Below are 102,379 nucleotides of genomic sequence, written 5' to 3'. Positions count from 1 at the left end.
GCTTTAAAAAAAAAAAATCCTTTCTCAAGGGAGACTTCTCACAATCATGGCGTTGCCATAGTCCCATATTTTGAGGTAATCCCCTGTGCAAAGCCACTATGCATCTCTGAAATGGCTGCCCAATGAAAAGGCCTTGCATTGCCTCTCCCCTCAGCAACGGCCAACAGTCAGAGGTGGCAGGAGTTGTGGGCAAGCGACTTCTCCAAGGTCCCAGGTCCCCCAACCTCCCATTGGGCTTCTGCGTATCTCTATAAATTAGCGTGCAATCCGAAAAGGGCCTGCCTTATCTGCTTGCTCCTCCACTTGAGCCGTGTGGAGTACCAGAAAGTCCTTTGGTCCTCTGGTTCTGAAGGCCAGGTGGTTTAACAGCTTGCATCCTGTTAGGTACAGTCATAGTTTTGCCTGTGAGGCTTTGGGGTCTTTACCAAGCAGCCCATCATCTTTCTACGCAGCATTTCAACCTGACCTTTTGCAAAGTAACAGGTTTGCGTATGTCCTGGAGACATGGTGCAAACATGCCCTTCTGGCGATCCTTTCCATCTTCATACACACTACATTATCAGGATTAAAACATATGGATGCTATATGTACAGAATTTCCCGGACATAACTGGAATTTGTCCGCCAAAAATTGTGTCTGGGTGGTTAAAATCAGAAATGTTTATATTTTGGCAATTTAAAAAAATTAATTTTTTTAAAAAAGGAAAACTTGGGGGGGGGGAGATTTTGCAAATAAAAACCGTTCAACAACTTTGGCACAACTTTTCACTTTTTGAAATATGGCAACCCTATTAATACACTGTATACTTAAGCTGTTGGGCAGCCATGAAGTGGGTCAAAATATTTTCACTAATCTATTTGGTAAAGGCAGTTTTGCCACACATGGAGAATAAACTTTCTACAGATTTTCCCCTCCTACAGACACACAATTTAAGACATGCTGCATGCTTCCTTTCAGATTATACATACGGTACATTCTGTGGAAGCCAGAAACAAATGTGTCGTACTTTTTTTTGCAGAGGGGTGTGGATTTCCTTGGTAGAGATACAATCAGTGCTCTTAAAAGGAAAAAAGGTGCCTGCACTCACCACAAAATTGTTATAAGTCAGTGCCACAATTTTAACATTTGGAAAAACCGGTGCTGGCACTGCGTAGCCTGGAGTACCCCAGAAAAAAAGACTGGATGCGATAATGTACCATTGAAACCTCCCTCAACGCTGCTAATATCTGCTATTTTCCTATATTCTTAAATCACTCCATACTAGTCTACGCAGCATTCTGTTTCTAAGAGGGGAGCAGCCTTCACCAAATAAAACATATATTTAGTAAAACATATATTCTTAAAGGGATGCGGGTGGTGCTGTGGGTTAAACCACAGAGCCTAGGACTTGCCGATCAGAAGGTCGGCGGTTCGAATCCCTGTAACGGGGTGAGCTCCCGTTGCTCGGTCCCTGCTCCTCCCAACCTAGCAGTTCGAAAGCACCTCAAAGTGCAAGTAGATAAATAGGTACCACTCCGGCGGGAAGGTAAAGGCGTTTCCGTGCGCTGCTCTGGTTCGCCAGAAGCGGCTTAGTCATGCTGGCCACATGACCCGGAAGCTGTACGCCGGCTCCCTCAGCCAATAAAGCGAGATCAGCACCGCAACCCCAGAATCGGTCACAACTGAACCTAATGGTCAGGGGTCCTTTTATATTCTTAAAAACATATGGGTTTTAACTTGAGCTCTGCAGTCTGTGCTACTTAAACACATTATCACAATTTAACCCCAAGGTAAGCTTTGCGGCCCTGTATAAACTATGCTAACGAAGCACTCGGTCTATTCTCGATCATTTAGTCTGCTTTCGTTGAAGAGTCACTAAATTCCAGCCCACCTAGTAAAATAAATCTGTATAGTCACCATTTAGCTGCAGGAGGTTTCGCAGGATTTTCTTCCATGATTTCATATGGATTCAAGCTCTCTTTTGCGGGGTGGTGGCGCTGTGGGTAAAAGCCTCAGCGCCTAGGGCTTGCCGATCGAAAGGTCGGCGGTTCGAATCCCCGTGGTGGGGTGCACTCCCGTTGCTCGGTCCCAGCGCCTGCCAACCTAGCAGTTCGAAAGCACCTCCGGGTGCAAGTAGATAAATAGGGACTGCTTACTGGCGGGAAGGTAAATGGCGTTTCCGTGTGCTGCGCTGGCTCGCCAGATGCAGCTTTGTCACGCTGGCCACGTGACCCGGAAGTGTCTGTGGACAGCGCTGGCCCCCGGCCTCTTAAGTGAGATGGGCGCACAACCCTAGAGTCTGTCAAGACTGGCCCGTACAGGCAGGGGTACCTTTACCTTTACCTATTCAGTGATTAATGCCAAATCTAGAGGTTTTTCATGCTTGCAGAAAAACACAGGACCTTGTACACGCAGCTCTCCTCACAAGAACCCAACCACCATTGCTTTGTGGCTCAATCACTTGCTTAAAAAAAATCTGTTCCTGAATACCTTGGTTTACATGTTCATAATACTGAGAATTTATATGAAAATTCTCAAGGGAGGCTGCACCTTTCTGGCACATTGCGTAACGCAGCTGTGTAATTTTCACTTCAGATCTCATCAGGAGGCAACTCACAGATTCAAATTGTCATTGGTGCTGAAAGATGCGCCTAGGGAAGCAGTGGGCACTGCAGCTCGCAAAGCAAAAGGTGCTGTGGATCTGTTTGCAGGATACAATCACCTTGCTGGTGAGCTAGGGGTGCTTTTCCTTCTAATCTTTGCCCCTTGTAGAAAGTTGGGAGAAGAGAAAGAGTAAAAAGTTATCACACCACTAGGTGGCGCTGCATAGTTTGCTTTGCAAGGAGACCTCCATCTGCAAAGACTGGTGGTGTGTGGTTTTTCTCAGAAACCTGAGCTATGTTTGAATCTGTATCAAACGAGCCTATGGAGAATAATGTATCAAGGATTTCTGAGGAAACTTAGGCCCGTCATCATTTCGAGTAGGAAAATAGTTGTTGTGTTTTGCTGAACGCAAGTGAACTCTGGCCTCTTTAGTTTAATTGACACCTGTAAGCATGTTAAGTTCAAAGATTGCTGCTGCGTCGACAGGCAGTAAAAATATATGAATTTACTGCAAGGTGGCTGGGACTTGGAATCATAGAATTGGAAGGAACCCTGAGGAATATCTATACCAATGCCCTACAATGCAGGAATATGCAGCTGCCTCGTACGGGAATCGAACCTGCAACCTTGGCGTCATCAGCACTACGCTCTAACCAACTAAGCCAGTGTTGGCCAAACTTGGTCCTCCAGCTGTTTTGGGACTACAACACCCATCATCTCTAGCTTACAGGACCAGGGGTCAGGGATGATGGGAATTGTAGTCCCCAAGCATTGGGAGGGCCAAGTTTGTCCATCCCTGAACTAAGCTATCCAGATAGTTATGCCATTGTTTTGTTTTGTTTTTAATTAACATGGAGAGAGAGGGAGAAGTTTGCATTTTTGCAATAGCCGACGTTAAATTAACACGAGAGATATTTTCCTAATTCCAAAAGGAGTAAGTTCGGCTGTTTGCTGCCAGCTGTAATTTCTAAATAAGAACCACCTAATGAGTCTGGTCAGCAAATCCTCCTAGCTGTGTTTGTCTCGACTGAATTTCTTTCCAGTCGTTTTAGATGACTCAGCCATGGGCCAGGAGATTCCAGCTTTGCTGGATCAGCTTTTACATTTGTTACCTTTACTTGGATGTTGCAAAGTCTATGTGTACGCTTACACACTGTCCTTAAACATGCTGAACTAGAAATAAGGCTGACTTCGTTAGAAATTTCTCCCAGAGTCTCAGGGTTAGGAGTTAAGGCCCTGAGCCCAGCAAAGTTAGTTGGAATAGTCTTTGTGTTTATTTGTTTTGGGCAATGCAAGGAAACCTCGCCATGACCCAATTTACCACTGTTTTGTTTCTCTAAAATGCAAGTACATGATCCAACCAAACTAAAGCACTTCAGCTGCAATCCTTCACTCACTGGCAGCTGTTGTTGGCACCTGCCTGTCGCAAGAGGCAATGGAGTGCACCTCTAGTGGTAAGTCAAACTGCTAGAGAATCACAGCACCTGCTGTGGCTGCAGAGACCAGTAACTTGTAACTGCTGCCTACCATGTTGTTGTTGCTGCATTAGTAGCACCCAAGAGACCTCTTTGGAGAGCAAGCCTGGGCAGTGTGTATGGAGGTCTTGGGCTGCCCAGATGACAAGACCCTCTTGGTCTTCAAAGGAAAGCAAATTAATACTTTTGACACCAGCTTGGCTGCAGGAGTTGCTGGAAGGAGGCGTACAAGACACCATCCAACAGTCTTAGGAACTCCACTCCAGATTTGTGTAGAGTCTACTCCTTAGCTTTTTCTTCTTTGTTTATTTAAACTTGTATACCGCCCTTCATCCGAAAATCGTGACCCCATGGACCAGAGCACGCCAGGCACTCATGTCTTCCACTGCCTCCCACAGTTTGGTCAGACTCATGCTGGTAGCTTCAAGAACACTGTCCAACCATCTCGTCCTCTGTCGTCCCCTTCTCCTTGTGCCCTCCATCTTTCCCAACATCAGGGTCTTTTCCAGGGAGTCTTCTCTTCTCATGAGGTGGCCAAAGTATTGGAGCCTCAGCTTCACGATCTGTCCTTCCATTGAGCACTCAGGGCTGATTTTGTTAAGAATGGATAGGTTTGATCTTCTTGCAGTCCATGGGACTCTCAAGAGTCTCCTCCAGCACCATAATTCAAAAGCATCAATTCTTCGGCGATCAGCCTTCTTTATGGTCCAGCTCTCACTTCCAACATAAACATACCAGATGAAAACTCAAAGTACTTAATAAAGCAAAAGAAACCAACAACCTCCCCTCCTACAGACACATTTAAACAACTATAGAATATTCACCAGCCAAATGCCTGGCTGAAGAGAAACTTCTTCTGAATATTTGTGTTTCTATGCACCTCTTAACTATAACAAAATGAATATTACTACCTGCTCCAGACTCACGTGTGAGATCTCATAACTAAGAGCTGGCTGTTGCTGACAATGGAGCGGGAAATTCTGTTACCACTCAAGTTACTTTTTAGCAGTACAGTGGTACCTCAGGTTAAGTACTTAATTCGTTCCGGAGGTCCATTCTTAACCTGAAACTGTTCTTAACCTGAAGCACCACTTTAGCTAATGGGGTCTCCTGCTGCTGCGCCGCCGCCGGAGCACGATTTCTGTTCTCATCCTGAAGCAAAGTTCTTAATCTGAAGCACTATTTCTGGGTTAGCAGAGAGTATAACCTGAAGCATATGTAACCTGAAGCGTATGTAACCTGAGGTACCACTGTATTATGGTTAACTACTTGTTTTCGAAAGCTGCATCTCACTGCAGTTCCTTTGCTCTGTACAACTGATGGCAGATCTTGGCATACCTCTCTATCAGCATACAACACATATCCTGGCAACAGAGATTCTCCCACTTTTCCTGGATATTTAAAAAGGGCTCCAGCAGTAGAAACCCTTAGGCAATTTTTTTTTTCCAAATCAGCAAAACACAACCCTAATTTTGGTATCTCACAGTAGTGATTAGAGGTGGCGTGCAACTTTTGTAACATCAAAGGCTCCCCGCCCCAATATTATTTTCCCAAACCTTGGGCATCCTCTAAGATATAGTTACCAGATTTTTTAAAATGAATACGGGGACACCCCCCCTTTTTTTTTTAAGCTGAGTAGCAACAGGGAGTCAGTAGTGGAGATGGTGAGGCAAAAGTCCCTGGGCCCAAGCACACACACATATTGCATAACAGTGCAAAGCCCTTCTTTCGCACCCTGTGAAACATAAATGCACAGAGTCTTTGAAAAACTGTGCAACTGTTTGCCACCTGCCCGTGACTCCCGAGCCTCCCCCAATCTCCTCCCCGCTTCCCCCTTTGTTTTGACTGAAGGGCTTTGCATCTTGCCTGATAGAGAAACTGTTAAGTTGTGGGTGAACATATCAGACGACACAGTGATTCTTCAAACAGTTCTTGTTTATTCACAGGCCAGAACAGAACTGAACTGAAGGGTTCAGCCAGCCTGCTTATATAGAGCTCCACTAGAACGCAACAGTAACCATTTTCTGTAACTATCCAATCACTGAACGTCACTTTCAATCCCTTATTTGCATATGTGGACCTGAACTATCTACAGTATCCCCCTGCTGGCCCAGGGTGAGAACAAAAACCACTCGCCTTGCGCCCCTCCTGGGCAACGGCCGCCCACCCGCAACTCCTGAGCCTCCCCCGATCTGTTAAAACAAAGGGGGAAGGGGGAAGGAGATATGTCCCTGGTTCCCCTCCAGCAGTGGCGTTGGCAACAAGCAGCCAGCAGTTCCTGAAGCCAGCCAGAGCCAACTGCGCTACCAGGCTGGCTCTGGGCTGCTGAGGCTGCGGCTGCCACGTTTCCTGGAGACAGATTTGCAAATCTGGGGACTGTCCCCGGGAACCTGGGACGTCTGGTAACCCTACTCTAAGACTGATACCTACCTATTGTCTGGGGATGGTGTTGTTTTGGCTTCATGACAACCGTCACTCGGAGAATAAGCTCACTACAGGCATATTGCGTGTCCTTTTCCTGAGAGGTACATCCCACCTTCTGCTTAGGAAGAGGCGGGCTTGATTTAAGATCTGAGCTAAGGATAATCTGTGAGCTGCTGAGCAATAGGTGCATCCTCTGGTTACACATGAGAGTAGGGAAATGGGGGGAAAGATAAAGCAATTGAGGAAACGCCAATACAGTGGAACCTCGGTTGTCGAACGTAATCCGTTCCGGAAGACTGTTTGACTTCCGAAACATTTGACATCTGAGGCGCAAAGGGGCGTCTGCAATTTCCATTGGGAAAATTGGAAAACACGCAGCAGAAGCCGTTCGACTTCCGGGGCGTGTTTGAAAACGGAAGCAATTACTTCCGGGTTTCGGCATTCGAAAACCGAAATGTTTGGCTTCCGAGATGCTCGAAAACCGAAGTACCACTATATCTCTTTATATGTGCTGGAAGCTGCCCAGAGTGGCTGGGGCAACCCTGCCAGATGGGTGGGGTATATATAATAACACAATCACTATTATTATCATCATAATATTTTGCTCTTATAATTCTGCTCTGCCTCTCCCCACCCCTCCATTCCTGCATCTGTGGTATTAGTAATGAATTAAAAATTGCCATTTGCCTTCCTAATGCAAAGTAACAAAACAGCTGTACCCGTTTGATGGGCACCGATAAGATTTCTGAAGGGATTTAGAGACAGCTTGTTTAGCCGCCGGTGGAATGGCGCTAAGTGAGGCTCCTTAACAAATAGCTCTGGAGGTCTAGCAAGTGGGGAACCTCTACCTGCTGTCATTAATGCACTGTTTCCCTGGGATCTGTTGTCATGTGTGGCTGCTGCGCAAACAAATAATGGATTTAAAATGCCTCGCGCTCCACGATACAAAGGCTGAAAGCATAAAAGCCACTAATTAGAATAATTTGCCAGGTTTAACATGCTGCGGTATTTATATAAACAGACAATTGAAATCTCCCTCTTACCAGAGGATTAGTTTCTAAATGTTGGAGGCCTTTTCTTCCCTCAGCCCCCACCGCACAGAGCTTATTGTTAAGATTTTAAAAACTTACCTCGTAGGGTAGAAAGTTCCGCTCTATAAATCCAAATGATAGAGAGAGCAGTTCTGGAAATGTTATGCATATAAGGGAATCACAGATGAGTCAACAATGTCCTCTAGCAAGCAAATCCCTCCATCTGACAACACTTGTTGTTTGAAACAGGTAGTCATTTGCATTCACGGCTGAACAATCCAAAGAAATTTCTAGGTGCACCACAGCTGGACTGAGAACTGAGCCTCAAGTTATTTATATTTTAGTAACCTCCATGTTAGACTACTGTAATGCGTTATTTGTGGGGCTGCCATGGTAACTGACATTAGTTTTAAAACTAGCACTGCTAACTGGGATCAGGGGATGGGAGTACAATGGTACCTTGGTTCTCAAACTTAATCTGTTCTGGAAGTCCATTCCAAAACCAAAGCATTCCAAAAAACCAAGACGCGCTTTCCCATAGAAAGTAATGCAAAACAGATTAATCTGTTCCAGACTTTTAAAAACAACCCCTAAAACAGCAATTTAACATGAATTTTACTATCTAATGAGACCATTGATCCATAAAATGAAAGAAATAAACCATGTATTGCAGTCACACAATCAATCAGTAGCTCAACTGGGTTTCACATGGTCACAAAAACAAAACAAAAAGAGCCGCAAAAACAAAAACGCAAAATAAATAGCAAAAACACAAAGACTTCAGCGTAACACTCAAATCGGAAGCGTAACACTCAAAATGGAGCACATTTTACTTCCAGAAAAAGTTTGCAAACCGGAACACTTACTTGCGGGTTTGCAGTGTTTGGGTTCCAAGTTGTTTGAGTACCAAGGCATTTGAGAACCAAGGTACCACTGTATCTTTGGCAGTGCTTCATTCAACAGCGGCACTGTTGCCTGGACCATTTCTAGGTACACTTCAAGGCCAAAGTAAACATACTCTTCGTTTTTGCTGCTTATTAAAAAATGAAACAGCCAGCACAGCAGGATGGGGTGAGCATTATTGGAATCGTGGCTTGTGGGAAGGTTAATCCTTTGCCTCTGTTGTGGTCTGAATCATAAAAAGTGCTTTTATAAATACAGTGGTACCTCGTGTTACGGACGCTTTAGGTTACAGACGCTTCAGGTTACAGACTCTCCTAACCCAGAAATAGTATCGCAGGTTAAAAACTTTGCTTCAGGATAAGAACAGAAATTGCGCGGCGGCGGTGCAGCGGCAGCGGGAGGCCCCATTAGCTAAAGTGGTACCTCAGGTTAAGAACAGTTTCAGGTTAAGCACTCAGTTCTGTCACCTTTCTATGCTAACAAGGGCCTCCCAAATGCAATTTAAAACTCCTTCGGGAAGAAGGGCAATATTATACATCTATAATATTAATATTAATGCTAATACTAATAAATAATAATGCCAAAGGACTGGACAGACTTCTGGCTTGTCAGATCTACTGAGCTTTTAAGAAACAGGTGTCCCATTCTAAGCTACACAGCAAAGACGACATCTAGTTTTGTCTCTGAAAAGTGCTAATGCTTACTTAAGAAGTCCTTCGTGGCCTGAGACCTGGGTGGCTGAAGGATCAATTTCCCTCCACATCAGTCTAACCCTCCAACAAGATACCTTCTGAAAGTCTCCTCCAAGTACACCTCGGGTGAGCTACAACAGGTGGCACATGTCTATCTTCTATCTTCTATCTTCTATCTTCTGTCTCTTATCTCCTATCTTCTATCTGTCTCCTATCTCCTATCTCTCTCCTACCTCCTACCTCCTCCTCAACGTAGTTTTAACAATGAGTCTGTAAGTGACTGTGCAGGCCAATTCTGGATCCGTAAACATTTGCACCCCACTGATTTAAGCCGGATACTTAAAAAGCATACCAATTTATCTGACGGGTTGATTAGGCAAAAATGGCCTTCGCTTACAGTTTGCAGGGATTATTCTGCACCAAGGCCTTTGTAACCATGTACAGTCAAACCTCGGTTGTCGAACGTAATCTGTTCCAGAGGACCGTTAGATTTCCGAAACATTTGACAACCGAGATTGCAAGAGCTTCTTGCACTCAAGCAGAAGCAGCGTCTGATGTTCAGGTTCCGAAAAACATTCAAAATCTGGAGCATTTACTTCTGGGTTTTCGGAGTTCGGGAACCGAAACGATAACAGAGGCGTTTGGGAACCGAAGTTTGACTGTATTTGGAAGCCAAGTGACTAACAATGTGATCCTTCATGCATCAGCCCCACTGAGTTACCTACGCCCAGGTAAGTGTGCATGGGATTGCAACCTAAATGCCCTAGAAAGAACAGAGAACCTGTTATGCAAGGCTTCCCTAACTTGGTGTCCTTCAGACTACAACTCCCATCAGCCCCTTTGTAGGAATGAATTTCGCTACAGTAGGGGAGAATATATTGTCTAGTTATTATCCTTCTTTGCACAAGTTAGTGAGTTCAACAGCTTAAATTTGGAAGCTATGACAAGGTTGTTTTAACCTTCCAGAAACAAATAATCCAAGATTTGTTTAAGGCAGACTGGATTTTCCCTGGTATTGCATCTTTTCTCCCCCTTAAAATGACAATCACACACATTGTTTTGTGAATAAATAAAAGTAGTATTTACTTACATAACGGGATTTGTAGTCCAAAACAACATTTGGAAGGCACCAGGTTAGGAAAGACCGAGTTACGCGGTGCTCTTCTACACAGAAGCCATTACAACCTGAAATATATTCAAGATGAATTTTTGATATAGCCTTCGTCTTATCCCTAAGAAAGCATTCATTACATAAGTGAAAACAGCAGAACAATGGGCTTTGTATCAGAAGAGCCCCATCATTAACTCTCCCTGTGCAACTATGTTATTTCTTTTTTAAAAAATTACCGGTACTTTTTATTCTTTTGTCTTATCAATTATGTGCAGCACAATATTTAATATTATTAATAATAAAACATTCAACAAGCATGCTTAGTAATTAATTGGAAGAGCTTAGGAATAAAATTAATTGTGCAATTAATGTATGCCAAGCTGAATGTTTTGCATAAATTAATGGCACAATTAATTTTTCCCTACCCTTATCCAATTAATTACTACTGTGTACTCACTGAAGGGTTTGTTATTAATTTTATTAAGTATTGTGTGGCTCCTCACTGGTGACATAAAAGGGAAGCTGCTATTGTCCCATAGAACCACATATCCTGCAGAACCACTTAATATCACCTATTATGTTTTGTCAATAACGGCAATAGAAATTAACTTTTTGAAATGCAATTGCCTTTAAATGCAGCTGCTTGGCCCAGCCTATTTTTCTTTTAACTCTAGAGAGCGAGTCATCATTCACATCTATTATTTTGCTACATTAAAATGTTTTTATTTATGCAAATTAAGGAGTTTAATGGCTTTAGGGACCCATGGTCCCTAACACGAAAGGATGGGTGAAATGTTTTGCTTTCGTTGTAGCCCAGTTACAAGAGAGCAGATGCTTGGAAGAGGGGTAGGTGCTGGATTTGTATACTACCAGGCAAATTACTCTGCCAATCTAGGCATTCGTGTGGGACCATTGTTATACAAGCTCGAAAGATAATTGGATAAAGATAATGTTACAGGGAGGGATGTGGGTGGCGTTGTGGGTTAAACCACTGAGCCTAGGATTTGCTGAACAAAAAGTCGGCGGTTCGAATCCCCGCAATGGGGTGAGCTCCCGTTGCTCTGTCCCAGCTCCTGCCAACCTAGCAGCTCGAAAGCACATCAAAGTGCAAGTAGATAAATAGGTACCACTCTGGCGGGAAGGTAAATGGTGTTTCTGTGCGCTGCTCTGGTTCACCACATGACCCGGAAGCTGTACGCCGGCTCCCTCGACCAATAAAGCGAGATGAGCGTCGCAACCCCAGAGTCGGCCACGACTGGACCTAATGGTCAGGGGTCCCTTTACCTTTACCTTTAATGTTACTGGACCATTGACTTAATTAGGACGGTGCTGAGGTTGGGACTGCATAAGTGCATCTGTGCAGCCAATATTGCCTGTGATGGTTGATGTTTCGTCAACGAGAGATGGTGATACAGGAACTTCTTTCTGTATTTGAAATATGATGCCTGTCAGAGTTCAGAAAGGAGCAACAAGCGAAAGGGGCAGAGAAACAACTTGAAGCTCACTTTTGCAGTTTGGAAAGAGAGTTTGGATTGGCGGAAGCGGGAGCATATTGTGCTGGCAGAGGATGGGGGACACATTCTGGGAATCTGATGCAGCTCTGACAGATCTGCAGGGTCCTTTAGCCATGCCTATTTGCTCCTGATATGCACTGCTTGGTTATTTGTAACTGTAAGAGAGATTACAAAGACACCCAGCGACGTCTCTAGTGCAACTGGAGCTAAACCCCTTTAGCTTCTGGACTTCCCTGGGTAACAATACATACTGAACCCCAACTGGCTCCCAGTGGAGTACAGGGTCAGGTTTAAGGTGCTGGTTTTGACCTTTAAAGCCCTATGTGGCCTAGGACCCACGTACCTACGGGACCGCCTCTCCTGGTATGCCCCGCAGAGGACCTTAAGGTCCACAAATGACAACACTTTGGAGGTCCCAAGTCGCAAGGTGGTTAGATTGGTCTCAACTAGGGCCAGGGCCTTTTCAGTACTGGCCCCGACTTGGTGGAACGCTCTGTCACAAGAGACTAGGGCGCTGCGGGACTTGACATCTTTCTTCAGGGCCTGCAAGACAGAGCTGTTCCGCCTGGCCTTTGGCTTGGACTCAGTCTGACCCTTATGTTTCCCTCTCCTTATGGTTTTGATTTATGGGCCACTTTTGAAGTGAGGCTGCATTTTAAATTGTATTTTAGCCTGTATTTTAAATTGCTTTATTATTTTTCTATTATGTTTTTATTGTAATTTTATTGGTGTTAGCTGCCCTGAGCCCGGCTTTGGCCAGGGAGGGCGGGGTATAAATAAAATTAATTATTATTGTTAATTGAAGTCAACCTGTGCCTTGTCTCACTTTGTGTGAGCCTTGCATGTGGAATCAGAGAAAGGGCCACGATGGTCATCAAACCTCATGAAAATGCAGGAAATGCCATGGTGCATCTGCAGTAGCACAACCGGACGCCTTCATCTGCCCCAGCTGCAACTAAACATGTCTGTACAGCCACAACAGGAGCTGCATTCTTCCAACAATCTGACCCCACCCCGCAAAGACACACTCCTCTATTGTCTCCCAAGACAGACAGGTGCCAACAAAAAAAGTCCCACCATAGACTGCTAAAGTTTATTTCACCACAGGCTCCAACCGAGCATGAAGGAGGCATCTCTGAAGATGAGTTGGCAGGGCTTCCTCCATGACATCATGAGTTTTCCATGCGTGTACCTACTTAAACATGTTTTGTTAAATCGCCTGAATCAACCAGTGGCTTGGATCTTTTTCCAAAGCTGCGTTATGTCAGAAGGTTTGCCAGGTCTCTTAACTGCCCTCCAGCTGCAGGGTTGCGAAATTATTATGCAGAACGTACCCAATAGGAACACCAAACAGACAGGCCTCTCCTGCACTAAACAATTCAAGGATTATTTCAAAACCGACGGTCAGGCTTCGTAGGAGCAACCAAACTGTCCTGAAACCCTGGCTTACCTGGTGGGAAGTCAGTAGGTCCAAGTCCCCAGTCCAGGGTCGAGCCACGGATCCAAAGTCTAGTCCTGCAGAGATCCTACAAGCTGAGGCCCATCAACATGGGCAGTTGAGGAGACACAGCCCCTCAGCTCTGCTTCCCTGTTAGACTTTGCAGGCTGATTGCAACACCTGGGCCTGATGAGGCAAGTGACCCTCACCTGCTCCAAGTCTTCTCCAACTGAAGAATCACACCCCTCCTCTCAGAGATAGCGAGCCCCACCTGGCCAGCTAGGGAGCTGGGCTGTGGGCTCTTGCCTGCCTCAGCCTCCTAGAGCACCCCTCTCACTGTTCCCTACACCTCAGAGCCTGCTGTGTTTGTGGAAATAGGAGCCCCTCTTGCCCTAGTGGTGGGTCCTGCTGCTCTGGTTCCTGTGCACTGAACCCCATCCCCTTGCCATCCTCTGTCTCCCTGGGAGCACTTCGTACACCAGGCACCCCCAAACTCAGCACTCCAGCTGTTTTGGGACTACAGTTCCCATCACCCCTGACCACTGGTCCTGTTAGCTAGGGATGATGGGAGTTGTAGTCCCCAAACATCTGGAGGGCCGAGTTTGGGGATGCCTGTCCAATACCAACCTCTCCTTCCCCATCCCCAGCTTGCCCCGGTGTGTCCCAATTCCAGCTACACACCTCGCCGGGATACTCTTCATTCTCCCCGTTGTCCTGACAAAAGCTAGCAAGCTCTTGAGACCACAGAACTCTTCATGTGGCCAGATAACAACCTGAGGGTAGGGTAGGGGGAGAGATAAAGTGAGGGGCAGATCTGATTTGGTGTTGAAAACAGAAATCGTATGATGCAGTCTAGATTAGATGAGACCAGAAGTAAGGAACTCAAATAATTCCTGACCATTGGGCATGTGGGCAAGAGCTGATGGAAGCTGAAGTACAACGACATCTAGAGAGCATCATGTTGGCTATCCCTCAACTAGGTGAGGCAGATCTTAAAGGTAAAGGTAAAGGGACCCCTGACCATTAGGTCCAGTCGCAGCCGACTCTGGGGTTGCAGCGCTCATCTCGCTTTATTGGCCAAGGGAGCTGGCGTACAGCTTCCGGGTCATGTGGCCAGCATGACTAAGCCACTTCTGGCGAACCAGAGCAGCGCACGGAAACGCCATTTACCTTCCCACCAGAGCGGTACCTATTTATCTACAGTGGTGCCTCGCAAGACGAAATTAATTCGTTCTGCGAGTCTTTTCGTCTTGCGATGTTTTTCGTCTTGCGAAGCACGGTCCGTCGCAACGGCGCCTCTTCAAGCGGCTTTAAGAAAAAAGCGAACAAACTCGCAAGACGTTTTCGTCTTGCAAAGCAAGCCCATAGGGAAAATCGTCTAGCGAAGCAACGCAAAAACCGAAAAACCCTTTCGTCTTGCGTGTTTTTCGTTTTGCGAGGCATGTCACGGGGATTCGAACCGCTGATCTTCTGATCGGCAAGCCCTAGGCTCAGTGGTTTAACCCACAGCGCCACCCGTGTCCCGAGGCAGATCTTAGTAAAAATGCAACCAACTCCATCCAGCTGTAAACAAAGCTCACAGGTTGTTTATTAGGCAAAGAACAAAAATCCAGTGAAATATGGTCGTTTTTATATGAACCAAGCTAGACCTTAACAGAAACATCACTATTGGGGGCATGTGGTGGTGGTGAGAATGATTTTTCAGCAGCACACATGCATGCCCTAATCCAGATCAAAATACAAATCCTAGATCATGCACTAAGCAGAAATTCAATAGAGCCCAAATTGAGCGGCATTGCTTAGTGGCTGAAGGGCACAGAAAGTAGTGCCCCATTTTTAGGGGTTAGAAAAAGCTTCCTCAGTTTGAGTCTCTCTCTCTCTTGTAATGTGAATACAGTGGTACCTCAGGTTACAGACGCTTCAGGTTACAGACTCCGCTAACCCAGAAATAGTACCTCGGGTCAAGAACTTTGCTTCAGGATGAGAACAGAAATCGTGCGGTGGCGGTGCAGTGGCAGCAGGAGGCCCCATTAGCTAAAGTGGTACCTCAGGTTAAGAACAGTTTGAGGTTAAGAACGGACCTCCAGAATGAATTAAGTTCTTAACCTGAGGTACCACTGTACAGTCTTCTCCAAGACCCACAGAAAGCAGAGGAAGCCGATAGGACAGGTACTCCAAAATAAACCCATTTTCTGAATCGTTTGATGTACAAATCAGGTAAAAAATAATAATAATGCTTTCTTCTTCACAGCCACAAATGGATGATTGCCACACCCTGGAGAGACAGTTTACAGTCAGAAAACAGTTGAATGAATATATTATTGCATGTTTACAAGCACAGACCTGCAAACATTTTAAGAGAATTTATTATTTCGTCTTTACATTGCGTATGTTCTGTTCCCACTGAACCAAACTCCCACAAATTTAGGGCAATCGAGATTTGGAAGCATTGTATGAAGCTAATCAATGTTATTATCTAACATCTCTCTGTTTAGATAGTTCACATAGAAGGTGGATACAGAAGGAGAATAAATTGACAGGAGGACTCCTATTGTGCTAAGTAAGACATCTGCTACACTGCAAATGCAGAAAATGACAGAGAACCGATTTACAAACACGTTGGTGAAATGCTGGAAACATAGGAGTCCAGAACTGCAACCAATTCTAGGCAATATAATTTGGATCGCTGAAGAATTGATGCTTTTGAATTATGGTGCTGGAGGAGACTCTTGAGAGTCCCATGGACTGCAAGAAGATCAAACCTCTCCATTCGGAAGGAAATCAGCCCTGAGTGCTCACTGGAAGGACAGATCGTGAAGCTGAGGCTCCAATACTTTGGCCACCTCATGAGAAGACTCCCTGGAAAAGACCCTGACGTTGGGAAAGATGGAGGGCACAAGGAGAAGGGGGCGACAGAGGACGAGATGGTTGGACAGTGTTCTCGAAGCTACCAGCATGAGTTTGACCAAACTGTGGGAGGCAGTGGAGGACAGAGGTGCCTGGCGTGCTCTGGTGCATGGGGTCACGAAGAGTCGGACATGACTAAACAACTAAACAACAACAACAAAGAAGCAGGCACACGACCTTTTTGTGCATCCTAAAATAGTGATCAAGCCCACAAAACAGTGGACCCCTTTTGGATCACAATTTTTTTTGCTGAAATCAAAGGGTATGTTTTTCAAACTGTATACTGTATTACTGGACAACAGTTTGGGGTGCGCCTGTTTTTAATGGTAGGGAAGTGTGATTGGGAACAGGTGTTATTGGGGTATATAAACTGAGGAAGTTGATCCAGTTAATTTGTGGAATAAATCAGTTGTATAAACAGCATCAACCCCGGTCAAATAATCTATGCTAAAGATAGCACGTATACCACATGGTTGTATTTAATGTGTTCCAGTGCTATACTGGAGAACTTGGTACCTATCACCATATGTGGTGGTCCTGCCCATGGGCTCACCATTTATGGAATTGTGCATTTGGTGAAAACTAGGAGGTTATATTGGGACGCGGGTGACGCTGTGGGTTAAACCACAGAACCTAGGACTTGCCGATCAGAAGGTCAGCGGTTCGAATCCCCGTGACAGGGTGAGCTCCCATTGCTCGGTCCCTGCTCCTGCCAACCTAGCAGTTCAAAAGCACGTCAGAGTGTAAGTAAATAAATAGGTACCACTCCAGCGGGAAGGTAAACGCCGTTTCCGTGTGCTGCTCTAGTTTCGCCAGAAGCGGCTTAGTCATGCTGGCCACATGACCCGGAAGCTGTATGCCGGCTCCCTCAGTCAGTAAAGCGAGATGAGCGCCGCAACCCCAGAGTTGGTCACAACTGGACCTAATGGTCAGGGGTCCCTTTACCTTTACCTTAGGAGGTTATATAGCAGTCTGTGGACAAAACCCCACAGCTAGCCTTGATGGACCTCAACTCAACCCCAAACTCAGAAACAGATAGCAAAGCTTTTTGCTGATGACAGTTGGAATAAAAATGACTGAAGGAACTGAAGAGGGAAACTCTGGAATATTGGTGCCACCAAGTATGGTATCTAGCATTTAACAGAGAGATTAATGCAAAACTAAGGGCTCTAAAAGGATTCTCAGAACCAGATAAAAGTTTCTAAAGTGTGGTCGGATGTTATTAGTTTTGCTAACATAAAAAGATGGCAACAGAGATTCCCCAATCACATTAGGCAAGGATCTGGAAATCATAAAATTCCACTTATCCTGATATGTATTGTTCTTGCCATGTAAATTAATTAATGTAAACTGCCCTTTTGACAAGCTATCAGGTTTTTGTTATTATTATTAACACCTTGATTATATGTCTGCTCAAGGTGATTGGATTAATGTTGAAGTGGGATCAGTTTGATTTTTCCTTACTTGGTTTCATTTCTTATATCTGTACAGTTACCTGTTTGGAAATATAAAGTTAAAATTAACCACAAAAGGGGACAAAAGGACAAACTATGCAATGTGTATCATGTCTAGTTTGGCTCCCTTTGGGCATCACATTAAAAATAAGCAACCAATTGAAATTCAAGATATTTGATTAACCCAAGTCACTAAGTCGCTTCAGACACAGTTAACATCAGTGGAATCACATAAATTTTCTATAGAAGTTGATCATTCTGTCTAGGTGAGTTAAATTTCTATACCACACTTCATCTGCAGAATATGAAAATCATGCCTTTGAAGCCAAAAGTTTTTCCCGCTCTTACCAGACACACAGTGGTTGACTGCAATCTTCCACCGATCTGGAAAAGGTACTCTGCACATGTTCAGGGACACAGTTCTTTCCAGCCAGCTACAGGTTGCTGAAAAATAAGTGGTCTTATCTGAAAAGTATTTTATGGTTTTTTTGGTTTAGTAAACCACAGCTTTGACATCCATTTCACTATCATCTTTCCGAAAGACAAATTCTACCGGAGGTTCTCATTTCCAATTATGTTAAAGACAACTTTAATTACAAACAGAAGCCTGCTGAGTGGGAAAGCATTAGTTTAAAAAGGCATCATTTCAGTATTAAATTTGTTAAGCGTTTAATTAATCAGAGATTTCACTGCCAATTCCACTGATTAATTGAGCTGCCACTCAAGCTGCTGATTGTTCCAATTATGAAGCCTGTTTTACTTAAGAAAGTTGATGTTAATACAATTAAAGAGAAGAGTACAATGCTTGGCACTGTGATACCTTTATAGTATGCAGCCCTCACCTTTATGGAGCAATACCCCATACCTGATGAGCCACAACTTGATGTCTGCAACCTTGCAAGTTATTCTGACAATTCCCAGCTCCCATGCTTGCATAATATAATTCTTAAACCTTTTTTTAAAAAAGAGGTCCCCATCACTTAAAAAAAAAACCAGCAACCACTTATATAGAAGGCTCTGAAAACATAACACTTGACAAGAAGCTGATCTTTCTCACTCACAAACTTATAGAGCAAGCAGAAACACAGATACTCTGTCCAGGCATTTTTCAGTTAGCAGAATACTGGACTTGCATACTGAACAAATTCAGTAGTCCCAGCGAGTCTTTGAAGTTCAGCTCATTATACAATTCACCATCAATAGCCTTTGGAGAAGAAGGCAACCACAATTCCATCAATGCTGCTGGAATTGTGTTTTGTGGCAAACAAAAAAAGCACCCCCTCTCTCTTTCCTCTTCACCCCTCAAGATCCTACTGTTTCTTGGACTCTTTGTGAGCTGCCCAGAGAACTCATTTTATGGGGCAGCTATAAAATAAATAAATAAAGTAAGAAAACATCTTGCCTGGTGAGGTCAGAGGAGCTCAAAAGCTTCTTCACAACATTCTGGCACTGTAATTCTAATAAATGTATTGGGATATTGTTCCTCGGGGCTTTTTGTTCCCCCCTATTGACCAACGCATGGGTGTCGCTGTGGGTTAAACCACATCTCGCTTTCAGGCCAAGGGAGCTGGCGTTTGTCCGTAGACAGCTTTCCGGGTAATGTGGCCAGCAGGACTAAACCGCTTATGGCGCAACAGGACACCATGACAGAAACCAGAGTGCACGGAAATGCCGTTTACCTTCCCGCCAGAGCAGTACCTATTTATCTACTTGCATTGGCGTGCTTTCAAACTGCTAGGTTGTAAGGAGCTGGGACAGAGCAATGGGAGCACACCCCGTCGTGGGGATTCAAACCACCGACCTTCTGATTGGCAAGCCCAAGAGGCTCAATGGTTTAGACCACAGCGCCACCCGCATCCCATGTACCTTACACAATTGTGCTTTGAAACAGTTGGTCATGGAACAGACCCAGAGGGTTGGTAACCCTGGATATTAATCTTGAGAAGCAACTAGGACTTGGTGCAAGATATAAGCTGAAGAAATTGGGAATATGGACCAAGTGCTATTAAGTTAAATGGTATTAAATTTAATAAAATTAAATGGACCAAGTAAATTGTCAATTGCCAAGAAAATGAAACATGGTTGCATGTGACTTCGAAAGAAGTAGCCTCTCAAAAATGGGGAGAACTGATAAAAAGTTGAAAGGCAGTGTCAAGATGGTCAAATCACTCCAAAATGCTTTGGAGTTGTTTAAAAACACAATGTAGAAAGCTCAGCTGGAGTGTATCCCACAGATCAGGGCCAAGAGGATGTCAGCGTGATTTATGAAAGCTATTAGAGGCAAGAAGTCTTCCTTCAAGAAATGGAAGTCATGTGTAAATGCGAAGAAAATGGAACACAAACTTGGTCAAAAGGAATGCAAGCAGACAATAAGGGATGCTAAGAAAGAATTTTCCAAAAGCACAATGTGCCCCTGGAAGAACAGCAGCAGCAAAATATTTAAATATATTAGTGGCAGGGGATCAGCTAGACGTGGTTGGACCCTTGGAAGACAAATGAGTCTAATGCTATGCTAAAGGAGAATGAAAAGATTGCAGAGAAGCTGAATGAAATTATTATTATTATTTTTGCATCAGTCTTCAGAGAGGAAGACAGAGGGCATATCCCTGAGACTGAACTAACTTTTGCTGGAAGGCAGCTTGAGGAACTGAGGCAAATTGTGATGAGAGACCAAGTTCTTGGTCTAATAGGGAAAATAAAAACCAACAAAACAAAATGCCAGGCCCAAATGGCATCTATATGAGGATTAGACAAATTCATGGCAGTAAAGCCTACCAATGGCTACTAGTCATGATTCCTGTGTTCCGCCTTTTATCCTTACCTGTTCAGGTTGCAGGTTCCAAATTAACCACATGCACATTTCAGGAGATTAGTGGGGGAATTCAAGAAATACATCTTTAAAAGATCTATAACCCCCTGCTTTTGTTTTTTTGTAGGTAAAATAAAGACACACACACTTAAGGGGCAAATGGATATTTGGGGTTGCTGCTCCTATTACAAAGTCTTCAACACATTCTGAAGTGCATCCTGCACAGCTAAAGTGGAAATTTTATGCAAAAGAAAAAAAAGTTGCAACTTAATTCAGCTCCAAGTAAGACTGGTTCATAATCTCCGCACAGCCAAAAACATCAAAATTACAATATGAACTAGAGCAAGGGAGATCTATGCAGATGTAGATCTGGTGTTCAAGCATGGGCTTATTGCAATTACAAGTCCACTGAAATCAAACAATGCAAAGATAGTCTATAGCCACCATGCCTAGCCCCCAGTGATAAGTCTCATCCTCCGTAAATGTGTAACCTCTTTTAAAACCATCCAAGTTGGTAGACATCACCTCATCTTATGGAAGCTAATGCCACTGTTTTAATTTTGCCTTTGTCTTTCTCCTGAATTTCCTAGCATCCGGATTCTTTATATGCCCCCAAGCAAACATAGTACAGTGGACGCTCGGGTTGTGAACATGATCCGTGCGGGATGCACGTTCACAACCCGCAGCTGTGCGTCTGCGCATGCATGGGTTGCGATTCAGCGCTTCTGCGCATGCACAAAGTGCAATTTAGCGCTTCTGCGCATGCGCAACCACTGAAACCTGGAAGTAACCTGTTCCAGTACATCCGGGTTTCGGCGGTCTGTAACCTGAAAAAACGCGATCTGAAGCGTCTGTATGACTGTACTTAGAAGTGAGGAGAAGCTGTGCAAAAGACTCCTGTCCCCAACTGCAATAATGTGAGATGTGGGTCTCATGCATGTCAGCTGCAAGGGGATCAGACAGTCCCAGGTGACATTGAAACGCACAGATCTCAATATAAGAAAATGCACACATCACCACTGTAGAACATGGGGAAAGTAATAATAGCCCTTGTCACTTGTACTGTGTCTTTTTCATTGTTCCCACATAATATATAGACTGCCTCCAAGATTAGAACTTAGTGGTCCGATATGAAAACAAACCAAGTTCTATTGCCAATGCCCTTCTCAATCCAAAGCAATAACTTGAGAACTACTTGAAATTCCAACTGTCATTATTTTATTACTGTTTTGGCTACATTCTCTACAATTTCAGCAGCATCTTGAAGAGACAGTTAATGTATCCTTATGTACAATGAAAACAAAATGGCTTGCAACATCAGAAACAAGAGCCACAGTTTAACTGTACAATATTAAATGGGGAAATAAAACCTTGTGGTAATACAGCCTTCCTTTCTGCAACATGGACAAAGTTACGTACAGGTATTCAGCATTATGAATGTGACAGTAAAAGGAATCTTGTATGGGAGAGATACTGCATTCTGAAAAAAAAAAAGATTCTACCGTACAAGGCAGTTAGAAAATGTTTCACATTTTAAAATATCTGTACAGGCCACAAGAAACATCTCTTTAGAGGAACATCTTCCCACCTTGTAGACAGAATTTGCAGAAACCGTGAATAACCATAAACAACTTCTACATCTATTATCAACGTGCTCCAGCTCAGGAAACTGACTTGAACTGCACTGTATAGTTCCAACACAGATCAGTTTTACATGCCTTGATTGTTAATGAATTATCTACTTTTCAGTCTCTCTAGGACGTACAGTTGACTTGCACCTTAAGGAGGTCATTTGATTTATTTTATTTTTATTTTTTGCAAAAGCAAAAGCAACATCATTTAGCAGCAATTAAAAGCGCCTTCAATGAGACTTAAAAAAAATACAATATCCAATTAGAAAAGCCATACTTTAAACATTTGTACAGGAATAAGTTGCTGAAATTTTTTAAACTGAAAATATGACCTCTGTACAACAATTTACAATACAGTTAGAAGGGAATTTTGTCATTATCCTGCATAGAAACATTGAATACGACCTGTTTGCTTTTGGTTACATACATGGCCTTTGTAGATCCCTCTTCAAAAGCCTGGGCAGCGGATATCAGTTGACACATCCGCTAAGTATCAAAATGCCATTTAAATAATTGAACTAGTTTCCAAACTAGCTTTTGCTACCTTACTTAAAATGCTATTTTTATCCCTTTGGAAATACAGTCATTCAACCAACGTAACAGTTATTTTAAAGATTTCTCCCCAGCCCCCAGAATACTAAATCACTTCTATCCAAAGAAATTAACAATACACAGCTGTGTCTCACATTTTTACTTTGGTTTTTGAAACGTTGACTTCTTGGGAAGAAAGATTCTTTATTTAGCTTTTTGTCCAGGCACTGTGCTGTTCTTCCGTGCTTCATTCATTTTCTTCTTTATTCAAATAATGAAAAACTACCCTTATTAGAGCTCTCCAGTATCAACCAAAAGTGTTGTTAAGTATTAAAAAGGCTATTTACAGTGTTCCCCTCCCGGCAACCTGAAAACACGCATTTTCTTCAGTCTTAAAAACACAGTACATCTGCTTGGAGGCAACAGGTAACGCTGTCCTTCAATGTTTCCAATATGAGAGTCTGAAATGAATGTACCCTTCACAGACCATGATCCAGTCCAATCATAGAAATGACATTTGTAGAAGAGCCACAGTCTGAACACCCCATTTGTTAAACTTGTGTCAAAACACTAATCCAACGCTTTCAGATGAAAGTCCGCTGCAGCAAAACTACATGACGATATCATGCAAGCCTTCCATGTTTAAGAAGCTTCAGTAGGGAATAATGCTGGATATTGGCGGCGTAGGAGATGCTGCCAGTCCAGTCATATGCAAGTTTCCTGAAGAATTTGATCTTCTCATGTGCGGGAGTAGGTAAGCATCATTAGCTAGCTGATGAACATCGAACCGGTCCTCCTTACGGTATGCCAAGCAACGTCTGATAAATGCCTGCGGAAAGGGAGAGGGGGGAAAAATATTGAGCAAATTCTCTTAACAGTAAACGAGGTCTGAATCACCTCTTCTGGTGAGGGATCTGAGCTCTTTAAGGTACTAAAAATAAAAGTTAAAGTGGTTAAGTGGGCTTTTGATTCAACATGGAGATGTGCTCATCATCTGATACCCACTAACACCACAGAGTGAACTAGCATAGTCGTCAGAAGGATGAGCTAAAAGTTTCTGATTTAGTTCAGATTTTAGCTCGTGCAGAATTTGCACGAGACGTTCTCAGTTTGAACCTCCATCCTGTGCCACTCAAATTCTTGTTTAATCTGCAAAGATGTGGGCACTGAGACAATATGTGAATGCTTAGAGATGTTAATTTATACACACTTTTCTCCCAAACTTTTATTACACAAAGACATGCGTGACCATAAATGAACTACCCTTTGATGTTTGAAAATGTACGCAGCCACTGTGAACTGCAGACATTTCTGAACAGTCAAATTAAAAGAGTAAAATTAGCACTAAACTGAAAGTGCTATTGTTCCAGCTTCCAACAGAATTCTTGCTTTGTTCACTAAGCGTCCATCTTTGAAAAGGGAGATAAAAATTCTGTTGCTGAACCTTACTTATATTATATTTGCAAATTTAATAATTAATGTTATGTTCACCTTTCCGCCAGCCCCTCCCTGCTTGTCTGTTCTACATCTTTAACCCGTAACATTTGGGAGGGGAGACTGCAGATTACTTGCCAAACTAAGCAGAAATAAAGTTTCATGAAAACATCAATAAAAATAGGAGTTTTTAAATGTTACACAAAAGTAAACCTTTAGAAATGGGACTGGTGGTTTACCAGGCCTGGAATTTGGGAGAATCTGAAAGCTGGTACAGAATCACAGATATTTTTTTTAAAGCAAGTTTCTGATCTCATGATGGCAGGTGTGTTAATATGCAGGCATTCTACGCGAAAGGCCCCACCTTCTAAGGGGTCGAGAGCTCATGCCTTGCAAGTTGCTCCTCCATATATTTCAATGTCTGCTCTGAATCATACCTCGATAGCATCCTTTGCTAACACATACGGGCAAAAGATGAGCAATTACGATTTCCCTTGTGAAATGCATGGAATATAATTTTCAGATGCTAAAAATAAAAACCCAGAAAGGCATGAGAGCAGGAGTCAGAGGTAAGTCCAAATGAGTAAACTGGCATTATCCATTTATCACACACGTCTATCTGTCTCCTAAGCAGAGGGTGTTGTGGGAGGGTGCCAAGCACAAAGAGTTCCAGCTTCTTGACAGGTGGCTGTGCTAACCATCATATTAAAAGCATACCAGATTAATTCAAAGGACAGGCTCTATGAATGGTTAGTAGCCTTTGCAGTAAAGAACAGAATCTCCATGTTGAGGAGGTACCGCATTTTTCGCTCCATAGGGCGCACCTAGTTTTAAGGGGGGGAAATAAAGGGGAAAAAATTATTCCCCCCCCCCAGCCCCAAAGAGCAAAGAAGCCAAGACAGCGAGCGGGATCCATCCCGCTGGCTGTCTTGGCTTCCTCTTTAGCCACGCACAACCTCTCCAGCCAGAAGAGGCTGCGCGCGGCTTCGTTTTTAGCCGCGGGGCTGGGGCGGGGGAAGCCTGAGCTTCCCCTGACCCCAGCCCCCAGAACAGGCAGCTATCCGCAAGCCTGGAGAGCACAGTGGGAACTCCTGCTGCGCTCCGAAGGCTTGCGGATAGCTTCAGCGAAAGCCTGCATTCGCCCCATAGGACGCACACACTTTCCCCCTTCATTTTTGGAGGGGGAAAAGTGCGTCCTATAGAGCGAAAAATACGGTGGTTCTCCTCCAATTTACCGAATGCCAGCCAAACTGCAGGTGGCAGTGGTCTCTTTCTGTCTTACTTTCGAGTTTCTTTAGGGAATCTGGTTGACACTCTCTTTTCTACAGCGGCCTCTCCTTGCCACAAATTGCTACTGAAGGTCCGAGAACCCAGTGGAATGGCGTCCCATCCAGCAAAAGAAGGCCAAGGCCAGAATTGAAAACCAGAATGTTCCTGTGCACAGATGGGGCTCTTTAGATCCCAGCTGGAGGACTGGATCAGATGTCACTGGATCCCCCATTCAGCAAGGTAATTTTTGACACACAATTATAATCTACATGCAATGGTTGACCTTTTTTCTTTTTTTGGAATCAACAGAAAAATGCAAGATTTATATTTGCATTATTTAAGTAAACCAGTAACTGGGAAGGGGAGAGAATCACTCCCATAATTAAGTACTCGTGTGCATAAATTGGAGCATGGGACTTGTTGAGAGAGTTTCTGGTGCAGAATGTTCATTTACTGATATCCTCTGCATTCACATCACGTTTTGTGCTAATGAAATCTCAAATTTTGCATTCAGAATCTATCACGGGAACTTAAACGATGGTTCTAAGGTGGTCATTGCGGTTTTGCTAGTTCACAATGACAAATACACACTAAAATTAGATGGCATTAATGACAACAGCGTATGGGAAACTGATTCAAAGCACTTTTGGCCTCTCTAGAAGGAGAAGCACTAACAAATGCTAAAGGATGAAATTAATTGTTTCATCCGCTTAGTCCTGCTGGAATATCAAAATTGATTTCAGAAATAGTCAAGAAACTTTAAATATTTACTACTACAATCTGGAATTTGTCTGTTTTCAGGGGTAATTAGTAAATTTAGTTAAGGGACGCGGGTGGCGCTGTGGGTAAAAGCCTCAGCGCCTAGGGCTTGCCGATCGAAAGGTCGGCGGTTCGAATCCCCGCGGCGGGGTGCGCTCCCGCTGCTCGGTCCCAGCGCCTGCCAACCTAGCAGTTCGAAAGCACCCTGGGTGCAAGTAGATAAATAGGGACCGCTTACTAGCGGGAAGGTAAACGGCGTTCCGTGTGCTGCGCTGGCTCGCCAGATGCAGCTTGTCACGCTGGCCACGTGACCCGGAAGTGTCTCCAGACAGTGCTGGCCCCCGGCCTCTTGAGTGAGATGGGCGCACAACCCTAGAGTCTGTCAAGACTGGCCCGTACGGGCAGGGGTACCTTTACCTTTACCTTTAGTAAATTTAGTTAGGAGTACTCCAAAAAAATTTAAGAATATATATGAGAGTCTGAGAGCAAGATTTTCAGGAAATTATTACTTTTAGTATCTTACATTTTATAGTATGACCAATTTAATATATACGCAATGCAAATGATACTTTGCATTTACTTTCAAATTTATTTATTGACATACATGAATTGAAATATCGTGTGCTATTTTTTAAAAAAACACCTTAACACAAATTTTGTTCCAATTTGCCTCAACGTTATCTCTTGACCTTAACCCTGAAGCAAAATCCATCTCGAGGTTGATTACATCATATTCTAGCAGAATGTATACCTTGAGTCCATGAATATTACCTTGGCTTCATTGCTCACAACAGGCTTCACTGGGAACTGTACTTCAGTGGCTTTTAATATTGTATTTTCTTGAAGTATATCTTGTTGGGACTGGTTATGACCAAATGGCTGGAGAAAGGGAAAAGTTCAGACAGTGATTGCTAAATGTCCAAATATCAGTAAAAGAAATCAGCAACATCACCTTTTTTATTCTAAAATTATTCCACTTAAAAACAAGTTCTCCCTGTTGGGAAAGGGCAAATGGTGGAGGCTGAAGATCCATACCTACTTCCAGAAATGGGTTTTTCCCCCTTCAAAAAGACCACATTGAAGATGTACTGAAATGCACTAGAAAACTCTACGTTTAAGGGTTTGTTTTTACCTTTCGACCATATAGACACTGGAAAAAGATTACTCCAACTGACCACACATCCACTTTGTTAGAAATTTTGGGTGGCTCTTTGCCCACAACAAAGCACTCTGGAGGCAAATACCTGATAGAAAAAATAGAAACTCAGTCACTGAAAGCAGACACATTAAGAACATTCCCCCTCCAGAAGCAGGCTGATTTTTGGAAGTATTTATGAGAGATACAGATTGCCAAGAATCTAGTGGCTTTCTCACATTCTTCTATTTGTTCCAGGATTATTATTTTTTTATAGATTTACGTGGTATTGGTCAATTCACATGATAACCTGTTTGTTAAGTTCATGGACTCCCTTCACTTACGCACTCTGATTTTCAAACACTTCCCAGTTTGGGCAAAACACTGTTTGTCGTTACATCTCAACTGACAAGCTGTGATTTGTGTCTGCTCTACAAACCAGGATTGGAACCCCACTTCAAAAAATGGCTTCCAATTCTGGTTTGGATAAGGTAAAGGGAGCCCTGACCGTTAGGTCCAGTCACGGAGGACTCTGGGGTTGCGGCGCTCATCTCGCTTTATTGGCCAAGGGAGCCGGCGTACAGCTTCTGGATCATGTGGCCAGCCTGACTAAGCCGCTTCTGGCGAACCAGAGCAGCGCACGGAAATGCCGTTTACCTTCCCGCCAGAGCGGTACCTATTTACCTACTTGCACTTTGACGTGCTTTTGAACTGGTAGGTTGGCAGGAGCTGGGACCGAGCAACGGGAGCTCACCCCATTGCAGGGATTCGAACCGCCGACCTTCTGATCGGCAAGTCCTAGGCTCAGTGGTTTAACCCACAGCGCCACCCACATCTGGTTTGGATAGCAAGCACAAATCACAGTTAGCCACTTTAGGTGAAACAGATTATGGTATGCCAAACCAGGAAGTTATGGAACAGAATAAAAAAAAGGTGAGGAGCCTGAATTTCGGACCAGATGACTGTAGTGTGGTTTAAGCTGCCTTGAAAGCAGACAAGTTAGGTTAGAAATTCCTAAACACATATAAGCAAACATATACTACTCAATAAACAGAAATAATTCATTCACTATAATCTACATTGGAGAGATGCTGTTTCTGATAATAATAAAGTACATAACAATTCCCATATTTCCAGTAGAAACCTTAACTACTGTACCAGATTTTTTTTAAAAAACCCTACATTTCCGCCACTATCCCCTTCTTCCATCAGTGACCAATACTGTATGTTAAACTACACCAAGTTTGCACTAAATGAAGGTGATCATTCCTCAGCCAGAAACCAGACAATAAAACTTTGATAATAATAATTAATAAATGAATTGAAGATTAAATAACTACTAATCTCCATGCATTAGAGAAGATTAATTCTGTAGAAGGAATTCAACACAGAACCACAGCAATTGTTCCAGCAGTACAAACATTTCATCTCGCTAGGCAGAACTATCCCCCCTCATCCCCTTAGGATTCGCCTGACCCCACAAATGCGATTTGTTGGGACCTGGGTGGAAAGTCCCATCGCACTAGCAGAAGTCACTGCGCAGGCTTTTTCACTAGCGGGACTCGTGGGTTGAATCCAGACTTCTACCGTCAGGTTATAAGCTCAAATAACCAACGACAGCACATTCTTTCCATCAACTACATCCGTCGGTGGACGTTTACAAACAGTTCTCACACAAGTAATAAATACATTTGCCAAATGGGAAATAATAATATTACCAGTAAGTCCCAGCCCCTTGTGAAGTTAAGTCCATTCCATCCACACCATAGCTATCGTCATCCATTATTTTAGACAGCCCAAAGTCCGTAATTTTTATTTCTCCACATGCTGTTCCATCTACCAAAAGGATGTTTCCTATCAAGAGGGAGAGAGTTTGTTAAAATAACCAAGTCTACCCCCAGCAGTGGTTCACAATTTTTCCATTGTGTTTAAATGAAGACATTATAGAACAGAAACACCCTAGTTATAGGCACATCTATGGTTCATTCATTTATTATTATATTTATTATTATATAATTCCTCCAAGGGGCTCAAGGGGCTGGATATGGTTCCATCTTCCTCATATATTCACAGAACTGCCCCATCCTGTGAACAGATGCAGTTGCGTCTCTTGGAGAATTTGAGCCATGGATTTTCAAAGGACAGCTACAGTTTGGTTAAAGTTAATTCTTCCCAAGTTTTCAAAATACAGTCGTACCTTGGAAGTTGAAAGGAATCCATTCCAGAAGTCCATTTGACTTCCAAAACATTCCGAAACCAAAACGCGGCTTCTGATTGGCTGCAGGAAGCTCCTGCAGCCAATAAGAAGCCGCGGAAGCCCCGTCGGACGTTCGGGTTCCAAAGAACATTCACAAACCGGAACACTCACTTTTCAGGTTTGTGGCATTTGGCAGCCAAAACGTCTGAGTACCAAGGCGTTCTGGATCCAAGGTATGACTGTACTGTGCTAACTCTGCATCATGTAGATGCGTCAGATCTTTGTGTGTTTTCTGCAATGCTGGCTCTTTCAGTATTTTCCCAGTACTATCCCATTTGACTTAGCTAAGCTTGGACTTCTGAAGCTGCCTGAACGCTTTTTCATTTACCGAATAAAAAATTTGTATTAGGTAGTGATCAACACAAGAACAAAAGACTCAAAAACTGTGTGAAAGAGGCATGTGTGCATTATTATTTACCTGCATATTCAAATGAAAAATACCTAATTAACTATACTTCTGGTTTACTGAAGGCAAATCATGCATGTGATTGCATGTGAGATTTTGCACCTCATTATAAAGACTGTGAGGTCAAGCACATGGCACATGGAGCTAAACGCTCAAATATATACTTCAAGCCACATTCAAAGATGATGTTTTATTGCTACTTCAATCCATTTCTAATTATAATTAAGCACACACAGTGGCTTAAGATACAAGAAAATCCTATTGAAGCCAAATTCATACAGAATATGGAAGACATCCATCGAAATAGCTCAATGTAGAAGCCAAAACATTAAGTAGCAGGGTGAGGGGGCGGAGTGCACAAATTTGCCTACAAAGCAAAGAGCAGAAAAGAGAGAATAGGTTTGTGAGGCTAGAAAAAAGAAGAGTGTGATTAAATGAAGCAGTGTGATAAAACTAAATTCACATTTTTGTTAAGGATTAAAGACAACAGAGATTAAAAGACACCTCTCCTGTATTCCAAGCACACATACCATAAAAGAAAATCAAGGCCAATGTGAACTCAGATGGGTTTAATAAAGAAAGAAAGAGGCATGCGCTACACTAGTTAAGAATTAAGAGAAGAATGTGTTTTAGAGATATAATATACAATGTATGATGTTTGATCCCCCCCAATTCTTATTTACCTGGTTTAAGATCATAGTGTATTATAGGTGGCTTAATCTCATTGAGATATCGCAGTGCATTTACTATTTGCATTACAATGGACCTAGCTTCTTTTTCTGTCATTAGTTTATGTTGCTTGAGATAGAAATCTAAATCGTTGCCTTCACAATATTCTAATACTGTACAAAACCTAGAAAGGGAAAAAATAAAAGTTAGATAAGGAAACAAAGGCTATTTAATTATTCAAGCATACAATGGAAATAGGAACATCATTTCTTTGCATTAATTGCACATTTTCACTTAACTTTTCTTTATGGTTTTCATTTGTATACATTTCAATAGTTTTTAAAAAATTGTAACATTTCAAACAATCGACTTCCTTCCTCCTCTTTCTGCAGTTCCTTCAATTTCTTTTATCATTTCCTGCATATCCTAAATTAACTTATCCTTCTATTTATTTCTTTTAATTCTATATTCTTTTTAAAACAGCAGGTTATTACAATAATCCCTGCCAATGTCTTTATCTGTTTCCAATTGTTTGTAAATATTCAATAAACCATGTCCATTCTTTTATAAAAAAGTTTGTTATCTTGATTTCTTAATTCTTCCAGTAAGTTTTGCTTTCCGCTTGGGAATTACAGGGGTAGAACTACCTAAACAGTACAGAAACATATTTACGTATGCAACAACAGCTGCAAGAATGTTACTTGCCTAGAAATTGAAAAAAAGAAGACGAGGTCCCGATGAGAGAAGAATTGATACAAAAACTTTTTGGAATACAGTGGTACCTCGGGTTAAGTACTTAATTCGTTCCAGAGGTCCGTTCTTAACCTGAAACTGTTCTTAACCTGAAGACCACTTTAGCTAATGGGGCCTCCTGCTACCGCTGCACCACCAGAGCACAATTTCTGTTCTCATCCTGAAGCAAAGTTCTTAAACTGAAGCACTATTTTTAGGTTAGCGGAGTCTGTAACCTGAAGCGTATGTGACTTGAAGCGTATGTAACCCGAGGTACCACTGTATGCACAAATGGAGAAATCACATTTTCACTTTACAAAAGAAACTGGAACCATCTACAATGGTACCTTGGTTGTCGAACTTAATCATTTCTTCGAAAACCAAGGCGCTTCCTGCACTCAATCGGAAGCAGAGTTGGACATTCGGTTTCTGAAAAACGTTCACAAACTGCGGCGTTCGGGAGCCAAATTGTTCGGGAGTCAAGCCGTTCGACAACCAAGGTACCACTGTACTTGAACAATAATCAATGCCACAGCATTCAGAACATCATACTAGAAAAAATACTGAGCCACTGAGGCCAAACACCGTGAAATTTAAACCTTACTTATGTCCAACCAAAAATGTTCCTGAAGGGTGGTCTTAATTTCTAACTGGTGTGTGTGTGTGTGTGTGTGTGTGTGTGTGTGTGTGTGTGAGAGAGAGAGAGAGAGAGAGAGAGAGAGAGAGAGAGAGAGAGAGACTGACTTACGTATCTGTATCCAGGGAAAAGTAGTCATAGAGTTTTACTATCCTTGGATGATCAAGTTCTTTGTGTATTCTATACTCTCTGCAGGCGTGCCTAGAAGACATAGGTAAAATAATCACGACCACCAGAACAGTTTTAATTTGTTCCAAAGACAAAAAAAAAGTGTTTTCTTGAAACGCTTACTTATGGTAGTTTTCCTTTTTCTCATCCCTCCAGCTTTTGTTAAGCTGGTGTATCTTCACAGCAGCGTATCTTTGCTCATAGAGATCAAAAGCCTGCAAGGAAGGTTGGGGGGGGAAGTAGTAGAAAGAGATTTTGTAAAATACGAGTCACAGAGAACTGTATTTATTAACATTTCAATATAGCTTGAGAGTGCAATACATCATATCTAGCCCAATACTGGAAAAAAACCTTGAATTTTTAATTGACTGTTTTCTCAGAAGCTTTTCAGAAGCCAACATACTATTGTTAATGGTCTCAGAAGAGTCAGATAATTTGTCTGGCACCTTTCTAATTTTTGTTTATTTCAACAACCAGGACACTGTTCATAATCTGCCTTTGGGGCCAAATAAACTGCCCTCCCTATCACTCCTACACATTGAGAGATGGCCTGGTTACCTGCTCTTAAACTATCTCCTAGTCTGAACATTCACTTCAAATAGAGTGATCAGTACTCGTGCATTTACTAATTCAAAATACTAAAAAGCAGTTGTCATAATGAATAAATACTGCTTATTATTAATTGGCCCACAAGCTTTTCCTTGAACGTTCCCAGATCAAATACTCAAAGCAGGTAAACATTATTTAAAATTTACAGATTTGTAACCTCCCACAGTCGATGAGAAGGCAACAAAAGCAGAATATGAATGCAACAGTCCTCTTCTGCTTTTGCTCTAAAGCAACTGGTATTCCCAGGCAGCCTGGAATGAGTGTACAACTATCCTGATGGGATAGCTTGATTCTCCTTGAATTTGTCTAATCCCCTTTTAGTCACCACATCTTGGCTGATTGCATAGTTTAAGTATCCACCATGACGTAGTATTTCCTTTTGTCTGTTCGGTGCCTCCTGTCATTCAGCTTCACTGGATAATGCTTGGTCCTCTTCTATTTTTATGAAAGAGCGTGCATAAAATTCTACAGACCTCAAATATTTTCCTGACACAACCTTTTCAAAGCCCCAACCATTGTAACCATTCCTCACAGGAGAGTTGCCCCAGCACCCTGACCATTTTGGCCACCCCTTTTCTGACTGATTCAGACTGCAGAGGAACACACACTATAATACAGTGGTACCTCGGGTTAAATACTTAATTCGTTCCGGAGGTCTGTTCTTAACCTGAAACTGTTCTTAACCTGAAGAACCACTTTAGCTAATGGAGCTTCCTGCTGCTGCACCGCCGCTGCACAATTTCTATTCTCATCCTGAAGCAAAGTTCTTAACCTGAGGTAATATTTCTGGGTTAGTGGAGTCTGTAACCTGAAGTGTATGTAACCTGAAGCGTATGTAATCCGAGGTACCGCTGTAGCCTGGTTCATGTGATATGGTAGGCAAACCAAACTATAGTTTACCAGGATTGCGGGTTCCTGGAGAGGCCCTCACAGTCATTTTGCTCTTCCTCCTGCACTGTGGTAAGCCAAGCCAAGGTTTGGCTTAATGCGTCATCCGAACTGGTTAAGCTCTCTCCTCGCCAGCAACAAGCTATAGACAAGGTCTGGTTTACTGCAATGTGCAGACCAAGGGCACCAGCTGCCTTCACACATGTTCTTAGCATTATGGGAATATGTTTCAGCAAGCTGAGCGCTCCTTCACAACCATCTCAGCACAACTGTAAGGGGTCACCAAGCTTCAGTTTCAAATAACCTGCAGTTTAGCATGTCGCTCAAACTCTAAACTGTGGTTAATCTTAACTATGTTTCATTGAAACTAACCTCCCTCGTAACACTAAACCATGGGAAATCTAAGCCGTTCAAACGAGGCCCATATTTCTGAAGAAAAATTACACACAGTTTTCAAATGTATGTACAGATCACTTAAAGCAGGCACGTCCAACAGGTAGATCATGATTTACCGGTAGATCACTGGACGTTTGTGGTAGAACACTGGCTCCCCACCCCCCAAAGAAGCTGGAGAACTTTGGCTCCCCTAAAAAGTTAAACATTTTTGACCTTCTCCCTAAAACTCTAAACTGTGGTTAATCTTAACTATGTTTCGTTGAAACTAGCCTCCCTTGTAACACTAAACCATGGGAACTCTAAACCGTTCAAACGAGGCCCATATTTCTGAAGAAAAATTACACAGAGTTTTCAAATGTATGTACAGATCACTTAAAAAAAAAGCAGGTACCAGCTTAGAAAAGGCATTCTGCCTTTTCTATGCTTATTCCAATACAGTGGTACCTCAGGTTAAGTACTTAATTTGTTCCGGAGGTCCATTCTTAACCTGAAACTGTTCTTAACCTGAAGCACCACTTTAGCTAATGGGGCCTCCTGCTGCTGCCGCACCGCCGGAGCACGATTTCTCATACTGAAGCAAAGTTCTTAACCTGAGGTACTATTTCTGGTTTAGCGGAGTCTGTAACCCGAAGTGTATGTAACCCGAGGTACCACTGTACAGCTCTTTGCAACCAAAGCTTGAGCTGAAAGGTTTGGGTATTCTCTGGACCCAGATTGACTTTTATATTTTTCTATCCTGCTACCAGTTTTTAGTTGTTCAGGAAAACCTGGAGAGGTTATTTTTATACTTCTAAGTTGATATAGTTTTGTTGTTTAAAATGTTTTTCAGTGAATTGGTTCTAGAGAGGGTCACTTATGTCGGTAGGCATACATTTAAAAAATAAATAAATATTACCAGCCAAGAAGAGGACATTACCTTATATACTTCACTAAATCCACCTCGACCAAGTAAATGAAGTAACAAATATCGCTCGTTTAACGTAGGATGATCCTTGAACCTTATTATTAAAAAAAAGAAGGAAGAACATTGGTCAATGAGAAAGGCAAGTACTTACTTTTAATACTAATTATTTTTGTGTATACAAAAAAAGAAATACTGGAGTGCAGTGTTTCATTCTTATAGTTCTGGATCATAGCAGTACTGATTCAACTTAAAATACATTCGTTGTTGTTGTTGTTGTTGTTATAAGTGTACAGCTTGTATAAAAACAAAAACAGGTTTTGCAGAGTTGAGGCATGGATATCTGTGTGTCATTTATTCCAGACTGAGTAAAGTGGAGAAGAGTAAGTATGCGAGATTAAAATCTAGTGCCTTACTGAGAATTATCTTCATTGTTTATTCTTTTGAGCTCTCGTATGTGAAGATTTCTAACTCTTTCCAGACGTTCAAGTTCTGCTTGTATTTCGGCTTCTTCCTGCAAATCAAAACAATTTATGAAATCTCAAGGTTTGTTGGTTTGTTTACTTTTTATCCCTCTCTCAGCTGATAACCAGGGAATTGTTTGTTTCAGGATCTCAACATTTGAAAGAGAAATTGAAAGACGTACACCTAATTTCCTCCTACAAAGCCTCTAGTTGATGTATTCCATTTTTTCCTTGCAACAATGGGGATAGTACCCAAACAACCGGTTTCATAACTGAACAAGTTCAAAAACTTTTGTGCCTGCCTGGTCATGTAGAGGCGAATGATATGTATAAACGATATGTATGTGGAGACAGGTGATGTGCATAAAAGATAAGCAGAAAATTAGGCTACAAAACCATGGGGGGGGGGGATTTGTCTGAACTCTATAAAAAAATGGTGATGGTGTCACCCCCTTCGGCACAGCATTCCACAAATGGGAAGGCCACCACTGAGAAGGCCTTTACTTTTGTTGTCACCTTCCACACCTCCCTTGCAGGGGGCATATGGAAAAAGGCCTCAGATGACAAATGCAGGGTTCAATTTGGTTCATGCAAAAGAACTGACTTAAATCTAGTTTCCTATGTGTTCTACTTTATATATTTTCTTAACGGTGGTGTAAATCCAATAATCTGCAAATTATTTAAATTTTCATATTTGAGAACTTATCAAATTGGCTCTTCAATAAGAAAAACCTCCTTTAAGCCAATGTATCTGGTTAAAGGTAAAGAGCCCCCTGACCATTAGGTCTAGTCGTGGCCAACTCTGGGGTTGCAGCGCTCATCTCGCTTTATTGGCCAAGGGAGCCGGTGTACAGCTTCCGGGTCATGTGGCCAGCATGACTAAGCCGCTTCTGGCGAACCAGAGCAGCACACGGAAATGCCGTTTACCTTCCCGCTGGAGTGGTACCTATTTATCTACTTGCACTTGGACGTGCTTTCGAACTGCTGGGTTGGCAGCAGCAGGGACCGAGCAACGGGAGCTCAACCCATTGGGGGGATTCGAACCGCCGACCTTCTGATCGGCAAGTCCTAGGCTCTGTGGTTTAACCCACAGCGCCACCCACGTCCCTAATGTATCTGGTAGAGGACATTAAATCAGTTTAGAGACTGACTATAAGGTACACACACACACACACACACACACACACACACACACACACAAAATTTGAACAAGTTATTTACATTTAAAAATAGAAGTTTGAATTTAAAGAAATATTTTACTTTTAAAAATCCATCTTTATCTACTCTCTTATGGGATAGCATTTTTCTCAGAGTTGAAAGAGCAACAAAACAGATAGCAGTATTTTTCCTGAAGAATGTTCTGCTGAATAATACCTTCCTTAGCAAACTACAGGCTTTCACTGTCCAAAAAGGAGCAGTATTCTTAAAAAAGGTCAATCAAGCTGAACAATAAGTTTACCACTGCTAATTTTTAAGAAGTACAAGTACTGAGTATACAGTGTAGTTGTGTGTCCCAAAAATGCAGATTACTGACTTTATAATATTAACTGACACATTCTTACAGCAACTGTTAACATTACCAACGTGTAATTTATGTATACCTTCCTATTGTCATTCAAAATGACAGCATGGAATTTAGATTAAAAACTAGACATTTAACAGAATGGCTATTTTTCATGGTATAATGCAAGACACAAAATACTGAAGTTTTCACAAGCGATGCAAAATCACAATTTAAAAGTGACATACAACTTTTGACTATCTGAGCAGCTCTGTATAGTATTTCAAAGCATGCTCCTGCTACAGGCATGGTTCTTTCAATCTTAAACAGCTTACTTGGATCATATCTATAACCAATGGGGTAGAGTCTATGGTTACAGTACTGTGTGATCAGAAAAAAGATCGAGTTTAAACTATTAAACATACCTTTTTGAGATGTCCTAATCTAAGCTTGAAAATTTCTTCTTGCTCATGGTATTCTGCTAGTGTTAGCCTGCAGGAATTACCATAGATAACAAACCATTTTAATCAAAAGTTGCACACAAAAAGTCACAGTACATGTTACTAAATGTTGAATGGGAAAAAACGCATTTTATTTCCGATTCATAGCACAGGAAGCCAATTCCTCCAGCATCTTGTAGAATCCACTACATTCTGAATGACCAGAAGCTTAATGTGGAACAAAATGTTCGGATACCAAAATTGTATCCACACTCCTACCTAAAAGATACAGGGAGGTATCAAAGAACAGTGTAATTCCCGTAACTCCTCTTTGGTGTTTGAATCAAACGCAGCTGATATTGCAGTATGTGCTAAATGCTATTGGTCGACAAGGCATCTTATATTAGGATGACAAAGAGATATTAGGTATTTGTAATAATGTGGGACTGCACATTTAGAATAAAGTGCAAAGTCATGTCGCATTTATAGGAACGAGCAACAGATTACACAGTGATGTTCTTAAATAGAAAGGGTACTTGATGCCGGAAGAGTCTGAATTATTGACATCCTAGATTCAGCAAGTACCAGTTTGGGACCCAAGCTTTAGTATTCATATCCTACATATCTTACACCACTTTGCCGACTCTAAACCAAAATAAGCATCATATACAAAAATCAGTTCCCTTCCTTGTCATAACTAAAATACAGGACACAGAGGGCAGGCTTCGGAAATGGCCCTATACAGCTCTGTGGGATAAAACAAGCAAGCTGCAATTAACAACACTTTTGGAAGACAAACATTATTGGAACACCCCCCTGGCCACAACACCAGGGCCACTACAAGCAGGGAGAAAGATTTAGCTTTCCAACTTTCTGAATGGCTACAAACAGGTGATTGTGGCACCATCATGACAAATGCTCAATACATAATTAGAAAAGAATTATGAACTTACAATTGTGGTAAATTGGGTCTAACAAACGGATCATTTTCTGCTCCATTGACAGCTTTGTTTTTCCTCTGCTTAGGTTCTGAATTGGCAGAGGGCGCCTGAGAATTATTTGTAGCAGGAGGTTTTCGCTTTGCCAGAAGTTTCCTTTGCCTCTCTATATCTTCCCTTTGTTGATTTACCCACTCCTGTTGCCTGCAAAGCCAAAGCATTGTTTTAAGATGATTTTCAGACTTGATTTTTTATTTTTTTTAAAAAAACGTTTTAACTCTTGTGGATTTAAGCTGATTCCCTAAAGCAGGAGTGGAGAACCTCTAGTCCGCGGGCCAAATTTGACCTGGCACATGTCACAGGCCCCCAAATATCCTCCACATCCCCATTACAGTGGTACCTTGGTTTACAACCATAATCCGTTCCGGAGGTCCGGTTGTAAACCAAAACAGGTTATAACCCAAGGCACGCTTTCGCCAATGGGGCCTCCCCAAAAAGGGGGGGGTTGTAATAAAAAAAAATGGGTTGTAATCCAAAAAAAGGGACATGCACTTCTGGGTTTGACGTGGTTGTAATCCAAAACGGTTGCAAACCAAGATACCACTATATAAGCCATGTTTTCTTCATTCAAATAACTGAATTACAAGACGAATAGTTCCAGAAGCTTGGTTAAAAAAAGAATTTGTGCAAGACACATGTAAGATGTAGAATCCAACATGCAATGTAGTAATTTAATTCATTTATTTAATCTGGTCTGTGACCGTTTTTTAATAAATTTGAATTTGAATTCATCAGGGTTCTCTGACATGCGGACTACACATGACATCCTTCTATTCAAATCATGAAATTAAAACACAAGAATTCTACTTTTCTTCGCTCTGATTCTACCTATACACCTTCTCAGTCATTCCCTTCTCTGCCAAGTCTCTGCTAAATTATGTTACTGAGGTGACTCTTTTTTACCAGCAACTACAGACTCTCCCTCTCCTATTCCCTATTTTATGCTAGTGGAAGTGCAGTCAAGTCAACTAGGTTCTCATTTACTTGTTGCTGCTTCTTTATGGCAAACAAGCACACTAATAGCTCAAAGTACTTCATATATTGTAGATGCATGGGTCAAGCTGAGAGTCATTATCTACACAGTGTCCATGTTCTAAATGTCTTTGTTTTTTTCGATATACGATATCTTTATTGTCATTGTCCCATGCAGAACAATGAAATTGAAAGACTCACTGAGAAACTCATGCAAACCTACTCATGTGTTTGCTTTCAAAATCACCAAATGTAAGAAATTCAACAGACAACTGATTAAGTCAATTCTCTACTGTATTCTGGGATTTTCTCTCCCCCCCCCCTTCTTTTTTTAAAAAGCCTGAATACCATGATGTGTGTAAAAAGTAATCCCAAAGCCGGCAGTTTTACATAAAAACACCCACTCCTTGGAGCTAGTAATTACGAACAATTTAAAAACACAATATTGACTAACTTCACAAGATTCTGAAATGCGAAGCCATCTGTCCACTGTTCGGTAAACGATGCACCATGTCGAACAGTCGTAAAATGCCCAAGGCGTAATCTGTCTTGCATACTCTTCTCTCTGCTTGCCAGCTTTTCTTGTGTGCTCTAAGGAAATAAAAAATATCACCAGTTAGTTTTAGAGCCCTTCCTTCTCAGCCACGGATTTTTGCCACAAGAAATGCAACACTGATGCTTATTTTGTTGCGCAAGGATGCAAGATATCTTCCTTCTAGGCTTCCATTTTGTGAGGGTATTGCATTTTCCTCAGCACGGGGGGGGGGGGGGCGCAGCTCACCACCCACCCAGTTAGCACATCAGCTGAGATTGCTAACGCCGAGCAGAATGCAGCTGCTTGCGTATCTTTGCGAGTGCCTTACTGGTTTGTGCTTGTGGTATCAAGCAAGGCAAATACGAGAGCGCTGAAAGCTGAAACCTTCTGCATTCTTTATTAAAGGCTCCTGTTCCTGAAAAAAAGACTGTATTCTGGACAGGTTTGCTACTCTCAACAGAGGCGAGGAAAAAGTGCTATTTCCACTTTGCATCAGAAGGGGGGGGAAACCTCTTCTAGTTTTCTAAATAGTTCCCAATTAAGCCTATTTTATAATGACTCTCCCTCATACCAGCTTGGAATTTGATCCCAGGACCTAGGGATCTATTTCTGTGTTTAAATACAGCACCATCAGGGTAGTAGTTCTTCTACCTCTTCTTACATATGACCACAACAACCTCCTCTTGTCCGTTAATTCATCTCCTCATTTCATCCTGGAGGGAAGATCTACCTATGAGACAAATCCTTACATCTGCCCCCACCTTACACAGTGCCTCTCTCTTGCTGTGTGGGAATCAACCCAGAGAAGCAGTTTCCTGCACTGCTACAGTAAGAAGGGGACACAGGTATCTGACCCACCTTACTGCTGACTGGATCGGGTTTTTACTGAAATGACACAAACTGCAGCTCATGCCATTGCAGTTTAACCTGATTTACAGGATTAGGATGACAAAGTATTCTTCACTGTGGATACTGAACAAAAAATATATTTAAAAATCCAACTTACTTTTTCAATCAAAAGCTTCTTGCTCATTGAAATGCATTTGTTTAATCTTTCTTTGTATTTTTCAAGTAGCTTTTGTTGTTCGTCTATTTGCCGTCGTAGGTCACAATTAGCCTAAGAATCAAATGAAATTGTATTTGTAACCAGTGGGGCCCTGCGATAAAATGCTGCAAGGCCGAAAGCTTCTGGAATAGGGTCTCAGCTGCACTATTTCATCCTCCATCTCCATTTCTCATTTATTCTCCATCCATTCCACACACACAAACAGCATTCCAGGCTCAGTCCTCATTGGCCTGTTTTGGAGTTCTCCCCAGCTTAGGCTGGGTGACACACTTGTGTCCAAATCCCAGCTATATTAAAATATTTCACTTTTCCATTCATATCTTTGGGCAACTCTCCTTTCCATCTTTGATGACATTAAAATAGCTTTCAAGTGTGAACCAGGAAGTGACCTAATGAGGTGGTACATTCTAACTTTCTTAAAATCTCTCTGTGTGTCTTCTTTCCTTCTGCTTTTCCAGCTACTCAGTTCGCCTCCCAACCTAATCATCTCCCACCATAGCTGCCAACGTTTCCCTTTTTAAAAGGGAAATTCCCTTATTCCGAATAGGATTCCTCGCAAGAAAAGGAAAAAGTTGACAGCTATGTCTCCCACCCACCTTGCTCAGTTCTATACCACTGAGTTCTTAGGGCTTTTTTCCTAAAGATTTTTTGAGCCTGAACAAATCACAAATACAGGAAATGAGGAGTGCCAATTATAAATTGTATACACATAGACCCAAAGCTGTGCCTTCTCTTTCCCCAGGTATTAAAAATATGGTATCAGTCCACCCCCACCCCCTAAAAAAGATTCCTAGAGTTTGGAGGATACAGTATTATAAGTACGTTGGTAAGCATACATTTATATGTCTTTCTGATAGCTTAAGTCAAATGCAATACAAGTAATTTGCCATTTTAAAAGCAGTGTAAGTAACCCTATATTTCTCTCTTAATCTTACCGTTATCATACTTACCCTGAGCAAATCGTCTATACGACCTTCCTTCTTTTCCAGGTCTTGGTTTTTATTACTTTCAAGTGCAGTTAATTTCAACATTGTGAGATCAGTCTACATAAAAAAAAAAAAAAGTAGGGAAGTGGAAAGCAAACATTTAACAAATTCCATCTAAGTTCCATCAGAATGCAGCCTTTTACCGTATTTTTCGTTCTATAAGATGCACCAGACCATAAGACTAGTTTTTGGAGGCGGAAAAGAAGAAAAAAAAGTATTCTAAATCCCAGAAGCCAGAACAGCAAGAGGGATTGCCGCGCAGTGAAAGCAGCGATCCCTCTTGCTGTTCTGGCTTCTGGCATAGCCAAGCCTCTTCAGGGAAGGGGGAGCGTTTCTCCTTTTGCCCTGAAGAGGCTTCGCGCGGCTATCCCAGAAGTCAGAACAGCAAAAGGGATCGCTGCTTTCGCTGTGCAGCAATCCCTCTTGCTGTTCTGGCTTCAGCGATAGCTGCACAGCCTGCATTCACTCCATAAGATGCACACACATTTCTCCTTACTTTTTAGGAGGGGGAAAGTGTGTCTTATAGAGCGAAAAATATGGTAATTTACCACTAACTTATTCAGCTTAGGCAAAATAGTAAATACTGTCAGATGCCTGAAGAGCAGCAGCTCTAAATCCTTCCCTTTCTTAGAAGAAGGAAATGAGCAATGAGAAGGGGCAGCACCGGTCACAGTCATGCCAGGTTGCACAAATGGCTATGCCACCTTTCTGTTTTGAGTCCTGCAAGTTAAAAGAGAAAACCATAGTGAGAAACCTCACCTGGCACACACTTCCGCTGCTTCACAAGCATTCTGGACCTAAGGGAATCTGTTAAATTGCAACACAGAGAGCCAATGTGGTGCCCACCAGGTGTTCTGAACTACAACTCCCTGTCGGAATGCAGAAGGCTGGGAGGCCAGCTGGCAAGCCCCAGCTGGGCCGTCTCCTTCCAGTCTTCCTGCTTCGAAGACCATCGGCAGCTGCTCCGACATAAATCAGCGACCCGGGCTTCAAAGCCAGGACACACTATCAGCACAGCGAACTGCACACACAGAATAGGCTTGAGGCTTGTAGAAGCATACCACAACTACAGATTTATTAATCATAAATCAGGACAAAGAAACATGTCGTCTCTCTCGTCGTCTCAGAGAGTACAGGGAAAAAGCAAAAGCTATACACAACGGAAGTTCCCAGCAAGCTGTGCTGGAATGTAAACAGACATGTGACACGCAACAATTCCACACGTCTGCTCCTTAAGGTGGAATGGAAATGTCAACACTCCCATGTTCCCTGCCTATTGCTCTTGCTGACTGGGGTTGGTTGATGGGGGCTAGAGTTCAAAACCTAGAGGGCACCAGGTCAGCCAACTCTGTACAATTGGACTACAGTTCAGTAGCAGAACACATACTTTGGAGGAGCTAGAAACCGAACCCTTCCACAGGCAGAGACGGCTGTGAAAGAATCCCAACTAAAAGCCTCGACAGCTGCTGCTTGCTAGTCAGTGTGGACAACACAACTAAATGGAGAAATTGTCTGAATCAGCACAACGCAGCTTACATTCCTGTGAAGTTTTAGTTTGTTATTTTTATGTGGGTGGCGCTGTGGTCTAAACCACTGAGCCTAGGGCTTGCCGATCAGAAGGTTGGCGGTTCGAATCCCCGCAACGGGGCGAGTTCCCATTGCTCTGTCCCAGCTCCTGCCAACCTAGCAGTTTGAAAGCATGTCAAAGTGCAAGTAGATAAATAGGTACTGCTCCAGCGGGAAGGTAAATGGCGTTCCCGTGTGCTGCTCTGGTTTCGCCAGAAGCAGCTTAGTCATGTTGGCTACATGACCCAGAAGCTGTCTGCGGACAAAGGCCAGCTCCCTAGGCCTATAGAGCAAGATAAGCACACAACCCCAGAGTCATCCACGACTGGACCTTTACTTTACACAGCCTTGATAAAAGTTACCTGCACCCTGCTTTTCCATTTTAATCTTGTTATTATGTATTTTGTGGTTTTTACCTTGTATTTTTATGTAGTGAACTGCCCTAAGATCTACGAAGGGCGGTATAAAATTTTTAATAATAATAACTCTTGTTGATGTTTTCATTTCCATCTATCAGAATCTCGAGACCTTAAATCCCAAAGCATCCATCCTGAAACTGTACTCCATATATATATATTTTGTAAGGAACATCACGTGTTGTTATGCTGGGAATGGGAGTAAAATATAGAGACGAAGAATGGCTTGCTTCTATTTACTCTCAATCTTTCACTGTAACAAACACTTCAAGTTTAGCTTTAACTACGCGCCACCTTTTCTAAGTTACAAATCAGAACTAATGTGTATGCGTGTAGAATAATGAAATAGAATGGCTTCAAGTATTTTCAGCATTAAGCATAGAATTACAATCCAGAGTGCTCACCTGAGTAATTTTAAATGACAACTGCTTTGGTTGTGAAACAGGGTGGTCCCCAAAAGATAACGCAGTAGGAGAAGGACTATTCTGTCGAACCTAAATGTGCACGGATAAAATATAAGATTTACATGTAACTGTAAAGCAGAAATAAGAATGAAGTAAATTGCTAAAATAAAGGAAACTGCCTGGTCAGACATTGTCCTCTTTCACCCTCCCCACACCTGAAATGCTTGGAATCCACGGTAGCCAGACCATGAATAAAAACCAGCCATTTATTTCTTCTACTAAAAGGAGTAAGTACCTACAATTGGAACACACATGGCTCTTCATTCTCCAGTACTAAAAGCTACACTATTCAGATCTCAGAGGACAGAAACTTCCTCATGGTACATGAGAATATTGTCTGCAGGGAATGTTACGAAGTCACCATTTGCCTCTGCCACCAATGTCAGAACTGTCCCCAATTTATTTATTTTATAATGAACGGGGGGAAATCATTTCATGCACCTTCAGAGAAAATACCATTTCAAACAGTCTCTAAGGGGGTAGTAAGACTATCATATAAGGCAACTGCATGGATACAGCAACATAAATTGGTCTCTGAGAGACAGCACAGAACCAAGGGACCTCTGTATCTTACACCTCACCCCTTTTGCATTGGACAGGTTCAGATCCTCAGGTATTACCAATTTATTTTTCAATAGACTTGAGACTTGTGTTTGTAAATGTGCTAATTCTTAATGGAAACATTTTTGTCCTGTATCACTATCCAAATTCTAGCAACCGGTTACTTGTCTCAGCAACTGCAGAGACTTTCCAGACAATAGGGAGGAAGGCAATTAGGGGAGCCACTGGTGGCTTTTGCTGCATCTTCTAATACTTTTGGTGCACAATATTATTTCAGAGACTCTCACTACAAATTATAGCTTTGGAAATTAACAGCTCTTCTAAAAAAAAAATGCTTGGAGACACTTCGTTGGTAAAGCTGTTTTAACAGGCAACAACGCATCAACTACTAGATTGTAGCTGAGACAGGGTACAGTGGTACCTCGGGTTACTTAATCCATTCCGGAGGTCCGTTCTTAACCTGAAGCACCACTTTAGCTAATGGGGCCTCCTGCTGCTGCCGCGCCGCCAGAGCACGATTTCTGTTCTCATCCTGAAGCAAAGTTCTTAGCCTGAGGTAATATTTCTGGGTTAGCGGAGTCTGTAACCTGAAGTGTATGTAACCTGAAGCATATGTAACCCGAGGTACCACTGTATGTGGAAAAATATATTTCATCCCACAAATGATCAGGGAATATTCTTCCTTTAGATGGTAATGGCTGGTTAGAATTTCCATACACCTGGGAAAACCTGGACATGTTCTCTTTTGTGGGGCCAGCATGCACATCTGGGTGAATTTTTACATTTTAATGGAAATGTCTGGGGGTTTTTTTGGGAGGGCTGTTGGCTTGGGCTCAAGCTGCTCTGCATGCCACAGTCGTGACCAACCTGAGCTGAGGCTGTCATCTTTTTTGCTCTTCAAGATATAGCAACCCTATTCGAACGCTTCATTTCTGAAGCAACACTACACAAAAACACCAGCCTCCCTAACTGCTGCATCAGAAAGGGAACAGTTAAGCAATGGCAGACCTTACCTAGAGGTTTCTAAGAAATAATTTAATAGAATAGTCCAAGGAGAAGCATGAATTGCTTCTCCCTACTATTTTGTGGGGACACAGCAGAAGGCGGCTCTCTCCCACCTCTGACACAGACACCTAGGAGAAGTATGGGGAAGAAAATTGCTCATGGCAGCGCTGCATCTTTGCCTGGAAAGATGTGCCCCACACACCCCAAACCAAAATCCATGGGGGGTGGGGGGAAGTGTCTTGAAATACATGTTTGGAAAAAGAGGACTGACAATCTCCCAAATATGCATAACTGAAACCCCTCTCAATTATCTTTTAGTAAAAAAAGAATTAGGAGGAAACACTCTATTTTAAAGAAAAAGCCAACCTGTATGGGGGGGGGGGGGTTGTTTCTGTAAACTGAACATGCCTGTGGATTCTATATAGTTACAAGAAGGAGCAAGAGGATGGGGAGAAGAGGAAAACATTTCTTTTGTAGCATTTCCACCTTCATGTAATTGTTTTAATTCAACGGGATTCCCAAGAGCTAGCTCTTTGCCTATAGTAGAATTGAGGGAGAAATACCAAGGGAGTAATCCAGACCCACTGAAGAAACCATTGCTTCATTAGATTAAACGTGCAGAGGTATTTAACTGGAAGTGCTTCCATTTTCTCAGCTACTAGAAGATAAAGTCTGAAGCTTCTGTCAGTACTGGAGCAGGACCGGGAACGGGGGGAGAGGGAAAATTCTCCTCAGTGAGATATAGTAACTTGAGATTTAAAAATGTCTCACATTTCTCTAACCGGGTACAACTGGATGTGCGAAATCTATTTTACCATTCTAGACTGGACCTTCACCTTTTTACAAGCTGCATTATCATTAACCCAGTTGACTACCTGCAGATCCCTCTCCACATTAAAAAATTTAATAGGCAATATTTTTCAAAGGAGATAAGGAGGGGGGGGAGTACTCTGGTTTCTCTTCAGATCGTATAAGGAGAGGGGCTGGAAATGTTCTGGCAATATTCTACCCCAGTGCTCAGCAAGACAGGGCTGCCATACGTCCAGAATTTCATGGACATAACTGGAATACGGTGTCTGGGTGGAAATCACCGAATTTCCCCCCCTCTGTTTTGTGATTTTGCCGGGGTGGGGGTGGGGAAGCTCAATAACTTTGGGCAAAACTAAGAAAAGCTCAACAACTTTTGTGTCCAGATTTTCACTTTTTGAAATATGGCAACCCGACAGTAAGAACCTGTTCCCACGTTCAATGCTCTTGCCAATTATTTCCAAAAAGTGCAAGCATAAGAACTGACAAATCATGGAAGTTTAACACTTTGATTAATTTTATTTGGCAACATTCAACTACATACAGGTAGGTCTGCTCACACAATGGGACTTCTTTTTCCTCTCCTAGATGCTACACCTCCTGCACTCCACAAAAATCTGAGAGTTGAGGGGTAAGTCCCATCATGCAAACAGAAATCCATTTCTCAAGCACGTGAGCATCATTGGCTATCCCCCATTAAGGCCATTTAATAACTTCTAACATTACACTGTTATTTGTGATCTGGCTCCCCACACCCCACCCCCAACATGTGGACATGCACAAAGGAGAAACAGAACACTCCTATCACACTGCCCAGCAGAAAGACTCAACTGCTGGTTTCTATGCATGCATACTACCAATAGGGAGGCGAACAAAAAGTAACAATATAATAAAATCGGTTGTTGGTGTTTTTGTGTGTGTTCTAAGGCAAGGTTGGGGAAACGGTGGCTCTCCAGATCATGTTGCACTTCCAATTCCATCAGTCCTGGTCAAACGTTCCCTGTTCTAAGGGAAGAATCTATCAAGCCACTGCCTCTGCAAGATTAGTTTTGACTATCATGAACATTTCTGAATCATAAGCTGATAATTATACAGAGTAAACTTACGGAAGAAGGGGCGGAATGTGAATTTTGAGGAGAGCGAATCGCAGGAGGCATTCCTCTTACTGGGCTAGACCCATTTCCACCTTGGTACTGGAAAAAAGAGAACAAATCAATTATATTCTAACAGAAATGTACTAAGCAAAATTCAGATTATGTAATCAAATGCAATACCCTTCAGAATGATTTGCATGGGGTGTGTTGAGACAAACGTGTTTATCACAACAGCAATTCAACACTCAACAATTCTTCATTTTTATTTCTGTCTAAAAACTAATTGCCCATTAACTGATGCTTGAGCAAAACTTAGTATTACTGCCATTATAACTTTAGATTTAAGGCAAAGGCGTTCATTTTTGCAGGAGCAATCTCCAGCTGGTACATTATTAAGTTTGTACCCCATCCATCCTCCTGAAAGAAGCCCAGGGCAGCAAACAAAGTAATAGAACAATACTATTGAAATAAAATGAATACATATTTAAAACATTTTAAAATATCAAGGGCCTCTAGAAACAGCTAACATAGAATACATACGCAATAGCTTGTTGAGGGACACTACACTGGAAAAGCTACCCCAGCAAGCATAGCTTAGCAACAAGCACAAATGAGGGTGAAAGTCTTTGGTAATGCTTTTGCTTCCTAACTTGCTTAATTCGATATTTTGTGAAATTCTAAGTAAATTAAGTTGAAAGCAAAAAACTAAACTGTTGAAGATGCATACAGTATTACAGTTAGGAAACCAGGGATTGTCAAATGTCACAGGAAAGGCATGCAAAATTTAACGGTAGAAAGGTTGTGCAATTCTTCCATAACTGAGAAATCTATTAAATAGTGCAGAATGCCATCGAGACTAAATATGTAAATTCAGGAAGCTGCTGACAATTTATGCACATGGTACTAAAACTGAGGATATTAGCAGCAGCCCGTTTTTCTACTGATGACACCTTTTGCTCATTTGTGCTAAAAAGCACATTGTAATAGAGTCACACTTCCTACTAGGTTCCATTAGTCTCCAGTTATGACTATATGTCTGAAGCTTTTTCACAAAAGCAACGATATAAGAAAACTAGCAATAGCATGACTGGGTCACAAAATCCATATTCTTTTAGCTTTGTATAAATTTCCAATTGGCATATGCTGGGAGGTGAAAGGACAGCAACACTATCTGGAACTTCTAGCTCAGGGGTAGGCAACCTAAGGCCCGGGGGCCGGATCCGGCCATATGCCTTCTCAATCCGGCCCGCGGACGGTCCAGGAATCAGCATGTTTTTACATAAGTAGAATGTGTCCTTATTTAAAATGCATCTCTGGGTTATGTGTAGGGCATAGGAATTCGTTCAATTATTATTTTTTCCCCAAAATATAGTCCGGCCCACCACATGGTCTGAGGGACGACGGACGGGCCCATGGCTGAAAAAGGTTGCTGACCCCTGTTCTAGCTGGAACTGTATGGTTTAAGTACAAAAAAAAGTCAAAATGCACCCCGTTTTATTCAGTTTACCACAGTTTTAGAAGACCTGCACTAGGTTTAGTGATAACCATCTTCTCCCCATCAAGATAAATCAACATACAGATAGTTTGAGAGGGCATTCAAAAAGGGATTAAATAAATGTTTGTTACCTTATGCACTTTGGGATGAAGAAAATAAAAAATGTTTATATACAAAATAAAAATAAACAACCAAATACAATAGTTTATATCCCTCAGAAAAAGCTACATTTGATGTATGAAACAGAAACAGCTTAACTAGAATATAGGGAATCATAGCACTTACTTCAAAATAGTCACTAATTTTGTGCCCACGTGCACCAATGTTTTTCCCTAAAAAATAAAAATCATCATCAAAAAGATTAGAGAGACAAAAAAGCATAATTTCTGCTGTGCAATATGAAGGCTGTAAGGTATTGTTTAATTTTAGCTTCTCACAGATTCCCGTTAGTTTGGCAAGTACTTTTGTTTCCTTACATTAATCTTTTAGGAATGTCTATAAACAATCACTTTTTCAAAGACTATATGAACCAACCTTATTTCTCCAGATTTATACTTAGTTACTACTGAAAAGTCCCATTGTTTTCAGCAGACTTATTCGTGACTAATGTTTGCTGAATCCTGGATAATCAGGACCACAATCCTATAGCCATGTAACTCCAACCAAGCCCTAGTGAACTCAATAGAACTTACTTCTGAGCTGACATGTACAAGATCGCACTGGTAGCCACACTAGGTTTTTTGCAGTAAACAAGGCCTTTTAAACACCTTATGGTTGCAGATTGATTGCGGCCTGAGGATTTGTAAGTAAGAGCCTACTTATCTGTGTTCTTATCCTAATTCCACAGGCTGAATAATTAATAGGACTGATTTAGTCAGCAAAAGACATTTGAGCAGTTGTATGACCATTGTAGTAACAAGGAAACACAGCAACTTATATCCATTTACTATTCTGAGTTGCTTGATCCTGATGGCTCAGCGCAAGACCTTAAAGACCAATCACCATAGTTTGAAAACAAATCTAGAAGATAAAGGTACCCCAAATTCCAGAAAGATAAAAGTTTAAAGCTAAGAACATGTGCATTGGTGCCTTAACACCCCTGACCAAAAGTCGACTGAAATAAAGTGGCCATATGGCTCTTTGAACGCACACAAAACACTCTGATGCGTCTCCAAGGAATGGAAAAGACAGACAACTTTCTGAACACTCTCTACATATAAATATGGTATAGATAACATCTTACACTTCGCAACAATGCACACAGCCTACATTAGTTTTTACTGCTTTGTAAGTCAAGTATAGGATCATCAGTTGTACTTGCAAGATGCTGTTGATACTGGCCTATGAAATTTTGAGACAGCTTTCAAAGTCATTACGACCATCTCCCACGTACAGAAAAAAAGGACCGAAAATGTCTCTCACCCACACAGGCTTTGGCTTTAAAAAGTAGTGTTTCTTCCTTTTATCATGAAATGCTTTCTTCCCTCTCCAAAATATTCTTTAAAAGCCATAAATTTGTCTAAAGTTATCACATGAAGAGTAATATGAGACTGTTCCAGAGCACTAGTCTCATGCCTATTTCCATAGAAAATTCATTACTGACGGCAATTTCCACTTGGCCATAGCTTGGAATGAAGTTTACAGAAAGCATTTTCCAAAATGTCTACCAGTCATTCTATGGATTTTTATTATTATTATTTGAACCATGAATTAGCAATAGTGGTGTGCACCCCAAAATAAGCATTGGAGCACCACCAACCATACACTCCAGGAGAGCATTCTCTGTGAGATGGCAGCAAATTGTCTGGGTCCAAGCCACTGTAAAGTGCAAAATTATGCCAATAACATCTAGCAGAGCCTGTCACCCTGATATATTTTGGGAAGATGGACAAGATAGCAATCTAAGACACAACAGCAGCAGTCCAAAAGAAGGTATAGGAAGGAACTAGGAGGTGTGGCTGTTTGTGTGTCAACTATAACCCTCAAACTATTCTCACTTCTAGCACATCTCTAATGCATTTATGAAAGGAATGCCTATTTATCTAAACAATAAAACAAGATGGTCCTTCACTCCTCTTTATTTAACTAGCAGCTACCATTTCTTCCAACGAAAATAAAATAGGGCTCTGCAAAACCCATTCAGACAAGTTTGATAAAGTAACACATTAGTCCCTAGAGCTAGAATAAGTCCTCCAACAAAACAGTTGCTTAAAGCTAATTTGTGGACTGCTCTTAAAATACATTTCTCTTCTATTTCAGATAGTAGGAACAATAAGCTATTTACAAGTTTATTATACAATTTCTGTTTAGCAGCATTTCTGTGAAGCACCCACACACACTTCAAAGCTTGTGCTATGGGTTAAACAATGCAAATCAACTTCTGATATTTTTGAATTTAATTTAAAAGCATCAAATCTGCAAAGTTAAACAAGCAGCCATGTTTACTCTGCATGTGCATGTATCAATGTGTATTGAGCACATTGACTTTTGTACTCTGGACAAAAGTCTACAAAGATAAGAAAATGTAATTTAAAAATAGCATTTTATCCAGGACCAAGCACACTCTCTTCCAAAGGAGGGCTGGGAGCCTTTTAGAATGATGGGACAGGGATTGAAGAACTAATTACTGACAGCAATTGAATCAAATATAAGCAAATGAAGCAACCAGATATTATTTCTTGTTCCAAATCTTCATAGCAATACAGAGTGCTATTTATCAATTCCAATGCTAGTTTATTTTTAAAAATTCTAATAGACCACCTCAACTTTAAAACATTTTTCTATTACACTCTATTTGCTCTCGAGTGAACACATCTCCAAACTGAGATAGTATATTTATTGACATCCATAGAGAATCGTTGATCCTTCGAGTGTCTGTCAAAAGACAAAATAAAACTTGCAGCATGTCCCTTCCAGACTACTTTGAAAAGCCCTAAGACAAAATCAAGCGAAATTTGTTACTTTTATAAAACTATTTTTTAAAAAATGCTGTTTGCTTTGTTAACAATATTTGCAATTATTAATTTGTTGCAACTGACAGGGTGAGTTTGCTAATATTTTGTTGAATATTATATGTATTATTATATGTAAAGTAGATTCTTGGATTTTGTTAATTTTCATTATCTTCTGAATGTGTGTAGAACAGCACAGTGTTTTTTGTTCTATATTTTGTCATTTCAACAGGTTGTAAGCTGCTTCGAGATCAGTAATGTGGAAAAGTGACATACAGTCTGAAAATGATATGAAATGAAAAGAGCAACAAGGAAGAATGCTGGTCTTTAAAACAACCATAATGGATGACTGTTCAGCTGAAGACAGCATAACTACAAAATTGACTCCATCCTGTCTTTTCAAGAAGGAAACTAACTCCTAGGGCCATATTTGTGTAAAGTGCTGCTAGAGACTACAATTTGGCAAGCAGAAAACCATAATTACACATAAGCCAAATTCAACTTTTAGTGGGATTTTTACTCAGTGCAGCTAGATGCCCGCTGACAATGCAAAGCAACCGTGTGACGTTCAAAAAGGGAGGACTTCTTTCCTAAGAAGTTGAAATGTTACTAGATGATTCAATTAAAAAAAAATCAGCTGTACATGATATATATCATACCTTGACTACTTTCACTCTGGTTTTCTGCTTTCCTTTTTCTTCCTCTAGAAGGTTCCAACTGTTTTTTCTCGGGAGTCTGCCAGACACAAAATCATGCTGTTTAATGCATAGAAAAGGAGCCAGCAACAGTTCTACGCACAAATGTGCATTAAAAAGAGATGCTCAACCAATAGGCAGCTTCACTTATCTCCAAGGTGACACATAAAATGTTTTTTTTCAGGAATTGTACAAAATCCCTACTCGCATCAAGTTACTGCAGCTACTTCATTCTATCGGCCCAGTAAACCAGGTTGTTTTAATATTATTTTATTCTTTAATTTGCTTGCATATAAATATTGAAAACATCTCTACAAGCTGACTGTAACAACTACGAGCTAAAGAAAAGACTGGCTCAGGTTTAAAGAACTGTCACATGACCTTCCTACTGCACACACTCCCTTTCCGAGGCAACCCCTACATCTGCCATAACAGCCCCCCGCCGAAATAAATAGGAGACCCTCCAGAATGGAATGGAGGGATCAACAGCAACCCCTGTGAAGATGTGAAATGCCTTGTGCTTATGTATGTTGGGCGTGGGAATTGATACAAGCCATTAATTTTGTACACTCTCATTTGACATTCAAGGTAGTGTTAAAAAGTATTCTTAAAAATGTAAACAAGAGCACCGAGTTGGATTGAGAATTCCCACACAAAAAGCTCCACTCATGAGATGCTCCAGGTGGAATAAGGGAATTGGGGCGGGAGAGATGTTTTTTGCAAAATTATTCCTTCTTGCAGCAGCAGCAGCAGCAACACCCCCCAAGAGCTGCTACAGAGGACTGGGTGAGCAGTGTTCATGTGGCAAGGGGGAATTGGAAAAAATAGTCTCCTTGCCTTCCTCCAACCTGTGCCTTCAAAGGATCTCAACCCCTTTGGTGAACAGAATGAACATTTCCATTCACAGATGGGATAACTCTGGATCAAAGCTACAGTAAATACATGCTTTCCTAGGACACAAGCTCCAAACCACCACCACTAAGTTTCAAAAGAAAGCAAACTGCAATTTCCCAATTACACATTAATATTATTTTCCTTATTGGCCAGGTTTACACATAATGCTAAGCCATCGTTTAACAAATCATGAGTTATTCTATATGTCTTTATAGCTCAACAAGCATCTGGGATGAAGAGGCCAAAAAAATGATTGTTAAGAAAGGATACTCAGTTTGCACACAATACCAAACCATAGTTAAAAAACAAAGCAAGTTTGTGAGCCAACAAACCATGGCTTCAGATTGTGGCTTGTTGCCTATAACCCAAGTTAAGCTGCTGGATAGGGTTAGCACAATCAAACAACCCATGGTGTAATATAAAGAGTCAGCAAATTTTAATCACAGTTTAACACAGAAAAGTTAGAAGCCAAAAGGTGCTGGAATCAATTTGCTCATAAAACAGTAGGCAGAAGTCATTACTATTTCCCATATACAGCTGAAATCCAAGTATAGCTTTTGGGGGGGGGAATGTACTGCTAAGTAATTCTGAGTCAAAACAGCATTTTCTGAATTCTTCACATTTCAACCACAATCCAACAATGTGATCGAAAACAGATGACCCTTCGATCATTTTGGAACGCTCCTGAATACAAGCAAGCCCATTTCAAGCTAGAAGTTGTTGTGCCAAATCTAATGTATGCACTGGATGAATTGCTAGGTGCACTGACAACTACAGTGACAAAGTGAAGGAGAAATGAAGTCTGTCCTGTTTCTGAGTTAAGCTTTTTTAAAAAAACCTTATCGTTCTAAATGTGTGTTTTACATTCATGCGAAGAATTTGATGCAAAGATCTACTTTTAGGCATGCACAAGGGATTATAGGTGTCAAGTGGGAATTCTTATGCTGATATGATGTGATGGGTCCTCGACTTTTTAGAAACCCCTTTTTTTCGGACGTAGTTGCCATGTAACGTAGAAGGCTGCTGCTTGAAAAAGCGCACTCCTCACCCCCACCCCAAATGAAACTAGCTGCACCATTCTTTGAATCCCAGGCATAACCTACATTTTACAGTCAAGTACTTTGGAGAAATCACAAGTAATCAGAAAGCTGTTGTCTTTTTGAAATTACAACCCTACAACCACATCCTAACAGAAGCTCTATTGTCAAATATTTTTTTACAATCTTGAGAAAAAGAGAATGCACACATAAAGTTTTAGAGCTCAAATATACCAGCGAACGTATCTAGGCAGCTTACGAAATTGAGGCACACATTAAAAAAATTAAAAATAGAGTTATTAAAACCAACCAAGATCAATTAAACAAACAAATAAATTCTTAGCAGAGGCAGAACAAAACAGCTTACAGAGCAGGGGGAAAAGGTTTATCTGAAAATGTACTGAAACACCTAGGATTGTATTTAATGCTGCACCAGCAGGGTTCTGCAGGAGCAATGGGATTTCCATTTTCTCTCTTCCCTTTGTGCCCCCAAATGTGCTTTGGAGGGTCTGTTAATCATCTGGAGCCGATTTTGAGAATGCAGGGGGGTGAGGCTGGAGGGGACAAGAGAAGAACAGGAAGTTCCATTGTGCACACTCAAGCCCTTGTGCCAGTGGAGCTGCAACACTGGATATGGCCCCTATGGTTTGTTTTGAAAACAAAAGTTTACCAGGCCTGGGTGAATAAAAAGTTCTTCACCTGTTGCCACAAAGATCATAAGCAAGGTGCCAGGCAATTATCTTTCTGCAGAGGCTGTTCTATAATCAGGGTACCAGAACTGACAAGGCCCTGTCTTTTATAGCCACTGCTACACTTCACTTGAGATGGCATAGTGATCAGGGCCTTCGATGAAGGGACTCTTTGGGTACGTTATATATAGGCAGAAGGAAACAGCTATTTGTATGACTGAAAAAAAGCCATCGCACCAATGTTGTCTGTGCATTAGCAGAACAGACACCTGCTCACACAACAGGGACTTCACCTTCTTGTCCTCCTCCTTGCAGTCCTCCATGTGCCCTCAGCATCTGCTCTAGAGGGTTTGGGGCCCCATAAGAGTAGACTTTGGAGGCACCCAGGGAGGCTGCAGGGAGTTGGAGAAGACAGTTAATTCCCGTTACACGGGCAGGCGTCTACATACGTACAGCTGAATTTCACCAACAGAAGTTTTACATGTCATTTCCACGTAGATTTATGGAAAGGTTCGCAAGCTGGAGAAATTCCGAGGTGTACAGAATTAGCTATTCCAAGAAATGAAAGGAACCTTTAGCAGTACAGCTGCTAAATAGTATATAGTCCTATTTAAGGGTCACAGCTTAGGAATAAAAGGTATTACCAATCAACTCCAATCTCATAATAAAATAGACAGACATTTGATTAGTCTTTGAAATGAAGCCATCACCGAAAATTGCACACATAATAGTGCAGCTGTAATTCTGGAAGCCACTATGCACTGAAAGAATTTAAAGATGAATAATTGATCTGCATTAACTAAAAAAGTGTTTTATTAACAATATCCTAATATTTCAGATAGCGTTATCCAACAGAAAACTAAAAGTGGTTAGCAAACCTTCCATTTGAATAGAACCAAATCTACTCATACATGACCAGCACAGCATTTATAATCTTCCTGCACAAACACTAAAATATTGGTTCTTTCCAGATCTTCAATGTAGAACCATTCAGGAAAATCTCACGGGCATGCACATTTCAAGAATGAGGCCTAATGTACACAAGTATGAAAAAGAGTTACAACAATCTTACATAAGAAGTGTCAGTTTAGTTGTTTAACTACTTCATACCTCTGATTCTTTGTCACTTAGAGATCCCAAGCTTCCAAAACTGTGATTAGAACTCTCATTATTTGTTGAGGCCTGTTGAGAAACAGAGACACTATTTGGCATACTATGTTTCAAACAGCTAGTTAGAAATTATATAATATTAAGATAGTGTCAGAGTCTATGTTTCCAGAAACTACCACCTACATGCATATTCTGGTCACCATGTGAACATAATTAGAGATTCTGGCGTAGCCAATAGCTTGTGCAACTACTTCCAGAAGATGCTGCTAAAAGGAGCTCCAGGTATTGAATGAACTTCAGCATTTTCTCTTGTACCTCATTGTGACATTTTGCTTAATACACTTGCTGAGGTAGATCAGCACCACTCTGTTGAAAAAGAGCACTTTATGTTGTACAGCTAATATTTCTACTTACCTTTGCTCCAACACTACAGCTTCCTGTACTCCCAGTGCTTCCACTCACGACTCCTGTGAATCTAGCCTCTAACAATTCCTGCCTTCTTGGATCCAGGCTATGAAGCTCATCCATTGCACCTAGAAGAAAACATTTCATATGTTATAGAATGTGTAACTGCAACCATGTGCAATCTTAGAATTCCTACATTTTAAATCAGTACATGCAGTTCCCGCTTACAGAACACAATGTGCTCCCTGGAAATCGTTTGTTAGGTGAAAGTTCGCATAACGAGTCCATGATTTCCACTGAGTCTTTTGCGAATATATCTAATCCAGGATTTGCTCAATGTCTGTCCCCATTCCCTTCATGGTTTCTTCCTAAAATGGCTGCAGCCAACCAGCAAAAGAGAGACAAAGGGAAAACTGATTTGTCTGATCTCTCCTGCTCTCTATTTTGCCTGATCTCGCTCCCTCCCTGCATGTTTTCTGCCCGAAAATGGCTGTCACTGACCAGCAAAGCACAAACAAGCTAGGAAGTAAGGAACTGGACAACTTCCAGTGGGCTGTATAGCAAGGTCTAGGCCTAATTCTTTGCGTTCAGATAAGTGAATTTCTGCACACTGAACGGGCAGATAGCTGGACTCGCATGTACTACGTTACACAGTCTTCCTTCAGAAAAGTGTATATTTCTTCCAAGTAAAGTCACTGGTGCTCCATCTGCATAGATGCCCATCTTGAGCACAATCCAAGATATACCTGCCATATATGCTATCCTAAGCTGGGAAAGAAATTACACAGAACTGCATAGCTATGCTCAATAGCAATGTTTTTCAGAAGATAAGCAAAGCCACTAGGCCTCAAAAATGCTGCAAAGTTTATGTTATGCATTCTGTATTGCTTCTGGGGGCAAACTACCACCTGCACACACCTAGTAGTAGTAGTAGTAATAATAATAATAATAATAATAATAATAATAATAATAATAATAATAATAATAATTTATTAATACTCTACCCATCTTGCTGGGTTTCCCCAGCCACTCTGGCTCCCAACAGAATAAAACATCAGACATTAAAAACTTCCCTAAACAGGGCTGCCTTGTGAGATTTGCACTGGCTGCCAACGTGCTACTGCATCAAAGTCAATGTTTTGGTAGTAACTTAAAAGGCTCTATACAGCTCAGGAGCAGGTTACTTGAGAAAACCTCTTATCCCTTATATTCCCAGTAGGTCATTGCATTCTACAGGAATTTCACCTTAACGTCACAAGAAGAGGCCCACTCCATAGTCTCTCAGATGCACTGCCCATTTTGTGGGAAAGCATCGCTGTTGTGATATGAAAAGTGCCCAATATCTGTACTTTCCAGAAACAATTTGGAGCCCTCAGTGGCACAATGAGTCTGGCTTTTAACCATAAGGTTGGTGGTTCGAGGCCACCCAGGATTCCTGCCTTGCAGGGTGTTGAACTACATGACCCTTGGGGTCTCTTCCAACTCTACAATTCTAAGATTCTATAACTGAAGACATTTTTGTTTTTCCAGCCGAATGAAAACCTGCCTTAAGCATTCATTCAACCTCTCTCTAGTTACTGTTTTTCTATTTTTAAAATAACATTTTAGCTGTTTCACGGTATGTTTGCAAATTGCCTTGAAATGAATGTAAAAAATGATTATTAAGTCATAGCAACAGCTATCCTGACTAGTAGCCACTGATTCTTGTTCACACAACATTGTACGCAAGACCACATTGTAAGCCAGCTTCTTTCTTCAACCCTGTGCTGAGCGAAGGGTTGGCTTAGAATGCCATCTGAACCCAGTGTGCCATCTGAACTTATGGTTAAGCTCTCTCCTAGCTAACCACGAACTTTAGCCAAGAATAAGTATTGTAATTAGAGATTTACTTTTCTGACATATACATCAATCCTAGAGATCTTCATAAGACACATGCTGTACAGGGCTTTCATTGTTTGTGAATTGCTGCTTGCCTTCTTTTGGAAACCTCTGTTCTTGATGGAGATGCTGGAAGACAACATCTTGCTTCTTCTGTCGTTTTGGCCTGACCCCTCCCTCATAGTCTACCTCATGGGTAGGCAAATTAAGGCCAGGGAGCCAGATTTGGCCCAATCACCTTCTAAATCCGGCCCACGGATGGTCCAGGAATCAGTGTGTTTTTACATGAGTAGAATGTGTCCTTTTATTTAAAATGCATCTCTGGCTTATTTGTGGGGCATAGGAATTCGTTCATCCCCCCCCAAAAAAATATAGTCTGGCCCCCCACAAGGTCTGAGGGACAGTGGACCGGCCCCCTGCTGAAAAAGTCTGCTGACCCCTGGTCTACCTTTTCACCTCTCCCCACAATTCACTGTTACTGACTAGGGGGGAAGCAGCTTATTGCCTTGCTGAGAGAATAAAAAGATAGAAGTAGGTGCAGCGGAAAGAGCAAAATACCTGCTGTGGATGCCCAAGCCTCAGATGAAAAATCTGAAAGTTTGGGTGACAACTAAATTCCAACAAACCGAGACTCACAGAAGAAAGTAGAAACCAACCAGATATATTTGAAATTTTGCTTGTATTAAACTAAGGCATTTATGGATTTAAATTTCTTAAATATGTCAAACAGAACAATTTTATATTCCATGGTTATAAATGTTTCGTTTTACATTATTAAATCAGTAAAGTTTAGTTAAGAAAACAAGCAGTTTATATGAATTTATTTTTAATTTTGTCTTAACTAGCATATCCAACTGTTACAAAAGCTTTTGTAGTCAACAGCCTACTTCATCAGATTCATACATTTACTAGAAACTCATATTTCAAGATTTCTATAACGGCACAGTCATATTGGTAGCTTTTGTTAAATTATTACAATTAACTGTCCCTTGAAAACAGAACAGCTTTTATTTATCAGAAACACTTTTGCTTTTACCAATAAATTTAGATTCTTGTCTGGATTTAAAATACCGTATTTTTCGCTCTATTGGACGCAGTTTTTCCCCTCCAAAAATTGAGGGGAAATGTGTGTGCGTCCTATGGAGCGAATGCAGGCTTGTGCCATAGCCGCGAGGCTGCACGGGGCTATGGCTTCTTTAGCCCTGCGCAGCGTCTCCCGGGATGGAGAGGCTGCACGGGGCTAAAGGGGAAGCCAAAACAGCGAGCGGGATCCATCCCGCTCGCTGCCTTGCCTTCTTCCATAGCTGCACGCAACCCCTCCGCAAGGAGAGGCTGCACGGGGCTATGGCTTCTTTAGCCCTGCGCAGCGTCTCCCGGCAAGGAAAGGCTGCACGGGGCTAAAGGGGAAGCCAAAACAGCGAGCGGGATCCATCCTGCTCGCTGCCTTGGCTTGTTCCATAGCTGCGCGCAACCCCTCTGGCAGGGAGAGGTTGTGTGCAGCCTGTACGCTGCTCTTTGGGGCTGGGGGGGGGAATATTTTTTTTCTTGATTTCCCCCCCTAAAAACTGGGTGCGCCCTATGGTCCGGTGCGCCCTATGGTGCGAAAAATACGGAATGTGGCAACGGTGCAAAGTTCAACAGTAGCTAGGGTAAGCTGATGAAAATTGGGTGCCCTACCAGTGTTTTCTTCTACTGCACTGTCAACACTGGATAATCGCCCTCCTAAACCAAAATTGCCTGCTTTTTCCTTTTTACTGCCATCCAAAAGACTGCCTATTAGTCCATTCCAGTGTGGAAGAGACAGCATTTCAGTCCTGTAATCACTTTTCAAAGCATGCTAAGTCAAAGCATGTTAAGTTTAGATGCTTAACACACACTGAAAATCTAATGACCCGTTACGCATCCTTCAAGTTGTAGCACCAAACAGTAAAACAGCACAACCTTTTGTTCTACTTCAACACATGCAACAAAAAGAAAGGAAATAGTAAAGGGCAGATGTATGAAAAGTGACCAGTTTGAACCAGCTCTCTACTAGTTGCAATACTAACACAGACCGTTTGTAGAATATTAACACATACTATTCAGAAAGGAAAAAGAAAAAAAGGGAAAAGGAAGAAAGGCCATTTTGTTCCATGAGAAAATAATCTAAAATCCTCTATCAGGCAATACCTTCATTTGAACCAAGAAAAATGTCACAGCATAGTGAGATATCTTTCAAGTTCTCCAGTGCTCTTCATTAAGTTGGATGTTAAATAGTCAAAAAGCTGCTGTGATAATGAAGCCATGGTGTCTGCATTAGTCACAGTCTAAAGATGGAGTACAGGAAAAGATAGCAGACTTAATTAGATTAGGCTCTATTAGGTACTACACAGGTTACAATGTGCACAAAAGGCTGCTAGGGCGTACAAAAAAATAGCTGATCCATTTCTGAAAATGTAGAATCCAGTCATTACCCAGATTTTTTTCACAAATACCCTGACTTTCTTTCCGTTGTCTATGTCTTGGAGAATACTGAACTTTGCTGAAGATAAGACTCTAATTCTTACCTTCTCTCTTCAACTAGTGAATAATTGTAATATATTTACTTTTTTACCTGACACATCTTTAAAAAGTAATCTGTGATTTTGTCAACTTTAAAACTAGTGAATTCTTTTTTGTTTTCCGCCTACCCAAACTCCTGTATGTTTTGGCGGTCCAGCTGCATTTTATATTTACAAAAATGGGAGGAACAGACCAGTGCTCTCGCTGAAAAATCTGTATAGCACCAAGTAGAGCCTAATCTACGTTTTGGTTGGTACAAATAAAAGGCACTGTCTAACCATGAATTTTTGCACAGAAATGAGCATCTGAAGAGCCAGCCATTTCTACACAAGGTCTTTAAAATTTGAAGTACAGTGGTACCTCGCAACCCGTTCTGCAAGTCCGTTCGACTTCCAAAATGTTTCGAAACCAAAGCACAGTTTCTGATTGGCTGCAAGAAGCTCCTGCAGCCAATTGGAAGCTGTGTCAGACGTTCAGGTTCCAAAGAACGTTTGCAAACAGGAACACTCACTGCAACTCTCACCGGTTTGCAGCGTTCAGGAGCCAAAATGTTAGACTTGCAAGGCATTCGGGATCCAAGGTACGACTGTATCTGAAATCCAGACAAGCAGACTAAAACAACAGAACAACCCAGTTAAGCTGAGCTGTTAGAATCTGCGATCAAGGCAGCTCACGCTACAACAACCCATTTAAAGCAAAATGTTTGGAGTTTAGATTTAGTGTTTCATGGTCATCAGAAGTAGTTTGTAAATGCAAGCTATGTTTATATAAAATCTACAAGCCAATCTTTGTGCTGTTGCTCAGGAATCTAACTAAAACGCTACAAGAGGCTCTGTTTGTTTAAAGATGTATCAGTTGCCTGCCCAAAGCCATGCAGAACAAAAGAATAACAGGAACTATTATCTACTGCAGAACTATACACCTTACAAATAATATCAAACAGCTCCTCAATTTGATTCATGACTAAACTTGGACTGCTCTAAAGTATTCTCAAAAAACCTGAATAGTATAATCAAGTTCCTGTAGTAATGAATACATCTGCTTACATAAACTCAGAACTGCCGTAATCTTTGTTAAGAGTACAAGCATAGCTGGATATTGCTGTGCCGCCAATGGCCAAGGGGGCCATTTCGTGTTTCAGGAAAAGCATGAATAACAAGTACTGGGATAGGTCTTATTGCCTCAGGTATGTAGAGAAGGAAAGTACAGTATATATGTTCTTCCAATGGATGGACTTGTGCTTCCATATCATCTACCAGTGCTAAGATTGTGCCATGAAAAATTGTAAGAAATAAGCCCAAGTTTTATCTTTGCTTTCTAAAAATACTGAAATTTAATTTGACTTTTATCCAAATGAGTACAAGGGGGGCGTATTTATCTACTAAGAGTATTTATAGTCCACCCTTCCACTGAATTTGCAGCACTCAGGGAACAAGTTCAAAAACAATCAGGTGTATTTTATTGCACTTCAACTTTGGGCAAGCAAGCTGCTTAATTTTATAAATATCACCCATTCATCCTCTTACACATGTCTTCACTGTTGTACAATTTCAGGAGTCGTATAATATAAAAAACTTGTTTCATATAATGCAACGACAGATGTTTCATACACACCAGCAGTTAATCACTACCCACTGTCAATAAGACTATAGAAGCTTGCATTGAAATGATCAATATTTGGTTCTAATTTGGCTTGATAAAAATCAAGGTTGTAGTATCTTTCCTTGCTAGCTCTTTTCATTTCTCTGCATGTACACACCCAGAGAGCAGGCTAATCTTCTTGTTTACAGCATTAATTCTCCATTCTGCATGCTTCTGTGCCAAAAGACATGTAAATTTCTCCTCTCTTTAAAATCAGTGAGTGAATATGGAGATCTGCACCGTCATAATGAACCATTTTCTCAATTTCTACCCAGAACTGAAATATGTGGCATTGCCTTTGGATAAATTATTTCCAGGTGTGAGCTAAAGTGTTTTCCTATCCATAGAATTATTTTCTATCTTGGATACCCAACAGGGAATCCAGTGTGGTATAGTGGTTATCGAGTGTCGGACTAGGACGTGGGGGACCAGGGTTCAAATTGCCACTTGACCATGAAGCTCACTGGGTGACCTGGGCCAGGTAGACAGGTAGACAGGTAGACAGACAGACAGACAGACAGAAGGAAATGTCAGGGAGAAGTGCTCAGGAAGCCCGAGGGTTCAGTAAACATGAAATCTCTCTACCCTTTCTGTGCTTCAAATACTGCTATCTCTTCCCTCCACTTTAAAAGAATTCTGCAGGGATTGGAATTCTAACATGTAAGAATGCCACCAACATGTCTAGTTGCCCCCAGGTGACTGTTTCATTAGCAACATGTCTTTAGTTGGTGCCTTTGACATCTGCTGAATTACCAAACTTCAAAATACCTTGCACTGATACTAGATACAAGCAGCAGCAGCAGCATCTCAGGAATCAAAGGATCATAAAAAAGTATTTCCCTCAATCTGTTCAACAATAGCAAGTTAAAGGGGGAAAGCAGATCAGAAGAATTAGCAAAACTGGCTCATAAAGGTGTCAGCAGGATATCGTTTCATTGATATATTATCCCCACTGCCAATGGAAACACAAGGCACCAATAAAAAGATCAATACTGTCTCAACTGCTTTTAAATACCTTACTGTATCCAGATAAAAAGCTCCTCTCACCTAACCTCCTTCCATTTTTAAGAGAAACCTTCTCAAGTCAACAGGAGTAAATCATTAAGGAAAACGTCTCGTACATGTTCTAACCATGCTCCAATGCACAGTGATCTCCCCAAACCTTGATGTATGAGTCAGCTGGGCTGATTTAACTCCATCATTTGCCTCAAGTCAGCACCTTTCAAATACAGTCTTCACTCCTATCCCATGAAGATTCTTGTAACATTAATAAACATGACTTCTTCCAAGGAAAACATTGCCTTTTTTGATGCGGCAGGCAGTATTAGTCTGGTGTTTGTTCATACATAATCATTTACCCACAACAGCTTATTCATACTTGCTTGTAAAGACACTTCGACTATCCTCCGTTATCTATTCACTAATACACAAATCAACTATGCCCTCCGACCAGCTATACCTGAATCAAGAGAAGACACTGCATTTCATCACCTACATCTGAGACCCATAGGTCAAAGACCTTGGACTTTGAACTATATACCGGTAAGAATAATTAATAGTACAGAGGGGAAACCCTAGTGAGTTGGGTACTAAAAATAGAGCTACTGGCAGTTAAATTGGCTACCAGTTGGATACCAGAGATTGGCTACCATATTTCTGAAGACCTGATATAAGTGATGCACCACAGAGAGAAAAAAACTCAAGGTTCTCAAACCTGATATGCCCAGATTACTGTACCTAGATTTTTATTAACTCAATGAATTTTTCAATGTTCAATGTCATCAGGATTTGATTCTATGCAAGGAAAACTAGTAAGGGATATATACTGGCAACTATAGTGACTACAGTGGTACCTCAGGACTTGGGTGGCACTGTGGTCTAAACCACTCTTGGACTTGCCGATCAGAAGGTCGGCAGTGCAAATCCCTGCAACGGTGTGAGCTCCCATTGCTCGGTCCCTGCTCCTGCCAACAGCAGTTCGAAAGCATGCCAAAAAGTGCAAGTAGATAAATAGATACCGCTCCGGAGGGAAGCTAAACAGTGTTTCTGTGCGCTGCTCTGGTTTCACCAGAAGCAGGTTAGTCATGCTGACCACATGACCTGGAAAAACTGCCTGCAGACAAACGCTGGCTCCCTCGGCCTGTAAAGCAAGTTGAGTGCCGCAACCCCAGAGTCATCTGCGCCTGGACTTAACTGTCAGGGGTCCTTTACCTTTACCTTTTTTACAGTGGTATCTCAGTTTAAGAACAGTCCTGTTTATGAACGATTCGGTCTAAGAACTCCGCAAAACTGGAAGTAGAGTCCTGGTTTGCGAAAAGAATGGAATCCAAACGGTGGAAGGGCACCGGCGGCGGAAGGCCTCATTAGGGAAAGTGTGCCTCGGTTTAAGAACGGTTTCGGTTTAAGAACCGACTTCCGGAACAGATTAAATTTGTAAACCGAGGTAGCACTATAATCATTATCTCTGAAGACTATCAATCAGAACTACTCATACAGCGGTACCTCGGGTTACATACGCTTCAGGTTACAGACTCCGCTAACCCAGAAATAGTACCTCGGGTTAAGAACTTTGCTTCAGGATGAGAACAGAAATTGTGCTCCGGCGGCACAGTGGCAGCAGGAGGCCCCATTAGCTAAAGTGATGCTTCAGGTTAAGAACAGTTTCAGGTTAAGAACGGACCTCCGGAATGAATTAAGTACTTAACCCAAGGTACCACGGTATTTTAAAAAATGATATGGGTTAAAATGTTACATGTGATTTATAATTTAGAAACAGCAATAAAAATCAGAAGCAGCGTGTTTTCTGTATCAATGTTATTTTCTGTTATTATTGTTTTTTGACACAGGTAACACCTACCAGAATATATATATAAAGAATTAAGCAACACATGGGGGGGGGCTAATAGTTCTCTGCTCCCACCCTAACCCAGGTATGTTACTTGCAAAAAAACAGAAACAAAAAAACCCTTCACTCTTCTCCAACTCTCAGTAACCTAAAATGGCACTAAAACCTGTGAGACTGGGTTGGGAAGAATTTGACTTGTTTCAATATACATTCACTCAAATTTATCAAGATTTTCCAGCGGAGTGGTCAGAGTTTTTGACCCCTTTACGAGATAACATAGAAGACGTAACAACCTCCATTAGACTTACTAAAACTACAGAAGAACTACAATGAAGCCATATCTAAACTTTTTTTAAAAAAAAATCATGCACAACTTTCAAAATATGGTGCAATTTTTATTTATCATACTTATAGAACATTACTGAGTACATTACTGGGCATGAAAGTTTTAGCAAAGGCATTATACTTGCCACTTTGTACTTTGTCAAAGGCAGATGGGGTATTAACATAAATAAAAGAGACAACTTGCTGGTGACCAAGTTCTAACAGTAAAAAAAATATCTAAGTACAGTGGTACCTCAGGTTACATACGCTTCAGGTTACAGACTCCACTAACCCAGAAATAGTGCTTCAGGTTAAGAACTTTGCTTCAGGATGAGAACAGATATCGTGCTCCGGTAGCACGGCGGCAGCAGGAGGCTCCATTAGCTAAATTGGTGCTTCAGGTTAAGAACAGTTTCAGGTTAAGTATGGACCTCCAGAACGAATTAAGTACTTAACCTGAGGTACCACTGTAATAAAGCACTGCAGCATTTACTCTTAACACAGCTCCAAACAATGAAAAAACCTATTCCAAGTTTTTATAATAAAAATATTTTACTCTCCACACTGAAATGCCTATTTTATACAGGACTGTGATATTAGCTTCAAGGGCAATCCGTAAGAGCAAACTTCATGCAAGAGATCTGGCACACAGTTAAAATTTGTCCCTTGAACTTTCATGGTCACTCTAATTTAGAACCTTAAACTCTTCAAGGTAGGGGGCCTATATTTTTCTCTTATGCAACTCTTACTGCATTCCCACACTGATGAGACTTAAAAAAAATAAATCAATAATAAATATCATTAAGTTATTTGACCTCCCTTAGAATTCAGAGAAGCAGGCAAAAACATAGCCAGTTGTTTCATTCTCCCACTTTCACACAAAGAGATACAAAGGCTCTAAAATTCTATGGTTTTGTGTTTTTTTCTAGAGAGCAAATAAGCAAATGGCAGGTTATCCAGAGCAGTTAAGGAAGGTCTTAAAGCCTTGTTCTCTAAAATAATCGAAGATCATTACTGCAATTTTCTCAATTTTTTTGCAAAGGTGGATTATGCTACTATTAACGTATTTTAGGAACTCAGAAAATATATGCAAAGCTCGATTGCTACAAATACTAGTTAAGCATAAAGCCATTCTCACAAACGCCAACTAATGGGAGAGCAAAAGTGGTAATGGCAGGTTTAAACATGAACGAACTACAACATACTTTGCAATACATCATCTTCTGAAATGCACATCAAGTATTGACATATACATATATTAGAGTTTTCTGCAACTTTTGATGTACCGTAGATGGCTACGGAATGTTGACACAAATGGTATCTGGAAATTCACTGAACTGCTTGGGAACAGCTCCAAGTGTGTGTTTTTGTGGTGTGTCCGTGTCCTATACAGTACAGTAATGAGTGCTTTTCCACTACTGCTCCAGGAATTGCTTCAATACAAAGCAGCTTTTGTTTTCATGTTGGTTGAAATACTTACAAATCTTTGCTCATAAAAATCATTTTCCTGTAAGAAGGAGCACTAGTATAAACTCCAAGCCATTCTGCCTCAGAATATCCCTGAACCAACCAGCTCCTAAGACACCTTTCACCTGCTGACATTTTGACCACTGAAATGAAAACCAGTCTCCCACAGCCTTCCAAAAGGCCAAACAAACATTGACAGAAGTTCAGTTCATGAGCCTTGCGATTGCTTCCCACAAAGTTCAAGACTGGGGTTCATCCTGCATCTTGGTCCTCACAGCTAGAGATGGCAGGCATTACGAAAGTGCAACAGCAATGGGACATTACTACTGCAGTCACTTATGGTATTTAAGGGGCAAATATGTTACTTCATTCTCTTGGAATACCTAACTTCCTTCCTGAAGGAAAGTTAAGTGCTTCACATACCAACCAATGAAGGACGGGTTTGGTCAACACATTATTTCATACATCAAGGCTTCAGATGTGTTTACTGAAAGTCATCCTGATTATGTATTTGAAAGGCAAGGTGTAACTAAAAATAATAAATAAAAGATTGGCTCAACCACGTCCCGATGAAATCTCAATAAACTGATACTTTGGAAATACACTGGTAAACCATTAGTTAATGTCATTAAAGCATCTCAAGTCAAACACAACTGGCTAATCCATTATTGCCAGGGGATTAATAAAACCATGTTCATCCATGAGTTGATTGTGGGTGAGGGAGCTTTGACTTCTGCATAGCAAGGGGTTGGACTAGATAACACTAGCAGTCTCTTCTAATTCTACAGTTCTATGATTCTATGATCTGGCTTGTATTCCTGAGACCTGAGAGTGTTGGGCTGAGTAGATTTGACTCAGCTTTGCCCAGAAGGCATCAACCTTGATTGAAGGATCAGGGAGGGAGAAGTGGATGTGGTCTGTAATATTTCCATTTTGCTCACCAGGAAACTTCGCCACCTTGTGAAGGAGGGCATCTGGGTATTGGGAGGGGGTAAATTAACCCTGTTGCCATTGTCTGATTATTATCTGGTGAAGTTGGGTATTACAAACTCACCCACCTGCTGCAAGTGTAGGGTACCCTTTAGGGTGGTCCACCCACGAAGACTTAGGAAATCAAAGGTATTACTGAATGTGCTTTGGGGATTTTCAAAAATCCAGAACCAGCAATACTGTCAAGGTCTTGGTTTGGTATGGAATGACAGCCAGGCACATTGACATAACTGCTCCTGAGTGCCCTCTCTGAAACTAAAGAGTCCTGAGGACTCCCTAAACAGGTTGGGGGGCAAGTGGTATAAGCTGATTGGACACACTAGTTCCGAAAGATATTTTTCTAGAAATATTAGCACATGTAAGAACTCAAGTCAGAGATTATCTGTGCTCTGTCTTTATTTATATTTCCTTGCCACAAGTCAGAGAGCAAGGTGTGATGCCCTATAAACATCAAAGTATATCTCTTTGGAATTCAAAGCAAAGCACAGACAGAAAGCTAAGTTAATTTATACCATCTGACAAGCAATACTTTGAAATTGCAATCTTTGAATGGACATTCTACTAGGCCCCCCCAAAAATTCCTCTAAGTTGCATGGCTATTAGAATAGATTATTCAATTTTATCAGCGGTCCTTGCCAAAAATGTAGGACAATCTCTTCCTGTAAACGTAATATTTCCCATGTATTGCAAGACCATATTTGGCCTGTAGAAGCAGCATCTTCTATCACCCAAAAATTGACTAGCTGCAGCTTCTAAAGTTCTTACTTAGATTTTCCTTCATTTAAGTTTTACTTTAACATCTTAAAGAGCTTGCCTCTGTTGAAGATTTATAGACTACCTGCATCTCATTTTGTGGCACTGCAAATATTTGTTTAAAAAATAGAAAACCTTAAATTACTCTGCCCATTATGAACACTTTGATTTTCTCAACCATCTTGTAAGATACCAATACTATTAAGATGTTGTGCTAAAAGTAGCTGAAATGGATACAGCTGGTTAACAGCACAATATAAGAATAGATAAATGGCATTTCTGAGGTAGTGTTTTTTAGCAACAGTAATATTTACCGCAAGGAAATAAACTCAGTCTGCCAAAATCTGGAAAATGGCTCTCAAAATCCAAGGTATACAATATCAAGTCTGAAAATAGCATGCACTATTTACAGCAGGATTAACACATAGCATTTTCCTATCAGTTTTAAAAATCTAACAAGACATTTCAGCAAAAACTTTGGAATTAAGTAAAAATTGTAGAGTGATCCACCAAACCAAATATTTCAATGGAACATAAACTGGAGATGCCATCATTTCTAAATAGGTTTTCTTCTTTGTGGTCTTGGTCTGTATTCTGATCTAGCTACCCAAACAGAAAAAGCAAGGATGCTACACACTTTTGATGGTAGTGTAATTATACTTCATTCAGGTCAAATAATTAAATAAAATATGACAATTGTTCCTCCTTATGAGCAAGATTTCAAGTAATGCTTAATGTCATTTCAGTACTGACTCCAGGCTTCCCCACCCAGTGTCTTTGCTCGTGCACATAATCCTAAGGGAGTGAGTGATCAGTCTATTATGAAAATAGGCTAAATATTGAGGAGGAGGGATGTTTTACCGGTCATGCTCTTCTCCTCTGTTGAAATAGACAGAACAGGCTCTGGGTAAAGCATCTGTAGATATGGCGTGTCACTAAGAGGTTTAAACTGCATTATGCAGGGCAACCAATACCAAGGCCCTTTATATGCATTTTCCCCCCTCAGCCTTTCCAATTGTGGTAGATTTGACTCCAAAAACTGCAAGTGTAAAAACATCTATTTTTCAGGAAGTTAAGCAGAGGGGCCCTGAGAAACACCACATAGCAATTCATACCTCATCAAGGTTGAGGATTACCTGGAACAAGAATTGTGGAAGTTTTATTAGGAGTTTCCCCCCAGTGCTATTAGGGGAGCAAACGTATTTTAGCACATGTTGATAGAGGGTTGGGCACACTTAAGGCTACACAGTTTGTTCCTAACCAGCATTTTAAATCTAGATCCCGCTTTACATGTGTAAGAGATAAGAGTGCTATTTTGTCTCACGTTGAAATAGGACCACGGACAGAGCACAGAAGGAAACATTGAGTAATCACTTGTTTAAACAATCTTCCTTAGCATCTTGATCAGGAAAGTATGGGGGAAAGATTGGTTCTGGGTCCCTCAAGTGTTTTGTGGATTCTCTACTACAAATACGCTATGAATCTAGAAGGACATGGGGAGAAGAACCTACCTATTTGACAGCAGATCTGCGTATTGTGCACAAGACTGAACTTGCCATTAAACTAAAGAGCCCCCCCCCCAACTTCCATTTAAAAAGCACCAGGTGAGCACCCTTCCACCCCCACCTGCTTCTAATGGAAGTGAGCAGAGCTTGAGAAAGAGTTGCAGGGAGAAAAGCAGTAGATGGGTGAACATTTCAACACATTTACCTCTGTGATGTTTTCCCTGGGTTAATAAAAAAGACAGGTCTGGCACTGCTACGCTAACAATTGGCTTATTTTAAGAAGTTATTCTCCAAAAGCAACCAAAACAATGGAGAAGGTCCCAAAGCATATGAGTAACAAACAAGATCACCTGAACTTGGCCCTCCCGCTGTTCTGGGACTACAATTCCCATCATCCCTGACCACTGGGTCCTGTTATCTAGGGTTGATGGGAGTTGTAGTCCAAAAACAGCTGGAGGGTCAAGTCTGGCCACCACTGCCCTAAAGCAATGGAAATGTATAAAAAGTGATTTATGAGTCAACAGTTTAAGACTACATATAAAATGAACATAAACAAACATGAATGATAGCCACTATTGTGTGACGATTACTCTTTCTCCAAACAGTACAGATGTTAGAGATGTTTCAGCAGAAACAAAATTGGCCTTGCAGCTGACAGCTGTAGATCCACCTAGAGCCTCTCGTTTGATTTTTCCAAATTGTATTCATTTTTTTCAACTTAATTATATATAAATAATAGAATCTATTATGTCATTCATTTGAATGGAATCAAAAATGATAAAGGAATAAATTACCATTATAAATTTATTGCATGATATAGTTCTTATATAAGACCTTTAATGACTAGAGCTACACCACAAGGGATTTGTTGCTCCAAAGACTGTAATTTAAAAGGATAGTTTATTATAAGTCCTTCTAGCATAGAATAAAAAGTTTGTATAAAGTAAAAATACAAACCTATAATCCAACTATGTTGTTGCTCAAAATATGCCATTGCTGCTCACAAAATGAAGCATAACTGAAATTCAATATAGGGGGAATCAGCTGCCAATCCATATCTCACCAAAAGATGTGACTCTCAAATATGCTATTACTCAAGCAGAAAAATTATACATTAGTAGAACTACTACCTGAAAAGAAACTCTATCTTTATATCCACTATTTTTGAGATAAAATTGTTTATGAAAATGCAAATACAGCTAAATTCATTTTGTCATTTAAACCAACAAGGGAAATTGTGTTTAAGTTGTGCATCCAAAAGACTACTCATTGGGAAAGTTCAAGAATATTGTATGTTAACAGAATAAATTATTTCTGTTAAAAACAACCAATTAAATCAGAAGGCTTGTGATAATATTCCAGAAAATGCATGGTTAATGAAGTTTCTGAATTTCTAGTATGACTCTCAGATTTGTGCTCAGTAATCCTCAAAAAGAGGTCTTGTGGTCTGACCAACAAATAATTTTGAACATGGACACATAATGGCATATACAACATAGAGGTGTAATAATTAAAGATTTCAATACACTTTTTTATTATCAACAGGAGGAAAACAATCTTTCAAACTTTGTGGACAACATATACAATGACCACACCTATAGTGACCATCTGGATAATTTAAACACAGTTCCATATGCATAACATCTGAATTTTATTTATTTATTTATTTATTTTATTTATACCCCACCCTCCCCGGCCAAGACCGAGCTCAGGGCGGCTAACATCAGGTATAAAAACAATTGATTAAAATGCAACTTAAAAACAAGATTAAAATACAACTTAAAATGCAGCCTCATTTCAGTGGAAGCCCAGATCAAAAGCTGTTTGGGGGGAGAAAACGTCACATCTTCACCAAGGCCAACTATCCAGACTGGTCCTACGTGGGCCAGAAAAGCCAGGGTAGTCCCCAAACAGGGGTTCCATCACAGAAAGAAAAGGAAAGAGGGGGAGGGGATCAGGCTGATTCCAAGCCAAAGGCCAGGCGGAACAACTCTGTCTTACAGGCCCTGCAGAAAGAAATCAATCCTGCAGGGCCCTGGTCTCATGAGACAGAGCATTCCACCAGGCCGGAGCCAGTGCTGAAAAGGCCCTGGCCCTGGCTGAGGCTAATCTGACTTCCTTAGGGCCCGGGACCTCTAGAGTGTTGCTATTTATGGACCTTAAGGTCCTCCGTGGGGCATACCAGGAGAGGCGGTCCCGTAGGTACGAGGGTCCTAGGCCACAAAGGTCAAAACCAGCACCTTAAACCTGACCCTGTACTCCACCAGGAGCCAGTGCAGCTGGAAAAGTACTGGGTGAATGTGGTCCCGCAGCAAGGACCCCCTTAAGGAGCCTTACCGCGGCATTCTGCACCTGCTGGTGTTTCTGGGACAACTTCAAGGGCAGCCCCGCGTAAAGCGAGTTACAGTAATGAAGCCTGGAGGTGACTGTCGCATGGATCACTGTGGACAGATCAGGGCGGGAAAGGTAAGGGACCAACTGTTTGATATGGCGGTGATGGAAAAATGCCGCCTTTGCAGTACAGTGGTGCCTCGCAAGACGAAATTAATCCGTTCCGCGGGTCTCTTCGTCTTGCGAAGCACGGCTATTAGCGGCTTAGCGGCTTTAAGAAAAAGGAAACAAACTCGCAAGAACTGGTAAGAGGTTTCGTCTTGCGAAGCAAGCCCACAGGGAAATTCGTCTTGCGGAACGACTCAAAAAACGGAAAACTCTTTCGTCTTGCGCGTTTTTCGTCTTGCGAGGCATTCGTCTTGCGAGGTACCACTGTAGCTGCAACCTGCGCCTCCATGGAGAAGGAGGCATCAAAGGTTACACCCAAACTCTTGACAGAAGGCACTGGCACAAGTTGAGCCCCCACAAGAGATGGGAGTTGGCCCCACAACCCCATGACGTCCCAACCCAGCCAGAGGACCTCTGTCTTTGAAGGGTTTAACTTCAACCGGCTCCCACGCAGCCATCAGGCCACAGCTTCCAGACATCTGCTCAGTGTGTCCGGGGCCGATTCAGGATGGCCGTCCATCAACAGATAGAGCTGGGTGTCATCAGCATATTGATGACAACCCAGCCCGAAACTCCGGACAATCTGGGCAAGGGGGCGCATAAAGATGTTAAAAAGCATCGGGGAAAGGATTGTACCCTGCGGCACTGCACACACCAAGGGATGCCATGACAACATCTCCTTCCCTAGCGCCACCCTCTGTCCCCGACCTGAGATAAAGGAACGCAGCCATTGTTGGACTGTGCCCTGAATCCCCACGTCGGCAAGGCGGTGGTCCAAAAGATTGTGATCAACCATGTCAAAGGCTGCTGACAAATCTAAAAGAATCAGCTGTCCGAACCCGCCTCGGTCCAGTTGTCTACAGAGAGCATCTGTTAGGGCGACCAGAGCTGTCTCGGTCCCGTAACCAGGGTGAAAGCCAGACTGGAATGGATCCAAAGCCGATGTTTCTTCCAGAAACCTACCAAGCTGTTCAGCAACAGCTTTCTCAATTACGGTACCGTACCCAGGTACGAAAGATTCGAAACTGGGTGGTAAGACACTAATAATAATTTATCATTCTCCAAAAGAGATATTTGAAGCCAAATTTTGTATTTTTTATTTTAAAGCAAATTGTGTTCTGACAACTTAATGTGTTCCTGGTTTGAGACATTTGTTCTGCAAATATGTAACAAGAAGTAGAGCAAGGCCTGAGTTCAGGCACCCTCTGCCATGCATAGAAACTCTGATATTTTATCATTTGTACTTTATTTTATCCCCTGCCTTTCTGCCAAAATGGCATTCAAGGGAGCTTACAAAACTCCTGAACAGCTCTGCCTCCTAGAAAAGTTTAAAATGAGACAACAATCAGGTTACAGCTCAACACAGTTGCACACCTTCTTGCATGCCACCTGTGGTCACATTTATAAATTCTGTATTATTCTTTTGCACTTATCTTTTTAGATGATTGACAAATTTTATACGCAAACCCCCCCTTTACTTATGAATGATTGTTGATTGATGCCACCAACTACAGTATAACTTGGATTCTTAAACCAAGCTCAGCTTACAGAAAGCCTCAATACATTCCAAGGCAGTTAATATAGCCAGCAATGCAAAGTCTACATTGCCAACATACTAATTCCATATTATACCCACATTTTGATTCACCTCAAAATAATTATATGTGTTTTTTTAGGAATCGTACAAAAAACTGCACATCATAGCTTTTCATAATATTCTAGTGACCTATCCACCCCAAATCCTTTTAAAACCTTATTTTTTTAAAGCACAAATTTGAGAACCACACTGATACTTTTCGGATTTTCAACTCCTTATTTAAAACTTCCGGATTATTATGTCAAGAATAATCAAGAACAGAGAGATTCCCATATAATCAGTACAGATTATATGAGACACCTGCATGCATACACAAGAGGAGAACCAACAGATTTCACAAACTGGCCCTGACTTGCTGCAGACTTGCTGCAAACACCTGATTACATGAGACACATTGTACAACCATGGTCCAGAGTACCCCCAGAGATACAATTATTCCTTCCCTTGCTTCAGTTTTCACTAAGCATCGTTTTTCTATGATGTCCAAACTGGCAAACTTTACATACTGCTAGCCTCCCAAATCCAGTTTGCATACACAATGCAAACAACAGCTAGGGAAGAAGGGAAAACAATTTATGGTGCAACCAGCTTGCAAGAGTGGAAGAGGGATCCCACATGCCGGCACTCCTGGACAAAACACAGTTTGATATTACATCTGAATCGAGCAACAATGTTCTGGTATTTCAGGTAGAATCTAACTAATGTTTTAAAGTAAGAATTCTTATTCCTATTCTGTTACCCTTGTCCCCATCTTCCTGTTGCTTCACTCATATTGTAAGCTTCAAGACAAGGGCCTGTTTTAAATGTGTTGCTTTATAAAGCATGTCCACATCTGGTACTACATAAACAGCATTTAAAATACCAGTCAACGTGTTTAACTTCAATATGGCCCAGAAGTATACGATAGAACTAGACTTTTTCAAGCTTGAGAAATGAACATATAAAACTTCAAAAATGCTGTACACTAACCTCACTTTGATGGCATTTAGCATGTGTATTAGTCTAACAGAATTTGCATTTTATAAAAACTTAACAGCACAATAGAACAGCATACCTGTAGACAACTATCACAATGATGATGAATTCCCTTCACTGAAATATACATTGGGCAATAGACTTTAATGTGCTGACATCACAATGTTCTTTTATGACAGTCATATCCTTTGACTTTTTCAAGATGCACCAAATATTTGAGTAGTTAGAACCAGGCTTACTAAATAATCTGGGGAGCACAGAAACACACACAAATTTAAATTGCAGAATCAAAACTAAATAGCTAATAGTAATGTTTAACTAAATAGTATTATTAAATTAAACTTAATTTGGCATGAGCTTCCAAGGGTCAAAGAGTACTTCCATCAAGTGACTGAAAACCAAGTAAAGAGAAATAAAAATATATTTTACACAAAATGATACCAAAATCAGTCAATTACAAGATACAGCATTAGGTCTGTTAGAGTGCTATGTAGAACACAACTCAAAACCAGAATCCAAACACTCCTGATTATACCGATACTGAATAACCATAATTCAGTAATATAACAATAATTAGAGACAACAATTTTCTGTAGAAGCTACACTTTCCTAGGGAGACGAAATTTCACAGTGTCACATTAAAAAAACACATTCTAATTCAGGAATTTTATACTGGGTTCTCTCTCCAGGGAATAGGAACAATTGCTGCCACATTAATTTCATTTTTTATATATATATGAAAACTGATGGTTTCTATTGTATAAGAATATGCAAGCCTTTGAGTTATGTAGAACTCAATTTGTCAGAAGTGGAAGAGTAACAGATTACTTAAGAAAGAATTCTGGGTGCGAGTTCTTTCTACTTGCTAAAAGCCTTTTCTCTTATTTCTAACCAATAGCATTTTGAACAACAAAGTATACAAATTATTTTCAATAATCAAGCAGTACCTTGATTATAACTGCAGATGGTGACAGCAGTCATGAAATTAAAAGACGCCTGCTCCTTGGGAGAAAGGCGATGACAAACCTAGACAGCATCCTAAAAAGCAGAGACATCACCTTGCAAACAAAGGTCCGTATAGTTAAAGCCATGGTTTTCCCAGTAGTGATGTATGGAAATGAGAGCTGGACCATCAAGAAGGCTGATCGCCGAAGAATTAATGCTTTTGAATTATGGTGCTGGAGGAGACTGCAAGAAGATGAAACCTATCCATTCTGAACGAAATCAGCCCTGAGTGCTCACTGGAAGGACAGATCGTGAAGCTGAGGCTCCAATACTTTGACCACCTCATGAGAAGAGAAGACTCCCTGGAAAAGACCCTGACGTTGGGAAAGATGGAGGGCACAAGGAGAAGGGGACGACAGAGGACGAGATGGTTGGACAGTGTTCTCGAAGCTACAAACATGAGTCTGACCAAACTGCGTGAGGCAGTGGAAGACAGGAGTGCCTGGCGTGCTCTGGTCCATGGGGTCACGAAGAGTTGGACACGACTAAACGACTAAACAACAACAACCTTGATTATAACAACTCCATTCTAGCATTTAGAATTGAAACTAAACCCAAAACTGATCAGTATGTCACACTACACTTGAACACATTCAAAAGCACCAATATATACCTGGCATCATCATATGCATCATTTTCTAAAGTTTACAAAACCAGTAGGCACTATTCAATATAATCAACTTTTCCATCCCAGTGCCATTCAGGAGGATGCAAGGATTTAATTCCCATGAACCATTTAAAAAGATGTCAAACAGAATTTCATATCCTTGTAAATGAACTGGTCAGTGTGGGAGTAGTAGTCATGCTGTGGTTAACTGACCACAGATGACAAACTCACATCCCAACAGCAATCATGGTCACAACTGTATGATTAGCTACCTCCCCGTACCTGCCCACCCATCCACATTAAAAGGTTAGGCATTTCCTTGATTTTAACAAACCTGAAAGATGTGAATCAAATGTAAACAAATGTAATACCAACAGCTAAAGTCACTAACCAGCCCAGAACTACCAGAATCTCTATACAATGGGTTGGATCCAGACCTGGTGTTCTGTGAAGAGAAAAGCTCCTTCCATTTGTGGAAGTCAATCAGATCCAGCAAACGTTCCTGGTAGAGGAAGGGGGGGGGAGTTGCTTTTACCAGTTCTCCCTTCCCCCTGCAGCCCCTTGTGCCACCTCACACCTTGTTCTGGAGGGTCTGCCAACCCTCGCAAGAGTGCCCAAACTTTTTTCAAAGAGGGCCAGATTTGATAACGTAAACATAAGTGAGGGCCAACCGAAGTTGTTGAGCTTCTTTAAGGATTTTACCCCAGAACATATACTGCCATGGGGGCCAGATTGAATTGACCGGTGGGCCAGATTAGGCCCCCGAAACAAACTCTGGACATGCCTGCGAGTCTGGAGCAGATTTTTAGGAGCTGTAAGAGACATCAGCAAAAGCCACCTTTCCCTCTCTCGCCACCCATCATCTCCTTCGGTCAGCAGAAGTGTCTAGCTATTGGACTCAACTCTGTGTTAACCAAAATGTGTAATAACTGCTTTCAACAAATTCTAGAATGGGTTGGAACCATTTCTCCAAAACTTTGCAAAATGGTTTCTTCAGCTAGAAAATGAAATTTCCAAGAAGCAGTGGTCACATGTTGTTGAAAAGAAAAAATGAAGCTTCAGTAAAGCAGCACCCAATACCAAATAAAAGTGAGAAATTTTAGTTTGGTCAGTTATGTATCACTTGATCTATATTAATCCAAACTGCAAGTGATACAAATTAATCTATACATTGCAAAAGAGCTTAACTGCTGAAAAGGGTAGTATTCATTTAACTATATTTAGAGTGTTGAGATAATCAAACAGAATGCATCCCAAAGAGACTGTGTTACAAGGAGATAGCAGAATCTTCAGTTCCAACATTTTCCAAAGTAACGGACTGAAATGTTAACTGAGATGTTGATATGATATGAACATGCATTTTATTCCTGGTCATCATGTTTAACCCCCAAAGGTCCAATGATACCAATGTTTTGTTGAAAATTTATTTAAAAGCATTATTTTCCTACTCATGGATCAAATAATTAGGATGTAAGCCAATATATTAATTTCAAAATGTAGTTTTTTAGTCATTTTATTTATAACCGCTTTTCATTTCTGCTATTGTTCTATATGTCAGGGAACTGCCATCGGAACTAGAGGAGGAGGCGAGGCTCCACAGCGATGCTGGAGAGGGGCCAAGCAGGGAGAGAGGCAGGTCTCCGGCTGGGGAAGAAAATCAGCGCAACACCAGGGATAGAGGGGGGCCGATGGGGGAAGCAGAGAGGAGGCTCCAGGACTCTTCGCAGGAGACCAGCGAGGAGAGCACAGGTCCTCCACTGCCCACACCCACCCTGCGCAGAAGACTTCCGCGCAGGGAAAGTAGGCGGCAACTTGGCGTCAAAGAACTTCTTTGCTGGAAGAGGTTCAAGAAACGCCCACTGACGGATTCTGCCAGCGACTGAACAGCCACGGAGTGAATGGCTGTCCAGAGAGAAACGGTTTAACCAGGCAACCTAGCCCAGAGCGGCGGTAACTTACGCACAAGCAACCCCTAAAGCCATTACAGTTCTATATTATGACAAATCTTAATATGTTACTAAGTAAGAAAAACAGAAGATGCATTCAAGTTACAGTAACCTTTATACAACTTAACACTAGGAACAAACATGTAATTGTGATTTTAAACAAAAAATTAGATGAATCACAGTACATGAAGAAATTAGTCACTCTTAAATACATATTTAGGGAACTTTTTGAAACTGGTTCCTTCAGACATCTTTCAATAATTCTGTGACTTAGTGTGAATTACCAGTAGTTTACACTGACTATGTCAATGTCTAGCATACAGTAAGTTTTAAATGAATGGCTGGGTGGACATTTGTCACAGAGGGGAAAAAGAAGTCATCAGTATGCTGTATTATTCATGCAAATGGTACAAAGACACTAGCCAAAGTAGTATAAGGAACATTTTATTGGTTCTAATTTTTTTCACATTTCAAACTACTTTGGATCACACTTGTGGCAGTCCAGTAAAGATTATTACAACTAAACAGTTAAAGGCACCAGCAGTATAACTCATTGCAACAGACATCAATGGACAATAAACATTGTATTTGGTATGTAGCTGTTGAACTATGTAATTCTTATGTCACAGTACTAGAAAACAGCAGAAAATTATTCAAGCACACTTGAAATTGAAATTTAATTCACACAGAGAATTACAGTGCATTTCTTCCCAATCACTTCAATACACTAGCAATAAAAACAGCTCTCAGGCTTCAAACTTATCAAGCGACATATATAATGCTACTTAGTTTCTGTAACCAATAATTGTATGTTAGACGGTTCAGGTTACAAGAAAGGAGATTCCGGCTAAACTTTCGGAAAAACTTTCTGACAGTAAGAGCTGTTCAGCAGTGGAACAGACTCCCACGAGAGGTGGTGGACTCTCCTTCCCTGGAGGTTTTTAAGCAGAGGTTGGATGGCCATCTGTCATGGATGCTTTAGCTGAGATTCCTGCATTGCAGAGCGTTGGACTAGATGACCCTTGGGTCCCATCCAGCTCTAAGATTCTATGATTCTACACTCTATATATACAATAATCAATATTTAACACACTTTTATTTTTCCTATGACAATGGCTCTGCTTTCTTACTGCAATAAACTATGGTTTCTGTAATGACATGGTTTGCTGCTTCCTAACAAGTCATAATTCCTAAATCTACAGACCATGGTTTCAAGGCTGGTTATCAACCATGGCTTGTTAGGAAGCAACCAACTATGATGTCTGGATATTAACTATTAACAGGAAGCAGAGTTTAATTGTTGGGGTCCAACACTTATCAGCTTGCCAAGTAGAACAATCCCATGTGCTGTTTTGGGGGTTCTCCTGATCCCTCTAGTGCCAGTTTCAGGGGCAACATGGGGGTCCATGCAGGGGGAGAAGGTGGAAAGCACAAGCAGAAGGCCCCCCCCCAGGGTTCGTTCGGTGAATTCTGTCCTCTGTTTCTCCCACTTGCACCAGGGAAGGAATGAAACTAGAACAATCAGGCAGCAAGAATCTGCAGGCCGCCCATTCATAATAAAACCATGATAGGCCTGGCACCATGTTTTATTGTGATGTGCAGATGCAGCTACCATAACCTACATAAATCTCTTATCAGCCTGCAAAATCTTCAACAAGTCAATTACAGATTCATTAAAAGAGCCAGACAGAGATTGACTGAGAGACAGAGTCCCCACCTCACCTGCGAAAGGGAGTGGGAATAAAGGAAGCAATGAATCACTGGGCAAGGCCTCAAAATTTAGTTACAGTGGTTGGGCACCACTATAGAGAACCATTAAGTAAATAGGTAGTGTTTCAATGAGACACAGGCATAGTTATATTCATTTTTATTATTAATCACACCTTTCCCTCAAAGGATATAACAGAATCATAGAATTGTAAAGTTGGAAGGGAACCTGGGGGTCACCTAGCCCAACCCCTTGCTATGCAGGAATCTCAACTAAAGCATCCATGACATGGCTATCCAACCTCTGCCTTAAAAACCTCCAAGCAAGGCAAGTCCACCACCTTCTGAGGAAGTCTGTTCCACTGTCAAATAGCTCTTGTCTCCTTGATCAGAACACCTATACTTCTGCTGATGCAGCCTAGAATAGCATTAGCTTTTTTTGCTGCTGATTCAAGTTAAGCCTGTGGCCTACTAAGACCCCTAGCTCCTTTTTACATGCACTACTGGCAAGCCAGGTGTCCCCTTCTTATATTTGTGCAGCTGGTTCTTCCTGTCTAAGTGCAGAATCTTACATTTGTCCCTACTGAAATTCATTTTGGTAGTTTGAGCCCAGACCTCTAATCTGTTAAAGTCAATTTGAATCCTCATTCCGTTTTTAGTGGCATTGACTGCCCCTCCCAGTTGGGTGCAATAAAATAGATAGATATGCCCATGCTGCTGTTCAAGCGAACACTATCCAGGGGAGGCAAATAAGTGTCCTCCTGACACAGAATGGCTTTGTTTTGTAACATTTTACCACATCAATACACATTTGAATTGGCTTGGGATAGAAAATATTCCATTACACTATTATGTGAGTTTCAGTGTAATACAACCCTTTTCAATGTTATACTAAATTGCCAGTTTTATGGGATAGTTCTCTACCCCTTGTAACTTCCAATGTCATTTTAAAAAAAGTTTTCTAGGGTGAGGGTTGACCATACCCACATGATTATCAAGCTACAAGAGCACAAGACAAAAGCAGCTGAAAAACCAACCCAGTTTTTATGGTACAAGCCATGGTTTGTTTTGATTTGCGAACAGCTCACATTTTATTAGGCATGGCCTAACGGTACATACAAACCAGTCCACTGACTCAGTTCAGACATTACATCACAACCATGGTTGGGAAACATGCTTTGATTTCACACTGGCTTCCTCCACTTCCATGCCATGCTACCTGTGTCATGTGCAGCCTGCAGTAGCTATCCAAATCAGGGAAACTTTGGTTCTGCACTCAATAACTTGCCTCCAAACCAACATGAGAATCCTTTCCAAGTAGTGAGTTCTGTTCTAGTTATGATATCAAACTATAATTACCAGAAACTGCAGAAGGGAATCTGAGCACATAATAAAACATGTTCCTAAAGCCCAAGACATCTAAACTGGGCCACTTTCCAGTACGTTTCCAAGCAAAGTGTTGGTGCTGACCTTTAAAGCTCTAAACGGCCTCGGCCCAGTATACTTGAAGTAGTGTCTCCAACCCCATCGTTCAGCCTGGACACTGAGGTCCAGCTCCAAGGGCCTTCTGGTGGCTCCCTCAATGCGAGAAGCCAAGTTACAGGGAACCAGGAAGAGGGCCTTCTCGGTAGTGGCGCCCGGTAGATGTCAAGGAAATAAACAACTATCTGACTTTTAGAAGACATCTGAAGGCAGCCCTGTTTAGGGAAGTTATTAATGTTTTGTTGTGTTTTTAATAATCCTGTTGGAAGCCGCCCAGAGTGGCTGGGCACGCCTGGCCAGATGGGTGGAGTATAAGCAATTGTTGTTGTTGTTGTTGTTGTTGTTGTTGTTAATTATTATTATTATTATTATATTTACTAAGTACAATGCATATAATAGGCTTCTATTTGAGTAGCATATTATCAGAAACACCAACACAGCAATGATACTCAGGTGGTATAGCCTGCATTAACAACTATAGAGTAATACTGATGACTAATACTTTCTTTAACATTAGTTTTAGTGTGCTGGACAATAATTCCTAACTGACTTACTAAAGGGTTTTGCAATGTGAGTTAGTATCTGTAAGGTGACCTGAAGGCTGGCAACATCTCTTGCAGACAACCACAGTGCCTGGAGACTGAGAGGTCATATATCCATTGTATTGGCCAGATGAGGAATGACCACTAGGAAGAGTGCAGAGAGAAGAAACACCATGGTGCATCTGCAGCAGCACAACTGGATGCTTTCATCTGCCCCAGCTGCAACAAAACATGGCTCTCCCATATCAGTCTCTACAGCCAAAGCAGACACTGCAACTTGCCAACAATTTGACTTCATCCCGTTTCCAACACTTTGACTTCACTTCCATTGCCTCCTGAGAACTATAGATGCCAACAACAACTAGCATCTGTAATGGAGAGGCCATTTCTGAGTTTGGCATTGCTGAAACCTAGGGAGGCAAGCTAACATATGACCTACATCAAACTAAGTTTTGTTAAGTAAACATGGCCAGCTACAATTCACTTTGGTTTGGTGAACTGGAAAGGTCAGACTTCTTGATTACCGTAAGTCAGACAACTTTAACATTTGGAATTTCAGTAAAGAAACAGTAATATAGCTTTCAAGGTGTATAGCTTTTCCAGGAACAGCTGAGGCCTCAAGAGTTTTCAAAATAAGATAAAGAGAGGCTATCACACAGAAGAGCTTTGGATTTGTATGAATCAGATAATTCTTCCAGACTTCAATTAAAATGTGAAAGTCAAGTTTTTGCAGTTAATTTAAGTGCAGAAAGCAGCTGCTTAGAACCTAATCTAAAATAAATTGCTTGACCTTCCTCTGGAAACTTGAGCATCATTGTCAGAGGGAAAACTCACCTCATTCCTTTCTTTTTAATTAAAAAAAGGACAATTTGGGTACTTCCTACACAAATCTAAAAATACTTCTAGAGGATTTGTTTATTTCCCCATTCACGTTACCTCAAGGTAATGGTCACCTCGGTTTTAATAGGGTATTTTTATGCACATACTCTAGAACCCATTTCATTTCCATCATTGGCGTAAGAAAGTATTTTGGAACAGTTATGCAAGAAGAGCCTGAAGTAGTTATTAAACACATATTATCTACTTGTTAGAAAACTAACCCTTTCTGTCGATGTGAGTTTTATTCACAAGCCCACCTTATCCCAAAGATAACCTTTTTGTAAGTTATTGTTTTGACACGAGCAATAGCGGCCCATGCAATGAATTAAGTTCATGTCCCAAACATTAAGCACCAATTAAATTCTGAGAGGGGACATGCTTCTACCACCACTAAGTCTTAGCAGTTTAACAGCTTGCAGATAGAAAGGCAGGGGGCCAATACCTCTGGAACAGCAGTTCTCAAACTTTTTTCCTCCACAGATCACTCGAAAATTGGCAGGGGTCTCAGGATACCATTAATATTATACTAATCAAAGCGCACACCTATTTTAACAACCATGGTCTAACACAATGAATATGAAGGGGAAACTTTTTTCCTTCTATACCAGCATCATTGTCAAAACCAGTTGCATTACAAAAACATTTGACCTAGACTGGGGACATTTTTGCCCCTTTGAAAAATGGGCCCAAGTCAGAATGGCCTTGATCTCAAGTCCAGGGGGTGGGGTGGGGGGAGAGATCAAATGTGGATATTTTTTACTGTTCTACAACCTTCCCATGGAATACCTGAATGGATCTGATGGACACAGTTTTGAGAATCTCTGCGCTAGAACAATGGTATCTTCAAGTCAGGTACTATTGCATTCTCTCACCCCAGCCCAAGTCTTGCTTGCAGGGATTACAGAGAACCTTGATACTCAGATACCAATTATGATCAGGTTTGAGAACTGGTATCATTTCTCAGGAAAGTGGGAATATATTTGTTACCAAGACAGAAGATATACCGCATACAATAAAGAAATATTAGCACTGTCTTCAACAGCAACTAAATCATAAGACTGAGCAACAACAAAAAAGTACCAGTGGATAACATATCACGCTTACAGTGCAAACCTAGGCATGTTTACTCAGAAGTTGAATCCTGTGTATTCAGTGGGTCTTGCTCCATAGTATGTGTGCTTAGGATTGTAGCCTACAGCTTACTGCAGCGATCCAAACAAAAATATAAACACTACTGTAAATGAACATAAGCATCTTCCATGGGTAACATGGAAATAAGTAGCCAAGGTTTACCTGAAAATTAAGCAAGTAACATGCAGTTGCATCACAAGGTACTAAGAATTTTTTTGGAAGTCTCAGAACAGTAAAACACATTTCTAGCCACTGTCTGCTTACACCAAGCATAGAGCTAGAAGCCTTACTCAGCACCGAAAGACATACATTAAAAATTGAACTTCAGCAAGCTAGAATTATTTTTCATATTTGTTTACATGTAAACAAAATTTATGTCACATAAAATATGCTATCATGTTCTATTGCTTACTAGGGGACTTACTGTTCTTATCTTGTGATGTCACTTCCAGTGTAAGACACATAGCAGTTCTTACAGTGTTTTGCAGCTACCGGACACACTCAGGTAAGTTTGCATTACGATTGCAACATGAAGTCCCACTGAAACTATTGGGACTTAATTCCGATTAAACATGCATAGGATTTTTATACAAGGTGGGCACCAACTATACTGCTAAAATCTGTATTAATCAAAACGCGCATTAAACAAGATGCACAAAGTTTATCTATTTCAGACAACTCAGAGTAGATTCTAAACGATGAACTTTGTTATTCTGCCTTTATCATGATTACACAACAATCAACTCCATCTTGAGCAGTGGTTGTACATACTCAGAGATTATTCAACAATGGAGTCACGTAATTCAGACAATGACAGTCCTTTTGATAATGTGAAGGCTTCAAATTCAGTTTCAATTACTGGGAAATCTTTAACTCTGTACCTTATTAAGTATTTCATTTTCAAGAAGATAGTCTTCTGTTGAGAAACACATGAAAACATTTCTCAGGGGTTTGCATCTTCCAAGCTAGGCTGAACTAGTGCCCTCCAATGAATGACAACTGTCTAGATTAAGATGACAAACACTTCAAACGAAAACACTGGCTTAGCAAATCAGAAATCTGCACATATATTAAGATTCTGAGCCTTTGTCCATGTTTTGCCATAACTGTACATTTTTCCAGGTGCTTTAAAAGTGAAAGCAGAAAATTTGAGATCCTACATCCCTACTATACAGCCAGAAAGCACTACATTTACACATGCTCTCATACAGTAAAGCAAAAAGTTCTCTCTTTGGAGGTGCTCTGTTTTAGAGGTTACAACATAAAATCAGGCAGCCAAAACAAATACAACAAGAGAACATACAGTTTTATAACAAATGCTGAAGGTTGTGGGAAGCTGGATTAAACTTTTCATGTGACATACAAATTCTCAGTTTTACTGAATACCATCTTGCTTCCCATTGAGTTAAAAAATCAAATACCAATTTGCTTTCTAAAACAGTATTAAACCAATTGCATTCCTTGGTGGCCTTGTAAGCTGAATTAACAAACCACAGACTGACACCTCAGCACAGTAAATAAATGACAATCTGTTCTACCCAATCTAAGAGTTTATACTGGACTTTAGCTGCTATATAACCTCTAAAATGAGCATTTTTTCTACTCATATATTTGAAGCAGCTTTAACAAAAAACTTCCAATCAGATTTTTACAACATAGTCTCAAAATACTGACCTAGTATTTTTAAAAAATAGGTAGTACACACTACTGGTGTTAAACAATATCTGAAAGCAAGTAGTTTAATAAACTTGGTTCACATATAAAACTTTGTCTCTTCTCCCTTGAGCTTAAGTTTCCCAAAGTAACGGCCAGGACCAAAATGCCTACCACATCAGTGTTTTTAACATATGCTGTATATCCAACCATTTCAGGTATTGGATTTTCATGCCAATCTGAGCTTCCTATTGTCAGCTTCCTATCTAGGAACGTGTGCAAAAGTGACAAGGAGTGATGCAAGTCTGAGTACTGGAATGGAGAAAGAGAGCAAACACTTCCACTATATATTTCCACGGCTCTAAGCATTTTAAAATGAAATCTTTAAGAATGTTTGCTGTGATACTGATATTCCTGACATGTGAGGTGTCTTCTAGATTGGCAGCATCTAATTTCTCAAAAATCTTAACATTTTTCATATGGAAAGTTAATGCTGCCTAGCAAGTGCTTAAGGAAAGGGGGAGGGGAACCCAAGCCTCCCCCCACAATGAAAACAAAAGGCAAGAGCCATTCAATACCCTGAGATAAGCACTATAGTCAAAGAGCAATCGCATTTCAAAAATCATGAATATGCAATATTCATTCTTCCAGAATACCATATGTTGTATGAAAGTTCCCCTCTCTCCCTCGCTAACCATAATTTCGAGTAAAATAAGAGAGCTTTAATCATTTCATAAACTGTATAATTGCTACATCTTGTGGCTACATAGTTTAATGCAAGGAACAAGGGGGGGGGTAGGAAAGGACAAACAATAAAAAAGACTTGTTTGCACATAACCTTCATACAGATATTCTCTGCAAAACACCCACAACACCCTGCTCTCTCTCACTGTCGTTCTAATACAAGAGGGGTGGGAGAAAGGGGGAGGGAAGGGGGGGGGAACCATCCAAGATGCGATGGAGGAAAAGGAGAAAGTTGCAGTCATTCTGTACTGGCTTTTAACGTGTCTCCGTCACTTTTGTCGGAAGCCAATGGCTGAAGAAAGTGTCTTTCTTGTATCAAATAAGTGCCTCGATCTTTGTCTCTTTTCCACCATCCTACCTCCATGATGCCAAAAGCGACTCGACCCTTTTTTCCTCCTTCTTCTTCATTTTAAGCAAAACAGCCACGTTCATCATCATAACCAACCAGGAAAAGCCAGGAAATTACATATCTATATTTTTATATATAGATCTACAGATAGATATATAAAAGGAGCACCCGCTTCTCTTCCTTCCCAGTCATAAAACCCCACTTTACAATAGGAAGGAAAGAATTAACCATCTCCCGAGGAAAGGAAACCTACGAAATATTTTCATCTACAAAATTAAAAACATAAGCCATTTAAAAACAAAGAGGAGAAAAGAGATCGATGTTAAAAGAGATCGATTCGCCGTGGAACTAGGAAAACATTATGAACATCCACCTCCCTCCCCTCCCAGCAGCAGCTACTGTAAACGGCGGCGGGGGTGGGAGGAATTCAAGGCGACATTTTTGGGGGTAAGAGGGGGGTGCCTCGAATAAATAAAACAGATTAAGGGTTGGGAGGCTTGAGTTTGTGCGAGAAGGCTGGGGGAGGAAAGGTTTCAGGCCCCCCCCCCCACGACTTCGGGAGTAATTTGGGGAGGGGGGTGTCGAGAGAAAGAGATAAGGGGCGCCCAGACCTTCTTCCTCCGTCGGATGCAGAAGAGAAGGAAGACATGTCTCGCCTCGTCTCTTCTCCCTTTGCCCTCGCCGCGCACTCGGCCCCGCAAAGCCTGGGACTGGCCTCAGGCGGCTGCTGCTGAGGCGGCTGCTGCTGCTGCCACCGCCGCCGCTACTGACACGACCGTGCCCCTCCCTCCCCAAGGGCCCGTTTCCCCCACCGCCGCCGCCGAGCCCGTCATCTTCCTCCTTCCTCCCCTCTCCACCCCCCGGCGGCCGAGGAGAGGCCCCGAGAAGCACCTTCCCCCTGCCCGGTCTCTGGCTGTTTACCTTCCTTGAGCGGCGCGCCGCTGCGGAGCAGGGAGGCCGCCGCCGCCGCTGAGGCCGCCACGGCCGCTGCCGTCGCCGCTGCTGCTGCCGCCGCTGCCGCCGCCGCCGCGGAGCAGCCCTGCAGACTCGGTGGGGACGTGGAGGAGAGCCGGGACCAAGATGGCGGCCCCTCCAAACTTCCACTGCTACTTTGGACACTCATCAAGCTACTTTCTTGGAGCCCGGCGGCAGCCGCCGGGGGCAGCAGCACTTGGGGGAGAGGAAGAGGCGGCGCGGCGGAGGAGAAGGAGAAGGCGGAGAGGGGGGCGACGCGGAGAAGACCAGGAGCCGCCGCTGCTGAGGCGACGCCGTCGTCTCCTCCGCCGCCGCCGCCGCCGTGGTCATGGCCGGGGGTGGGGCGCCGCGGGAAGGGAAGGGCAGCGGCGGCCCCACGCGCGGGAACGCGGCGGAGGTGGGGGGAGTCTCCGTGGGGCGTCGCGGGGAGGAGGAAAGGGGCTCCCGCGCCCTCCAAGCGGGAGGAGGAGGAGGACGAGAAGCCGCGGCTCGGGCCGGAGCAACCTGCCCGCACCTCTGCACTGCGTCGCCTCAGAGCGGCGGCGGCGGCGGCAGGAGCCACTGTGAGGCGGGGGCGAGGAAGGGGAAGCCTCTCCGCCAGCCTAAGCTGCTCCCCTGCCGGGAGGGGTCAGGCACACACAACGCCGCTGCCGCCGTTGGCGGGCAAATGGCGGGGGGGGGCTTGTCGCCGCCCCGCGGCAGCGTCGGCACCCGCAGCCCGCCTGCGAGAGGGAAGGAGGCACTTTCGCAAGCCGGCATGGGCACCTGCTCCTCCTCCTCCCGCCGCCTCTCCTTCCTCACAGCAGCAGGCCGTAGCGCCGCCAGCGACGCGCCCTCTTTGGCCTTCCCCCGCTCTCCCAAACACACACTCGGCAGAGAGAGAGAGAGAGAGAGGGCAACAAGGCCCTCCTCCTCCCTGGTGGCGGTTTACACCTCTCGGCCCCTCACGCCGCACATAATACAGCAGCGCGCACACGGCCATGGGCGCCCTCGGCGGAACCATCTTCCGCCTGGTCGCCTCACGCCGGTTCCATCACTCCGTTATAAGTGTCCAGAGTCGTCGTCAACTTATCATAGGAGCCAAGGGCTAAGGGGGCTTCGACGCTCCCCTCACCCAATAAAATATTCGAGGGGAATTCCCATTCAGATAGTGTCATGTGTTCGGTTATGTGAGGTGGGGATTACTTCCCACCCTACCCCCCCCCAATATGTTATTCAAGTGGATACCCCTGGAGCATACCTAGGGGCTGGCCCCCCCAGCAAGGGTGCCAGTCCAGGGGTGTGTGCAGAAATCACACCCCTCTGCTCTGGCTTGGAGCAGTGACCGGCTTTGGGCACTCAAAATTTCAGCGGCACCCTAAAATTTGGCACCCCCAGACTCTCGTGGTCCGTCCTACAGCGTTGTCGGGGCACCCCATGCGGCGCAACGCCCGGTGCAGCCACAGTGCCCTGTTTGGAGTGGCTAGAAGCCCACCGGTACCCAGGCACATAGGAGTCAACTCCGAGGGACTGGGGTCCATTCAGCCCCCCCAAAAAATTTGAGGGGGCTGCCCCTCCCAGTTGATGGGCATTGCCGTTCAAATGGTGTGCGTGATCAATTACCTGCACACACACCAATATTTTATTCAAGTTGGCACCACTTCCCGGATTGCTCCGGGTGGTCAGTATTTTGGCGCAAGGGACAGAGGGAGTGCTGATACAGCTCCTTGCCAAGAATGCAAAGGAGCCTAGGTACACCTCTGGTTGGAAGGGACCTCGAGGGTCATCTAGTCCAACCCCCTGCCATGCAGGAATCTTTTTGCCCATCGTGGGCCTCAAACCCAAGATCTTGAGGTCAAGAGTGTTTTGCTCTACCAACTGAGCAGTCTTGGAATCCGCAGCCACCATATGCGCTTCACAGATGCTCTAAGTCAGGGTGGTTTTTTTCCAGAGGCTAGGAAGCAAGCTGTGCCGAACCGAACGGAGCCTGGGGCCTGCTTCAGAATAAACATGTGCAGGAATGACCTGAAGAGGGTCCTACACTTTCACAAGAGAAAAGGTGGAACTATGTTCCAAAGGCACCATATACTAAATGTTGTGGGTGGCAAAGGGAGGCTGTCGCTTTCATGCCCTGCTTGTCACAGGAAACAGGATGCAAAATCTTATCCAGTAAAGCAACTCGACTCGCTACTAAACTTGCACCAAAATGGAAGGAGCTGTTGTTCTGTTTTCAAGATTTATATCCTATTGTCAAAGCCTCCAGACTGCTAGGTATTTTCTTCTTTACAAACAAATAAACACCTCTGAAATTAAGACAATGAAAAAAAGCAGCAAAGAAAACACAGATCTAATTCAAGGGGGAATACCAGAATCATAAAAGCAATAAAAGGCCATTAAAAACTCAAGTGCAGGACAAACTTTGCCAGACACTCAATAAATAACAAAGGGTGCTGGGAGGGAGTTCCACTGCTGGGTTATTTTCAGTGGTGGTACCCATTCTCCAATTGGTACCCTATATATAGCATAACAAGGTAGACTCATTGGAGAAAGTAGTCCTTTGGGTACCCTGATCTCAAGCCATTTAAGGATTTAAAAGGCAAAGTCAGTAACTATAATCAGGCCTGGATGCAGACTGATAACCGGTGAACCTCCTGGCATAGTATGTTTGCAGCATTAAATGCCAGTGAACAGTCCTGCTGCTGTCACATTTTCAACCAGCGACAGTTTCTGGGCAGTCTTCAAGGGCAATAATCCAGGAAGGATGTTTCTAGAATCTAGAGTACAGATTGCTATCACTCTCCAGGAAGGTAAACAGTTGGTACCCCAGCTGATGATAAAAGGTACTGCAAGCTACTTTGTAGAAGTTAAAATGACTTCTAGAGCAAGAAATCTGTGGGCAAGTATTTTGATTATATACTTGCACTCTTAACATGCCTGTGCTTGATGATCCTCCCCAATCTACCTACTGATTCCCATCAGATATGCACAACTCCAGCCAGATCGGACACCTTCATTCCTTGCTACTGAACCTCAGTATGCACACACAGAAATATACTGCTATACTGTTGTGCACTGGGGGCAGGGGGAGGAACGGGGACTTAGCCTGCATGATGCCTGGGTGGGTCCCTTCTAATTCCTGGGGACCTGGATCTAGGAAGGGTTAAAAGCTAATGGAGGATTCTCTTTTTGAACTAGCCAGTCACGTTCCTTTGTATGAGAATGGTCATGGTTGCCACTTAAGGACCAACATCACCAAATAGGTGATGGAGCCATCTAGCAGGCAAACCTGCGCTGATAGAATACATTTCTGGCAATCAGTGCAACCTATGTGCATTCATGCTGTGTGGAACCTCACAACCAGATATGTGTGGTGCAACCGCTTACAGTGATGCACAAACTTCACAGTAGTCATTAAAAGTCTGCAGAAATTTACTTGTGGGATGCAGAGTTGGGGGAAGGCAATTATCTGCCTACCAGTCTCTTTAACCTACCGATCCAACTCTTTCCACCTGCTTTTCCACCTAGCAGCCTAGGGCCTAACCTACTCACAGCCAGCCTTCCCTTCCTCCATCCTCATGCTGCAGGTCTGAACCTGGAGAGGCCTAGCCACACCTATGCCCTACTGACCACAACTGCCTCAACTGGGTAAGGCAGCAAGGGACTCTTTTCCTGTCTTCTTGACCATTATAAAGGTTACCTCTGCACTAAGGCACCATATATTTAAAGCACATGTCCCCACCTAAAGAATCCTGGAAACTGTAGCTTGTTAATGCTGCTGGGAATTGTAGCTCTGTGGAGGGTAAGCTACAGATCCCAGGATTTACTGAGGCAGGTACGTGTAGGCAAAAGCCCCACCCCACCATAATTTCACAAAACCATCACAGCAGCCGGTCAGAGAGATACAGACAAGATGTACTTTCTCCGCCCCCCATCCCCAACCAGCTGAGTTTAGACAAATCTCAAAGGCAGAGAAAGTATGTCTCACACTCACCATTCTTGCTCCATTCTGGGCAGGAAGGAATTGTCCCTGATTCACCTACAGCAATTGCCTTTTTATTGGAGCTATTGCAACAGGTGGAACTAGGATTTCTATTTTGGACCCAGTCCTGTCCCAAACTTACAAATCTGCCAGATATGCGCATGAAAAATGCTTTACCCAGACATCCTCAACCTCAGCCCTCCAGATGTTTTTGGCTTATAACTCCCATGATCCCCAGCTAGCAGGACCAGTGGTCAGGGATGATGGGAATTGTAGTCTCAAAACATCTGGAGGGCCGAGGTTGAGGAAGCCTGGCTTTACCTGTCTGCATTTTAAAGAAAGTATCAGGCTGAGCTCTGTAATTCCAGAGCTATTCTGACTATAGGTGAGCTGCATAATTCTGCTCTGTTTCTTTCTGGCTAACCACATGATATTTCCAAAATACTGCAGCCACCACCCAGGCAGGTGGGTCTTGGCTTCCAAGCTGAAAAAGTATGTTCTGTGCTAGGAATGGGGTACCTCTGGTCCTCCAGATTTTGTTGGACTACAACATGCATTATCCCTTGCCCATTGGTCATGCTGGCTGGGGCTGATGGGAGTTGTAGTCCAACAACATCTCGAGATTCACCTATCCCGGTTCTAGAGAGAATTCAGCTCACTAGGAAATATCATCATGAAGCAATTCAGTAGAAAAGAGCTGCCTTGAACTTTTATATGAAAAAGTGGAATAGAATTTTTTTTTAATGTATACAGTGGTACCTCGGGTTACATACGCTTCAGGTTACAGACTCTGCTAACCCAGAAATAGTACCTCAGGTTAAGAACTTTGCTTCAGGATGAGAACAGAAATCGTGCTCCAGCAGCGCGGCAGCAGGAGGCCCCATTAGCTAAAGTGGTGCTGCAGGTTAAGAACAGTTTCAGTTTAAGAACAGACCTCTGGAACGAATTAAGTTCTTAACCCGAGGTACCACTGTACAAAGCATGGTAACTCAAGCAGCCATTTCCCAATAGCCAACCAAGAAGAATCTTTCACCTCTTCCATCTCATAAAATTGATAAAATTTGTTGTTTGGGGTCAGTTTCCTAAGTTCCCTCTTCCCCACTCCCCACCTATGGAGGGAAATGAAACTGACTGGATGTTTGCTCCCAATCCTGCTGGAGACAGCAGGAACTGAACCAAGCCTCTCCTGCCTTCTTAGCTCTCCTTCGAATTCTTTGTTCCTATCATAATTCTTCTTGTGCAATGTGAAAGCCAAGTCTGTAGCTTTCCCTGGCCCACTTCCATCATTTCATTGTGGGCATCAACCTGTCTATGCTAATGTGGATGGCAGAGTTTAAAGGTTCTGCAGCAAAGGAATCCAGCGTAACAGTTGCACTAGCAGAAACTGGCGCAACAGTTGGTTCTTGTTGTGCCAATCTGTTGCACAATAATCTTGAGTAATGTACTTGGGTTTCCCCTTACACAACAATGTTCCACCGGTGCAACAAGTATACAGTAGCGCCAAGTGACTTTAACCTAGCGCTACATTGGCTACAAACCACAGTTACGGTTTTTCTTGATATTGTTACGCTCCCATTTGGCCAGCCTTGGATCCTTATAGAAGTAAGGGCTCTTGAGTCTCATGTTAAGACTTCAAGCATAGCATCAGTTGATGTGAAGCCTACTGACCAGGATGGCTGTTCTGCCACCATCTTTCAGGTCCTCCATTTGCACTCGGCACAAAATGACTGCAGGAGTAGCATGGCAGAGTACAAAATGGCTGCCACACCCGAAAGAGCAAAACAAGAGACAGGACCTCAAAATTGACATGGGAATGCATCTCCATCAATCGGAGGGGCACCAAAAAACAATCACTCAGCCTTCTTATCCACATCTAGCTGTTTGTATGTTCTTACTTCCTTATGTTATTCTTTGCTGTTGGTTTTACTGCCACTACTGTTGGTTGTGGTGCTATGAGGCCTTGATTTACTGTTCAAATGAAAGCTTCTTTTGCATGGGTAGTTGCTGCTGTAACCTCCCCTTTGATTCAGTCTCACCAGTTCACAGTTTCTCTCCAATAAAACTTAATCCCACTGCTAGCATAATCATAATGGTTTCCCCACTTCCACCCCTGATCAGAAATTTCAGGTAGGATTCCATGATTTGTCTTCCTTTGGAGCAGACAGTTCTGGAGACAAGACATATATATAATATTTGGGTGATATATCCAAACATCTACTTAGAGTAGGGCTATTTGACTTAAATCTGTTGGTTTTGATGGATCTGTTCTAAGTATTTAGAAATACATAAGTATTCTAATTATTATTGCACTGTTAGTGATATAATTGCAACACTGATGGTTTCTGTTATTATTCTACAGAAGTTAATCAATCAAGATCTCCATAAGCTTTCTTGAATGGTTTCTCTGCATCAGCTTATGTCTGTACCAAACACTGCAACATAAATCACCAGGCTTCTTTGAACGTGAAATTCTTCTCAGCAGGAACAAAGGCTGTGTACACACCGTACATTTAAAGCACATTTAAAACACATGCCTTCTCCTAAAGAATCATGGAAGCTACCATTCCTACCACCTTTAACAAACTACAGTTTCAAGGATTCTTTGGGGGGATGTTGTGTGCTTTAGATGCTCTTTAAATGCTATAGTCTAAACAAATGTTGGTTGTATTCTGACTGCTAAGGTGGCTGGTCCCCAGTCTCCAGCCCTTAAAGCAGCTAATGAAGTTCTCAGTTCCAGAAGGCTCACAGTGTCCCTATTTTCCAGGGACAGTCCCGGATTTATAGAAGCCGTCCCAGTTTCTGATTTGATCCCAGAATGTCCTGTTTCCCCCCTATTTTCATAAGAGAAATGTTGGAGGTTATGGAGTTATGTGACCCTCCCCCCAAGCCAAGGAGATAAGTAACTATACAACCTTTAGAAGACATTTGAAGGCAGCCCTGTATAGGGAAATTTTAAAATGTTTAATGTGGTGGGGTGTGTGTGTGTTGAAAGATGCCCAGAGTGGCTGGGGCAACTCAGTCGGATGGACGGGGTTTAAATAAAATTCTTCTTCTTCTCCTTCTTCTTCTTCTTGAATAGGATGTCCCTATTTTCATTGAAGAAATGTTGGAGGGTATGGGCCCAGCAAACACACAGGGCCATGCCAAGGATAAGTGAACAATGAAAAAGAAGGAGGGAAAGAGACATTAAACTCACAAGACTTTTAGGAAACCATGAGTGATAATCATTACAGAGCCTCTTTAAGCCATTTCCCGACAGGAGTTGAAGCACGGTTAGGGATCTACCGTTGCCGCGGAAAAGCTTGTTGCTGCTTTTACATGCTCCAGACATATTCTTGCCATCTGTCAAACTGAATAAGCAGTTAGCTTCATCCATGGAATGTGTATAGTGACTGTATAAGCTATTAGTGGTAAGAACGATATTAAATTACCCATGTCGGTAATGTTCTCAGTCGCTTGTTTCATTTTAATCTGCCATGGTTGTGGGTGGTTTGACTAAGATGGAACAGCAGGCAGGAAAGAGTAATCTACAAGCAGCACCCCACCTGACATGGTAACCTTGGTGAAGCTGAGTCCAAAGAGCCAAGTCTGGTCCATGCTTGAATAGGAGGAGACTGCCTAGAAACTCCACGTTTGCCGCCTTGAGTTCCATGATGGAGGATAAGTAGGACCAAAAATTACCAAGTACATTCACGTGAGTTTGGAGCATAAGCTTTGTATACATCAAAAAAAGGGGGTGCCAATTTCTTGGGGCCACTGGAGCGTATATGGAATTTTGGGCACCAGTCACAAAATGGCAGCAGCATGGCAGCATGGCAGAATACAAAATGGCTGCCATGCCTGAAAGAGCATAAAGAGAGACAGAGCCACAAAATGGTGAGGGGATGTTTCTCTCTTCTGTTCAGAATGGAGAGCAGGGTAAGAGTCCAACCCTGGCACCCCATGTCCAATTTATTACAGTATTTTATTCAATGCACTTATATGCCACTTTTTGCCAGGACTCAGAAGTGACCTCAGAACCATTTACATCAAAATAAATTATGCCACTCACGGAATACAATTAAGATAACAGTACAGTATCATCAACAGTATTGTATCATTAACGAAACCACTTTATCAGTACTGTGAATCAAAACAGACTCAAGGCTCAAAAGCAGTCTAAGCATAGCTACCTGAAATATACTCTGAGTCGAGTGTGGATTTCATACTCTTTCTTCAGCTCATAGTAGTGAGGAATGAAAGTTCCCCTAAAATATCTGCTTTATATACATTATTTACACAATGGGCCACACGTGATTGGCTAATTCTGGGGTTCTCCTGTAGGCCAATCAGGTTGTGGATTCACTTCCACCTGGAGCTGGATTGGGTGGCTCCTGCGGACAAATAATACTGCTGCATTGTTCTAGGACCAATCAGACTGCTGCATTCTGGACCCTATTGTTCTAGGACCAATCAGACTGCTGCCTTTTGGATCCTATTCAACTCAGTACATAACACTACCAAAAGCTGGGGGGGGGCACAAGTAAATTTCCATTGAACAGTGAATTCCCAAGCAACATGTAGCTAGCTATCCAGGAGGGTGTTCCAGAAGTGGGGCACACTGTCATACTAGAGCCATTGGGCTCTTCCTCTCCTCCATTTCCATATGCATCCTGTCTGGACTGACACTCTGTTAATGTCCTCTCCACCTTATCTTTGGACTGCTCACTTTTAGCTGAGGGCTGCAGGAGCAAAACCCTTTGGCTCATGCCCTGTCCAGGTACCAGCTCAGACCCTCAAAGTGCCTCTGTTAGAGAAGCTGTCCCGGTTTCTGATCTGATCCTGGAATGTCCCACTTTTCCTTAGGATGTCCCTGTTTTCATTGGAGAAATGTTGAAGGGTATGGAGTTATCCAACCCTTGAGTCATCTGAAGGCAATCCTGTATATGGACGGGTTTTTTTGTTAAATCGTTTTTGTTAATTTTCCAATAAAAAACATCCAAGTAGCATATCAAATCATAATGCAATAAAAATAAAAAACTGAAATAAAAAAGATCAAATTATCATCCAAATTATAAATATTAATTTTTCGGGGCTTCTCATAGTCTGGACCTTGAAGCATATCTCCAAATCTCAGTCCTGCCTCTTCTCGTTGTTTCCATATTTTCCACATCTCGATTCTAACGCTTCAAACTTCTCCTGTATATGGATGTTTTTAAAAACCTTTTATTATGTTTTTATATATGTTGGAAGCTGCCCATAGTGGCTGGGGCAACCCAGTAAAATGTGTGGGGCATAAATAGTAAAATTATCGTGTCCCTAATTTCATCGGAGAAATGTTGGAGGGTATGCCAGCTTTAAAGAGAGGCGAGAGAAGTAAGAAAGCAGTCTCAAATGCGGTCAGGAGTCCCAGATGGGTCTCTTCCACAAAGCACCCGCCTCACCCACAATTCTCCAGCAGTCCCAGGAAATGATGAGCCAGTGTAAACAGGAACTGAGCAGGAAGAACAAAGAGATGTTGGTGGACAAGGCCTTTCACAGAAGGTACTAGTGGGCGCACAGTTGCCACGTTGGTGACCCCTGAACAAAACGAAGCAATCCGGGGCCTAAGTCCTATTGAACTCAGCAAGGCTTACGGTAGAAGAAACATGAATAGGGTTGAGCTATGACTCTGTGCTAGCTGTCAAATTGAGCTCAGAGATACTACGTAGGCACCAAACCAGTAGGAGTTTTCCAGTTGTCCATATAGTAGCTCCCTGTGTCCCAGTTGTGCCCTCCATTTTTTCCACACACACCCAACTTGCACACTCTTATTGCAGCAAACACCAGCAGGTGTATATACCGGTAATATTAAACAAACAAAAAAGATCTGCATTTCAGAAATAATAATAATAATAATAATAATAATAATAATAATAATAATAATAATTTATTTATTTATTTATACCCCACTCATCTGGCTGGGCTTCCCCAGCCACTCTGGGCGGCTTCCAACAAAATATTAAAATACAGTAATGCATCAAATATTAAAAGCTTCCCTAAACAGGGCTGCCTTCAGATGTCTTCTAAAAGTCAGATAACAGTTGTTCTCTTTGACTTCTGGTGGGAGGGCGTTCCACAGGGCGGGTGCCACTACCGAGAAGGCCCTCTGCCTGGTTCCCTGTAACCTCACTTCTCGGAGTGAGGGAACCACCAGAAGGCCCTCGGCGCTGGACCTCAGTGTCCGGGCAGAACGATGGGGGTGGAGACGCTCCTTCAGGTATACTGGACCGAGGCCGTTTAGGGCTTTAAAAGTCAGCACCAACACTTTGAATTGTGCTCGGCAACGTACTGGGAGCCAATGTACCGTAGGTCTTTCAAGACCGGTGTTAAATACAAGTGTTCATTTTCTAGGGGAATGTGCAAAAGTGATAGAAACGATGCGGCTCGTGAAAACTGGCCAAAATCAAAATAAAGGAGATGAAAACCTTCCCTTGTTTGAGGGTGTAAATGAGAATACACGATGGAAGCTTGGAAATGCTCACTCGTGCCATTTCCGATTGCATAACAGGATTTCTCAGAGTGTTTTATGTATCTTGGCATATAGCATGCTTATATCAGGCTCACCCTTTCATCCCAATGATACATTTTCATAAGAAAGGAACATCAACACAGAGGTAGTTGAGTGTCCACTCTGCTGTTGTTGTTTTATCAATTTGGCTTGGCAACGTTTTTTATCCAGGCAACTCATTCCATGAATATTTCATCACATATCTTCTTATTACTCCTAGAGAGCTGTGCCTTGGAATGTCAAATGTTTTATTGTCTATAACGTATTGCACTGCAAAAAGCCTTCCAAGTATTCCAGCAAACAATTAAATCCTAATTCAGCTTGCTGTTGAAAATGGGAAGCATATAAAAGAATTCTGTTAGTGTGTGTGTCTACGTGCATGCGCATTTGCGCATGCACAAACAAAAATCCGGTCTTTTATCTTGGTTTTATATTTTCTGGGATGCGCAGAGACTAGATGACAGTAAACTAGAGGAATTCTAATTCAAAACATAAGATCCATGGCCACAAACAGTACATTTTTCCAGAGGGGAAATAAAAATCTGCTTTTCATTATTTGTGTAATAGAAACTTTATATGAATAAAAATTCTGGTCAGCTTTGGAAATTGGCACATTGAAATTCTACAAATGGCTGCGGCCCAAGCTGATTTCTCTCTTCCAATGTGACATCTAAAAACATCCTCAAATTCAGGCAGGGCACATCTATTTTTGATTTAATATGCGCCTTACATCACCATGCTAGCTTTGAACCGAATGTGGTTCATTCTGTGATTTCACTCTTACTTTCCTTCCAAAAGTCACACTCATGAATAATGTTTTCTCATAGCTGTAAAGAAACATGAGGTATCTGTTTCCTTGTAATGAAATGAAAGAATGGAATAATTTGAATACAGGATAAAGGCAACATCAGAAAAAGTAACCAGTCAGATTCGGTTAATCCATGGACAAAAAGTAAAGGACTCCTTTGATGCCACATAGCATACATTAATTTCTTTTACAAATATAAGGGACAATGAAAGATTGCCTCCTGACAAATATCTGAAATAGTAGGGCTGCTGTACGTCTGCATTTTCCTGGACATTACTGGGATTTCAAAGGTGAAACTGACGTCCAGGGGAAATTTCCGAATGGTGGCACATTTGTGGGTTTTCTGCATTTTTGTTTTAAAAAAAGAAAAAATAAAGCTCAATAGCTTTGGTGTAGATATGTAAATGGTGGTTAAGTTAGTATCTGATTAATTTTCAAGTTGCAACCTGACTCCATTCTTTTTATCTTGCCTAAATTATTTGTACTTTCATGTTGTTCTCCATGTTGCATATGTTTATGCAATCACAATACATATTTTAAAATAAAATTAGAGAGAGAGAGAGAGAGAGGAGAATGTTTTAAAACAAGAATGAAGACCACATCATTCCTTATGTCAGTTCAGCTAATTTACTGAAGCAAAGCACAGTGAGCGGAAAGCAAATATCTTACTCCTATGTGTCCATCTTATGGCAGGTCATGGGAAATTTTACAAGATTGGTAGGGAAGAAGACTCAGCTATTCATTTCCTGACTATGGGTGCTTCCACTTCGAAGCTTTCTTCTTATTTATTTCCCCCCTCATTCTACTTTTATCAGAATGTGGGATACTACAACACCTGCACAAATTTTGTGTTTTTTACCCTTGGTATCCCATTCAAACCAGGGGGCAGTGCATGACCAAATGTGCTTTTTTTGGTACAAACTTAGACTCTACAGGATAGGGGAGGTTCCAAAATGCTGTGAAAGTTAAGGAAAAGGAAGAGGACTGTGCTTTGATGGGTTGGTGTTCAAAATATAGGAGAAAATGGGACGTCAAGTCGGCGTGTCAGAACATGAAAGAAGGCTTTGCAGATAACAGAGGTGAAATGAAGGAATTCTGGTCTGGTAACATTTGTTATCTGGGTTCCAGTACATGCAAGCCAAACACTAGACAGGGCTATAAACAATGGGGATTTCCCTCAGGTCTCAGATTTGAATATCAGCCACATAACTGTATGCAGGCTGCGCATATTCTTTAAAGCGCATTCAAAGCACATTCCTACCCTCAAAGAATTCTGGGGACTGTAGTTTCCTCCTCACAGTTACAATGAACAAACTGTGCTTCGAATGTGCTTCAAAGGTATAGTTGCAGCCTGTAATAATAATAATAATAATAATAATAATAATAATAATAATAATACCTCGGTTCTCGAATACAATCCATTCCGGAAGTCCATTCAAGTTCCAAAATGTTCAAAAACCGAAAACTGAAAGTGAAAGCCTCAAAACCAAAGCTTCAACATGGAAAACTCAGAACAGAAGCCACCTTTCCTTTTTGACTTCTGAGGCACGTTCAAAATCTGAGGCATTTACTTCCGGGTTTTCAGCGTTCAAGTTCCGAAACGTTCGACCCCGGAGGCATTTGAGAACCGAGGTACTACTGTAATTATTATTATTGAACAGAGCACCCCTTTTTTCATAGCAGAAACGTTGGAGGGTATGTTCCATTGCCTGTGCAGAACTCCATTCTTTCTTACAAGAGGTGATAATTATACTTTGCTCGTAACACAACATTAGTACGCCGATCATTACAGCCCAACCCCTTGCTGCCACTGCTGCAGCCGCAGAAGCAATGAGAGGCAGCAATAGAGGTTCCAGGAACTTTCACAAGTTCTCACAGATCTCTGCGTGAGATCTTGTTGCCGCTTCTCCTCACAACACCATCATGTGTGCCTCCTTCCCACCTCACCACCAGAAAAACTGTTGCAGCATTGGCTTCCACGTTCTGGCAAGATGTCACTGGTACTCAGAAGGCAATACAGTGGTACCTCGGGTTAAGAACTTAATTCGTTCCGGAGGTCCGTTCTTAACCTGAAACTGTTCTGAACCTGAGGCACCACTTTAGCTAATGGGGCCTCCTGCTGCTGCCACGCCGCC

The 102,379-nt window shown here is 41.9% G+C and overlaps 1 protein-coding gene across 5 annotated transcripts; it reads right to left on the bottom strand.

Annotated features, from left to right (window-relative positions):
* Positions 1-21,536: 21,536 nt before the first annotated feature.
* On the bottom strand, positions 21,537-89,211 carry TLK1 (tousled like kinase 1). 5 transcript variants are annotated; one of them, XM_053359746.1, is made up of 22 exons: positions 88,896-89,211; positions 56,924-57,042; positions 56,510-56,581; positions 52,744-52,819; positions 50,081-50,119; positions 49,419-49,465; positions 47,651-47,737; positions 44,112-44,201; positions 41,690-41,782; positions 40,680-40,790; positions 39,593-39,729; positions 38,122-38,310; positions 37,154-37,220; positions 35,180-35,277; positions 34,779-34,860; positions 32,093-32,184; positions 31,913-32,002; positions 30,447-30,616; positions 28,819-28,954; positions 27,098-27,209; positions 26,737-26,844; positions 21,537-23,332 (listed from the first exon to the last, which is right to left on the bottom strand). In XM_053359746.1, the coding sequence occupies exons 1-22, from the start codon at positions 89,095-89,097 to the stop codon at positions 23,156-23,158; spliced, it is 2,394 nt and encodes a 797-aa protein (XP_053215721.1). In that variant the 5' UTR covers positions 89,098-89,211; the 3' UTR covers positions 21,537-23,155. The 5 variants fall into 5 exon arrangements, with proteins under 5 accessions (XP_053215721.1, XP_053215735.1, XP_053215744.1 ...); XM_053359760.1 differs by lacking the exon at positions 88,896-89,211 and adding an exon at positions 88,586-88,716; XM_053359769.1 differs by lacking the exon at positions 88,896-89,211 and adding an exon at positions 86,110-86,132.
* Between the last annotated feature and the right edge of the window lie 13,168 nt (positions 89,212-102,379).

Source organism: Podarcis raffonei, chromosome 1 (assembly GCF_027172205.1).
Source record: "Podarcis raffonei isolate rPodRaf1 chromosome 1, rPodRaf1.pri, whole genome shotgun sequence".
In the NCBI taxonomy this organism is placed as follows: Eukaryota; Metazoa; Chordata; class Lepidosauria; order Squamata; family Lacertidae; genus Podarcis; species Podarcis raffonei.
Note: the sequence above shows the minus strand (reverse complement) of the source record. Positions and strands in the feature narration are given on the sequence as shown.

What these genes read in the sequence shown, in the direction of transcription:
- TLK1 (XM_053359746.1), bottom strand. Translation starts at nt 89,097, where the DNA reads ATGAGTGTCCAAAGTAGCAGTGGAAGTTTGGAGGGGCCGCCATCTTGG. An exon ending in CCAGAGTGAAAGTAGTCAAG is followed by an intron (nt 50,120 to 52,743) that starts GTATGATATATA and finishes TTGGTCTTTAAG; the next exon opens with GTCTTGCGCTGAGCCATCAG. An exon ending in GCATTTCAGAATCTTGTGAA is followed by an intron (nt 38,311 to 39,592) that starts GTTAGTCAATAT and finishes TTGGCTTTGCAG; the next exon opens with GCAACAGGAGTGGGTAAATC.